Genomic DNA, 142,957 nt, shown 5'->3' with positions numbered 1-142,957 from the left:
TCTCGAATCCGAAACTACCCTCGTACGAAACAAAGTTAACAAATGCTCATTGTGAGGATTAGGGGTATTTCTGTAATCATGATTGGCTAGCTGTGCTTACAATGATGGATCATGAGCACATGTGGGACTTGTTGCAAGAATTTTTTATAATGCGAGCGATGTTGCCACCATAAGCTACACTAAGGAGATAAAGAGGGCTTGGGCCCCAGACTTTGTAGTGGGTTGAAAGCGATATTACTACATTAAGCTACTCTAAGAAAAGGAAGAGGGTTTGAACCCGAGAGTACGTCGTGGTTTGAAGGCAATCCACCACTTGCAACTCGGTACCAAGCTTTAATTGGTTTTCAAGATGCTATTTTTATTTTCAATTTTTGGGTTGGATAAAATGGTTGGTACGGATATATAGTTGGCACATCTTTGCCATAATGTCTTTCCGTGTGAATGATAAGAAGCACATGTCCCTCATGAACCTGCTTTATTTCTTTGAACATTTAAAACATTGGATTCCCTCGTCCCGGTCTTGTGATCTTGTTTCAACTGTTTCAGGTCTTGGTGGGTCGAGGGCATTCAAGTAGCGAAGCGCAACTTTTGCAGGTAGAAAAGGCAGTTGCATTATGCAGACCCCTAAACCAAGGTAACTTTCGCTTGCCTTTTTACGTGATTGGCATCTTGTTCTCCTCTAAATAAGCTTGTTCGTGTGTTTGCTTGTTCAAATGCGTCGTTGGTTTGTTTTTTCTGAGGCAAGAGGTACTGATGTTCGTTAATGTTGCATATTTATCTGTATTGCTATGTATAATCTAATGAGATTTAGTAGTACTAGTGTTCAGCGATGCTGCAAAACCGATGTCATAGCAGCTTCTCTTTTTTCGTTCAAATAAACTCAATGTCCTTACATCTGGTTTAGGGGTTTGTCCTATTTCTGTGATCATACTTGTAGTCGTATGATGTGTTTCTTTTCAGTTTACTAATCTATTTGTGACGTTTCCACCGCTGAAAATAGTGGACCAGTTCTGTGGTAAGGTCCTTGGTAACCATATCTGTCTATCTGCATCATCGTAAAGATTTGGCAACTTGTTGTATCCTTCCTTTGAGGTAACTCTGAGGCCTCTTGACAGCTATACTGCAGCATTCAGGACCCACTGGAGCTATCGAAGGACCATAAAGGGCTCCCCTTGGACCAATTAAGCAACTTTAGTTGCATAAACTCCTCCGGCATTAGATTGATTTATTTGTTGTGAAATTTGTTTATACTTTGATTTTTCGTTCAATGTGGGAAAAGAATATTATCATTACTTGCTATCAGTATCATTATTTAAAACATCTTAGCTAATGGAGGAAATTCATGTCACCATATTGCATTTGGCAAACTCAAAATTAAACTTTCCTGGTAACCAATAAATCTCATCACAAAATTTTTGTAATTTTCCGCATTGTTCTCTGTGGTCATTGCAGGAAATGTTTTCTTTACTGTTCAAAGAAGTGTGGCAACAAAGTTTATGTGGTTTTCTTGGTCTTGGTTTGTGCGAATTGTTCCATGTTATGTGGGATTATTACTAAGGATGTTGGCATTTGACGATTTCAATAATTAGGATTCTCAAACTTTGAGTAATTTTTTTAATGGAGAGATAGAATGCAAGTTTTGCTGTAATTCAAACTGGATAGAATATAGAATTAAAACATCGAAGCCAAAAAAAAGGAAGTTATAACTATAGTATGTTCGTTGACAGAAACCCTGGACTGCTTCTATAGGTTCTGAAGCTGGGGATTCCTGTTGCCATTTTGATTCCTAGAAGCTTTTGATTGTTATTATTTCACTGATTTTTAATTTTTATCAGAAGTGGCTCCTCTGAAGTGCCTCGAAGGGTCTCTCCTCCTCGAAAGGTCTCTCCTTCTCAAAAGGTCTGCTCTCGAGTTGTTCGCCAACTCAGGCCAACTGCATTGGAGACTGCTGATTCTGCATCTACTTCAAGTCAAGCTAAAAGAACACCTAAAGAAAGAAGCCCAAAAGTCACTGAGCGGCGGTCACCCAGAAGTCCATTGTTTGAGGTATTAACAAACTCCATGAGTCCTGCTCTTTCACAATCTATAGGATGCTGTAACCACTGGAGTGCACAGTGTGTATAGTCTAAACCCTGGGTGGAATTTTTTTTTCCATCTTAAAGTTATTTGACACAATTTGACACATTAATATGAACTCGTACTATATCTTTCCCAAAAATTACCTTCAATTGGGTACTTTTTTCTGTTAGTGGTGGGATTTGCAAGTATAAGTGCTTGGATTGCATGCACTGTCTATGTCTTTCTTGAGATAATTTGCAGGAAAAATTCTAAAACTTCATCTCTGTTCTTGACGCAGAAGAAGGGCCCAAGTAGAATATCTGAATTGGAATCTCAGATTTCTCAGCTCCAAGAGGATCTGAAGAAGGCAAAGAACCAGCTGCAATCATCTGAATCATGCAAGAAGCAAGCTCAGCAAGATGCCGAGGACTCCAAGAAGCAAGTACTGGCATTGTCTTCGAAGCTCGAAGAATCCCAGCTGCTGCTTCCTGAGCTTTCTATTTCTGAGGAAGCTCGTGTTATCAAGCTTCACAAGATTTCACAAGAAAGAGATCAAGCGTGGCAGTCCGAGCTTGAGGCTGTGCGGAAGCAGCACTCAGTTGACTCAGCTGCCTTGGCATCTGCTGTTGATGAGATTGAGAGGCTGAAGGTGCAGCTTGAAGCGGTAGCTGCATCTGAGGCTGATCAAACAAAGCATGCAGAGTTAACAAATGCCGAGCTTCAAAGCTTGAAAGAAAACTTGGCAGAAACACTTTCTCTTGTGGAGAACATGAAAACACAATTAAAGGACTGTAAGGCATCTGAAGCTCAAGCACAAGCAATGGTTAGTGAAACCCTACTGCAGCTGGAGTCCGCGAGAACAACAATGGAGGCACTCAGGTTAGATGGCACGAAATCGACAGAAGCTTACAAGTGCATTTCTTCAGAGTTAGATCAATCAAGGGTGCGTGTAAATTTACTAGAAGAACTCGTTAGCAAACTCAAGGCTGACCTGATTAATGCAAGCAGCAACATTTCACAAAATCAGGCTGGTGACAATGACCTTCAGCAAAAATTTGGAGAAAAGCAAGAGACTATGGAGTCAAACCAAACTGAGGCAGAACTCCATGACTTGAAGTCCGAAGTGGCACGGCTAAGATCTACTCTTGAAACTGCTGAGACCAAATACCACGAAGAAAAAATTCAGAGCACCGTGCAGCTAAGAAGTGCTCATGAACTAGTGGAGCAGATAAGATCTACATCTAGTCAGAGAGAGGGGGAACTGGATGCATTATTGACGAAAACGAAAGCTGAAGTTGAAGAGTTGAAAGCCCACCTGATGGATAAGGAAACTGAATTACAAGGCATTGCAGAGGAGAACGAGGGGCTCAATTCGAAGCTTGATAAAAGCCTGTCATGCCAGAGAGAGTATGAACTGGAAAAGGAATTGAAAGAACTAAAAGGGCATGTTACGGATTTAAGGGCTCATTTGATGGACAAGGAAACGGAACTGCAGAGTATTTCAGAAGAGAATGAAACACTCAGGTTGGAAATCAACAAAAGCCAAAGTAAAGTTAACAATGAGGTAGAGGTGGAAGTAGAGGCTGCAAGGTGTGCAGAACGAGAGGCTCTCGTGAAGCTTGGCATTGTGATGGAGGAGGCAGACAAGAGCAGCAAGAAGGTAGCAAGAGTGGCAGAACAGCTGGAGGCAGCACAGGCAGCCAATGCAGAAATGGAGGCTGAACTTAGAAGGTTGAAGGTGCAGTCTGACCAGTGGAGGAAGGCAGCTGAGGCAGCTGCAACCATGCTTTCACCAGGAAATAACGGCAAGCTGATGGAGAGAACTGGATCATTGGACAGCAGCTATAATCATGTCACCGGGAAGTTTGGCTCGCCTGACTCTGAAGATATGGATGATGATTTACTGAAGAAGAAAAATGGAAACGTGCTAAAGAAGATTGGGGTCTTTTGGAAGAAGCCGCATAAATAGAAAATGCAGCCGGGCAGGTTGATAACACGATACATCCAATCCATCAATTACATGTGTCTTCCATGTTTGCAAGTATTGTTCTTGCTCATATTTTCTAACTAGCTTTCTAGTTTTCGGGGCATGGCTACCCCGGTTTGTTTAGAAGTTGGCAATCTACTTAGCTTCCTTTACCGGTGTAGTGGCTGCGATGCAGAAATATTTTGGTTCATTGTGATGAATTTTGCTGTTTTATTCGAATATTGATCTTTGCTGCCATGAGTGATGGAAGGTATATGTATGTATTGGTCAGGGACAAGATTTACTGTTATGCGAGACTATTTGATTAGTAATGTATTGGTCAGGGACAAGATTTACTGTTATGCGAGACAATATTTGATTGGTAAATTATCTGGGAAGTGGCGCTGCTATTTTCCGTCATTTTTTAGCTTCTGTTTGCTTAGTTCCTCTGTTAATTGTTGAACAGTAATTTCCTATTTAAGGTCGGCTCTATGAAGTCTAAAATGCCGCTGCACTCGGTTTTATGCCACTTCTTTTATTAGCTCGAAGTATTACATGTCTTTTGTTTGGAATTATTCTCCCAAGCAAAATGTGACATTTTGAAATGGAGACTAACATTGGATTGCAAGATCACGTAGTTTACAGTTCCTCTTCATTTGGAAGTGAGAAGTCTTAAGTTCAAATCTAGTGAATAACGAGTTTGATACTAATTTATTCTTTCTATCCTTAGTGTAAATATATTGTTATAATACCAATTTATTTTCCCACCTCTTAGACCATCTCCAATGGTGACCTAAAACCTAAAAATATTTAGCCCAGAAACAGCTTTTCTACTCCAACCCTTCTGGCTTAAAATTTTAGTCCCAGATTATCAAAGAATGAATTAAGGTTATTTTTTTTTAAAATTAACTTTTAAAAAAAAAAATTTATGTAGACTATCCTAAATTAATTTTATGAACATTTTAACCGAGAAATATTTAAATTCCGATAAATTTTAAAAAATCACTAAATCAATACATGAAAATCAAGATAAACCACATAAACTTAATACCAACGACATTTAATAAACCACATAAACTTAAAAAATAAAAAAGACAATTAATAAACTACATAAACTTAAAAAATAAAAAAAAACAATTAATAAACTACATAAACTTAATACAATAAAAAACTCATAGACTACATAAACTTAATAATGATATTCACCATCTTGACTTGGTGATGGACTTGGGTGATAGTCTTGAGATGAATCATCATCTTGAAATATACTCCTTGTGGCATTCCTTCGTAAAATTTCATTTTGCTTACCACGTAAGTATCTCTTCCTCTCTGAAGTGTATTTGTCGAGGTCCTCCATTATCAAATTAGTTTCGTACATTTCTTGCTCCTTATCCCCTTCTTCCTTCATGGCCAAAAGCATTTGGGCCAATTCTTCTTGCCGATGGCACTGGTTTTCGTTCATTATTGCCATTTCGCTAGCAAATTGGGCACATGTCGGATCTTGGGACTTCCCTTTTCTCTTTGCTTCCTTTTGCTTATCTCTACCCGGGGACCTTGCAAAAGAAAAAGTTGGGGTCATTTGTTCGACACCTTCATTGTCGGCAAAATTCACACTTTCATTAACATCATTTGGGGGTGGGGCTTCACTATGAAATAATCTTCCACATTGTTGGTTCGCATCGGTTCCCCACCTCGGACAATCCTTGAGGATGTTCCAAGCATGATGCAACTTAAAAGCTTGATTTTTTGGTGTAGTTCTTGTCTTGTAAATTGCCATTGCTTTGTCACCCTATGCAACAAATACATAAAAATAATTAGTTGCAAAATACTATTATGTATGTGACATCCCACATCACCCAGGAGAGTGATCCTTAAATGTATATTCTCATCCTTACCTAGCACGAGGCCTTTTGGGAGCTCACTGGCTTCGGGTTCCGTTAGAACTCCGAAGTTAAGCGAGAATGGGGCTAGAGCAATCCCATGATGGGTGACCCACTGGGAAGTTGCTCGTGAGTTCCCAAAAACAAAACCGTGAGGGAATGGTAAGCCCAAAGCGGACAATATCGTGCTACGGTGGTGGAGCGGGCCCGGGAAGTGATCTGCCTCGGGCCGGGATGTGACAATTTGGTATCAGAGCCTAACCCTGGTCGCGTGTGTGCCGACAAGGACGTCGGGCCCCTAAGGGGGGTGGATTGTGACATCCCACATCACCCAGGGGAGTGATCCTTAAATGTATATTCTCATCATTACCTAGCACGAGGCCTTTTGGGAGTTCACTGGCTTCTGGTTCCGTTGGAACTTCGAAGTTAAGCGAGAAGGGGGCTAGAGCAATCCCATGATGGGTGACCCACTGGGAAGTTGCTCGTGAGTTCCCAAAAACAAAACCGTGAGGGAATGGTAAGCCCAAAGCGGACAATATCGTGCTACGGTGGTGGAGCGGGCCCGGGAAGTAATCCGCCTCGGGCCGGGATGTGAAAATTTGGTATCAGAGCCTAACCCTGGTCATGTGTGTGCCGACGAGGACGTCGGACCCCTAAGGGGGGTGGATTGTGACATCCCACATCACCCAGGGGAGTGATCCTTAAATGTATATTCTCATCCTTACCTAGCACGAGGCTTTTTGGGAGCTCACTGGCTTCGGGTTCCGTTGGAACTCCGAAGTTAAGCGAGAAGGGGGCTAGAGCAATCCCATGATAGGTGACCCACTGGGAAGTTGCTCATGAGTTCCCAAAAACAAAACCGTGAGGGAATGGTAAGCCCAAAGCGGACAATATCGTGTTACGGTGGTGGAGCGGGCCCGGGAAGTGATCCGCCTCGGGCTGGGATGTGACAAAGTACATGACAACTAAAATATCAACAAATAAACTCACAATTTCTGAGGCACCCCTTCCACTAGGCATGTCAACCATGGCTCTCTCCAAGCTTCCCTTCCACAAAGTGCACGCTTTGTTGATAATTTTCCACCGATCATAAACACCACCAACTTCCGTTCGACCGGCGTTGGAGTTTTCATAGAACTTATCAATGATTTTACCCTACAAAACCTTTCTATTCCGTTCGACCGGCGTTGGAGTTTTCATAGAACTTATCAATGATTTTACCCTACAAAACCTTTCTATTTTGATTGGTGCCAACGGCACCATCTTCGCTAACCGAAATACATGCCAAACATAAAGCAATATCTTCGTCAAAGGTCCAATTACGACCTCTAACATGCTCTTTTGCCATCTTGAAAATTTTGGAAATGAGAAGAAATGGTAGAAAGAAAAATTGGAAAAATTGTAAGGGAAAAGTGAGTTTTGTGTGGATGTTTGAACAAATACATAGGTATTTATAGAGTTTTTGGTTGAATTTTAAGTTAAATAATTTTTTTAAATTAATTTAGCCGTTGGATTTAAATTTGGACCGTTAGATCTTTTTTTTACCGTTAGATTTGATTATATTCGATCTAAGCCGTTGAATTCAATAAATATATAAATATAAAAAAAAAATTTGAACGTGGACCGTTGGATTAACCAACGGTCCAATTAAACTGGCCGTTGGCTACAATGATGTTGACACGCAAAGGGGACAGCCCCACGTGGGTGGGCCTCGGCTGGAAAGGTCCTTGGCGCGTGTAGCGTGTTGGGCGAGTGGGTTTTGGGGTGTGGGCTTCACAACCCAGATTTCACTCTCATCCGTGGGTCTCACTTGAATTTGTGGGCTAAATTGTGGCTGGTATTTGCCTTCCTTTTGGGTTTTAGGTTTTAGGTTTAGTTTAGGTTTTGGGTTGGAGTGGATTTTAGGGGGGGGGGAGGGAAAATTTAGGTTTTAAGTCACCATTGGAGATGGTCTTAGGTAGGAGATGATTAGTCACATGTTTTAAAGTATAAATTATTATTTACAGAATTTTGAAGTGCACAATTCTGAAAACTTTTGGATTGAAATGGATAACTTCTAAATTTAAGGTAGATATTGAAGGAACATGAAGAAAAAAATTCCTTTCTAATCTTTCTATTTTGGGAAAATATTAGAATGTATAAGTTTTCTTCTTGAGTAATTTATCTCCTACCCTTAAGTTGGTCGCAGTTTTTCATTTTTATCTTCAATATACCTTGAAAATAGTGTGCTACCCATTCCAATTCAATCATCTATACCAAACGAGGCCAAAAGATAACCATTTAGTACGAAAAAATTTATGAATTGTAGCTAGAACTCCTTGATTCTAGAGACATTTTTATGTGTTTTGGAAATATTGTCACGTAGTATAATATTGATAAGCGACATAATTGATATATTTCACTTTTAATTTATATTTATAAAAAAAAACAAATACATACGGGGATGTGCAATAATAACATCACGTGACATTGTCCTCATTGCTAGAAACTCTCTCAAATCACCTATTCACCACGTGAAAAAACTCCCGTTAAACGAGTAATGCATTTTTTTTAAACACGTGACAAGTATTTATATGGAAAGAGCTAACATAGAAACCTAAAAATCAAAATAGAGGTTTTGTGTGGATATTTCCATCAACAGTGGGCTTATGTATTGGAAGGTTATATGAGTTCACTATGAACAGGCCCATTATGTCCGCAAAATTCTAACTTGTAAGCCCAACGGGAAGGCGTGTATTTAAGCAAGCGCGATAAGCCCTTAGGGTTTCTTATTGCTGTTAGCGACCAAGAAGCTCTTCTTCTTCCTGCGGCTCCAAATCTCTCCCTGCTAATCGCCCACTATCTTCTTGTTCCGTCACCATGGGGTAAGCTTCCACTTCCTTCTTCCATTCAATCTACTGTTCGCTCTCTGTTTGTTTTCTCTGAAACTGTATTCTCGATTGAATTTGTCGCATAAATCTGCTTGAAATCTCTGTAAATTTGTAAATTATAGTTAGACAAAGTAGCTTAAGGAGGAGATAGATTCTTTTGCGACTGAGATTATATTATTTATTGGAAATTATTAAACCTGTTTGGATCCGAGTATCGAATGTATATATGTTCGTGTTTTGAGGATTATTTCGATTTGTATAGTTTCAAATCATCTGTTTGTTTCGATGGATAATGGTCCTAGTCGGATTACTTTTAGTGATTTTTATTTGGAAGGACAAGCTTTTTTAGTGTTATTTTTTGTGAGGAAATGTTTTTTTTTTTTTAAATATTACGAGAAGATTTATTTTTATGACATTAAAAAGCTGTAGTCTTTCAAAGAAAGATTTTCAGTTGAAGGGTTTACAAGTTGGGTTTTAAGTTCTAGAAGATGATATTGTGAATGTATTAATGCAAGTCATTAACTTCCGGTTATTAGACGCCGAGAAAACAAGCTGGTGTTGTACATTTTGACATTTGAAGTGGTTTGTTATTTGATTCCTTGCTTATTCATCATCGATGCAATAACGAATGTTTCTGTTATAGATTCTAAGATGTTGTAGGACTATAATGCCGTAACCCTGTTACCAAATTTCTACAGGAAGACACGTGGAATGGGAGCAGCTCGCAAGCTGAAGACCCACCGTAGGAACCAAAGGTGGGCTGACAAGTCCTACAAGAAGTCCCATCTTGGAAATGAGTGGAAGAAACCCTTTTCTGGATCTTCCCACGCAAAAGGCATCGTTCTTGAGAAAATGTAAGGAAAATTCAGATAGATTCATTTTCTTCCAAATTCGTTTAAAGACGATAACACAATATTTGGGTGTTTAATTATGCAGTGGTATTGAAGCTAAGCAGCCTAACTCTGCCATTAGAAAGTGTGCTCGAGTTCAGCTTATTAAGAACGGAAAGAAGATTGCTGCCTTTGTGCCAAATGATGGTTGCTTGAACTACATTGAAGAGAATGTGAGTATAGATAGTGGAGACAAAATTTGTTGCCAGAATTTGGCATTCATGTTAAATCATCTTAGCTTCTTTAGGTTTTTTTTCGGTTGTACTGATTATTGTGGCCGTTTGCAGGACGAGGTTCTTATTGCTGGGTTTGGTCGTAAGGGTCATGCTGTTGGTGATATTCCCGGAGTTAGGTTCAAGGTGGTGAAGGTTTCTGGTGTGTCACTTCTTGCCCTCTTCAAGGAGAAGAAGGAGAAGCCAAGATCTTAAATTTCTTTAAAAATGTTTTATCTGTTGTGCTACTTGGACATTTTGATTTAGAGACAATTTTGTCAGCATTTCATGACCTTTTTGTTTCCCTTTTCTCCTGCTCCCTTGCTCTATGTTTGGATGCTTATGTTTTAATGATGGAAATTTCTGTGGCTAAATATGATTTTCATTTCCTTCGTAGTGAATTGTTTGTGTTCACCGTTCTTGTTTGTGCGAATTGAGCATTGTTTTATCCCCATTTGGTGTTCCGTTTGGGTTCTGAGTTTGCGGTTCTGTTCTTGTTCTTGGTGAAATGCGCATTGTTTAACTAGAGCCGTCTCTGAAATTTCAAGAGCCAAAAGGGCCCTTTTATAAGATGGTTTTTCAAAAAGAACTTTAGGACAGATTAAATAAAAAGTAAAAAGAGGTATAATCATAATTTTCACTAAATAATCAAATGCACTTCAATCTAAAACAACCAAACAAGAAAAAAAAGTTTCAAGAACTCTAATTTCAAAGTTTCCCTTCAATATATTGTTGTAGACCTATTTGACTGAAGAATTATAGAGAGATTGAGAGAGAGGGTGCGGCAAGTATAAAGAGAATTGGGTGAATTCTGAGGTGTGTTTACTCACCCCCACTGGCCTTTATTTATAGTAGTAGGAGAGGTTAGTTCCTTATCCCAATAGAATCACAACTCTAATAGAATAATATTTAAAGATGCAATATGGTAGAATCCCATAAATCCCATAAGAATTTCCTAAGATTTACACAATCATATTTTTGACTTGATTAGTACTACAACATACATAACATTATTATATAAATAAATTGAAAAAAAAAAATCGTTTTTAGGTTGTGATCGACATTTCAAATATCTAATTATGTACTCCAAATTTTTATATTAAAAAAAATTACACCTATAAGGAGTGCAATGAGATTTTAAAGTGCTAATAAAAACTTCAAATTTGGGGCGTGTGCGATTGCACCTTTCGCACTCCCTCAATGCCCCCACTGTGTTTAACCCCCTTGTGGTGTTCCATTTGGGTTCTGAGCTTGCGGTTTTATCAGAATATATATTTTAACTAAATACGCTATTTGTTTTAAATTAGTATTTTCCTCGTACTCTAGATGTACCATGTACTCTTTGAATAATAGCATCAAGATTTCTTCTCCCCAATTACTTGGAATGAAGCTTCGCTATTGAAAAATCAGCAGCAGCTCCTGCTGCTAGCAAATCATGAGTGGACACGTGTTCAAGTAATTGATTTTTTTAATCGTAAATTGATCACGTGTGATTTGCTAGCAGCAAGAGCTTCTGCTAATTTTTTTCAGCAACCAAGCTCTGTCCAATTACTTGGGGATGGGGATGTTACTGTGGCTCTCTCGAGCCAATAATGGCGTGGCATGTGAAAAAATTTAGAACTTAAGGCAGTCCGTCATTAGATTGGGAACCACCGCAGTGGCATAGGTAACTTTCTCTTAGAGTGCCGTACATGTTTCCTCTGATGGTTATAGATTCTAATATTCCTATCCTCAATCTTATTCGATATTGGTACTTCTCGTCGAGTCCCATTCTCCTAACCTCCGTGTTTATTATAATTGTGGTTACTTGCCGTCCAATCTAATTAAACGGTGAAGGGAAAACTACAACAGCAAAAGTTGAATGACCATTGTTCAGTCTGATTCACAAATATAATCAGGTCTTGAATATAGAAGAATGGTTTGACAAAATGTTGGCATCCTAGTCATAATTAGTCAGAGTTCTTGTGCTTTCCACTTTCACTAGCTTTTTACTTGCATAAGTGTGTTTAACTACTTAGTACTACGGTCTAGTGGTATTTCTCTTCACTTCTAAGTGAGAGGTCTTAGGTTCGATTCTCGTCAAAAGCGAATTTGAACCATATTATTGTTAGCTCATTCTAAGACTAAGCTCATTCCCTGTCTTAGTGTGTAAATAATATCGTTTGTTTAAAAATAAAAAAAAAACAAAAAAGTTACTCTTTTCTGCTCTGTTTGTGTGGTTGACCCAACTTCAGCCAACCGATTGGGCCGAGAAAAAAGCCCAATAATGAATAAAGCATTTGATCAACTGATTAGTAACAAATAAAGCATTTGATCTATTCCACCTTGAAGGAGGAAAATCCAGCGTCCAACGGAACACTCAAATCACAAGTAGAAGTTTTGCATTTGATCTTTCCTTGCAATTCCAGTTTAATGGCTGAAGCGGAATTGAAAAGGGCGGCTCTTTTTGCATGTGTGGAGAAAGGTTTTTCCGATATATAGCTGGAGTAAAATTCTAAATGTTTTCTTGGGATGATTACTGGTGCTATGCAACCAGAGGCTATGCTTGAAAGTATCTTATCCGATATTAGGCGTTTAAAACAACAAGGTCAGTAGGATGGCCTTCATAGGTGGGATTGTCTTGAGCTGGAGTGGTTATTCAATACCTTGGTTTCTGATGTAAACGTTTCCATTCGAATTTAATCAAACTTCTCTTTCGTTTGACAAAAAAATAAGGTAAAAGTCCTAATGTGGCATTGACAAGTGACAACAAATGTCAACAACAAAAGAGTTAATTAATAATGTTGAAAGCTATTAACCACTTACCCTTGAAATTATTAATCTTAAATTCTTGAACTTAAAAGATTAAAAATTGCTATAGCTAAGCTGACAATTTTGAAGTGTCATAAATCCTTTTTGAGTTTAAATTCCAAACACGATTATGATTTTCATGGAGTGTTTTGGAAACAATTTCCATCTCCAATACATAAAAAGAATTCAATCTTATACAAATTAACAAAACATATTGCCAAAATACCATGTTTTTTGTAATCTAATTTTGTGATGGATACTTTAATTTCACTGGAACAGAAGATGGATGGAGTCTAAGTATGATTTTAGACAGGGCCAACCTTAACGGTAGTCGGAGTAGGTAGGCTGTATAGAGCCCTCCAATTTTATGTGTGTGTGCGCGCATGTGTGCGAATAAGAAGCGAAATAATAGCTTAATTAATACATTTGCGTCTAAAAAATGCGAGATCTTTGATATTTAAGTAGTGTTCGTATATATATTTTTCTTTTGATATTAATTTTAATAATAATTGATGTAGAAATAAACTTTTTCATGTATTTATTTATACTTTTTTATACATATCAATATACAAATGATCTGGTATCAGAGAACTCGCCCCTATTTTGAATGTTTGCCTTGGGCCCCAAATTCTTAGGGCCAGCCCTAACTTCAGATTCTCCCATTAAACGCGTCAACACGCTAATTTTTTTTTTTTTTTTTTAACAGACGATATTATCTACATGGGGAAGATGGTGGGTTAAGCCTCACAATGAGCTAACAATAATGTGGTTCAAATTCGTCTTTTGTGAGAATCGAATCTAAGACTTCTCACTTATAAGTAAAAGAGAAATACTACTCCATAATACTAAATGGCTAGACACACTAACATTTGGAGTGTGAACAAAAGCATCCATGTTGATCAAAAAGAATAAAATCGTCCCTCGTATTTAAGTTCAAACTTCGTACGAATTTTGGGGGGAAAAAAACAGGTTTCATACTTACAAAAGCATATGGTACAAGAAGATTTCGTCTATCTTTGACAAAAACATTGCACAAATGTAACAAATTGGGATGCCTTCACATACAATATAATATGGAAATATTGGACAAACTTTGTAGGGCATGTTTGGCGATCGTGAATAACGACGATTTGTCATCAACGACACCTGTCACTCTCAGCACGACACAATCCAAACATACCAAATCATATACAATCAAATTGGAGTAAATTGCTGCTTAAAAAATTGAACCATTTGAAAATCTTGTCGCATTTACAATTCAAATGTCCCAGTCAAATAAAATTAATTAAATAATAAAACTATCTACTAAAATAAAAAAAGGAGACGCAAGTCGCACAACTGCCCCAATGGAATTTTCAAATGGGTGCTGCGGTGCTGACTAATTTTCACGCCCAAATCCTAACTTAGATTTGGTCTGCTATAATATAAATAAAATAAAAATAAAAAATCGACTAAGAAAATGGTGGTTCATGCAGTCATGCTTCACTGAAATTTGTATTGCTCCGGGAGAAGAGAAACCCTATCAAGTTTCAATTATAATATAATTAATTTATTCCTAGGTAATTTAATATAATCCCGAGATTAAAATATTCCAAGAATATCTACCTGAAAATAAGATGTAATCATAGCAGAATATGTTGAAAACTCCACTAACTCCAAATCCAAAGCCTGTTGCTGCTGCAACTACTTTGGCTTTTATATCAATCAGACAGTTCAGACTGCACAATCCATGAAACATCTCTCTCTCTCTCCCTCCCTCCCTCCTACTAGGAGAGATTTTTCAATATTACCTATGGTACATCACGTGTTCTTATATAAATGGTAGCATATGTTTGTTAAAAGATTAATAACTTAAAAATTAAAATTTTTCATCACTTACATAAAAAAATATGGTGTATCATCCGTGTCTCCGTCATAACTAAAAATTTCTCCCCTACCAGAAAGATTTTTCAATGCGACCAGCACATGATGTGGTACACCACATGTCATTATACAAATGATGAGATCTGTGTGTTAAAAAGTTAATAACTTCAAAAATAAAATTTCCCACCACTTATATAAAAATATATAATATACCACTTGTGTTCCCGTCATAATTAAAAATTTCCGCTTACCACCGTTTTCTTTGAAATGGATGAAAGGATGAATGATTCCTTAGCAAACCTTGCAAGTTTCTTGACAAATACATGGATTCGCTGTCGCAATTAAAATATAGTTCCAGTGGTGTTCAGACTATACAATTGAGTAATATTTAGGAGATTGATGAGGATGAAATTATTATTTATTCGTTGATTAATGTATTTATTTTTTTATTATTGATGACATAGTACATGAATTATTTGATATAAAAAATTAATTGAACGAGTATTTAGTTTTAGTGACGTATTCGGCTTAATAGATATTTATTTGTGTTTAAAAAGTGATTCATTTGTCTAATAAATATTCGCCTTGGAATGAATTAGTGAGAAGAAAAATCAGTCGCAAATATGAGATTTCTTTAGTTTACCAACGAAAAAAAGGTAGATGGAAATACAAAAGATATATAAGTTATAACTAATTAGTACAAAACTTAAAAGCACTAAAACTGACATTTAAGTCTGATAATTAAGTGAACAAATTAAATTAAAACCTATGCTTTTCTCATAGTTTTTGTTTCTTGGTGATCACCAACACACTAAATAAAAAAACCTTGCTGCTCAAGGGTTTTTATTACACGAGGGGAGTAGTGTGCAGAAGTCCATGCTGCCAAGATGAAGCAATCCCATTCCAGCTCTCTCTTCCTGAATCATACTCGTGATTACCATTCCCCATCATGTTTGAATGATGATCTCCACCGTTCATCTGCCATGGAAACCCCCACAGAACTCTGTTGCTGCTCTCACTTTGGCCATTGAACAGTTCTTGCTTCATTGTTGTAACTGTCACTGCTGTGGTGGTTGAGTTGGTGGTGGCTTCTTCAAATGGGTGGTGGATTCCCATTCCGCCACCACAATCTTCCACCTCACCCAAATTCCCATTCCCACTCCCATACCCATAGTTATACAAGTTCTGGAAATTACCATTGTGGGTCTCAAGAAACCCAGTCCTCAGTGCATCAAGAAACCCAGGAGCTGAAGTAGGGTTTCCAAGAATGTTATGATCAGGGGCATTTGTGGGATTTCCCAAGAGAGTAATGTGGTCATGGTCATCAAATCCTAACTGCCCACCACATGACTGTTGCCTTTGGAGCCTAGCAAATGCAAGGGTGAGGTCATTTGAGTCATAACCTAGGGCTGGGAGTGGGTTGGAATTGGGTGTGAGCGGTTGGTCCTGAGCTCGTTTCGTTGACGATGATCTCTTGTTCTTCCTGCAGCCTCCACCCACAGGAACGTTCCTGAGGGTGCCACCTTTGGTCCAGTACCTTCTGCAGGACTTGCAGAAGTACCTGGGCTGAGTGAGGCTGTAGTTGTTGTAGTAACAGAACTTCGTGTTTGTGGAGTCACATCTTGGACACTTTAGGGCTTGTTCTGGCTGAGGCCTGGGCTTCCTGTCTTGCTGCTGCTGTTGGGATTTTGAGCAGACCAGCATGTCCAGTGATTGAGCTGACATTTCCTGAACCATTGATGGTAATAAAAAATTAAAAAAATTAGAAAATTGAGAATTTAACAGACAATAACATGTGTCAAGACATGAAGTAATAGTGTAATAGATAAATAGTATATAGAAAATATATATTCTAAGCTTTGCTTTTAAGTTACATATGTTGCATTCACATGTATTGTGCAGGCAAACTTGTACGACGACAACTCGTAACAGTTTTAGACTGTGAATCGCTCGAGTTGTCCAAATTGTGAGTATGAACTCATGGCATGACCTAGAACTGAACGTAATTATTAACTGCAACATAATTTCATGTTTGCTTGCTTTTTAAGTTTACTATTTCACCAAAAAAAAATTCATTATTCCTATCAACAATGAAAATTCAATCCAGAAGAAAAAATAAACTGTAAAAACAGATTAAACATCATTCATAAATAACATATTAAACATCATTCATAAATAACATAAGACACAACTCAAAGATGAATTATTTTTCTGGAAAATTGAAGAACAACTCGAAGCCAAAAGCCTTCTTCTTTAAGAATTGGACCCAAAACCAAACAGAATCAGCCACCAACTCATAACAATCAAGGTAAATTACATTAATCCAAAACAGAAAAGTAATATAAGTAAAAATTTAAAGAAATTAAGGACCACCATCCTATAATATAATTGGAAACTAGACACAACAAAAATGAAAACAGCTTCTGATGAATTCTCATGAAATATCCTACCTGGTGTTGTTGTTGTCCACTTGCCGGATCCATCAGTTCATGCAATCAATCAAACACTCCTCAATTTGCAAGAAAACACTGTTTTTTTAGAGAGAGAGGGATATTGAAGAGTAGAGAGAGATAAAGTTTTTGGTTTAGGCAGAGAGAGAGGATTCACATGCAGAGTGAGGTAATAGAGAAGCTCAAGTCACCACCCTACCTCTCCAATCCAATATATAACAAAGCAAACCCAATCGAGAGAGAGAGAGAGAGAGAGAGAGAGAGAGAGAGATGGGGTTTTGATCCCGTACAAGAAGGGAGATGATCGATGAGGTTGGATATTGGTTTGGCTTGCACGCAGAGAAAGTGTGTGAGTTGTGTGTATGTGGTGGGTGGTTGAGAAAATTCGAGTCCCTCCTCCTGTGCTCTGCAACGGTTTCATATATAGAACGAGGCCACCACAACACGCCTCAGTGTCTCTCCGCTGCGCCAGCCCCCACTAGCCTTAGGCTTTAGCTGCTACTCTCCCATCCCATTCTCCTGTGGGTCCCACTCTGGCGTGGATGCAACTATTTTGCGGGCCCCCTCCACCACTACTTCTTCAATTTCCAATTTTTTCATATTACTAACCGCACCTCCCGTCATACGTACATCCACCGCCCACCCCAGGTCCTCGCCTCCTCCTCGAAGTCGTCGCTCGTTTTCCTGCAGACTTCAGCTGCACAATCCTCGTGTAAAATTTTATAAAACAAATTTTATAAATTGTAATAAACCAAGAAAAACAGAGATTTGGGTAGGTGATTCTGGATTGTAGTGGTGAAGGATGACAGAGGATTCTCGCCGAATCTTCTTTGTTAGGTATTGTTTATATTTAATTTTAAATAAAAAATTACAAAGATTTATTATCGCACAATGTACGATGAACGAATGTGATTTAAGGATCCTTACAAAGAGGATCCGACGAGAATCCTCTTGCGTCAAGGATGGGCCAGAGGACAATAATATACTTTTTTATTCATTATTTTTGGCTTAAACATGAGGATGACTTACATATGTTACATGCTCATCCTCTCGTTGTACATATGACATTGTATTATTACATCAAAATATGTAATAAAACTTTTTTTACTTCTAATTTTTCATAAATACTAGCAATTGCACACACTTTATATGTGCAACTGAATTTGTTTTTTATTTTACTATGACTTATCATTAATGAGCACGGCTGACAACTTAAAAAAGAAAAATAAATAAATAAAGGGAAGAGAAGAGGTAGGAGAATGTGGGGAATGTAGAGAGAGGATGAGGGGAGAAAAGTGGGGTTTATCTATTTATTTTTTAATTTTTAAATATGATATGCCATATTTACATGGTTGTGATGTTAGCATAAGAAACAGTAAACCTTATGTTTGGCGTAATTACCAAATTGTCCACGTTTTTTTGTTTAGTTCTAGTGAGAGGGTTAGAGTGGTAATTTGCTAGAGTTTTAGTTGACAAACAAAGTTTTATTAATATGTAGTTTAAATTAGTGAACTGAGAGGGAGTTAAAACTCTTCCTTTTTTTTTTTTTTTAATTTGATATCTTAATTGTGAATAGCTGTTGTCTTTTACTGTGGTTGTCTTGATTGAAGGTTCTTATGATGTGGACCGTATGATGATGCTTGGGACAGGAAAACACTGGTGACTGTGACACACAGACACAAGGAGAGAGAGAGTGACGATCTTCATTTTTCTTTTCTTCTTATTAACTTTTTTTAGAAATGCGCATGGTAAGATTTTCTTTGAATTTTTTGACATAATATATTTTAACATTAATTTTCGTGTCTTTTTTATATTATGTCAAAAATATGATGTGTCAGAGAGTTTATGAAAATTAGAAAATCACACTTTCAATAAAATCTATTAGGATTTCTTTTCTTTCTTTTTTTGGGTCAAAATTTTCTCTTCTTTTGTGTTTTGAGATAAAAGAGGAAAAGAAATAGGTAGGTAGAATTTTTCAGTTTTTTGGTTGGTCTTGTGGTACTTGTGGTCCAATCTTTTGTTGATATGTCCTAATCAACCCTAAAAGCAATACCACTATAATTTAACCACCATTATTTTGTACTCTGTACTTGTGTTTACGCCCGCTTTGGCATGTGTGTGTGTGTATTTATGCCCAATTGTAAGGCAATTATTTGTATTTGGTTTATTCTGTGTGTAACCTTGTTTGACAACCATTGATTAATGTGTGGACTTCGGCTATTGAATTGAAAACCCATAGATCAATTTATTGGTAAGTGCATTCCAAATATAGATGCAAAGTGCTTTGGAATGCGCATTTTACATTTTTTGTTGGTCGAAAAGTTCTCTAATGGAAGAAATATAAAACATTCGTCTTCACAAGCAAGAAGACGTAAATAAAAATGTGAATTTACATTTTTTTTTTCCTTCATGTTTTGAGGTGGACTCTACTGGTTAAAGAGAGAAAAATAAATGAGATACTAAATTTACATCTCTTCCACTGGAAGAGAACTAAAATATGCCTCTCCGAGAAATGTAAAATGAGATGTAATGTGGCTTTACATCCTAAATTTGTATCATCTATTCGAAGAAGTGCTATTACACACAATACAACTATAATGCAATTAATTCGATTGGTATTATTATGTGCATTGGATGAAAACTTAAAGAAGAAGAAAAATGAATTTGACAAGTGGCAGATTGTTCAGGTGAATATGATCTTACTCTTTGTCCCACTCATCTTGTGTTTAAACCTCTTCCTTCTCTTAGTGTAATTTAGAATAAAAATATCACTTATAATTAAGAAAAAACAGAGTTAATTCATGAATATCAAATAAAGACTCATTGGGCAGGACAATGTGTAAACCATGTATATGAGTTTTTCTCTCCCAATATATTAGAGTGCTTTAAATTACCATATTCTTCTTGGTTCTTGTTTCCTAAGTTTGTTTGGGCAAGCATAAATTTTGTCAATGTGATCTTATCATTTCTACGTACGGTTACTAATTTATTGTGTTATAATATTGGACGACATATTTGTACATATTTTAGTGTTTGTTTTAGTTAAAAAAAACACGTGTTACAGAATGTGGTTTTATAAAACTAATGTTACAACACGTAAAATCTTTTCGGGCAAATGGAGTCTTATATATCAACAAACTAATAGTTCATAAACATGAAGACTAAACTGTATCATAAAAATGTTCGTTGTTGATCAAATCAACGTGATCAATAATTCATATTCACATTCTATAAAACTATATTGCAAGATAACATTTTTCTTAATCCATGCAGCTTTGATAGCTTAAACAACATCAGCCTGCAAAGGTGCAATATCGGGCCCAGATCAGATCAAATATCAGCTCAACAACCAAATCTTGTCTTTTTGCTATGCCCGATAACTTAAACAAATGTGATTACCATCTGCTTCTATTGAAGAAAGTTCTTGATTTCTGCAACATATATGTATATATTATATTATATTATATATATATATATATAATATATATATCATCTCTAGTAAGATATTTTTTGTGTACAAACAATGACATGCTCATCTTAAAAATAAACAGTACAGTTTTCTTTCCTTTTCCCAGTAAAGTGTGAGACTTGCCCGTTTTCTTGAAACCAATGCCTCATTCTTGATGGCTTATATTTGGTACACCGTCTTATTATCACAGTATTGTCTCGATCTAATAGCATGATGTGAGATTAACAAGTGATATTGAGTTATTAGATAACAATGCGCATGGACAGCTAATGAAGATTATAATTATACTATATACATACGCTATCTATGAAGAAAATATATATATCTAATATCCAATATACGTTCATATTACTTATGCTCCGTATCAAAATATTGTATGAGCAAAAGTGCTCTTGTTATGTCATTCAAACCGAAAAACCCATCCCTTACCTATCATGTATTAATATTTTTTTTCATCATTTTGCCACTTTCCACTACTATATTGAATTTTTTGTAACATTGAAATTGTGATACATCATCATTTGAAATCGTCCTTATTATTATATTTGGGTATAAAACTATACTATAATAAGATTTTTTTAGTTGTTTTTCGGATGGTCCCTATTAGGAGAAATTTATAGCTCTGTTCCTAACGATGCGACGGTGGACCTAATCCAAATAAAGCTGCTCTTCTCACTCTCACAAAACACCAAACAAATTCTTCTTTTTATTTTTTTTGTATTTTTTTAATAGTAAAAACTAATAACATCAAAATCACACATGATTATAAGGCGAGTTTGGATGTTACGTATGAAATTTGAAATCATTTCTTGTCGTTTTTCACTCTAACAGCAACTTTCTTGCTCTGGAATTAAAGTCTAGCTAGTGTCATCATTCCTTAATCTAAATTATTAGCTCACTAATTGGCTTGTTTTATTAAACAAATTTATATTAAGCATCATAATCCCTATTTTGTTATCCACATGCATGTGATAATCCAACGGTTGATATTGAGCCATCTTTACATGTGTATGGCCCAAGATTCTTGGAGTACTTGGCGGGAAACACCATGTTTCCAACCAAGATTTCAATTATAATTTGCATGTTATTATATGTCAGAAACAAAGTAATAAACAAACAATGATTGAGACCAGTCCATCTTTGGATCCTATGAAACAAGTTTTTGGCTTTAATTGGCTCCAAATTCCATTTCAAGAACATTGATAAGCATTTTTATAATCAATTATAGGCAAATTAGGGTTAAATAGGATATTAATTCGATGGTAAATGTTTATTTTCACACAAATCATGTGGATAGAAAGGAAACCAGGATTTTGAGTGTAATTGTGTATGAGAGAAATAGTAACGGGACTTTTTATGTACATCCTGTTATCTCACAGTTTAACGGTAATTTTCGAGACATAATTATAAAATATTGTGCAAAAATATAAAATGACAGTAAGTCTATGGAGAGTCTCATTTTTTTAAAGTGTCTCTTCATCATTTCTCTTGTGTATGAATAAATACGTTTAACTGCTTTAATTGTAAATTTGTATATAATAATGATGGATGATATAGTTGAATGATAATTCTACAAAATATATGACATATCACAAACGAATTGAATGCGTGCAACCAAAAATCTTAGGACCTAAAATCCAACATCTAAACATCTCGTACTATCAACCGGTACCTGCGACTAAAATGTAGTTTTCACAGGTTAAGCAGCATAGCACCTTTGGTGTGAACTGCAAACATTGCGGTGGGGCCAGGGAGGAAATGTGGGGCTAACATGGGAATGAAAACATGGGGATTGATTAGTCAAGTTAGTTGACTGGTCAAATGTAACGGTCAAAGAAATCCTGATGGGGGCAAAATTTAGAAAAAAGAAGTCAAGTGGGATAGGAAACTGTGCCTGCAGGGACAAAATTGATATGCTAGCAAAAAAATCAAGGAAAGTGTTATTTGCACTTCAAAAAATTTATTGTACACTCTTCATAAGAGTAGTTTTGTTTTTAAATATAGAAAGTTTGGAGTGTAGAATGAAAAATTTGGAGTGTCAATAATAATTTTCAAAATTTATACCTGATAAATAAAAATAATAAATTAATAATATAGGAGGAGGAGGAGGAGGAAGAAAAAAATCTAGCATGCATTCTCACTCTTGTAGAATCTCTTTGGACTTTTGGGGTTTTGGTTTAAATATATCACGCATTCACATTACACTTGAACACTTTGTTGGTTGAAGGACCATTGGGAATCACAATGTTTTGAGCTTTAGTTTTTAAATGGTGTGACTTTTGGCTTGATATGGCTATGGTAATTTTTTTAGTCATGATTTGGATGTTAATCGATATTAGATTTGTTAAGTTCCAACTTTTGACGATTATGTTGTTGGTTAGACCTTGTAAGTCGTTAAGAGCTGGAATTTGTTTATGTGCCTCGTCAACTAATCTAGCTCACTCAACATCGTTTTCGACATATTTATATTGAAAAATTCTTGTGTTTTGCTTGACAACATTGATTTCTCAATTTGGCACCATATTATTCTCAGCGCAAATTATATACAATGAAAGAGGAATGTAAATATGACTCTTTTTAAAAATAGGATTTTCCATGAACTCTCTATCACCTTACAGTTTAATGTCAATTCTCGTGCCAATATTATAAAACATTGTGCCAAAAACATGAGGTGATAGAGAGGATAGTTCCACTTTTGAGAGTCTCCTTGCCATTTCTCTACAATGAAACTATGATTTTCTTTCCTTATCTTCTCCAAACATTACCCGTTTTAATTTAGGGGCATTTAGATCCGAGTCCAAAAAATTGAGCTACTTTTCCAATTGAGTCTAATTCCATGTGCCTTATCAGTTTAGGTTCAACTAATTTTTTATGTCTATTTTACCCTTTTATAATCTAAATGAAAATATATTTAAATTTCTTGGTTTATCCAAATTTTGAATCATTGAAGCCTTTAATCTATTCAATATCCAAGGAAAAAAAATAAAATTAAAATTCATGGCATGTTTATCAACAACAAAATCTACTGTCATATACATTCTTGATAAAAGTAGATTACAAAAAGAAAAAACCTATGATATAGGTACATAAATACAAAATATGTCATGAAGATATATTTAAATAATATCTAATTAAACTAAGGTGTAGGTAGATAATGCAACTAATCTGTGATGCAGGTAGGCAATGCAATCAATCTGCGATGCATGTAGTTAATTTACAAACAAAAAAACATATGATACATATGCAATTAATCTCTAATATGGGTAGAGTATTATAAAAAAAATCCTATGGTACAGGTAGATAAACACAATTAATCTTAAATTATCAACAAAATATATAATATATATATAGGTAGATAAAGACAATTATTCATGATACATGTACATTATAATATAGAAAAATTAAAAAAAGGACAAGTGATATAGGTAGATAAAACCAAAAAAAATTGGGAAGAAAAATGATATTGAGGGAGGAAACCCTAGAGAAAATGCTAATTCGATAGAACTTCAAAATTTAAAAAAAAATATATATATATATATATATATATATATCTATATATATTAAGGAAAAAGAAGCCAAAAAAAAAAAAGACGAAGAATCCAAAACACTAATGCAATTTTTTTTTTTTAACCAATCAAATGTATATTGATCATTCTTATGGAAGAGGAGGAGAAGAGGAATATTATGGAAGAAGATTACTCGGCAAAATAACACAGGAAGAGAAAGATATTGTGAGGGAGAAACAAGAAAAGAGAAATTAACGGTTGGGGAAATGAGAAAAAAAAAAGAGATTTCAATCCCTAATCCTATAATTAAGGATAAGATTAACATTAATCACAAATTAAAAAAACAGTAATTACTTAATTAGTCAAATTGAGGGTAAATTTGGCAAGAAAATACAAATAAGCTTAAGTGGATCATAAATCACTGGACCTAACTTAAAATTTAAAACAAAATTGGACTATAACTAATAATAGCTCATAAAATTGGACTCATATTAAGTTTTCCCTTTAATTAATTTAATCTATGCAACATACTGTTAATACATGACACCTCAACTCGAAATTCAGTATTTGCAAAACTAATGTGACTTAATCCGTTGATGTCATTTACCGCATAAGGAATCACTTATTATGTTTTAAGAATCAATGTTTTAAAATCTATAAAGGTTAGCGTAATTACATTAACTAAAACGAATATGTTCACCCAGATTACAAATAGTCTCTTTCTAACAAGCATCGTGGGTCTTTATATATTAGATTAAAATAAGGAAATACTGTGGAATATAGCTTTTTTAAAATAAAATTAAAAAAAAAAGTTCGAGAGTAATGGAATGGAATGGAAGTTGAAGTGTGAACAAAGTAGAGGCTCGTTGCTGGAAATTCCAGAAGCGGGAATAAGAGCCGACTTGGGGAAGCACATAAACAAGTAGGGACAGCTGTGAGGGACATGGTCGGCTTAGGTGGGCTCCACCGGATGAATGTCCCACTCCCTCTTACTCTGACACGTGGCACCAGTAATGCGGCTCGTTGACGCACATTTCAGTTTACGATGAAAGCACAGAACAGTCCCTACGCCTCATATGTCAAGTCCTACTCTGCCGCTTTAGTGGGTTTTGCCCGTAGGTCCCACACGTCTCCTCCCATCTCAAGCAAAGGATAATTCTCCACTATTTCTCTTTTATTCAAATTTTTATTTATTTTATTAATACTTATTAGTTATTCAATTTTGGATTTTTGTTCTAGGTTTAATATGTATTGTCATGTGTTTTCTTGTTCTAAGTGATTGTTTGGACTCAAAATAATATTATTGGGGCCGAGCTTAGATTTATGTTCTGCCCAAGGCTCTTCCAAAAATGCTATGAGCCGTCTAGTGGTCACAAGCCGACCAATTAGGTTGGCCAAGTCTTTTTGCAAGAAGAATTGATATGGATAAGAGCAAATAAGTCGAGTCCTAATACAACAAGGGGATTTCAGAGTTGAAGACGTTGAGGAGACGAGAGTGAACCGGGTTCATTATGGAGCTTGGTTCATAAACCCATTGGAACTCGGGTTGGCCGAATCCTAATTAGATTAGGCTTTGGAGTTTTAGTCCGAATACAACTTTTGGTTCAGCCAGAAGTAGGTTCGCTGCTATATATATAGAGGGGAGTGCATTATTGAAACCCCTTCCAATTCAACACACAAACTGCCATGCGCAAACTTTCGCTCAATGCGAAACCTCTCAACAACCTTGAGATTTTTATTTTTTCTTTTTTACCGACACATCTTCAGTTTGGATAAACATCACTGTGAAGGCAACCGGTGAACATCTTCAGTTTGGATAAACAACACTGTTGCCGTAGAATCAACTGACCACGAAGCACCTTCAGTTTGGATAAAAAGCACTGTGTCGAGGCGGACTGGTTATCTATCCAAGTCTCGGTCGAGAAGGATTTTTTAATCCTTATTGGCAAAGGTCATCTTATTAGCCTTCTGGGCGAAGTGAGGTGTTACAGGTTATTACATTCGGCACATTAAAAGCCGAATTTGATATTGAACTTCGTAAAACTAGCAGCTTTGTCTTCAGGCTTTAAAACCTGAAGGCCGAGATGTATTCCTTCCTTGGCCGCAGTCGCAAGATCAAGAAGTTAGCAGCGCACACAACGCAACACCAACATATTTTACTCCTCGACCGAGCTTGGCCGACGAGTTGGCATGTCCCGCATACAACCGAAGAACGTAGTTAGCTTATTAATTACTCGGTCTGCTCGCCACGTAGGTTTGGTTGTTTTTAGGGTCAACAGTAACATTACGTGATTGGTTAGAGATACAATTGTTATGGTTTTTGTAATGCGTGTAAGTTCTTTTTGATGTATACACCTTAAAAGAACAATAATATCCAACTAATATAACATTATTAGTTTGAGATACCCGTTTTTTATATTACGAGTAAGTACTTTTTTTAGATTTTCTTACGTACGTTGACGGAAAACAATCATTCCAATGCACCTGTGAGTTTATTCCTACCGATTTCTTCACTACTAACAACTAATTATTAAAGTCATGTTCTCTTAACGTCTTTCTTTTTTAAGGATCTGTGAGGACCAAGATTTTATTAATTTAAATTCAACTGTTTCAAATATTTACGAAACCACAATTATTGGATGAACAAGGGAAATCGGTGTGCCATTATCATCCTTCCGCTTTTGTGATGGTAAAGAAAGATGAGGTTTGGTTGGTTATTTGCCACGTGGGAACAACGATGGGAGGTCACGCGGTTCACGAGAGCGAAACAGGAAGACGTCATCACGGGCTGAATGGTTACGAGATTATGATTCGGTAACGGATTGGGTTTGGTCGGATTCGGGGAATGGGCTACCGGCAAAAGTCAATTGTGTTTTTTGGTGTCAAAAGTACAAATTTTATTTAACTTATGAGGTTTTTGGTAACGTATAATTCAATGCATGCGTTGCCTGATCTTAAGCTCAATCTTGGTGTATATGCATAAGCATCATGCATGTTGATAACCAAATCCATCCCCTTTTTCGCAAAAAAATTGACAAGCTTAAAATCCACAAATCATTGATTCGGTGGCAGAGTTAAAAATTATTCAGTGGGTAACCTAAACTAAATTTATTACTATGAAATTAAATGCTCAATTTTTTTGTTGCCTACATAGAGTTACATAAACTTGAAAATAATAATTTGATGCAAGAAATTAATAGTCTATTTTCTAGGCTTCTAGCCTTCAAAAATTTTATATGAATAAAATAAGGAACTGTGTCCAGTATGAGAGTTTTAACATTTTACCTTTATTTTATTTTATTTTAACAAACGATATTATCTACAGTAAGGGAGGGGGTAAGCTTAGCTTAATGTGGTTCGAATTCACCTTTGGCAAGAATTGATCCTAAGACCTCTCACTTACAAGTGAAGAGGAATGCTACTAGACCTAGCACTAAGTGACTACTTTTACTATGAGTATATTTGACATTTATTAACTCCTATTTTCCCTACAAACAACCTTAAGATTAGTGTTCTAAAAATCAGCCTAGGCAGCCGCCTAGGTGCCGCGGTGAAGGTCCGCTGCTATTTAGGGCAAATTGTTTCGAAAAATCGTTTCGGAGCTAGACGGGCTAGGCAAATCTAGGCGGCTCCTAGGCGGTTTGGTTTTATTTATTTTATTAATTGTGTTTTTTTTTTCTTTTTTAGTTTCATTGTGGTATACCTATGGAAATGGTGTACCTAATTTGCAAAGGATGGATTGACTACAAGTTCATCTAATTGTGAAATGAATTGGAGCACTTTTGAGGGGATACATACAAAGAAAAGAAATAAACTACACACAACAAGGTTAAATAATTTAGTCTATGTCCAATGTCCAATCCAATGCAAGGATGATGAACAAAAAGAATTTAGTCTATCATCCAACAATACTCCTCATTATGATTATATGCTTACTGTTTTTTAAATATTGAACTTGTTGGATGGATGTACTTTGTGTATTCTTCTACTTCTTTTTTTGCATTTTATCATTCTTTTATTATCCATACAAATATAGTTTTTTTCTTTTAAGTGTAAATAGACACTTATTTACAAGATATATAATAAATTTACATAAATCTACCTAGGCGTCTAGGTGCTAGACCTTCGTCCATCGCCCGACTAGCACCAAACATTTTTTAGAACCTTGCTTAAGATTCAAACTTTTCATTTGGTAGGTGTGTTGCAACAATTAAAAATCATTAAATAGCCCAAATGATTAGTGTTTTTAAGCTTAAAAAAACTGAAACTCTACCTATGCTATAGCCCACCGGAGCCTTGTACTTGGCTCCACTAATGGGTGCATTACACATTCATTGTTACATATGTAGTAAGTAAACATTTCAGTGACGTTTGTTAGAGTCAATTCAGATTGAACTTTCCATTCAAATTCCCTAAGTATTTAAACTAACTATTGCACTATTACCAAAGTGATTGACGTGATTTCTTGCTTAACGTGTTTCAATAGCTAGCTAAGAATATTGACTTTGTAAAGATAAAATGGCTCGATTTAGAACTAGCATATTAGAGCTTTACCCCTTTTATGTCTATTATGTTAAAAGACACCAATGTCATATCAAACATTTTTACGTACAATAATATTACACTAAAGAGAGAAAAATTAATTAGTCAAGAACTTGCTGTCCACGAAATACCGTATCAAACATTCCAATTAAAAATTCCAACTCGAATAGTTTGGTCTACTCCAAGTCTCCCGACTTATTTTTTTTCTATTTTCCTTTTCAATTTTCAAGTATTAAAATTGTCCATCAAGTTTTAAAGATTTTTTCACGTGATTGAACATATTTCTTTCTTTAGACGACTTTCATAAAGATGGAGAAGACTACAACAATTAAGAATGTCGATGAAAAATAATATACTATAATTAAAATGAGATAGACTCACGTATATATATATTCCCTCGTTTTGTTGAAATAATTAAATATATTTTCTTATACGTTAAAAAAAAATGTGAGAGCATGGGTAAAGCATATATGGTTTCATTTTATTATGCTTTTGCCATGTGAAACGTCCCTCATCCTCTACAGAGTAGAAATTTTTTTGTGTACTCGAAACAATAGTCCGTATACCACGTGTCAAATATAAGTGGAAAGAGTGTATATTTTCATTGTTCTTCACTGATATTACAACATGTGGTACAACGGCTTGTATTTCGATTATATTGAAAAATCTCTCTTTAAAAGAGAAGAAAGCCAAAACACGTTTAAGGAGTCTTTTCTGCAACATCCCGGTTGATCTGATATAGGTCGGACCTCACGAATATTTTGCTTGAGGGAAATGAAAATCATCACTCTAGTTTTGTGAAAAACTTGTCACAAAATGTGCACTTTGCGCAAATATACTGCTAGATAAACACTCAAGGGGCACAAAAGAAAAAGAAGGGAGAATGAATTGGATCATTCTTCATTTTCGAATGCTATCAATCTCTATATTTTTTTTGCAGGTAAAATGAATATCCGTGATTTAAAAGTAATTTTCGTATGAGACACTCAAGAAAACTAATAGATAAGCGTTCATTGATAAGCAAAAATATGTTGAATTCCAACGGCATTTGGTCGGATTCAATTGGTATAGTTAATAATTACACCAGAATACAAAACCATAACAATACATAATAAAATAAAAAAGGCAATAAGATTATGCAAACCTTCGATTAGAGTTGTTGAGGAGAGTAACTCATGATAGTGTCATGTTGGGCTATGTTTTGAAGAAGGATAGTGTCATGTCCTCTGATATTAGCTTTTGTCCTGGATGACATTTGTGTTGTAACCTCTTATTTTGGTGGCTTGCTGTTTGTGAGTCGCGGTATATTTTTTTTAAGTGAGAAATCAAGTAGAAATCATGCTTAAATAAAGGCCTTGATTAATTTTTTTCCTTCTTTTGGATGAAATAAAACCCTTATTTCTCTATTTACGGCCGAAAATAAAATAATTTGCAAAAATGAAAATCATCGTATAATCCTCCTAGAAAAAACCACTTCAAACAAATACATCACATGGTGATGATCGACCCATGTATGACATTCAAATCCAGTCAAATCAACCCATAGTAAGTACAGTTCAATTCTAGCATACAGTTGAAAACAGATGCTTTTAATATAGTTGGCCTCTTCATTTGTTTAAGTTAGATTCAAAGTGGTTAGATTTTTATTAGCCTTAAGTCGTAAAAGAAAAGGTTTACTCAAAGAAAACTGAAATGTTTTGACAAAAAAAAACAAAGAAAACTGAAATGTAGTCCTTATCGGTTTGATGTTTTTATTTATTTATTTTTACACAACATATTTACACTAAGGTGTGGAGAATATAATTAAGTTCAAACTCATAACTCATGAGATTTGAATTAAAATCTCATTAATATCTTAATTAAGTAAAAAAAACTTTCATTAAACTGTAATACTAAGTAACGGTGTTTACTGGTTCAGTTTGGTTCAAAAAATATACAGTCAATGAAGCCCAAACTAACTTGAACTGTAAATAATCCGGTTTGATTAGGCCGGTTCATTCGGTATGGGCACAAAGTCTATTTGATTTGTTTGGGTTTGAGAATCATAAACCCATAAAACTCCAAGCCCAATATTTTTTTTTCTTACGAGTATAAAATCGAATAACGGGATCTCGGATATTATATTTGCTAAAACATTTGACCTTTAAAATATATCGAAAAGTATCTCACGCGCTATTAGAACCTTCACATATTCAAAATTTACTGTTTTATTAACATAGATAATCTAATATATAATAACAAAATAACAAAAACAAAAACTTTCCACTCCCACTCCCATCCACATCCTCTATCTCTCCTTCCCATTTTGAAAACAAAAATATTAAGTGTTCATACACACAAGTGTGTATGCATATGCTAGTTTTATTTAACTTTCGAGGTTTTGATAACGTATAATTCAATAATGCATTGTATCATCTTAGCTCAATCTTGATGTATATGCATAAGCATCATACATGTTGATAGAATCAAAAAATAAAAAAAAATGAAGAAGTTAAAATGCACAAATCATTGGTGCAATGCATTACACGTATCATTTTTACTTATGCAGTAAATAAATTTTTTAGTGACGCTTGTTAGCGCCAGTTCAGATTGAACTTTCCATTCAAATCCCATAGAATTTAAACTAACTAATGCATTTTTACCATAGTAATTGACGTGATTTCATGCTTAATGTATTTCAATAGCTAAGAATATTGACTTTGTAAAGATAAAATGGCTTTATTTATAACTAGCATATTAGAGCCTTATCCTTTTCACGCTCTATTATGCTCGAAGACACCCATACCATATCAAATATTTCTTATGCAATGATGTATGGACACTAAAGAACGAGAGAAATGAATTGGCTGAGACCTCACCGTCCACGAGATACCATATCGAACATTGCATTTGAAAATTCCAACTCGAATAGTTTGGTCTACTCCAAGTCTCCCAACTTCTTTTTTTCTATTTTCCTTTTCAATTTTCAAGTATTAAAATTGTCCATCAAGTTTTAAAGGGGTTTACACGTGATTGAATAGGGTTCTTTCTTTAGACGACTTCATAAAAAAGGAGAAGACTACAACATTGACTTAAGCATGCCAATGAAAAATAACTAGATGCTATAACTAGTGTGGGTTATTCAGCCATTGATTTTTATGTTTAGGATAGAACTCTTCCTTTGAAGGCCCGCTAGGACTTGCTCTTTGATTGTACCCAAATTGGTTGTCGTAGGGGCTTTTCTCTTTGATGAAGTTTTTTTCTATCAAAAAAAAAAAAAGAAAGAAAAATATTTAAAGTCAGAGAGACACCCAAAAAATGGGGAATAGTTGTGGGGCCCACTCCACATCAAATTTCAACGATCCAAACCTCTATTTTGTAAGTCTTGATTCATAGATCATCCTTGCAAAAATTCAATTCAATCCGAAACCATTTGTCTATTTAATTATTAAGATCAAATTTCATTGTTTCTTATATAACAAAGTATTCATTCATTTCTTTGAACCCAATTAGATGTCTTAAATATTTTTGATTTGGCTAATATTTTCCAAGGATTATGTATGAGTTGCAACTTGAAAAATAGACTGTTCGGATCGTTAAAGTTCGATGTGGTGTGGACCCTACAACTAATCCCCATTTTTATAAAAAAAAAAAGGGGATTCCTTCCATTAAAGGTTTCCTATATATAGGCCATTTATGCAAAGGGATCCCCATTTTTTTCAAAAAAATGGGGATTAGGTGTAGGGTCCATTACACATCGAATTTTAACAATCCGAACGTCTATTTTGTAAGTCTCGATTCCTAGATCATCCTTGCAAAAATTCAATTCAATTCGAAATCATTTGCCTATTTAATTATCAAGATAAAATTTCATTATTTTTTATATAACAAAGTATTCGTTAATTTTTTTTAACCCAATTAGATGTCTTAAATATTTTTGATTTGTCTAATATTTTGCAAAGATGATCTATGAGGTGCAACTTAAAAAATAAATGGTTTGGATCATTAAAGTTCGATGTGGTATGGACCCCACAACTAATTTTTTTTATATTTTTAAATGAGGATTTATTCTCTTAAAGGCTTTATATATATATATATATATATATATATATATATATATATATATATATTCCCTCGTTTTGTTGAAATAAATAAATAATTTTCTTTTAAAAAAAGGGGAAATGTGAGAGCATGATTTCAATTTGTTATGATTTTCCCACATGGAACGTCCCTCGTCCTCTACAGAGTATAAATTTTTTTGTGTACTCGAAACAAAAGTCAGTATATCACGTGACATAATATAAGTGGAGAGAATATATATTTTTTTTCTTGTCCTTTACTGATATTACGGCATGCGGTACAACGACTTGTAGTTAGTATATCACATGACATAATATAAGTGGAGAGAATATATTTTTTTTTTCTTGTCCTTTACTGATATTACGGCATGCGGTACAACGACTTGTATTTCGGGTACATTGAAGCCAGAACACTTTTGAGGAGTCTTTTCTGCAACATCCCCTTTGTTCTTAACTTCTTATATAGGTTAGACTTCACACATATTTTGCTTGACGGAAATACAAATCATCACTCCAGTTTTGTGAAAAACTTGTCACATAATGTGTGCACATATTTACAGCTAGATAAACAGTCAAAAGGCACAAAAGAAAAAGAAGGGAGGATGAATTGTATCATTCTTCATTTTGGAATGCTATCAGTCTCTATCCTTTTTTAGAAAATGAATATCCGTGATTTAGAAGAAATTTTCGTATGAGACATTGGAGGAAACTAATAGACAAGCGTTCATTGATGAGCAAAAATCGGTTAAATCCCAAAGTCATTTGGTCAAATTCAATTGTTATACGTTGACATCCTGCTAACAACCTGTTTGGGCCCAAAATATTATTTTGGGCTGAGCTTAGAGTTATTCTCAGCCCAATATCATTCATCTAGAATCTAGTTGTGGGTTGTCCAGTAAGGGTTGGTCGAATCCTACTGCAAGAGGGATTGGTTTAGACAAGGGTGAGATAGTCGAAACCTAGTGCAACAAATAGTCTTAAGGCTAAGACTGAGGATGTTGAGAATTAGGGGATAAATCTGGTTTGTTAAAGAGCTTGGTTCAAAGTCTTAGTGAAGTTAGGATTGGCTGAGACCTAATCAGATTAGGTTGAGGAGTTCTAATCCGAGTATGATTCTTGCTCGGCTATGAAGAGGTTTGCTACTATAAATAAAGAAAGGAGTACATCATTCAAGGCCCCTCCAATTCAACACACAAATTGTCCTGCGCAAAGCTTCTCAACAACCTGAGATTTTATCCTTTTCCCCTTTCTTCCGCCAACACATCTTCAGTTTGGATAAACAGCCCAGTGAAGGCAACCGGCGACATCTTCAGTTTGGATAAAAAGCACTGGAGCCGTAGAATCAACCGATCAAGGAGCACCTTCAGTTTGGATAAACAACACTGCTTCGAGACCGACTGGTTATTTATCCAAGTCTCGGTCCACAAGGGTTTTCGAGTCTTTGTTGGTAAAGGTCATCTCATTAGCCTTCTCGGCGAAGTGAGGTATTATAGGTGACTAGGCTTGGCACGTTGAACACCGAGTTGTTTTATGATTGGATATTCACAAGTATCTTTTAGAGTTCGACATTTCAATGGCCGAACCACATTCACCATCAAGACATACATCTCATTCGAGTACTTGTGTTTGCATAGTTTAGTGCTGGTTCGGCGTGCTTACACTCTTACGAATGTAATCACCATGATCAAACCTAACGCTAACGATCCGTGAACTTCGCAAGACTAGCAGCCTTGTCTTTGGGCTCTAGAACCCAAATGCCGAGACGTGTTTCTTCCTCGGCCGTAGTCGCAAGATCAAGATGTCAGCAATGTGCTCAACGCAACATCAACACATTTTACTCCCCGGTCGAGCTTGGCCGTCGAGTTGGCACGCCCCACACATAATCGAACGACGTAGTTAGCTTATTAGTTACTTGGCTTGCGCGCCATGTAGGCTTGATAGTTTTTAGGGTCAACATAACCACACCATAATACAATACCCTAATGAGACATAATAAAATAAACAAGGTATTGAGATTTAGCAAATCTTCGATTAGAGTTGTTGAGAAAAATCTCGCCTACTTATCATAGAAAAATCATTCTAAGAAGCATGCTAGTCAATGTTGGGTTAATAGACCACCACCCTCTTTAGAGTTATGGACATGTTTGGAACAAGAATATTGATATGTCCTCTGATAGCTTTTGTTCTGAATGACCAGAGGCGGATTTATTAGAGCAGTTCCACCATGTCTAAGGCCCCCTAGGGCTATCCACTATTTAATCCACCCAGTGAACAGTAATTGCCTTAATGAACAGTAACTGCCTTTTGCATCTCCACTCCTACACTGAATAGCCTAGGCAATTGACAATAAAATATTAGTATTTTTTATTTATAAAATAATACAAAATAATTTTTTATTTTTTTCCTTTTTCCTATTCCTTTTCCTTTTCATTTTTTTTTTCTAGAACACTGTTATATTTTTCCAGAAGACTCTTCATTTGACCCGTTCCCTCACCTCACCTAGCCCTCTCTCTCATTTCCCTTACACTTTCTCTCTATCTCTCTCTATCGACGTAACCATTCCCCCTCATTTCTGAAACCTTTCTCTCTTTAATCTCTCTCATTCTCTTTCTACAGCTCCGAGAGCTCTCATCCTTCCTTTTCTTCGAAACTGAAGCAAATCAAACTAACAAATTCTGAAATCTCAATCCCATGGATGAGAGGAACTCGAATATATCCTTGCATGCATCATCAGAGCATCATTTGGGTGATCCACCATTGAAGCCGAAAGCTTCAAGCTTCCATTGCTAAAACCCAGATGAGGTTATTGCCCTACTTCAATTGCTTGAGTTATTCTCTAGTTTTTTATGTGTTTCGAGTTGAAACCCTTAGGTTTAGTCTCTGCCATTTGTCTGTGGGTGTATCATCATCCTCGGCGACAAACTCCGGTAAGAGCCGTTGAGTTCGAAGCTTACTAGGTTTTCATTTTTTTAAATTTTTTTATTAATATTTTAAATTTTTATTAATTTTATATAGTGGCTGACGTCGCCCTGATGCCAGCCCACGTCACATCCCCTTCAGGCGCTCGGGTCGGCACGAATAGCCGGGCCTCTCCCTCGGGCCTGCTCGGGCGCGCTCGCCAGCGCATGATGGGCTTCATCACTCAAGCTATGTGGTCCTGTTCCTGCACCTGTCCTTCGAGCTGGAGCACACGGTGGAACTGCTCTTAAGGGACCTGGGTGGTCTTGGGATCGGAAGTCCGAAAAATGGTTGTGAAGACGTTGGAGAACTACCCACGTCCGAGTAGTGGTGGGGGAGAAAGAGTAACAATGGCTGCTGAGGTTTTGCAGGCGGTTCTACAGAAGGAAAAAAAAATTGATTTTTTTTTCCTAACTTGCCAAAAGATGTCGTTTTGGGCAAGCCATTAAAAAAATAGGAAATTAGATTATAGTCCCTAAATAAGATCTATTTTTCATTAAAGTTGGGTGTAAGATTAAATACTGATTTTGGTCCTTTGACTTTATATATCACCTAAAATCTAGCTAATAATTTAGTTTAGTTTTATTTTTACTATTATAAATTAAAGATTTTTACTTAATGTGTATTCAATATGGGTAAAAAATTGCTTAAGCGGTAACAATGCATATATGTTTATATGCATGTATATAAATTAATACATAATTTGTGTACCTATCCATATGTACATAAATATATATTCATGTACCGATATATATATATATATATATAGACACACACACACACACATTTGTGTACCTATACATATAAACTTATGTATATATGTGTACCTATATATATGCACCTATATATACATTTCTGCACCTATACATATGAACCTATGTATATATGTGTACCCTATACATATGCACCTATATATATATATTCATGGACCTTTATTATGTATATTGTTTATTGTGTCTGCATATTAGTTTATTTGTTTCGTTTTATGATTGTCTGTATAAATTTTTATATAGTTTAATTCTCATTAGAAAAATATTTTAAAAGGTCTTCCATTTTAAATCGCTAAATTTGATTTGTAGAAATAAAAATTTCTAAGTTAGGAATTTTAGAAAGAAAATTTGAAAATAATAAAAGTGGGCAGGGGGTATTTAATATGATTGATAATGAGTTTTAAAGTTAGGGACTAAGACTAGATTTATAAAAGCATCCCGGTTATAATGAAAAAATAATAAGTCTAAATGCCCCTTAAAAAAATTTAAATACGCGTGCAGCACAAAAGAGATTTGAAATCAGGAATTAAATTACTTGGCACCTACAGTCCAACTCACATTTTTTATTCAAACAATTTTAAGAAAAAATTAAGTGAGTTTTAATGAAAAGCCTACGGTACTGTTCACTTTAACGAAAAACCATATTTTTACACTACAAAGTCAAACCTGGTACTTCATTAATTTTCCTAAAGATTAAATCCTAGAAGACTTTAAAGGTTCAGACTTCAACTCATCCAACCCAATCTCATTTCACTTTACCATATTCCAATTTCCTAATTGGCTATCATCACTCCCCACCCAATCGAACTGATTTTTCTAAATTGCAAAAGATTAGTGATCTTCACAAAAAAAAATGTGAAAAAGAGTTGCATCGAGTATTTCAATATGTGTATTTATTTATTAAATTAGCTTTGGTTTTACCAATTGCAACTGCGTAAGTAGAAAGAGCATTTTCTGTCATTAATATCATTAAGAGTTTACTCCCCAACAAAATAGAGGATCCATGGTTAAATGATAGCTTAATTGTTTACACATAGAAATATATTTTTTCTTGTATTGACAATGAAACTGTCTTGATACATTTTCAGAGTATGAAATCTCATCGTGGACAAATTTACCTTTGCAGCTTGTATGTTGTCTGCACAAAGATTATGAATAAAAACTTGTTGTTTATCATTTAATTTTTTCAAGATATTTTCATCTAATTTATTTAGAGTTTTTATATTGGGATCATCCAATGTTACAATCCTGAATCCACCACCGTGAATGATGTTGTAACATGTATTTTTGTTCTGGTGAGAAATCAAGTGGTACACGCAACTATAAATCATTCACAAACAAAGCCTTTTGAATTATTTATTTTTTGCTCTTTTGAATGAATTCGGCCCTTATTTCTCTATTTAACCTGAAAATAAAATAATTTGCAAAAAAGAAAATTATCATAGAATTGTCTGAAAAAAAGCACTTCAAAAAACTACAACGTCGACCCATGTATAACATCAGGGTACAACTGTAGTGAATGGGACATGATCAATAGAACTTGGCTGGATCCGGTTTGGGATGGTGGCGCCCATTCCTAACTAGTTTTGAAACTTACAAAATAAACGGTTCGGATCGTTGAAGTTTGATGTAGAGTGAGCCCCACACCTAATCCCTATTGTTATTAGCCTTAAGTCATAAAAGAAAAGGTTTACTCAAAGAAAATTGAAATGTAGTGCTTATCGGTTCAGTGTTTTTATTTGTTTTTTTTTACAATAATATATTACACTGGAGAATATAAATAGTTTAAACTTGTAACTCATGAGATTTGAACTAATATATTTGTAATTTTTTACTAAAATAAAGAGAAATATCACTATATTGTAATACTAAGTGACAGTCTTTACCGGTCCCGTTTGGTTCAAAGAATATACAGTTGAAGCCGAGTTAACTTGAACCGTAACTAATCCGGTTTGATTAGGCCCGTTCAATCGGTATGGGCACAGTCCATTTGATTTTTTGGGCTTTGAGAATCCTAAGCCCATAACACTCCAAGCCCAAAATTTTTTCTTGAATTTAAAAAAGAATAACGGGATCTCGGATATTATATTAGCTAACAAATTTGACCGTCTTTAAAAAATCTCGGAAAGTATCTCAGGCGCCATCAGACACTTCCCAGTCGTCGCGCCATGGCGGCGTCTTCGGTGGAACGATCCGGGATCGCCACAACCCCTTTCCCACGACACGTCGTATCGAAGCGCTTCCCTTCCGATCACTTCCCCAAACCAACTTTGAACTTCGAAATCCGCTCCAGACGCTGTCGTATAGGCCTGACCCTGGCTTCTCTTCGCTCATCAGACGAAAGCACCAGTAACAGAAATTACGGCGGTGGTCACAGAAACCTGGTTGGAGGCGCTATGGAATTGGAGAGCGCCTTGGAGGACTTCCCTTACGACGTCGAATCAAAAGACATGCACACTCTCCCGAGTACCAATTTCTTCCCGTTGTCATTGTTGTCCATGCTCTGTAATTTGGTGGAAATCGGGTGTCATATTTTTTATTTCGTTTGTTGCTTGATTCAGGACCTTTGTCTTCGACCCATCTCTCCAATTCGGTCTCTGATGGCTCCCGCCTTCGCGTTGCATATCAGGTAGCTCTATATATATATGAAATAAGCATTCAATTTCAAACTGAAAGGACCTAACTTTTTTTCCCCTTTGAAAGTTAGTTAAGTTGGTTAGTTTGAACAACTGATATTCAAATTTTGACAATTGGGTTTCTTATAAAAAGTAAAACAATTAAAGTTTGATGAACAAAAAATGGATATTGATATTTATGGATGGGTAAAATATCATGATTGCATTATATATAATATATAGATGTGTATTTTGTGTATGTATATGTTGATAAAATTTACAAAGTGCACCTGTGTAAAAGTAGCTTTATACTTATCAGTTGCTTTTATTTGGTTGGTTTTATTAGAAACCAAGCTTTGACTGAGCATTCTTCTTATATCGCCCTTGTGCGCCAATTTTACTGTAATTGGAGATGATGGGCTATCTTATCTAAATGTGTATGAAAATTGTTATTTAGTAACTTTTTATTTTGTTATCTAGATAGGATGGCAATAAGTCCGTCATATGCCACTAAAGCTTAAGGTAAAATTTTATAAGACGGCCAGCAATGCTTTATAGAACGGAATCTTGGGTGGTGAAGCATCAACACGTACATAAAATGAGTGTAGCGGAGATGAGTATGCTTCGTTGGATGTGAGGGCACATGAGAAATGATAGGATTAAGAATGAGGATATTCGAGGTAAAGTAGGAGTAGTCGAGATTGAAGGAAAGATGAGAGAAAATTGTTAAGGTGGTCTGGTTAAAAGATGCCATTGCAAGACAGAAGTTCAAGGCCAAAGGGGTAGAGGAAGACCTAGGAAGACTTTGAAAGAGACTCTAAGAAAAGACTTGGAGTACTTGGATCTAACGGAAGATGTGGCACAGAACCGAGCGCAATGGCATTCTTGGATTCATACAGCCGACTCCACTTGGTGGGATAAGGCTTTTTTATTGTTGTTGTTGTATCTAGATAGGAAAAGTTCGATTGGTAGCAGTGTCCAATTTGAGCTAAAACTTGCTTCTTGTTTATTGGCAAATATGGACGGCTGAAGTCTCACCTATTGTGCCTATTAACTATCTAGAATCTAGATTTGATCTAAATAGCTGAGAAATATATCCTTACTTAAGGCTTTTGTTAAATCTGATCTGAGTGGTTGATTTAGATGAGGGTCATCATCTGGGCTGCACTTGAGAATCTTCAATTCAGGTTCTCAGTAGATCGTTTTTTAGTGTATATATGTGTAAATAATTTGGATAATGCTAATTTTTGGCTTTGGTAATATGAGTCTGGAATTGGTATTAGAATGAAAGTAATTCAATTGTTTTGAGATTGTTGAATGTTGAAATTTTAGGGGGTTCGTGGAGCATACAGTGAATTAGCTGCGGACAAAGCGTATCCAAATTGCGAAGCAGTGCCTTGTGAACAATTCGATACCGCTTTTGAGGTGCATACCTCACTTTTCTTCATCACCATTGTTTTTCTTATTGCTGGATTAAACTGTGAATCAGCAGTATTACATTCTTTTTATGTTTGCAATATTTGTTAATGAATAAGACAGACTTGGATTATGGAAATAAAACGATCACAAGGCTCTCACTTACATATTATTAAGAGAAATTACATTTATAAAATCTTATGGATGTGATCCTTGTTATGCATTTTTTTTCGTTAATCTGAAGCCATTGGACCTTGCTAAGTCGAGCTACAGGCAAAATGGTTTTCTTTAGGGGCATGATTTTGTTAGAAGTAATTGAATAACATGATTTTAAAAAGTTGGAATCAAGTTGATTACCGAACAGGGCCTAGTAATCGCTCTGTATTTTCAGCCTGGACTCTTCAATCTTTTGCTTCGTAATTTCTTTTCAATTAAACTCAATGCAGGCTGCTGAACGTTGGCTTGTGGACAGAGCAGTCTTACCAATTGAGAATTCATTAGGTGGAAGCATCCATAGAAACTACGACCTTTTACTCAGGCACAGGTTGCATATAGTAGGGGAAGTGAAACTTGCAGTTCGCCATTGCTTACTGGCTAACCATGGTGTTGAAATTGAAGACCTGGAAAGGGTTCTTAGCCATCCACAGGTGTATAAAGCATTCCGTCTAGATTCTCTGGCCATCTAGTATATTATCATGGTTCTCCCCCATAACTAGTCATATTTCAGGCTCTTGATCAGTGTGAGAACACGTTAATGAAGCTGGGATTGGTCAGAGAAGCAGTGGATGATACTGCTGGTGCAGCAAAGGTAAGCCCTTGATCAGATAGTTGGATAGCTGATTCTATACTCCAGTAAGTCCTGACGCCAAGTATACCTCATGCGTCATGATATGCATGTAGGATTTGCTTTTGGTACCAACTCCCTGAAGAATGCGGACTTAAATATATAAGCTATAGAATAGAACATCACATTTTATATTCTAAACTAGAACAGTATATTTAGTGAAGTGAAACGAAGTGATTTGGCCAGAAGCTGCTACCACAGTTTTTCATTTTTTTCTTCGCTGAAACTATAATTTGTGGCATCTTTTATGCGGAGCCACTTTCTTGACTTTCAGCTGAGAGGGGCCTTCTGGTCCAATACGGTTGGCGTCGGTTGCATGATTTGACGCTATAGATAAAACTACAATCATCTTAATCAAATTTTAGATTAACTATGCTGGCTTTTATATTGATCTGGTTGATAGTGCATTCTATAAATTGTAGCATGTTGCTTTCCACAAACTGAAAGATACAGGAGCTGTTGCCAGCTCACCTGCTGCGGGCATATATGGTCTGCAAATACTTGCGCAGGATATTCAGGTTTGTCTCAAAGAACATCTGGTGTTTTCCTGAATTAGACTTCACTCTAGTGGTAACTTATTTGAAATGTACAGGATGATTCTGACAATGTTACTCGGTTTCTCATGCTTGCTAGAGAACCAATTATTCCTGGCACAGATAGGCCATTCAAGGTTAAGCCCTTTTAAGATTAACAAGTTTTGGCTGTTGAATTGTTGAATTCATTGGTAATCCAGTTTACGGTGGCCAGACCTCCTTTTTGTGAATTGACTTTTTTATTTTGTTGATCGCATGGTTATGGAATTTTAGACAAGTATAGTCTTCTCACTAGAGGAAGGCCCTGGGGTCCTTTTCAAAGCTCTGGCTGTTTTTGCTTTGCGTCAAATCAATCTTACAAAGGTAGTTCTTGGGGTTTTTCTTTTCCCTGTGTCTTTTGTGTAGTTTCTTTTGCAAGTGTGTTGCACCTAATGATTGCTTAATTTGTTTTGTTAACCAGATTGAAAGCCGTCCTTTGCGGATGCAGCCCCTGCGAGCGTCTGATGATAGTAACGGTGGATCTCCAAAGTAAATACAGTAACCATCTCAACTAAATTATACTTCCATGTTAATGAAACACACGCTCACACACTCTACGGCATGAATATGATTGACAAGCATTAATTCCCTCCCCCAATTTGATTTTGGCGCCAATTCATAACTGTTTGATCTACTTAAAGTTGTCTAGTTTAACCTTTTCTATATTTTCCTGATCATGTCCCATATTTTCGTACAGATACTTTGACTATCTTTTTTATGTGGATTTTGAAGCATCAATGGCTGATCAGAATGCACAAAATGCCCTTCGGCATCTCAAGGTTTTCGTTGTTTTTCTTTTTCTTTTCTTATGTTTAGGGGGGTTTTAGCTTTTAGTTGAACAATTTCGTTAACCTACAAAGGAAATAAATCTTAATCAATATACATTTCCTTGGCAGGAGTTTGCAACATTCTTGCGGGTGCTAGGGAGTTACCCGATGGATACAAGCATGACATGACCGACTGACCTACAAATGTGTAAGAAACTAGTGAATCTATCATACATATTATACACAAGTTTGAATTCCATCAAGCTTTAGTAGCACCACAAAGTCACAATAAAAACAAAACCGGAACTGCCTACCTACTTGAAGTTTGACAATAAGTCGAGGGCATTGCGCCCTCGATACCTCTAATCATTGGCTTTACCCCATAAAACTTGTTCACGAGCTCCAGCTGAGGGAAACTTCGCAGGGAACTGGCTACTAGATGGTTTGATCTTCACAATTCTTTTTCATACCGATCATTTCAAGGTGGCACCTACTATTATAAGAAACATCCATTTCATTGTTTTCGTCAGTGCAGTAGTACAATACTATTAAGTTGAAAACTTGTCATGTTCAATATAATTGATCATATGCATCAATGTTTTGAAAATGTTATTGTAACTATTAAAATCTACGTTGACGTAAAAGGTTCGTGTAGTTTTTGGAAACGGTAAGAAGTTCCATATAATTTTGTTAAAACCTCAACGCAGTTTGATGTAATTTCCCTACAAATATTTATGTCATTCGTGTGGAACGCACCTCAATGTCATTTTCTTCTCATTTCGTTATAGTGAATATCAACCGCATGACGTTTACACCAATTGAAGTGCAAGGGCGAGTGCTCTTAACCGATTGAGCTACATGTCACTTGCAATTGCGAGGTGTATTCTGCTGAAATCTGTTTGCAAATTTGGGAAAGTAAATTAATTAAAGCGAAAAAACCAGGATTGCATTATGTTCCAGTACAATCGAATAAATATGCATTCCTTGTGAAAAAACAATTTAGGATTCATTTTATCTGTGAAACGTGCCGAGGCATTGATCACGTTAACATGATAATTAGAAAATGAATTTCCTTTTCACTTGTAAGTGAGCAGAAGTTCGATTCTTGCTAAGGCAAATTTGAACTTTATTATTATTAGCCCGTTGTAAAGTTTAACCTACATCCTCTTGTTAATGCAGATAATAGCGTTTGTTCAAAAAAGGGAAAAAAATTATCTATTAAACTAAGTAACTTATTGCCTTAATAAAGACTAGATCAGAAAACAGAACACAATTTAGTAACTTAATTTATTATTTCCCTATTAAATAATAAACTGTTCTTATTGAACCCATTTCATATGATGGGAGTTGCTGGGGTAAACTTTGTCTTTACCAAACATCCCACAGCATAAAGAACTCGATGATCACCAGGACCAGTACAAAGCAGAGGAGGGATGTTGGGGTTCAATTTCACAACCAATAGCCGGAAGAAGTGGACATGTTCGAAGATTTCCACAAACATCCCACAGCGAAAAAAGAGAAGGAAGATTTCTACAAACATCTTGTAGCAAGCAGAATGATCTATGGTTCTATATATGTCAAGAACCTGAGACAGTGAAAGCTAAACTTTGTTTTTACCTAAAACAAAATGGTAAACTTTGTTTGTGGATAAGATTACGCTCTCCCCTTCGACTCTCACTTTGTAGGCAAACTTCACTTCACGAGCATGAGACCTCTGATCAGCTCCAGGATCTCGTTTCGCATTGCAGCAACAACAGATGGAGTGACCTGCTCGCGCACATCATGGAACCACAAATTCCGTTCACCTGTGTCTTTATTTCCGTACCAGCTGCATATAACCCTTGCAATAGCCAACACATACAAGCCACAATCATAACCATTTACTTGTTGCGGTGAATCACTACACTCTTGATAACTGGGCTTGGTTGCTGAACTGGAGACACTCATGAAGTCAACAACTGCATCATACAGTTTTTTAGCGTGCCTTCTATTCATCCCTCCATTGCTATCATGATGAACAAAGACGTTAGAATCTCTCTCAAATGCAAGTAGGCTCCAGTGAGACCCACCTCCAGCTTCACTCACATCCTCATTGTCATTGACTGGAAAGATTACCAGTTTTTTATCCGGCAAATTAAGAGGTACCAGGAACTCGTGGAGGCCTTGACCAACTGCATTCATCATCCAGAATGCAATTGAAGGTGGAATGAGTAATATCTCCTCAGAGCATGATGACAGATAACTGAAATAAAACTCGATGAGTCGATCATTGAGAAAATACGGGCCACTGAGGACAACCAAGTCTGATCGTCTGAGTACAACATCATTGTAGCTGAGAATCTTTTCATCAGGATTGGGTTTTCCCATTTGGTTGATATCGATTGTGTATTCCTGGTCAACCAATCACCAGAAACCAAATTCGGCGATACATAGAAAGCAACGATTCAGTACTTAAGAAACATAGTATCAAATAACGAAAGCAATCCTCAGAAATAGACCTTTTAAGTAATAATAATGGGATAGTAAGACCACGAACACCCTGTGCCAAGTCTAATGTGACATCCCACATCACCCAGGGAAGTGATCCTTAAATGTATATTCTCATCCTTACCTAGCACGAGGCCTTTTGGGAGCTCACTGGCTTCGGATTCCGTAGGAACTCCGAAGTTAAGTGAGAAGGGGGCTTGAGCAATCCCATGATGGGTGACCCACTGGGAAGTTGCTCGTGAGTTCCCAAAAACAAAACCGTGAGGGCGTGGTCGGGGCCCAAAGCGGACAATATCGTGCTACGGTGGTGGAGCGGGCCTGGGATGTGGTGGACCCTGGGCCGGGATGTGACATCTAACCTCATAAAAACTGTCCTTGGCAACAAAATACTAAATCTTGAAACACTAAAACTTAATCAAAACAAGGACATACTCACAAACACTTATATTTTCCCAAATTCAACTTCCTGCACAAACTGCATTCAACCCACAACCAAAAGCTCCTATGCACCAATCCATTATTCTTTGCATATGAATGGTAGCAAACATACCAACAGATCCTTTGTTACTAAAAAGAACATCTATGGATTTCCTCAGTGACAAACGAAGGCACAACATTCCCAAATAGTAGCCTGCCCTAAATTGGATTAGGCCAATTTCTTTGTTACCAAGTAAACAAACACCATCGCCTTTCCCGGATTTTGCTACTAATTTCGGGCATCAGATGCTCCTTTTATACTGCTATTCTCTATTCACAAAAAACAACTCAGCAGAAAAGAAACAATGAAACCCAGGATACGCAATTCGTAAGTCAACTCATATGAACAAAATCAAATTCCAGTATTAACATACAGTTCTTTCGATTCTCAGGATCCGAAAAAAAGGTTGAAAACTAGGAGCATAACATAGCCTAAACCCTAATTACTTGTCTATAGCATTTCACCAAGTAAAATCAACAAAAAGCCCACAACCCCATGAGACCAACTTCACCCAAAACAAATCCCATTGACTCACGGTCGTCACTAAAACCCTTTTTACTACAAACCCAAACCTAACCTAGAGAAATTACCCACATCACAAACAGCTTGGGGTAAACAAATTATCAATCAATTTCAAGCAAAACCAAAAGCACAATCCAATTTTCATATTTTCTTCAATTTCTCGAATTCTTTAAACATTTTTTGAGATCATAAGTGTAACAATTCAGGGATTGGTGGTGCCACCATTGATGCGAGCGAAGAAGTCGAAAAGAACGAGATGAGGAGAGAAGGGAGAAACTTACAGAGTGATTTGAAGAGACAAACGGTCGTGATTGAGAAGAAGAAGCTCTCGCGCGCTCGAATCTTTGTACAGACACAAGGAAAGCGACTCCGATCGATCTGGTAGACGAGCTAGGCAGTGCCACGCCGAGGCCTGCGTATTTGAAAAAATAAGCAATTTTATAGTCACTATTTAATTTTATGATAATTATAACCAAAATTTAATATAAAAGTACTAATATACCCCTACCATCACCTGCCTTTTTTTTGTTTAGTTTGTGTTGAAGTAGAGAGAGTACTGGAATTTACCCGATTAATTTTTCACGTCTTATTGTGTTATGCGGTCCGGTCCGGTCTGAGTCGGTTGTAGGTCCACATTTTTATCGCACACAATGGAACGGTTTGGTTCGTTTTAATGGTAATTTTTGGAGTAAATTATATTTTCATACTTCAGGTTTGGGGTCTGTTTCAATTCATTACAACATCTTTAAAACATTTCACTTTCATACATTAACTACTATTTTATTTCAAAATAATATATTCGTTACATTTTCCATCACTGATTCGTTAAATGCTGATGTGGCTACCAAATGTTTGCCATGTGGCAAATAAAATAATTTTTTTCAAACCTGAATTTTCTCAAAATAATAATAATAATAATTGAAACCCACAATCGCTTCCCCCCAACACCCACATCTGCAAGAACAAGAAGAAGAAAAAGAAGAGGGGGGAAGAAAGAAAGAAAAAAACCCCAAAATCCCACCCAAGCCACCCCTCCCAAAAATCCCCCATCACCCACCCCATAAATCCCACCCGAGATTAGGTGGATCTACCACAAAACCAGTCCAAAAATCATCTCAAACTCAAAGTATTTTAAAAACTCACCAACACTGAAAATCACTAGATCACAGAGGAGGGTCGTGGGGGAGGGGGACGGGAGAAGGGTCGCGGGGCAGGGTTGGGGGGGGGGACGGGATGAGGGTTGCGGGGAGGGAAGAGAGCTGGGTCGAGGTGGGGGGGGGACGGGAGGGAAGGGTTTTGGGCTTGGGTTCTTCTTCTTCTTCCTCCTCTTCTTGCACATGTGGGTCGCTTGAGGGGGGGTGGAATAGTTTCAATTTTTTCTTTCTTTCTTTCTTCCTCCCTCTTCTTCTTGTTCTTGTTCTTGCAGATTGTCTTCTTCTTCTTGCATATGTGGGTATTTGGGTCGCTCTCTTGTAGATTGGGGTTTCATTTTTCTGTTTTTTTTTTTTTTTGTAAAAATTCATGTTTTTTTTTTTTTTTTTGGTAATTTAAATTTTTTTTTTTTGCCACGTGGTAGACATTTGACAACCGCGTGGCATATATGTGGTAGCCACGTCAGCATTTAACAGATCAATGGATGGAAAATGTAACGGATGTATTATTTTGAAATAAAATAGTACTTAAGGTATGAAAGTGAAATATTTTGAAGATGTTGTAAGAAATTGAAATAGACCCCAAACATGAGGTATGAAAGTGTAATTTACCCTAATGTTTGAGTTAATGATTTTCAAATTCCAAAGTATGTAGCCAAGAAAAGGATGGTGAGAGGTTAATACAAATGCTTAATTAGATAAATAGTTCACGCAGTGATAGGGTAGTCGAAAGATAGTTTATGTGGTAAAAAAATTAGGATTTAAGTTCCTGTGGTGAAACGTGTTAGGATTTAAGCCAACATTGAAAAATTTGTCAACTCTCCATTAATTGGTAGTACGCTTACATGTGAGGCAACTTGTAGCCTGACATGTGCGACTCACGTGCTAACAATTAACAAAAAGCTCCATTTTAGTCTCATATGCGTGGCTCACCAAGGGTGGAACCATGAAGGTATAATGGTTCCGGGGCTACCTGAAATTTTGTTTCACGAAGAAAAACTATAGTTATCCCTCTAATTTCCAAAATTTTTTATGCAGATTAGGGCCCAACCAGAGGGGAGAGAAGAAGTAGGTGAGAGAGTTGGTTCTCTTAGAGTTTAAACTTTTTCACATGGTGCTAGTGGTTTTTGACAAGCTTGAATTATGCTTCTAAGTTCTATCCATATGTGATTTTCATGTTCTCGTTAGCTCTTTCTATTAGGTTCTTTCCTTCGCCAATTAACACGACTCCCAACTAGTCGGAACGTACTGAGGAAATGGGGTAGAATTGAAAAATCAACACCATTGTAACCGAGCAAACAAATATTAGAACCGGACAAATAATATAGAAAGAGCACAATTGTGAGAGAGATTGAGAGAAAAGAGGGATCAATGATGGATTTCGATGATGGATGACGCAAGGACCAGACAATAGCTGAGAGTTGGATGAGCGAGTGTGTTGCTATGTCGTTGCAGAGATAGCGTTATAGGTGGTGTTGCATCTTTTTTTATTTTTTATTTTTTATTTTTTACATTTGTGGGAGGACCCTGAAATTCTGGCTTCACCAATGTGGTTCACATGCTAATAATTAATGGAGAGTTGCCAGAATTTTCAATTTTGGGCTTAAATCCTAACAAAGTTCATCACATTGACTTAAATTCTATTTTTTTTTTATCACATAAGCACTTCTAGTGTATTTCTAGGAATAACTTGCATTTTACTCATGATTGATTTTAGAAATGTTTTCATTCAAAACGTTTTCAGTCATTGAAAAACATTATTCAAATGAGCCCTAAGTCGAGTTAGTAGCATTGAAGGTTGTCAACTGCAAGGCCTTGAAGTATGAATAAACTTTAAAATTTAGTACACTTTTAATGCTAATGCTTGATTTCTACTAGCCATTATGAAAGTATGGTATGGCAGACTAGGACCGCAGTTTAGCCACCGTGGCTCCCACCGCCAACCTTAAAGCTCTTTATTTTAAATTGTATTTATTACATAAATAATATAACCAAACTTTTCTACATTATTTTTTAAGGGCGAAGTGTCGATTTAATATCTGAATTATCAGTTCAATGAAAATTAGGTAACTGAATTAATTTTTGGTAAAATAAGTCCTCAAACTCATAAAAAATTGCTAATTTCATTTCTACTACTATATTCAAAGATCTTTTATACAATTTTTATCAACTCAAGTCAATTAACATACTTTGTAGTGTAATATCGTCATTTTCTCGTCTCTAACCCCTTAACATTCATATAGATTGTGAATCTAATGTCTAATTTATCCTTTAAAGTTAACTCCATACACTATTTCTTTATGAAAAATTACCAATTTACCCTTCAATGTGCACAAGTAACGTGACTTAAATTGACAGAAAACTGAATATAATAGCTTCGAATATAATATTAGGGATGTAATTGGCAGATTTTTATAATTCAAGAACTGATTTTTCTGAAAAAATAGTTTAAGGATCTAATTTTCATTCAGGTGATAATTCAGAGACTAAATTATCAGTATACCATTTTCTTTTAATTTACACTAAAGGTAAACGGTTTAACTAAAAAATTTAAAAAAAACTAATAAAAATGATTTAAAAATTTTGAATTTTAATGATAGTAATAAAATAAAAAAAATACAAAAATTAAAATTTTAATGTAAAAATATGATTCTTTACTAAAACAAATCTTTCCTTAAATGTCCAACCATATTTTCAAGTCCACGTCGGGGCATTGGAAAGTGATGCGAATTCTCCGATTCTAATGGCAGTTGCCAAGAAAAAAAGCGAAAACCCGCAAATGAAAGCCTCCGAATAACGCACTCCAAAACGCACTCTCTCAGATCACAACCAGAAGAGAGAGAGAGAGAGAGATTGAGGAGAGAGAGAGGGAAGGGGAATTTCAGATCCAAACGAAGAGTTTCAGATCCAGAGGCAAAAGGAAACGAAAAGCAGAGGACTTTTCTGTTTGGTTGCCGAGAAAATGGAGAAGTTCATCGACAACTTACCAGCCATGGATCTGATGCGCTCCGAGAAGATGACCTTCGTCCAACTCATCATCCCCGTCGAGTCTGCCCACCGCGCCATTTCTTACCTCGGCGAACTCGGCCTCCTCCAATTCCGAGACGTAAGTTTTCGGAAACTCAGATCCGACTCGCTCTTTCGTGAATTCGGTTTGATTGGCGTTGTTCAGTGACCGGAAGTTGGGATTTCATTGTTTGCATTAGGATTGATGATAATTTTTGCATCAGCTTGTTCAAATGTGTGTTTTAAGTAGTTGAGTGGATAGCGGGAGTTAGTGATTGATGAACTTAATTTTAGAATTTATGATTTATTTAGTGGAATTCATCTTAAAGTTTTATTTTTTCGGGGGGGAGAGATTGCGGATTTAGGTTGATCTAAATTGGAACTTACTCACATTGTATTTGATCTCTTTTCGTTTACCTTTTTTGTTTGGCTGGAAATTCTTTAGATCTCTGTGTGTTGCATAAATTCTCACTGAGGAGGGGTTTCCATGGGGGCCACCTCCTGCATTCCAAGTGGTAATTTTCCGGTCGATTGAGAAATGTTTAGTATTATGTTCTAAGTTGTAGATTAAGAGACCCTGTCCCTAAAGATAGGAGATTTGATGCCTTACCATCATTGTGCATGACAACCGCATGTTTTTCTTAATTGGAGTAATTCTCTAGTAAGTATAAGTTCTCGTACTTGTCAATATTGAGTTCGTATACCAGCTTACTCTACTGACGGTTAAATAATATAGAACTTCGTCTCATTTGAGGGGTTATAATTTAGCTTTGTATTCCATTTGAGTTGACTATGTCCTTTATGCTTATATCCTATTCTGATTTAGATCAGGTTAGCTAACTTCATGTGATTGACAAAAGAAATAAAGTACTTTTGGGTATGAAGGATTGGAACCTTTGCAGCTTTGGCTGAATTGCTTTGGGTTTTTTAGATAGCACCCTCCGTTGGTATAGACTAGTTGGGCTTTGTTTATAATGTGGGATTTCACATATTCCAGTTGCCAAGTTTTACCGATTTTTGGAATTGATTTGTTATGACAAGCCTAGTTTTTCCAAAGGTTTTTTTTGCTGTCATGTAGATGGTTTCCTGCACATCCACATGTATTTGTGGAACTAATTTAAATTATAATATTTTTCCATGTTTTTCTATATTGATCACATAATTAGAGTTACTTGGATTACTATATATTGTGCAAATTAATTTTGTGGATAGTTTTGAACAAGTAGCTATACTCGTTATAGTTCCAAAGGTTACAGGAAAATTGAGGATGAACATGGTTAGTGGTTATTATTTAGAAGTTTGTTATGCTCATAGTTGTAACTAATAAGTGGTTTGATAGTTTGTTATGTTGTTACCTTTAGAGATCTACTGGGCTTTCTGTAGCACCTAACTATTCTAAGACTTCAAATTGCACATTGTCAAAATCTATCTTAGTCATTCCAGGGAACCAATTCTCCTTTTTTCTAATTTTAGTATCTGCTGATTGTCATATTTCTTTTCCTCTCTTTTTTCGTTTCTGCAGTTAAATGCTGATAAAAGTCCTTTCCAACGAACATTTGTTAATCAGGTATATACTCGGATTTGATTAGAACTACAATTGCATTGCAATCTGAATATTTAGGACTGCAGCATCTATCTTTCTTGAGTAATGGTGGAAGATTTTGCCAATTTAATATTTCCATGTTTAAATCATTAAATTTCTGATGTTTTAGAGCCTTTGTGCTTTCTGTTTTTAGTGTGCAATGTGCATATTCTTAAATCCTGGAAAAGAAAACCTATGGTCCCCTCAACTTTTTGCTCTGTTCCAATCTGTTGTCTAAGAAAAGGATTAGTTCATTTGCCCTGTTTTATGAATTTGTTGCAAAGTGGGCTTTTGTGCAACTTCGTCCAAAATTCTTTAAAAAATGTGGAAGTATAATGCAAGGGATCTAACAGAATCTTGGACGGGGTTGGACGGAAGATCACGTTGCAGAGAATTCATAATATGCAGGGTAATTGACTCAATCTCTTTTTAGGGGATAAAGCGGGATAGTTTCCAAAGTTGAAGGGGCATAAGTGAAATTCTTACCATATCATTGTAAGTTTACCTTCATTATCCATCGTTAAGACTGGATTGTGCGTGCCCCCTTTGGTTATTTACCAGAAGTTAGAAAGGTATGGGTGTTACACTAGGAATATTTTTCTATGGTAGTCCTTTTCTCTGCCTAAAATCTGTGCAAATTGCCCCTGTATAGTTGACCTCTATATATTCTCAAAGTGATGAAATTTGGAAGTTGGAATTGAATTTCAGAGAAGCTGGTGATCATAGTTTTACTATTATAATTCTATAGTTGATAGTGATGGATTATCATTAATTTTTGTCCTATATCCTTTTGAGGACTTCTGCAGGTAAAGCGATGTGCAGAAATGTCAAGAAAGCTGCGGTTTTTCAGAGATCAAATTAGTAAAGCTGGTCTACTTTCATCTGTACATCCTGTTTTACAACCAGATATTGACTTAGAGGAATTAGAGGTCTGGTTCTACCTCAGTGCTCTTGCATTTATTGTTAATCTTAAAGTTAAAGTCCGAAACGACACTGACCAATTGAGCCCTTGGTTAGGGAGCATTTGATTATGTAAAACTGATAGTTTGAATTACGTTGCTTGAATCATTTCCAGATACAATTAGCCGAGCATGAGCATGAGCTTATTGAGATGAATTCTAATAGTGATAGACTTCAACATTCATACAATGAACTACTTGAGTTCAAGATGGTATTGCAAAAGGTAACTGGCTTTATCTTCTATCTTCAGTATTCGTGATATATTGCTGGCTTCCCTTTCTTTTAGTATATTTCATTAGTGTCTCTTGTACGTGTTGCATTGATTGAGGCTTGGCCTACGATCGGGTTTTCTCCAACCCCATTTCGTTCATGAATCTCCTATATATTGAATTTATCATTTTTAGAAAAGAATAAATTATAAAACGTTACTCCCTAATTCTAGGTTCAATGCGTTTTTCTGTGCCTTCCTGTATGTTGAAGTCACCAATTTTAAAAACGAATCAAATTACAACACCTTACTCTCTAATTCTAATTTCATATACATTTTTTCGGCTCCTTATATATCTTTATGTGGACAATTTCAGGCAAGTGGCTTTCTTGTTTCAAGTAATAGCCATGCGGTTTCGGAGGAGAGAGAACTAGATGAGAATATTTACTCAAATGATAACTATGGTGATGAAGTTTCATTACTTGAGCAGGTACTTGTTGATTATGCCTTACTAGCTTTGATGTGCTTTTGGTGCAAAACCTTTTACTATGGTTTCATTTATAATTGATTTTGTATTTTACAGGATATCAGACCTGGCCCATCAGATCAATCTGGTTTGAGATTTGTTAGTGGAATTATTTGTAAATCCAAAGCTCTCAGGTTTGAGAGGATGTTGTTTCGTGCTACAAGGGGCAACATGCTTTTCAACCATGCCCCAGCAGATGAACAGATCATGGATCCTTTATCTACTGAAATGGTTTTTTTTTTTTTTTTTTTTTTTTTTTTTGCCTCTATAAAAGGATCTATTTTTATTTATACGTATCTTTTGTTTGCTTTCTCTTAGTTTTTATTATTTGTACAATGATAATGTCTATGAACTTCTTTAGTAATTCCTCAAAGTTGTGCAGGTTGAGAAAACAGTGTTTGTAGTGTTCTTCTCCGGGATGCAGGCAAAAACAAAGATTTTGAAAATTTGTGAGGCCTTTGGTGCGAATTGCTATCCTGTTCCTGAAGATATAACTAAGCAGAGGCAAATAACTAGAGAAGTATGTATTTTGTTAAGAATGTGGGAAATTCTTTTATTTTTAATTTGGAGACAAGTTTCAAGCTGTAAGAGGGAATCTATTTCTTTTGAACATGTTTACAAAACTTTATTATGTTTCACTGTTCTTTTGCATCTGATGTGTGCTTGATGCATCTTTAGCAACGACTCCCTTTATTATTTTTTGGGGTGTTATAGCCTATACTTGCAGGCCGTGCTAATTGTAACAAAAGCTCTATTCTGTTTTGCTGAAAGTTCAGGTTTTGGGTTGCAGGTTTCATCACGTCTTGCTGAATTGGAAACAACCTTGGATGCAGGGATTCGTCACAGAAATAAGGCCCTTACATCTGTAGGGTTTCACCTAGCAAAATGGATCAACATGGTAAGAAATTTCTGAAGCTTGTCTCTGGTTAACTGTTATTTCTGACAAAAAATATTGTGCTAATGTATAACTAACGACTGCACTAGTGATTTAGTTTTATCCTGACAACTTTGTCATGTTTTCTACCCTCTCTCCCAGGTAAGAAGGGAGAAAGCTGTATATGATACCTTGAACATGCTAAACTTTGATGTTACAAAAAAATGTCTCGTTGGAGAGGGCTGGTGTCCTATATTTGCAAAACCTAAGGTAGCTTGTGTTGCTTTCTGCATCAATTTTTTTGTTATGAAGTGGGTATAATATATCAAGTCCTATATTTGCAAAAATTGAGGTAACCTGTATGTTTTATGGTTCAACAGATTCAGGAGGCACTGCAACGTGCTACATTTGATAGCAGTTCGCAAGTGGGAGTAATATTTCATGTGATGGATACAGTAGATTCACCTCCTACATATTTCAGAACCAACCGCTTTACAAGTGCATTTCAGGAAATTGTTGATGCATACGGGTTAGTTAAAATATGCCGCTTAGACACTTTCTTCTGTTTTTTGAAAGAACATTGTCTTTAAATTGATGCTTCATTTTCTTTGTAAACGATGGGTATTCAGGATTAAGAATTACATTCTGTTTGTACATGGTTCACAACTGGTAGGTGTTTATGGTTGACACATTTGGAAGGAAGCCAATGCGCTGGTACAAGTGATTTAGTACACAGCATGGCTATTTTCAGTTGACAGTTAAACTAAGAATAGAAATTACCTGCTGTCCAACCTATTAAAGGGTGGAGCTTAGATAGTTAGGGTTTTGTTTAGGTATGGAATGGGAGGGACGGGAAGGTGGTGATTTGCTGCAAGTTATTACTTAACTTTTATTTTACATCTAAACAATCAAGTTGTTCTTTGCTCTCATGTATGATGGGAGAACTGAATTTATTAACTTGGTTTGAAAAAATAGCTAAATTCTAGAAGGTGGCGCTTTAAGAACTCATATTAAATCTTTATAATTGATAGAGATCCTAAAAAGTTGTGAGTTGTCCAAGTTATCTATCAGTTGTGGTTAAAAAAACATAGATATAAGTGAGGGGATCCATTGTAAATATGATCAGGCAACATTTCCCCTGTTTAGTAGCAGTTATGTTAGCATTTTTCATGACCTTGTGAAAATTGTAAGTGAATCAATTTTAAAAAATCAGCCCAATTGTTGTTTTCTGCTATCACTTCTTGTAAAAAAAAAAAAAAAACCAATAGTTGTTTAGATGATGAGCAATACTGGAATTATGGTTTAGCAATAGAACTGATCTATGTCTAATGAATTTGGCAGTGTTGCAAGATATCAAGAAGCCAATCCTGCAGTTTACACTTGTATTACATTTCCATTTCTTTTTGCGGTGATGTTTGGGGACTGGGGTCATGGAATATGCTTATTGCTCGGAGCATTAGTTCTTATAGCTCGTGAAAGTAAACTCAGTGCTCAGGTGCGTCCTTACTACCAGAAGATTGTAATGAATCATATTGATATGGTTATAAATAAATGTTCTTCTAGATGCTTCCAATCATGTACCATTTTCCAGTTCATGACTAGCAGCTGTTACCAAAAGTACATCTTTTGCACTCTCCAGAACCTGTCGAAAGATGTGTTGTAATCCTAGTCACTCTTACTTTTACCCTGAGCTTTTTCACGGCTGCTACTGTTTCTGTGTCAACACAATTCAGCAACATATCATATAACAGAGCCTGCATTTATTGGGGTCCAAGACAACACTGCAGCCATGGTTTAGTTAGCAACTTAGCACCAATATGATATCTTTACCTAGATTTACATATCCCATGTCTTGGACCATTCTTATAGTGGTACCGATGATAGTGTTAATTAATAAAAGCGGTAACAGCAGTAGAAGTAATAATTTTTTTCATATGGGAGCAAGTAGGATAAGCTTTCATTTCTTATCAGGTGAATTGCTGAAACAATTCCTAGTCCTAATAGCTATTGTTTGAGAGGAATGACCCTAAAAGGACAAGGACTTGATGATAATGCAGTGATCTTTGAACACATGACCTGATGGTTCAATTTCGTCTGAACAAAAATATTCTAGTGTCTCAAATGCAAGCGCAAAACATGCATTTAACATGTAAAATAGGAGATTGTATTTCCTAAGTTTATTAACAATAAATTTCGTATTACTTCCTACCAGAAACTTGGGAGCTTTATGGAGATGCTATTTGGTGGGCGATATGTACTACTCTTGATGTCCCTATTTTCAATCTACTGTGGGTTGATTTACAATGAGTTCTTTTCTGTTCCTTTTCACATATTTGGCGGGTCTGCTTACAAATGTAGAGATGCTGCTTGCAGGTAGTCTTTCTATATTAAGTCTTCTACTCTACAATTGCCTTTATGTGTTGTATCTTGTATTAAAGTCACCTTCAGCTGGGTTGTTTAGAACGAGTTTATTTTTCACAGTGTACCACTAATATATTGTTTTAGAGAATTGAGGTTTCTAGAATCCACGTGCTTATACCCCCACTGCCTGTCTGCTCTTGCACTGCTTGTTTTGGCTTAATTACAGATCAATGCTTATAGAATTTTCAATATTTTCCAAATAATCTAAAAATATAAAGATATTAACAAAATTTATTAATTTAAGTTATGTTTCACCATGGTTTTGGATGGATTGGGGGTTTCATTGCCTCCTCTAGGGGTCATTTCCAGGGGGAAAAGGGTCACCCCTTGTTTGATTTATGGGGGTTTTCTCCATCTTGATTGATGGAGTTTGGTTGTGTGTTCTTTTGGAGTATTTGTCTGGTCCATAGTGCACTATTGTTGTGTTCTACAGAATGTCCAACTCGTCAAAGTGCGTCACTGTGGCACCTCCTTTCTCCCCTTCTACAACCCTGCATTTCTGTTAAAATCTGTTACTGACTTTTGATCTACTTAATTATTAACTGTTCTTTGTTGGGCATTTCTGGCGCTCTGTTTGTTTGACATATTCTCTGTCACTTTTATTTGTGACTTGAAAACTATCCCCTATTTTATGATTAATTAATATAAAGACCTTCCTCTGAAGAAAACTGACTACGTATCATAAATTTATCTTCTTTTGAGCAGTGAGGCGTACACTATTGGCTTAATCAAGTACAGAGATCCATACCCATTTGGTGTGGATCCCAGTTGGCGTGGAAGTCGTTCTGAACTCCCGTTTCTGAATTCTCTCAAAATGAAAATGTCAATTTTGTTGGGTGTTGTGCAAATGAACTTAGGAATTCTACTAAGTTACTTCAATGCAAGGTTTTTCAGCAGCTCGCTTGATATAAGGTGCGTCTCTGCTCTTCAAATGTGTTTTTTTTTTTGTCAGTTTGCCGTTTGTGTTACTTTGAAATGAAGTGCACAGAAGTTTGACTTATTCTGCATCTTGTCGTTAGGTACCAGTTTGTGCCACAGATGATCTTTCTTAACAGTCTTTTTGGATATCTTTCACTTCTTGTTGTCATCAAGTGGTGCACAGGATCTCAGGCAGACCTCTATCATGTAATGATTTACATGTTTTTAAGTCCGACTGATGATCTTGGTGAAAATCAGTTGTTCTGGGGCCAAAGACCACTTCAGGCATGCATTCTGCTCCTCTTTTCCTTTACTTTGTATATGCAACTTCTTATGTGGTATTTTATGTTATGGTTAACAAATCTCTGGTTTTGCAGATCATTTTGTTGCTTTTGGCTTTAATTGCAGTTCCATGGATGCTCTTTCCAAAACCTTTCATATTGAGGAAGCTTCATACAGAGGTACTGTGGAGTAACTTGCTTAGGCATCTGTCCTTGAGTTCTAAGATGGCAATGGAATGGAATAAAATTTACTAGTAATTCTCTTTGACGTTTGTGCATTAGTAAATATTTTTAAAATTTGATTACGTAGTGATTAGTATTCTCAACTGTTTATGGGGACTCAATTTACTTATGAGAGGTATACTTGTCTTCGACTCACATAAGTATTTGAGGCGAGACTTAAGGAGCTTGAGATGATGTGATACTTATGTTTTTCTTCTGTTCGTTTTCAGAGGTTTCAAGGTCGTGCGTATGGGATGCTTGGCACCTCAGAGATGGATCTTGAGGTGGAACCTGATTCTGCGAGGCAACATCATGAAGAATTTAATTTCAGTGAGGTATTTGTACACCAGATGATACACTCCATAGAGTTTGTTCTTGGCGCTGTTTCAAATACGGCATCATATCTACGACTATGGGCTTTGAGGTATACCTATATTTATTTTTCTTCTTTTTCCGTGGTTTCTTTCATCTATGGGGTCGCTTTCATTTGATATCTGTTACCCCTATTACAGCTTGGCGCACTCAGAATTGTCAACCGTTTTCTATGAGAAAGTTCTCCTCCTTGCCTGGGGGTGAGTTCCAACCCTTTCATTCTTATCATTGCATGCATGTGCATATGAATGCTAGTTCTTCTCCTCAAACTTTTTCCTGCTCTTGGACACACGAAACCTAACCCGGATTGTAGTCTAGATCTACTTACGATATTTTCAAGGACATTATGGAGCTCCCCCACCCCAAAATCCTCTCCCCGGACCTTAACTACATACTTGCCCTAATCTTACTATTGTATTTTCCTCAGTTTCTTAGCAAGCTTGTAATTTGTCTCACCGTCTTAGAGGCTTGCTAAAGATCATTTATTTCATCTGGCATAGTAAATATCTTTAATTCTAAATTGGCTTGCCATTCCCCAATGGGACAGAGACTATATTGCATTTGATGCTGCACATATTGGTCAAATTTTAATGTACTTCTGAAAATTTATAACAGGTATGATAGCTTCATTATCCGGTTAATTGGGTTATCAGTTTTCGCCTTTGCAACTGCGTTCATACTACTCATGATGGAGACGCTAAGTGCTTTTCTCCATGCGCTGCGTCTTCATTGGGTGGAGTATCAAAATAAATTCTACCACGGAGATGGCTACAAGTTCAAACCTTTTTCCTTCGCCTCCATAACCGAGGATGAGGATTAGTCCACTTGTATACCAGTTTTCTTGTTCTTTGGAAGGAATGGTATATAGCGCAAAGAAATGCAGAGTTCTATCTCCAGCCTGAAATGGAATTTGAGAGAGCGAGCCATATTTCAGGCGGCATAGAGGGGGAAGATGCTCGATTTTGACCTGGAACTGTAAAGTCGTGGCTCATATTCTTTGGTGTAATATTGGTATAAAAGGGTTCCAGATACGAGTCATGGTTAGTTCCCTTCATAGTTGTGTGTACTTCGATTTGTATTCCGTTTATTACGAGGAGGGAAATTAGATTCACAGTTTGTAAAGAGGAGCTGGGGAATCGTCATACCGTGTATCTTTTCCGGTACTTTAGTTTATTTAGCTTACACACGTGCACGGTAAGTGCGGATTTTGCTGGGAATTGGTCCTGGATTTTTTACAATTGTGACATTTACAAGTTTATGAAAATCAGAGATTCAAGGGAATTGGTTTTGTAACAGAACTTCAGTTAATTTAACTTGCCTGTCGTGTTCGTTAATGGGCCACGCTTGTGTAAATCCGTTAAGAAAATGGGTCATGTCATTGTCAACACGGTGTGAATAAGAAAAATGACCCGATTAAATCATTGATCTAACAAAAATGCTACTTTTACTGTCTCTCAATACCAGTATTTGTACTTTCTTTCTAATAAAAATAAGGTCGTACGAATAGAATAGTTGGTAAATGTAGCACTACGAATGATCCACACTTCCATCGCACTTATGCCCACGTTAATCGTCATAGACTCGAAGTTGACCGCGAGGACTCTTTCGTCATTTCCTCTCAGCAGTCACGTGCTCGCACGGTCTACTTGTCCCCGTCCTCCCCATCCATCATTTTGCCGCTCGTCGATCCTTTGAAAAATTGAAGATCCACAAACGAACGAACATTTTGCAGACTCCATTACTCTACTCTGCACACCCATTCGATTCGAACACTTCACCCAACCGTAGCAACTGCCTCCGATCATTCGATCTTTCTAAAAATCCAGAGAGAGAGAGAGGGATGGAGTCTGACGTACTCCTCATCGAAATCGCATGAGAAGACGACTCGCGGCTTCAATTGCCTCCAGACGACGCCGTTTCAAGCAGCAGCACAACAAAACCTCCAAAGATGATGCCTTTTTCTTCTGCTCGCCTCTCCCAACCCCTTAGATCCAAGCCACTCCGTTCGGGTTTTCTCTTATACTTCCGTTGAATCCATGCTTCGTCTCTTGTACTTTGTTTTGGCTGTCTACGGTTTTTTTCCCCTTTCAAAATAAATAATGTGGATTCAATTTGACCTCTGATTTGCTCGGTAATGCGAAATTCACCTGCTTATTGATCGATAGTAACAGATATGCAGAAGGCAGGTCTAAAGGTTAAGTCTAGCTCAAATAGTTGTGACATGACAGACAGTCAGCGGAAGTTGGATAGAATTCCTGTTCATGAAGACCAAATATCTATGGGACAAGAAGAACCATATATTACTAAAAAGGTTGTTCACATGGAAGAGGTAGAATTTCAGAGGAATGTGGATAAACTTCTTTCACAGAGGGGATCCTGTGAACTATTGGATAAGGATGATAATAGCATGAACGTTGCTTTTGTACTCGCCCCAAGAAGATGCAAGTTCTGTCAACACTACTTTACTATCATGTGTTGATCAGTGTAGCGGTAATCGTGTCAATAAACTGCATGGGGAACAAGTTGATCTGTCTAAACCTTTGACCTGTGAAGGAGATCAAATGGTATGGGAAAACAGTGGTCGTTTCACCAAGGAATGTCAAACTTCTCAAGAGATCCAGAGCTACGGTTGTTTGAAGGTTGCAGACGTCAGTTCGAAGTCCAAAATTCTAGTGCAACTGACTCTAATGATTTGTGTGACTCTAGATTTGATGACCGATCAAATAATGATGGTAGTACATTTGACAAAATGAGTGAGAATCCACATGAGGAAGATGCACAAATCCCGACTTTAAGTGGAAGATTAACAGATGAAATGGATGAGGCTGACCTGAGGACTTCTGCTCCAGATAATTATCAGTTGGTGATAATTGATTGTGGAAAAGAAAAGCCTGGACCGCTAGACCTTCCAAATACCTGCTATACCGGAGAACAGGTTTTCGAGGAATGTAGATTGCGCTTAGATGATTGTGTATTGGATGGATTCAGTACTATACCTGAAGAATCCCAGCAGAAAATTACTCTTCGGTGTGTTGAATTAAAAGAAACAGAGGGAACTGGTGTCAGCAGATGTGAATCAGAAGTTTCTAAAACCCTTTCTTTAATGCCACCTGCTATGTCAGAATACGGGTCCAATGAGGCAGACATAGTGAAGTCCAAGGACAATTTTGCTTCAGTGTCGGAAGACAAAGCAATGGTTGAGAGTTACAACCTTGACTCAAGGAATGACTCTCAGTTAAATTGCCAAGATTGTCGTTAGGAGTTGGACAGTGTGGATGAAGTTCAAACCATACGTGCAGTGACGGCTTACAAAATGGATGCCAGTTTCTTGGAAACTGGAGATTTCACGTCGCAGCAAAACTTGAATCTGCTAGTTGAAGATACTTCAGGAGAGCCGATTAATTTGATGGGTGATAAAATCAATTTCAGTGGAGAGGAAATTAGTGTGATGAGTGCAAGTTGCTTAAATGCAGAAGATAGAGTCTTGAATCAGAGTCCAGAGGTTCATGTGAGTTCATTTGCAGGTAGAGAATCTTTTGAAGAGTGCCTTACAGATAATATTGGGAATTGTGTAGATATGAGCTCAAAGGTGAGCGATTTAGGTGGAAGCGGGCCACAAAGTCCCCATGGTAAGTATAAAAGCTTGGATGAAGAAAATAAACAAGTTGATAAAGGTAGTGACATGATTAAGGAACGAGCTCTGGGAGATCTGTGAGAACATACCTCAGTCTCAAACTACGCATGCTCAGCAGTTGTTAATAACGTATATGAAGAACTAGCTGGATGTCCTGAGCTTCATCGTCCAAATTTTGATGTCATACGAGGGTCCCAGGATATTAACCCCGGGTCTTGTTTGAATGGTACCTTGCTTTCAAACAACACTTCCTGTAAGGATTTTGTGGAAACTGTTCACGAGGTTGTTTTTGACGACTATAATGCTCATGGAAGCGAATCAAAGAGTTCCAAAGTAGGACCAGCAATGCATGATTGCACACCAGATTTGGTGGAAAAGGCTGACTACTTACAAATGGAAGTTGCAGAGGATTTTAGTCTTGACTATAAGCCAAGCAACCAAGCTGCTTATCTGGAGTCTGTTTCATCTGCAAAAACAACCACTGGAGGAACTTCAGTGTCAACTTTGGCATTAAATGCCTGGGGAGGAGAATTATGCTCATCTGTCATTTCTGATCGGACATCATCCAGTGCAAGTATTCTGCAGGATAATGATGTTATTTCATCGAGAAGCAATTTAGCTGAGGAACCCGAAATTGATATCAATAGCCATACTCTTTAACAGTGAACTACAACATGAATTTGAATTTTCCTTGCCCCCCCTCCCCCGCAGAAGATAAGGAGGCAACTAACAAGCTGTATGTTCCAAAAAGGCCTAGATCAGTTTAACCTACTTACATTTGTGTCTGTGTTGCCCTTGTGTCCTTTAAGCCATTTGGTGCACATCTTTTGTGGATTGAAAATTCCATCCGAAATTCAGTTATCCCGTCTCTTTTTGCAGTAAGAAGCCGGGGACAGGAGTGATGGGAAGCCAGAGGGCCTTGTAATAAAGCCTCCATCAGATGCTCTTCCATTCTCCGATGAATGGTTAGCTGCACTGGAAGCAGCCGGAGAGGTAATACTTTTACTACTAGTCTTTCATCTGCACACTATAACTTATAACACGCGAACAGCTTTGTTATCCTGGGACTACAACTACTTAGTTCTTTCTTTATTTGTTTTGGATCCTTCAAGTGTACGTAACTGTTGCTCTCTTACTTTTTCGAAATCAATGAACTGCAACTTAGTTCTACAATTCATGAATATTCCCTCTTCATTTGTTTGCATCTTTACATAATGTACATAAATGTATTATGTCCTGCTTTTTGAAAGGGAAAGATCAAACTTAAACATAACTCAACATCTCTACACCGTGCGATTATATGAAAATGATCATTTGTCTTAAACGAAAGTACAAATTGTTAAAAAATAAAGGGAGAGAGTTATTCTTGTCCGCTCATGTATTTTTTTTTCTTGTTACTTTTTCTTCAAACCAGTGTCATTACACGCCACTAACCAAATTTAGAAGAGGAAACCAAACCTTAGCAAGTAGTTTTGAAAGTTGGATTGATCCAATGCCTATCGGTATTGGATGCCTCTATTTCATTTTGACTGAACACGTCGATTATTTTCTAGTTCTCAGTTTTGATACAAGACACATTTTGTAGCCTTTAGCATGATAATAGTAATATTATACCAAGTGTTTCTGCACGAAATTTTGACAAAGAAAAGTGGTGCAGTACAAAATTCACCCCCCAACAAATCTCAACCTCAACGGGGTCCATGGTCTCCGACTCTCCGGTATGATTTTGCTTCCTAGACGATCCTCTATTCATTGTTTACAGATAGAGAGAGAAACACCCTCGTACTCTTTGCAACTTTTTCTTGATTGAATTTTATTCGTAGAATTACAAATGTTCCAATGAACTGACGTGCTTACACTGTATGAACTTCAGGTGAAGCGAAGGGTTAATCATGTAATTGGACCGTTCGATTGTACAAAACATACCAACAATGGCCTCCCTACTTCTCAATAACCTTGGAGAGTAAGAGGAGTGCATCCACCTAATCATTCCATGCCACACTAACTAAACACACCATTCTTTTTCTTCGATCCTCTCCTTTCGTTGTAGTCACTAGCTAACTATCTGTACAGACATTTTCCACATTATCTTGTTCTGAAAACATTCAAAGTCTGGATATTTTTTCATTTCTTACATTATACGACTATGGTTTGCCTGCATTTTATTGATACAATGTTAGCTGAACACAATCATTTTACTCGTATATACATATTTATAAAGAATTTAACCCCAAAAAGTGTCATTGCAAATTAGATTTAAAGATAACAGTAAAGAATGAAGCAGATTTTAAGCACTTAGTTAAAAGTCGAGTTCACCCGGAATCACAAGATTACAATGATCATAGAATCACCAATATCTTGTTTTCATGTATGAAGAAACTCTTAAATCATATTGGGACAAGGAGTACGATCGTAACCGCATAACCTAATCAGCACCAGGACACCAGGACTCCCATTGTCGTTAATTCCACACAACTCGAATGCATCTTCATTCTTCTTTATAACAAGGTATTTGTAAAGAACAAAATACAAACTTAATTTTTTGTTTTGAATGTATTATTATGTTGGGGGAGTTTTTTTTTTCGGTCAAGAGATTGAGAGGGAGTTCAAAACTATTACAATAATTTAGCGGATGGGAGAGTTTTGAACACGGAACGAATGGGTGGAAACCAACACCCTATCCACTAAGATATTGGACCACATGCGAAGATACAAACTTAATTGAATAAGTAAACCTATCAAATAAGTAAACCAAATTCCATAAGGACAATGGAACCTAAATAAAAAGAAAACACAAGCTAATTGAATTAGTCAACCAAATTCCTTAAGAACAAGGAAACATAAATCTTAATAAAATAACATAGAACAAAATAGTTAAGTAAATTAAATCCTTTCCTTTTTAATTTTCCAACATCCAGCCACGTACCGGCTAAACTGACACAATTAACGACTATTCTGTCGATTACGTACAGTGTTTCATGAAAAAATCTACAACAAAAATAAAATAAGATGAAAGGGAGAAAGGGAAGGCAGGCACGGAAGGATTATGATTAAAATCTTGATATTGTTTGGGAACCAAAATTGGGTTAACAATTTGGGGATTGTAACAGTATCCAAAAGACGGGGGAATACAAAAACCAAAATAAAAAGGAATGTGAATTACCTGTCGATATTTGGATAATAAGGGTATTGAAAAGCTAATACAGTAGTAAAAGTATAAACCCTTTTACGTGGGAGATTTTTATTGGGTAACAGATTAGAGTTTCCCTTTTCGGCAACTAATTAGAATTGTTATATAACAAGGTGTGTGGAGAGGGAAAACCTTGCTTATCACTGAAATATCAAGGAGAAAACCTTGCTTATCACTGAAACCCTAACCTGCAGCCCTTTCAAAAGCAAACGCTCCAAGAGCACTGGCACTTGCATCATCATGGACATATCATCTTACAGAGCCTTTGAAGAGCTAAAGCTATTCCATTCCATCGATCGCACAATCTACGTTCGACTGCTGGGTTTACGTTTTGATCCTAACCAATCTAAGCTTGTCCTAGCATTTTGGTATTTTCTGGACACAGAAACTCACTACAAGTTTATGGCGGGCACGTTAGATTTACATGACCAGGACTTGTATGCTTTAGCGTGTGAGTCGATTATCTGCTTACAGTATCTGTATTCAAATTACGCTCCTCCGGGGTCAGAGGAAATTGATAGCAAGTTCCGAACACTGTGTCTTCTTCTTCTTACAAAAAATATTCCACTCGAGTTTGTGTTTGAGAACAAGGAAAAGGCCCGGGAAGAGATGAAGAAAGTTATGGACAATGTCTTCGATAGAGCTTTATGGGATATAATTATAGTCCCACCATATCCATATTTGGGTCATATACCCAGTGGTTTCCTGCAAACCAATTTGTTGAATGGTCCAATATTACAACAATGGTTTCAGCATAATTATTCACTTAATCAGCAGGGTCATAATATTGTTGAGGCTCAACCTTTATTGCCACCCCAAGAAGCAGACGATGATGTGCCAGATCAGTATCAACCGAGTGTTGACAACAATGACAGAACTTTATTCTTGACATTCTCAAAGGGCCATCCTGTTTCAAAGGAAGAACTCAAAAGCTATTTAAACTGGTAGTTTTCTCTAGTCTCTCTCTCTCTCTTTCTCTCTCTCTCTCTCTCTCTCTCTCTCTCTCTTAATTATTGCAACTTATATTGAATGGTTACACGTCTTATTGCACTGAGGTGCTTTGTGATAAAACCCAATACTTATCAGGCTGTGCAGGTAGTTAATTGAGACAATATTAGTGTGATTACTAGCGGATTGTTGATCTAATTTGGAAAATAAACAATTTGTATCATCTTAACTGACCTTATCTTGTCGAGTATCAAATTTAAAGATGGCACAACATACAATCAATTTTATATGACTAGGTATATATAGCTTTAATATTGGTTTATTATTATCAGCTTCAACAATATCTAGATTAACTTTTTTTAACTCGTCATGTATATGAAGGAAATTTGGAGATTGTATAGAGTCAATCTTTATGAAGAAGCCTGTTCATCCAAGTGAACAATCACTGTTTGCTCAAGTTGTTGCTAAGTCTGCGTCAGATGCTACCAGAATTCTTGATAAACCGGACCACGAGGGCAAAGTAAAATTCTCCGTTAATGGAAAAGATGTTAAAGCGAGGCGATCTAAGCCAAGGACAGAACTAGTCACAAGACTGGAAGGGTTCTAGCAGCCAACCCTAACAAAACAACCGAGAACGGCCATAGACAAGATAAAGTGGCTGCACTCAAGATTTTTGTCCAGCACAAAGAACAACTTTTTGAGAGAAAAAATAACTTTTTTGTTTTAGTCTGTTGTATATACTAGATGAAGTTTTTGGTTTAGGCAAACAAAGGCAGGTTCGTTGTATGTCTTATTTTTGTTTTTCTTTTTGGCAACTAGTGTATAATATCATATTTATATGTTATGTCATGTCATCTTTTTTAAATATAACCTTATATTTACATTAAACGGTAAGAGAATTAATTAATACAAAACAAATTTTACACGTTTGATGGAGGAGTCTTCAAGTTAATTTTAGGGTTTTTCGTTCCCTCTGTTTCTCTACGTTTATGAATTTTTATTTTTGTTCATTATTAAAAAAAAAAAAATTATTTGATTATTTCTGCTAATGATTCTAACCAATATATATATATATATATATATAATTTTTTTTTTTTTTTTTGTTTTTGTTTCTGGGGAGGGGGAATTTACTCCTCAACTAAACAAACGACTAGCACTCTATATATAGGGAAGTGGAACTTACTTGACCACGCCGTGCCTATGATGGAGTGACTTATGCATCATGAAAAAAATCAAGGGTGGTGTGGGACTTGGTGGCCCAGATTTCAAATGACACAGTTACTCTATAAATTCTACTGCAATCATCTCAAACACATACACTTGAAGATAAAAAGGTGTTTTGTAGACACCCCCCTATGGCAAGCGAAGATGATCTATATCTTCTTGGCATCAAAATTACTTGTTAGAGAATTGTAGGACCTGAATTTTCCTTTCTAACATTGGGGCGTGTTTGGGAGCTTTGGTTGCTTAGGATTTTTGTTTAGGTAGGAAATTTAAAATTAAAATATACCTTGTTTATTCTTTAATGAATGGGCATGCCACGTCATCTACCCATATAAAGTAGTTTATGATTGGGTCTAAATGAGATGGTGTCCTCATCGTTATTCATGTTAGACTTTTTAGCTAAAATGATTCATGAGATTTGTATAACTCATCACTTTGGTTCTTAAAATTTGAAATCAATAGAAGTGGTCCCTGAGTTTGTTCATCATCAATCATTTTGGTCATTCCATGGAAAATTATATTAAATAAGAAAGAAAATGATAAAAATATCCTCAATTTAATAAACAATGGGCCAAATGATTTGACAAAAATTGAGGGTATTTTTGTTATTTGAGCCTTATTTAATGGAAATTTTTCATGGAATGACTAAAATGATTGATGGTGGACGAACTTAGGGACTACTTCTATTGATTTCAAATCTCAGGGTCCAAAGTGGGGAGTTATGCAAATTTCAGAGACCATTTTGGCTAAAAAAAAACATTCATTTTAATGTATTCTGGATGAGTTAAGATTTGGTCCTTGACTAGAAATTCGTGAATATTGATCTCTAAATTTTCGTCCATTATTTAACCAAAAAAAAAAAAAAAAAAAAAAATCCTAGTTTAATTGTATGTAAGACATTTTTTTAGTCAAATGATAGAAGCTTTTATTAAATATGTGAAACAAAAGATACCATTAGATGTGCTGCCTTATTAAATTCTTGACTAGGTGTAAAAAGAAAATCTATTGATCACAGTCGTTTTTAATAAAATTCTAGATTAATTGCATATAAGACATTCTCTGGTTAAAATATTTATTACATTCTGAATATTTGTAAAAGTTGGGACATATTAGAGCATCTCCAATGGAGACGTCAAAAGATAAACGTTAAATGTTAATTTGATGGCTGATGTGGCAATGTTAGATTTTCCCTTTTTCCAACCAATATTTTCTTTTTGTTATAAATGATATTTGTAGGACTTATTTTAAAAAGAAATCAATTAAAATAAATTTTCAAGATCTATAATTGGTGCATTAATGGGAACCACATAACAAAATAATTAGAAATTATTTGACATATGAAAACTCATATGTCAATCCACATAGGATTGACATACTAGTTGAAACTTACTTCTACCTTCAAATTTGATTACATGACATTCCACCTAGGATTTGACATTTTATTTGAAGATGTTCAACTTATAACCCAGATAAAATTTCTTTTAACCACCAACAAACACTAATAACTTATCACGCACTATCAGGGTCAGGACTGCCATCTGCACCCTTTACATTTTGATACTTGTAAAACTTAGCACACACCAAATAATAGCCAAAGTTTATCACCCCCACTACAGCTAGCATCCAATAAACATTGTCCAGCTTGCCATCGCTTATATTGTTTAGTAACCATCCAGTAATCATTTGGACCAAATTAATCACACCTGTGCTTAGGTAAAATGAAATCCCAATAATCAATGAGGTCAAAGCCGTCGATGTGCTTCGCAGTGACAATGGAAATTCTTGATAGAAAAATTCAACTTGCCCTGGAAAATGAAATGCCTCTCCAATGCCTATCAAAGTTAACTGTGGGAAAAGCCACAAAGCTAGCATTGGTACAACAGCACCGGGCTGGTCATGGAGATGGTGGTCTTGGAATACTTTAAGCCTTTTCGACTCCACCATTGCCGCAACAGCCATACTGAGATGTTTAACACGTGGCCTAATCCAATACGTTGTAGGGGCGTTGGAGACCGGCCAATCAACTTCTGCCATGCGGGATATAAGAACCTGTCGATAAGGGAGAGAGAGATGACATTGGAGATTAGAATAATGACTACAACCGAGCCAGGTGGTATCCGAAAATGAGGTCCAAGGTGAGGGTCCATGGTTAGAGCCTGCAGGATTGATAAGCTGGATTGAATTGCTAACGGGGTACCTAAGAATATGCCTATTGACCACATTGGAAAAATTCTTATAATCGTCTTTAAAACTTCCACCTGTTGCATTGTGCTCAGTCTCCATGGTTTTGCAATTGAACCATCTGATCTGATGTCTCCTTCAGTTTTCTGTGCTGCACGGTTAAGAAACCTACATAGAAAAAATAAGGCATCAAAATTGTATGTCTACAAATACTGTCCAACTTGGAAGATGATCCTCTCCTTTTCTCTTTATTTTAATTAAACGAGAAAATTTAATAGGTGTCTTGCCCACGTAGCAGAATGAGTGGCAAGTTTTGTCCAATTAGAACAAATCATGCTGCTTCTATATATAATTCAAAAAATTATATACATTGCACACTTGAATTTGACATAATACAGCATTCATTATCTCACGTGACATGACGCTCTATGTAAGTTTTCTCATTTTATGCAGTTCAATTCATGTTATTTTATTAAAAAATATTGCTTAAGGGAAAAATATCTTTATCTCCTCAGAATCTCAGTTAACAATTTAGGTTTTGAAGGAGGAAGCAATAACTACTCGAGATTTAATTACCACACAACCAAGAACTCAATACGATGAACTGTTAGGTATTGTCTAAATAAGCTGAGCAGATGAGATTTCATAAAATATGGAAATGTATATAGGTAACCCCATAATGTTTGTACCTCAAACTCCTGCTAGATGTTGCAGCCTCCACCCCCGTTACTCCATAATTCCCATAGTAATAATCTTTGCTTTCAGAAGAGATCTGGAGATTCCTTTTCCACGTAGCAGCAACAATAACACGAGCTAAACCCACAAATGGACTCCCTTGTGGCTTATCATATTTATAGAAACGGGTTCCAGACAAGAAAATGGCTATGGCAATTAGGTTGGTGATGACAGCTAGGCCAAATCTGTTGGTATTCACAAGAGTTTACTAACTCAATACCAAAATATGTGGGTGATAAGTTTACAAACTCTATCACACCTCTCACTTTCACTCTCAATAAAATTGGACTAACAAATGGAGAAGGGATAGGAAATAACAAGCTTCCACAAAACACACTTTCTTGATATATGAAATAAAAGGCAGTTTACAAACTGATGGAATAAGAAAGCTTACAAGCTTCTTCACAATTGGAAGTGGGATTCGGATGGGATGCCTAAAGCCTAGCATGAAAGGCCTATTTATACAAAACAGAAATTAATAAACAATAAGACAACACATGCAATAAGAGATGGTGTTCCAGCCGTTCAAACACATGCAGCAACAGATGGTGATTACCATCTTTACACCCTTTCACATATGCACCAGCTGCTAGACACTTTTACACACATGCTCTGCATCATTCCTTGCTGTCTTTCAACACCTTTCGGCTAACACATGGAGGAGACTTTGTTCTTTGTAGCTGGAAAGAAACAAACAGCTAGCAGCAACATTTTACAACCTGTTTTGATTTGAATTTCCAACACACCTCCTCAAATCAAAACGCCTTCATTCCTAGCATTTCACGCAGTAGCCGGAATGATTCAATTTGCAATGGCTTTGTGAAGATGTCTGCCACTTGTTCCTTGGTGTGACAGTAGACAAGTTCAATTGTCTTTTGCTTCACATGGTCCCTCAGAAAATGGAACCTGGTATCGATGTGCTTGCTCCTTCCATGTTGGACTGGATTCTTAGCAAGCTTGATGGCTGAAATGTTATCCACATGAATCAAGGTCGATTCTTCTTGTGAATGACACACTGATTTCAACAGATTTCTTAACCAAATTGCCTCACACACGGTTGAGGCTACAGCTACATACTCGGCTTCACATGATGACAAGGCAACGATTGACTGCTTCTTTGAAGTCCACGAGAAAGCTGTTGAACCTAGAAAAAAGGCATAGCCAGTTGTGCTTTTCCTTTCATCTTGGTCACCTCCCCAATCACTATCTGAATAACCAAATAATTTTGCATCTTCACCAAAATTATAAAATAGACCATAGTTTAGAGTACCTCTTATGTACCTCAAAATTCTCTTGGCGGCCAGCCAATGAGACTCCCTTGGTGTTTCCATGTATCGACTCACGAGTCCAACACCATAAACTATATCAGGTCTTGTGATTGTAAGGTACCTTAGGCTTCCAACCAAGCTTTTGTACACGGTTGAGTTTACAAACTCACCTTCTCCTTCCTTAGACAGCTTCAATCCAGTTGCAACTGGAGTGTTGACAATATTGCACTTGTCCATATTGAATTTCTCCAATATATCTCTCATGTACTTTTGTTGAGAAATGTAGATACCACCACTTCCTTGCTTCACTTCTATGCCAAGAAAGTATGACATTAATCCATTGTCAGTCATCTCGAATTCACTGAACATGGATTGCTTGAACTCACAGAACATTGCTTCATTGTTTCCTGTAAACAACAAGTCATCTACATAGAGACAAATAATTAAGAACTCCCCTTTTGCACCATTCTTCATGTAAACTGAATGCTCGTATGGACATTTCTGAAATCCATTTTGGTGAAGGTAGTTGTCAATCCTTGAGTTCCAAGCTCGTGGTGCTTGCTTGAGGCCATACAAAGCCTTCTTCAAACGATACACCTTATCTTCTTTTCCCTGTACTTGGAAGCCTTCTGGTTGTTCCACGTACACTTCTTCCTCAAGAACTCCATTAAGGAAGGCTGACTTGACATCTAGTTGATAAATTTTCCATTTATGATGAGCGGCAAGAGAGATTAGTAATCTTACCGTGTCAAGTCTTGCAACTGGAGTATAGACTTCATCATAGTCCACTCCATACTTCTGTTTGTAGCCCTTTGCTACAAGCCTTGATTTGTATCGATCCACACTCCCATCTGCAGTGCGTTTGATCTTGTAAACCCACTTGACACCAATAGCCTTCTGATTTGGTGGGAGCTTTGTCAGCTCCCAAGTGTCATTCTTCTCGATGGCATGGATCTCTTCTTCCATGGCTTTCTTCCAACAATCTTTTTCCACAGCTTCATTGAATGAGAGAGGCTCGTGGTCTGCATACAAGCAGAAAAGGTTGGTTTCTTCTTATTCTTCTTGTCCATAAATCTCTGTGAGACTCCTTAACCTCACTGGAGTTGAGGAGCTGCTTTCCTCACTAGATGTAGGACCACTCCTTGCAATTCTGTGCACTGGAGTTGTTGTGATTGTTTGAGCAGGCTGTTGCTCAATCGGTGGTACAACTTCTGGTTCTTCAAAATCAGTGGAGACAATCTTCTCCTTACTGACTTCTTTGTTGTTCCACTTCCATGTCTCTTCCTCACTGAAGATGACATCTCTACTAACCACTAGTTTGCCAGTTAGTGGGTTGTAGAGCTTGTATGCCTTGGACTCTTCACTATAGCCCACAAACACACACTTCTCACCTCTATCATCAAGTTTCCTCCTCTTGGCTTCTGGAACTTGAGCATATGCAACACACCCAAAAATTCTTAGGTGTGTAACATTCGGCTTGTATCCACTCCAAGCCTCTTGTGGTGTCATCCTCTTGACACTCTTTGTTGGACATCGATTCAACAAATAAATCGAACAAGCTACAGCTTCTGCCCATAACTCTTTTGGCAAATTCTTCTCCTTAAGCATGGACCTTGTCATGTCAAGGATGGTTCGATTCTTTCTTTCGGCTATCCCATTTTGCTGTGGGGTATAGGCAGCAGTAAGTTGATGCCTAATTCCTTGCTCCTTGCAGTATGCTTGGAAAACATTGGAGGTGTACTCTCCACCTCTATCTGATCTCACAGCCACAAGCTTGTGGTTACTTTCAGCCTCTGTGAGTGCCTTGAACTCCTTGAAAATTTTTAGGGCAGCTGAATTCTCCTTGAGAAAATAGACCCAAGTCTTTCTACTGAAATCATCAATGAAGGTAATAAAATACCTATTACCTCCATAAGACATGGGATCCAATGGACCATATATATCTGTGTGCACCAACTGCAGTGGTGCCTTTGCTCTCCATGTATCACCAACAGGGAACGATAGTCGTGCTTGCTTGCCAAGCACACAACCTTCACATACTTGGCGTGTGGCTTCAATTTGGGGTAGACCATGAACCATTCCTCCACTTGACAGCAACTTTAGGCCATTGAAATGAAGATGGCCAAATCGAAGATGCCATTTCCATGACTCATCTTCCATTACACCGATGTTGCAGCATCCAATCTTTGTGTTCAAATTCAATGGAAACATCCGGTTCTTTGACATTCGAACACGTGCAATAAGCTTTCTCCTTGCATTCCTGAGAGTGAGAAGCATGTTCTCCATATGTATAATGTACCCTTTTTGGAGCAGTTGACCAATGCTTAGAATGTTGCTCTTCATACCTGGTATGTAGTAGGTATCGGAGATGTATTCTTCTTTACCATCCTTCTGGATGATCTTGATCTTCCCTTTGCCTTCAACTGGCAACTTTGAGGAGTCACCAAGACTTACAGATCCATAGGCCCCATCTTTGAGTTCGGCAAAAAACTCCTTCTTTCCACACATGTGATTGCTTGCTCCAGAGTCCAAATACCAAACATCTTGTTGGCTACTGGAATCATGGTGTGCTAGCAAGACTGTAAGTTCTTCATCAGTATTTCCACTTGATTCTGCCATGTTGACATGCTCACCATTTTTATGTGAACATTCATTGGCATAATGTCCATATTGCTTACAGTTGTGACACTGGATATGCGCCTTTCCTCGAGTAGATCTCCACTCCTGAGACTGACCTCGATTTTGTGCATAGCCTCGACCTCTTCCTCGAGCTCGTCCTCGGCTACGGTTAGATGAACTCCCACGACGTGAGTTCCACTGCCCACGACCTCCATTTGGTTTGTCAATATTCAACTTTGACTCCAAAGCTTGCTCTAGCGTTGTGGGGTTTGCATTCTTCTGAATGCGTTGCTCGTGAACTAGGAGGGATCCTAGTAGCTCCTCTGCACTCATCACCTCCAAATCCTTGGATTCCTCAATGGCAGTCACCACATGCTCAAACTTAGATGTGAGTGACCGAAGTATCTTCTCCACAACTCGTACTTCATCGAGTCTCTCGCCATTTCTCCTCATCTGATTTACTATCACAATGAGCCTTGAGTGATAGTCGGAGATGCTCTCTCCTTCATTCATGTGAGCAGTTTCAAAATCTGCTCGAAGTGACTGTAATCTCACTTTCTTGACCCGATCTACTCCTTTGTAGATTGTACTGAGTGTGTCCCATACTTGCTTGCTCGTTGTTGATTCTGCAACCTTCTCGAACGTTGAATCTTCTAATCCTTGATAAAGAAGATACAACGCCTTCTGGTCCTTCTTTCGTAAATCCTTGAGAGTGTTCCTTTGATCTGCAGTATATGTGGCTTCTTGCTCGGCAGTGGGTACAACATACCCACTACTGACAACTTCCCATAGCTCCTGTGATCCAAACAATGCTTTGAATTGGATGCACCATCTTTCATAATTTTCTTTCTTCAATGTGGGAACTTGGAGTTGCACTAAGTTGGACGCCATAGCTACTGCACTTGCCAGAATGGTATTCTGGCTCTGATACCAATTGTTGGTATTCACAAGAGTTTACTAACTCAATACCAAAATATGTGGGTGATAAGTTTACAAACTCTATCACACCTCTCACTTTCACTCTCAATAAAATTGGACTAACAAATGGAGAAGGGATAGGAAATAACAAGCTTCCACAAAACACACTTTCTTGATATATGAAATAAAAGGCAGTTTACAAACTGATGGAATAAGAAAGCTTACAAGCTTCTTCACAATTGGAAGTGGGATTCGGATGGGATGCCTAAAGCCTAGCATGAAAGGCCTATTTATACAAAACAGAAATTAATAAACAATAAGACAACACATGCAATAAGAGATGGTGTTCCAGCCGTTCAAACACATGCAGCAACAGATGGTGATTACCATCTTTACACCCTTTCACATATGCACCAGCTGCTAGACACTTTTACACACATGCTCTGCATCATTCCTTGCTGTCTTTCAACACCTTTCGGCTAACACATGGGGGAGACTTTGTTCTTTGTAGCTGGAAAGAAACAAACAGCTAGCAACAACATTTTACAACCTGTTTTGATTTGAATTTCCAACAAAATCCCCGTCTATAACCCACATTGTCCTCAAGATAGATAATGACTGTTAGGCCTACTATTGAAGCAGAGTATATAGAAACGAAGCACCAATTAAAGAAAGTTGCTTGGTCCTTAGGTCTGTCAAATTGATTAGCACCCAGTATTGCCATGGTAAAGCGGGTACCTCCCAACCCGATAGATGATAGAGCTATACCCGCATACGGGATTGCATACTGCAATGTCGAGGTGGGCTGGCATAATTCGGAGACGATAGCACAAGGTTGAGGCTTCAACGAATTAAGTGTCGCGGTTAAGGTCAAGAGAATTATGCCCTACAAGTCAAGTGATCGGTATTATTAAATCATAAATGGAGTTTAACTAGCTACTTAAACGTTCATATTTGTGATATTTGACATATTTAACATTACATGTTGAAGTCACAATCACCTCATAGGTAGATCAGCTTAACAATCAACATGATCTATCTCGGATTAGATTGACAAATTGAATACAATATTATCATAAACTATTTACCCAAGTAATTTTTTTTTTTTTTTTGAACATAATATCTACGCTAAGGGAGAAGAAGTTGACTCCTCACAATAGGCTAGCAATAATAGGGTTCAAATTCGCTTTAGTGAGAACTGACTACATTTATGACCTCCCCTCTGAAGCTTTAATGTATAATGTGTATATGGAGTCCACCTCTATGAGAGATTTTTCAGTGTGACTGGTACACAGGGTGGTACACCACGTGTCACTATATAAATGGTGAGATACGTGTGTTAAAAAGTTAATAACTTAAAAAATAAAAATTTCCACCCCTTGTATAAAAACACGTGGTATACCACCCATATTCCCGTCACAATAAAAAATTTCTCCACCTCTATTAAAGAGGTAGTCAATAAGTGATCAGTATATACGATACATTTGTCTATTATATTTCCCTGCAGATAAATAATGAGTATAGCAAATAGGCATGTAATCTAGCTCAACAATTAATCTAGCTCAAGGCTCAAACCTTTGCTTTGTGATATTCTTCAACATGAACACACTGTTTATAAATAATGCGAGAATGCTTCTAATTTACACAAACATAAATTGAATATACATACACGTTTACCATCTTTGCTATTATAAAATGTAGAAAGAATTAAAGAACTGTCTCATACATTATAATACTTTTTTCAAAAGAAAGTAGTTTTGTCACTTAATGCAACCACCGTCATTAAAAAAAAGTACTCACTACCCACTTAATACATCCAGAACTATTCAAGTGCCATTTGGATTATGTGGCGATTTGCAGTCAACAATATAGGCCTAAGATGAGACGTAAAGATAGTCGGGACAACGCTCGGCGAGACAGAGCAGAGTAACCAAGGTCAGAGTGAGACACTTGCCTCACACGAATCTAAAAAGGTGTGCCACCTCGATTGCGAAAACGTCACTTCATTGATGGTGAGTCTGGCCGAATAGGTGGAAAGGTGTTAGTGTGTTAGTACAAGTTAATGGCGCATTAAATGCCGGTTTAAGAGGCTCCAAAACTAGGAGAAATTTTTTAGAGTACCCGGTACATGAGACAGAGAGCAGGCGAGCAAGATGAAGGCTGTGAAGGGCGAGGCGATCCGGTGTTGTCGGTTTTAGGCTGGTGAGGAGGGTGGGGAAGTTGATGGACGACAAAATCTCGTCGTTTATTAGGCGATGGAGGCTCTGAAGATGGCGACGTTGGGGGATTACACAGCCGACGAAATTGGGGATTGACGGTGAAGAAAATGGTGGAGTGTTTAAGTTCAAATCAGATCGTGAATGTTAGGGGGCCAGTAGCCAATTTCAATGATGATTAAAAGTTAGAAGAATTAGGGGTTGCAGATGAAGTTTTAGAATAAACTAGAAAACATTGCCCGCGCGTTGCTGCGGGATTAAGAATCATATGAAAAATTATGTTTCCAAGGTATAAAAGACTGTTACAAAAGATTAAATATAGGAAAAGATATTATTTAGTAGGGTGCAACCTTTTTTTGCCACTGATAAAAAGAGGTCTTATGATTTTTTTTATTTTTTTTCTTTTTTGTGAGACATTGTAGTTGCCTCATTATCAGTCTCATCTTCAAGAAAGAAGGTTACATTGTACCTGTGTTTAAATGTAATTTAGAATGTTAAATATCAAATAAAGTAAAAATAACTTGCAATTTGCATAAAAGACTTCAAATTATCCATAAAAGAGTAAAACTTCCTGTGATTTGGCCTCCACATAAAAGAAAGATTAACGAAGGATTTGTACAGTCAAACTCACAATTTAATAACAAAACTTAAGTAATAAATATAATATGTCAACTTATTCATCACTTGACAAATGATGTAAACATCGATAATTGATTTTATCACTGAAAAAATAATTTAAGAACCAAGTTAAAACCCATAGGCTTATTCCATGCATTTTGAAGGGGACCTAGTTTCCTTTTTAATTTTACTTGGAATAAATAACACTTTACATTTCATCTACAACCTAAAACAACAAAACAATGTAGGAAATGGTATAAAACAAACATTAAAATACAGAAGGTAAGGCCCAAACCTATGACTGAGGATATTTGATTGCTAAATGATTAGAGCTTGAACTGGTTCTAAGCAACTTCTACCCTTCATACTCATCAAATGATCTGTAATTGCAGCAACAATAAAAAAATCCATAAAAATCACTTAAAAATGTCTGCCAAATACCAAAAAAAATTCAAATTTTCTCAAGATTTAGCCTAACCATTTTGCTAATTCCCATCAAAAACATTTTTACTGCATTTGACACCAGTGGACTAAGTTCCTCATTTGTAAGCAAAACCAATTCTTTTTTTACACTGTAAATATCATCAAGTTTAATCTTTTTATCTCCTTTTATTCCTACCAACTACAACCTCTTTTTATCTCCTTTTATTCCTACCAACTGCGACCTCTCTCCCAAATTACACACTTTCTAATATCATTTTCTCATCAATTATTACAACAAAATTTCAAACTTGTTTTCTTTTCTTCTCAATATTTACATGGGAAATAATTTGAAATGGTGGAGCTTTTGACTCAATCTCATGGACATTACAACAGGACATCCAATCTCAAGATGGAATAAGATTAATCAGGCGGGAATTATAATGGAAGACCTTTTTAGCACCACTTGGTCAGCACCTTCAGCAACTTAAACAGTTTGGCTCTTAAATAAGCAGGCGTGTTTGTTCCTCATAAACGAAAAGGTCAGAACGACATGTGCTTTAAACACAATATTCATCCCCAAATTGAAAACCACTAATCCAAAAAAATAAATTAGATGCACTGACAAAGCTAAAAAATATGGCCAATATCAAACTCACCTTGATGCCCTGTGGATCAGCAACCATGGTCGGAGAAGAAGAGAGAATGAAGCTGCTCTAAAGGTCACCGAGTATCAGGTTCTGAGTGGGAGGAGAAATAAAAAAAAAAAAATGAAATTTCAATCCATTTATAAATCCAAAATCACAAAACCCCATATTTGAACAAAACAAAACCCCCAAGATGTAAGACTTGAAAAACTTACCAGAAAACCCTAGCTTTTCTGGGCAAAAAATTCCTTCAAATCAATCTGAAATACTGAAGAAGCTTACCTGAGTTCAATAAAGATCAAAATTTAAGCAACTTTCTCACCTGGAAATGTTGGATTAGATGAGCTCAGAAATTCTAATCGAAACCAAATTGGTACAAATTTCTGAAACCAAAAACCAAACCATATCAGATATTCTAAAAAACCATCTAAGAAAACGTAGAAAATTGAAACCTAGTTCGGTGAGAAACATACAACACTTACTTGCAAACAGTGATCAAATCAGCCAAAAAATAATTCCAATCGAACCAAAAAAAGGCCGAAATTAACAATTCTGATAAGTAATCGAAGAACAACAAAATCAACGAAGCAGCACAACGACAGAAAATAGAATCCAGGCGAAGAGAAATAGGCGGCGACAAACGAACTAACTCGAGGTATGCAAGAGAGGAAAACGCAAAGAAATATCTAGAACAACTGAAGCCAAAGAACCCAGTGATGAAAGACACGTAGAACATAAGGGCAAAACGGTCTTGTTACTGTAGAAAGGCAACACCAAAATGGAGAGGACGAAAAATTTTGAGGGGCTGTTTCGCCATTTTACTGCTCTAGAACAGTACCAGGGGAGTTTGAGTTTTAGTATATATAAATTTTAATAAAAATAATAAAGAATGAATTAATTTTCAACAAAAAGAGCAAGAAAAAAAAAAAAAAAGAATTTTTGTTATGTCATAGGCCTATTGGTTTGGTATTCCACCTGTCATGCATGAGGTGGAGTTCCTGGAACAAGGAAAAATTTCTCCAAAAGTAGAGGCTTAACACACACACACACACACACACACACACACACAGAGGGATGAGGACCTCCAATATGGGGGTCGGACAAAAAGGAAAGAAAAGATTGAATATATTAGCTGAGTGCTATTAAGTCTTAAAATTAATATATTATGAGCAACACAGTGGATGTAGCCCAGTTTTGAGGGGTCAACCACTTATATCTCTAAGTCTATTTAATTTTAGTCCATATATGTAACGACCCGTCCTGAAATTTTCGAAACATCGAGGGCAAGTTGGTATTTTCACTTTGGTTGAGTTTTGTATTTTAAATGTTTGCCTTTAGTCTTGTTTGGTAAGCCAAGTGGGGCCCACTTCCTTTTTGGTTCCCTGGCCCACTTCTTCTTCTTCCTTCCTTTCTCCTCTCCTTGACAACTCTCGGATCCCTCTCTCATACTCTCCCATCTATTTCTCTCTCATTCTCTATAAGCAAAGACCGCACCACCACCCTTCACCATTTCCTCCGGCGAACCCCATAAACTACCACCGTCCATGAGCCTTCTCTCTCCCTCATTCTCTGTGAAGCACAGAGACCACCCAACAGAGCTAAGCGTACCCACCACATCGGTAAGTTCCACTGTTTCGATTAGGTAAGGCTCGGAATACCCTCGATCCTTCTTCTTTTCAACGTCCTGGGTTGTTTTAAAGAATACAAGTATGTTTTATGGATGTTTTGTGACATAAAACTGCTTGGGGACACTTTTTCAGCAAGAACCCGTTCCTTCCAGGCCAACTCCAGCCACGACACGTCACCAAAGTGGTACGAACTTCTTCCTCCCATCTTAAGATTTATTCCCATAGCTTGTATGTTGGAAATGGTGAAGAAATGAGCTCGAATGGAGCTTTAGAACTCCCGCCCAATTTCCGGCTGACTCACGGCTTGAAATCGGGTCGACCCAACTCGAAACCCATAAACCAAATCCAAACCTAACCTTGCTACCCGGCCCAAACCCTTGGACCATACTACCCGGCCCAACCTAGAACTTTGGCCCACTAAACCAAGCCCAAAAATTGGCCCAACCCAGAAAATCCAAAACCCAGACCGACCTGAATTCAACCCAACCCGACCGATTCCTAGTTTCCAGGTCAGCGCGTGGATGGCGTGTAAAGCACATGCACCTTCGCCGGAGGTACTGTGCTCTGCCGCCATGGACAGTGGGGAACACAACGGCACTGTCGACTTTTTCAGCCAACTTTTCGACGACCCAACTCAGCACATAACGGCACATGGAGGTACCTGAGGTTCCCTTCTAAGTTTTTTGACGTCCTGAATCCATTTATGACGTCCGTTTTCCTAAATTCAACCGTTTTAGTAGATTTTTATTAATTGATCCCTTTATATGCTTAGGTGCGTTGTTAATGGTGTTTCCATATTCTCTCATTTGCATAGGCCTTCGACGACGAAGTATTTGTGAGTGGACCCTTCCCAAAATGCATGATTTTATTACTAGAAATGCATACATGAAAAGCAAGATTTTATGACTACGTTTTATGAAATGTTTATAAGTAAATTGGATTTACGCTTTATGAAATATCATGCTTTAGCAAATTTACATTACTCAGATATTTATGATATATGATGTTTGAGCTATTGAGCTCCGATGAGATATATTTTTGAAAAATTATGTTCATGATTTTCTGTGCTTCCTTAGTGGATATTCATACATATGTGCCTTTGGGTGGGCGATGTAGTGCTTTTGGGTGAATGATATATGTGCCTTCGGGCGGGCGATGTAGTGCCTTTGGGTCAGTGATGTAATGCCTTTGGGCGAATGAAGATTTATATATGCCTTCGGGCGAATGAAGATTTATATGCACCTTCGGGTGGGCGATGTAGTGCCTACGGGCAAAAAATATTTATATATGGCTTTGGTCGGCTGATGTAGTGCCTTTGGGTGGAAGATATTTATATATGGCTTTAGTCGAGCGATGTAGTGCCTTCGGGCGATTGTGAAACCACTATTAAGCACACTATATATGACATATGTTTTAAGAAGGTTTTATGGCATGTTAGGGTTTTCGGAAAACCTATTACTTATTATGCTATATGAGTTTACATAAACTGGGGGTTAGTACATTAAAGAATAACTATTTTAGTTTACTTGTATATAAACTTGGTCCACTCATGTTTTGTTTTATGCCCACTTAGGACTTAGAATTGAGGCATACAATCTCGACGTCAAGGCACTCCCGCATCGGTATCTTCGAGTCTTCTCGATGTAGGAGCCATTCCTTTGTTCGTACATTTTTATAATATTCCTTATAGTGTTCTGGATTAGTTGTATGCTTTGAATACGTTCCACAATTGCATATTCATTATAGTTAATTTACGAGTTTTATTTATGTTCATCCCTTCTTCATAGTTCTCATGCATGTTAGTGTGGCTTCGTCACCTTTTGTTCAGAGCATACTTAGGATCTTCTATTACTGTAGTAGTGTGTCGACCTTGACATCATTTAGATGTCACAGTTTCTGGATTTGGTGCCATTCGACGTAGTTGTGCAAACCTTTTTCTGTCTGAATTGTCACATTCTATTTGAAATACAAGAATTCATGTCGGGATTGTGCCTCATCGGTGATGAAATGGAACTATGGACGACTTTCAACAATGGACCGATACTCTGCGACATGCATTCCCTAGGAATGGCAAGCATAGTCAAATTTACATTGAAGTGACGTGAAATATTATCAGAGGCAATGAAGTTGGTTGAAAAAGACATAAAAGCAAAGAAAGCCTCAGATAAGGTTGAAAAGAAAAATAGCCTTTCTACTTCCGGTGTTCAAGATGATGATCAACATATATTGGATCCTCCAACCGTGAGAGCTAAAGGGGTAACCAACAAGAGATTGTAGAGTGCTTTGGAAAAATCGAAGAAAGTGGCAAAAGTTAGATATACCTCACAAATGTCACCACCTAATACTATAGTTTCTAGTAATACTCATCCAACATGGTACTTTTTACTTTTTATTGTGAATATACTATATTATTATGTAATGAATATATGTACACTTGCAGAACAACATAATCAAGAAACTATCAATGCTACATCAAATATGACAACTCGTATCCATCATTTCAAGACTTTTATAATCAAGTTTGTATTGAAACTTATATTTGGGGTTATAAGTCACAATTTGTGTTATCATTCTAACATTTTGTTTATTGATTTAGGTTAACGGCAGTAGACATCTTGGATAACACAACTTTAGCTCTTCAACTTCAAGAATTCTTAGAAAAATGCGCAGATGCTGGAAATATAGAGCTCGTGGATTGAAGATGGATGAATTGAAGAAACGATGTGGGATTTTTACTTCTTTTTATTTATATAGTCTGGCTGCTTGACAATTAGTCAAAATAACTATAAGATTCACCTTGGATATCAAGTTTTTTAATAGCTTATGTTTTGATCAAAGTTTTATTTCAAATATTATTATCTTTAGTTCTTAATTATATTTGGTAGAGATGTACTTTCTTGAAAATAGAAAGCTACTATGATCAAAACAAAGTGAAAGATAACAATCGGTTATGAAAAATTTAACTCAATAATCTGGAGTGTGTACTTTTGCATTTATAGAGAGGAGAGAAATAGTGAGGGAAAAGAAAGGTTTGTATTTGGAAAGAGGAGAGAAACAGTGGGGGGAAAGAAAGCAAAAAAATTTTGGGAAGAAAAAAGTGCAGAATTTCATAGTGATGCACAAACTCATGGTGGAGGAACATACATCTATCACTAGCTTAACTAATGGTTTTTGTCTTGCGGTGGCACTCTAGATTAAATATGTATATACTTTCTTACTAGTTATAGGCTTATACACTTTCACGTGATTATTCTAATCACAACCTAAAAGAGATGAGGAGATATCTCAAGAAAAATGTACTTAAGGAATTAAGAAGTGGGAGATAAGAAAAAAAGGGGAAATAAGAAAAAAAGGAAACATTAGATTGATATATATATATATATATATATATATATAATATTAATTAGTAGAAAAATAATTATGAGAATTTTAAATATAAAAGAATGATAAAATATTATATTTAAGACTTGTCACGTGGTAAGTTTTGAGTAGATTGTAGTGCCACTTAACGACGTCCAGTGGCAAACCAAGCATCATACAAGTTTTTCTTCCGGATAGAAGCTTGCCGTGATCCTCATAAAGGAGGGATTAGGACTGTTATAAGGGACACACGAAGGTTTTTTGTGGTGGATTAGCAAGCCCCCCTCAGGTGCGGTTCAGTTTTGATTGCAAAGGCCAATGCTGCTATATATCCAAGCAAATAGGTGTAACATTCTCACATTTTGAGCTACGATGAGTTCTTTGTTAGTTAAAGAAGATGACAGGAATTTGAACAATGAAGCTCTTTTTTTTTTTTTTTTTTTTTTTTTTTTTTTTTTTTTTTTGAGAAAAGTTTAGGATTTGTGGGGATAGAAATTTTATCTCAAGTTGCAAGTAATTTGTCCACACGGTTAAAAATCTCATATCTTAACGTGGGATTCCACTATAAAACATATTTGATAATATAGAAAGTAGTCAATTACTTATAAGCTCATGTAAGATCCATGCATTTTTTCCTTAATGTGGGATTGATACTCAACATGCCTCTTCTTGTATGACGAATTTTCAAGCCTAATACGTGGATAACACAAAACAGGTGACATGGAGCACGTGTGGCCGTTGGGCATCACACGTGCGACAACATGTTCTGATACCATAAAGAAAGTTAGGTCATCTCCAACTGATCCGACCAAAGGGCCATAGGTCTAAAAATAGCTTGAAATAACACGAAAACCGTCTCCAACCGAGGGCTAGGCGAAAGGACTTGTGGGCTCCACCGAGCCAAAACCACCAAATCAGGCTAGTGGCCTGGCCATCTCCAGCTAGCTAGCCAGCCCGATGAGCCCAGCACACTTTTTTTTGTTTTTTTTTTTGGACGAATTTTTTTTAGCCCAACCCACTTTTATTTTTTGGAAATATTTTTTTTTTAAATTTCTAATTTTTTTCCTACACAATTTCTCACATACTTTTCACCAATCCATATACCTCATTTTATTTCAATTCTTCACATTCTATTCTCTTTCAATAATCTTTCCATTAATTTTTTCAATAATTTTCAAATGACCACCTATTTCAATAATCTTTCAATATGTCCGAAAATCTTATTTTAATATGATAGTTTAATTTAATTAACTATATTAATTCAATTAAAATAATAAATTATGTTTGACCTATGACCTTTTGACCCTCTTGGTTGGAGATGATTTTTTGTCACATGGCTATATTTGGCCTATGATCCTTTGACCATTTGGTTGGAGATAGTATGAAATATGACCTTGCACTATTCATTTAAATATAATTTCTTGGAGGGCTATAGGGCTAAAGAGAGCCTAGTAGCCGTTGGATGTGAATTTTGGGCCGACCCGGGCTGGTTGGCTCATTTGACCAGCTGGTTGGCCTGATTTGGTATTTTTTTGCATCGTGGAGCCCACGAGCCATTTGCCTAGCCCTCAGTTGGAAACAGTTTTCGTGTTATTTTGGGCTATTTTTAACCCTATGGCCCTCTGGCCGGATTGGTTGGAGATGATCTTAGGTTCTACTATAAAAATAATTGCCAATATAGAGAGTAGTTCAACTTATTTATAAACTCATGCAAAGTTCATTATCCGATTAACGTGGGATTCATTATCAACAATTCCAAACATTTCAAAAATAACAAATTCAATATGTACTAAAACTCAAAACTAACTGATTCACTGTTCATAAGCACAGTGTGCTTCCTATTTTGTCCCAACTAAGTTTGCTTTATTACGTTTCAGCCACTGTCTGAGAAAAAATATATAGAGTTTTTTTTTTTTTTTTTTTTATTCTTCTCTGTTCCCTCTTCCCGCTCGCTGCCGCGTTGCGACTAGCCCTTTGAACGAGAAACCCAAAAATCATCAATTTCATCTCCTTCTCCAAACCAACACAACCATACCTTCCATCAATCTTAATCCGTACCCGAACCCTCGAACCCAGTTTGGGTTCGACATTCCCGGCGACTTTCATAAGTTTTCCGGTGGCGGCTGGCCCTGCAACCACATCTATTCGACTCAGGAGAGTCCCAACAACAATTCGAGTTTTTCATGCTCAAATCTTCCCGCTAGACTGAGGAGTTCCATAAACCCAGCTCGTGGTGGGTTTTTCCGACGAAGATCTGAGTTTTCTCCGACCGGTTTCAGGCCTTTTCGACCTTTTTTTGGGTCCGGCGAATGCGATACTCTTACTCTACACCCCCAAATTAGTTTATGTTGTGAATTTGGTGTGCAATGGTTGAGTTTTAAAGCTAATCGGAATCTCTGTGTTTTCCGGCAATTAGCACTCCCAAGTTATGGTATAAGTTGCTTTTCTTTTCCAGCAAATTAGCACTCCCTGGGTATGGCCACATTCTGCAGATCGATTAATGTGGTGGTTAAGTGCTGAAATGATTATGTTGCAATGATTTATCTGTCGTAAAGCGCAAGACAATGGGGTTAATCCTTTAAAATGGAGAAGGAAACAGGAGCTTAATAATTTAGAATTCTGAAAAGGCGAGATGTTGCTATAAAAATCCTAGACAAATATAGACATGTGTTTATAAAAATTATGATGAGATCCTAAAAAATATCTGGCTGGAGGCCGCGAAACCCGACCTTTTTTTTGTTGGGAAGCTGGTGTATTTGTAGCATGGGAGTCTGATTGCTGCATATTGCATGGATATGTGCATTTCTTGAGTTTTTTGGTTTTTTGTGTGTTGGATTAGTTATTGTTGTTATATAACCAGAACTATACATAGTTAGACGACTGACAATTGTAGTTCAAGTTATTACATATTGTTCAGAGAAAATACGATCATTGCTCCTTTTCCACATTCTAACCTATACATACATACATATATAAAAGGTGGTTACTTGTGGAAGGTAGGGACTTGGAAATTACTAATTAGTAACCCAGATATGGCTTTTAATTTTATTATCCCAGTAACAACATCACTTATCACCTTCAGGGCCAGGATTTTCGTTTGCACCCTTTACATTTTGATACTTGTACAACTTAGCACACACTAAATAGTAACCAAAATTTAGCACCCCCACCACAACTAACATCCAATACACATTATCCAGCTTCCCATTGTTTATATTGTCCGGCAACCATGTTGTCACCTTCCGAACTAAATCAATCACACCTGTTCCCAAATAAAACGATATCCCGACGACCAAAGCGATCATCGCGGTAGATGTGCTTCGGAGTGACACTGGAAATTCTTGATAGTACAATGATACTTGTCCTGGAAAATGAAATGCTTCTCCAATGCCTACCAAAACCAACTGTGGGAAAAGCCACAAGGCTAACATGGGGACAATAGCCCCAGGTTGGTCTTGGAGGTGGTGGGATTTAACTGCCGTGAGCCTTTTTGACTCCACCAATGCCGAAACAGCCATGCTGAGCACGTTTAACACGTGGCCTAATCCTATACGCTGGAGAGACGTCGGAAACCTACCGGTCATCTTCTGCCACACCGGACATAAGAACCTATCAATAAGGGTGAGAGAGATGGCAGTGGAGATTAGGACAATGACTAAAATAGAACCAGCTGGTATTTTAAAGTGAGGTCCTATGTGACGGTCCATGGTAAGAGCCTGCAAGATGGTCAAGCTCGAGTGGACGGCTATTGGGGTACCTAAGAATATGCTTGATGACCATAACGGCAAAATTCTCATAAGGGTCTTGAAATCCTCTACTTGTTGCACTGTGCATAGTCTCCATGGTTTTGCAATTGAGCCGTCTGATTTAATGTCTCCTTCAGTTTTCTGTGCTGCACGGTTGAGGAACCTGCACATAGAAAAGAGGCCATCAATCTATTTTGCTAGTCCAAAAATTGTTACCAAACGGACCTTGACTTTTATAGTACAACATAAATTGCAACTGACATAAAAAAAAAAAGGCAGAAAAGATAAATAGAGACTTTGTGGATTATTTCAGGTAAAGCTTTCGGGCATTTTTTTCTCTCAATAGTAATTTAGTTACATATCCATGTTGCCACTATGTATATCAGATCAAAATGCGCGACCTTTCTAGTGTTGCTGTCACACCTTTCAAAAAAATGAAAAAAGAACCGTGCTGCCGAACTGCTCTAGCATGTCTAGTGTTGTACGGTTTCTTCATATGCAACTAGTATATGTCCTCAAACAAAGTGAATGATTTTTTTATTTTTTATTTTATTTGTTTTTAATTGAAGGAGAGAGGAAGAGAGAAAACATGAGAGTGGAGAAAGGGGGTAAGAGGTTTGTTTTTTATTTTTTATTTTTTATTTATTTTTTCAATTAAAGATGTTAAAATTACCGGCTTAAAAAAAACACAATAAAATTTTGTTTTGTGAAATTACGTTACTGCTCTTAATTTTTCTTGTTGTGATAGAAAACTAAATAATATTTTTACCATCTTTTGATTAATAAAGAAAATTCTATTAATATTAATTAATATGTAGTTTAGATAAAGGAACATGGAAAGAAAAGAATTTTCAATAGCTTTTGTAGCTGGACAAGAAATCCCGTGTCTATATGAAGAAAATATTGGGCAATACATTTTCTTCCACTAAGAAATGTACGACACCGTCGAAAATTGTAAATTACATAAATGTATAACATACCTTGCTAGCTAGTTGTGCGCTTGAAATCTAAGGAATTTAATGGTTGGATTTGAGCCGCTTAAAATAGAATATGTCCTTTATATTGGTGTAGCCCATAAATTGGGTTGTTTGAGATGTAATAAAATTAAAAGAAGGAAGTGATGTTGAATGGTGGAAAGTGATTGGGTTGTCTTTTCAAAATTTGCCATAGAAAAGTGGCTTCCTAATGGTGGAAAGTGATTGGGTTGTCTTTTCAAAATTATGGTGGAAAGTGATTGGGTTGTCTTTTCAAAATTTTCCATAGAAAAGTGGCTTCCCTTAGGCAAAATACTAAGATTTGTAGAGTTTGTTGGAGAGTGTAATTCTGAATTAGTAAACTTTAATCTTCAAATTGCTACGTAGGTCAACAAATTTGTATATAAAAGTCATGTTTATAAAAACTCTTGAAAATGCTCAACAAATAAAAGATAAATAGATTATACAAAATCACTAGACCCCAAAAAGTAGTTTAAAGGGTTATAAGAGAATTAGTCATAACAAGATACACACACACACGAACCTAGCACTTCCCTCACGTGCAACTCAATTTGTGTACAGAGAGGCAAAGAAAATACGAGTTGTAACGGTTTATCTCTTAAGAACCCAAGTTTATACTCTAGTGAATGAATGGAGCTAATGTCAAGCTAACATCAATAAAGTGTAGAGTAATGCTTGTGCGTACCCGAAGCTTTTGCTAGGTGTTGCATCCACCATGTCCGTCACTCCACCATGCCCATAGTAATAATCCTTGCTTTCATCAGAAGAGTGCTGAAGATTCCTCTTCCAAGTTGAAGCAACGACAACACGAGCCAAATCCACAAACGGACTCCCTTGTGGCTTGTCGAAACGATAGAAACGGGTCCCGCATAAGAAAATGACCAATCCAAGTATGTTGGCAATGACACAGAGGCCAAAACCTAATTTCCAACTCACGTTGTCCTCAACGTAGACAATCACTGTAATGCTTACAACAGAAGCAGCGTAGAGAATGAAGAAGTACCAGTTGAAGAAACTTGCTTGGGTTTTAGGGTTTTTGAATTGATTTGCTCCCATCGTTGCCATGGTATAGCGTGTGCCTCCCAAGCCAATAGTTGCTAGAGCTATGGATGTGTACAAGATTGCATACTGTATTGTTGAGGTGGGTTTGCATAGCTCTGATCCGTCGTTCACACAAGTTTGAGGCTTCAACGAATTAAACGTGGCGGTTAACGCTAAAAGAACTATGCCCTACAAGGCAAACAAGCAATGAGATCACATACATGGTGTTTAATTTAACTAGGTATGGATCCATAACTATGTTACCAATAAAATAGTCAGCTAGGAAACTAAGGAGTAATGGTTTCTTTGTTAAGAAAACTCTCTCACAAGTGGAACTCTCTGTGGACTTTCTGTCACCTCATGTTTTTGGTACAATGTTCTATAATGTTTGTATGATAATTAACGTTGTGAGATGACAGAAAATCCATGGAGAGTCTCATTTTAAGAGTCTCATTAGCATTTCTCCTTTATCTTTTTCTTGGTCTCAAAAGAGAAATGCAAAAAGTCTATGAAGACACTTTAAGAGTCTTCTTAGCATTTCTTTAGTATATTTTTGTTGGTCTCAAAAGAGAAATGCTAGGGACGCCTCTTTATGACCACATAATTAATCTAGTTAGAAATTATGATTTCTAACTTATTATATTTATAAAAAAAGAGTACCTAGTACCTATATATATATATATATCTTACAAAATTAAGACCCATTAGTCACTTATTAGCTTTAACAACATGGATATTAAAACTTTCGTCCACAAGCTTAAAAAAAAAATCCTCTTTGAAAGGAGGCTTGTATATGAAGTCTACGGTGCAAAAGCAATCAAGTGCGCATGCACGTATCAAGTATATCATCAAACATGCGTCTTACATAAGTTAACTAAGTATCAAGTATATCATCAAACATGCGTCTTACATAAGTTATCAGCAATAGAAGTAGAACTTTTTTAGGGATGTTTGAACACTAGTCTTTGTAGAAGATTAAAATTAAAAAAAAAAAAAAAAACTCTAGTACTAGATTACGTATTCAATTTAATCCCTTGAAATGTACTTTTATTAAAATTTACATTCAATTTTATTTTTTAATGTGTATTTTTATTTAATCTCTCCACATTAAATTTTAATTTTTATTAATATGCACATATTTAGTTCTTTAATTATAAATGAACATAAATGAGAAAATATTAAAAGAAATTTATGATACAAAAATATGTAAATATGCAAGTGTACATAAATGATTGTACCGAAATATATAAAATTGACTTCTTTGTCCCAAAATGTTTGTACCTAAATGTTTATACCTAAATGCTTGTACCGAAATATATTATAATGAACCTGAATGTATGTACTGAAATGTATTAAATTGAATTAATGTACTTAAATGCATATACCGAAATGCACGTACCAAAATATAGTATATTGAATTAATGTACCTAAAAGTCAATACCTAAATGTGTGTACCAAAATGTACATACCAAAATACATTATATTGAATTAATGTACCTATAAGTTTGTATACGAAACATTCAAATGTATTAATATACCTAAATGCAGAACATACAAAATTGTTATTGGAATATATTACAAAAAAAATTTAGTTTGCCTAAATTTAGACATTAAAATATATTATGATGAATAAAATGAAAATTAAATTTAAATGAAATTAATACATTTAAAAAGAAAGAAAAAGATAAATAAAACATCAAAATATAAATAATAAATGAGATGATTAAATGTACTAGGAACTAAAATTGGATTTTAATCTAACACAATGTTATAGTCTAAAACTAATTTTTTTAAGGACTAAAATGAAGTTTTTCAACTTTTTTTTATAATTACCAGCAAGGAAATGCAGGAAGAAATGGAGATAACCGAGAACGGGCCTAAGAAAGAGTCAGCTATGATTGCTCCGATGACTGGGAAAAAACTACTTGAACCGGCAACGATGTTTGAAATCTGAGCAGCATCAATGCTCTTAACATTGAATTCTTGAATCAGATACACAATCAGATTTGACAGCCATCCCCCAGCTGCAAGTGTCAACCCTGCTAAAGCGCCTGCGCAGCACACTCAACATGTATAGCAACAAATATTATTAGGGAAATCTTCTCTTGTTGGCAAGTCGATAATATAAGATTACACGTTAGTTCACGCTCGCATGTGTAGTCTAAGAGAGAGCAGGGAGAGAGAGAGAGAGAGAGAGAGAGAGAGAGAGAGAGAGATAGAGAGACCAGTGATGAAGGGGAAGGTGTTCCAACCACCGCGTCTTCTACCGGAATCTGATGACGTATGAGCTTCGTGATCATTGTGGGAGAGGGAGCCATCCATGTTGGAAGTTGGTCAACTTGTATTGAAGCTCAAGCTTGCTGGTGCTGGTGTACGGGTCTATTGTTTAGTACTTGTAGCGAGGGTAGTGTGATGTTCAACAAGAAATGTGAACCCACTGCGTCAAATATATAGTGGTGGAAATCCTAATTAAGAACCTAATTATTTATTCTTAGGGAACAAGAGGCTTAAAAACAGACTAATGAACACAAAACCCGAATATATATGTTCGACCACACACCGTAACTTAGGCATAAACTGAAATGGGAAATGATAAACGCATACTATTTTTTTCTACTGCACACTCATATTTAATTATAGGGTAAATTACACTTTCATACCTCAGGTTTATGGTCTATTTCAATTCCTTACAACATCTTCAAAACATTTTACTTTCATACCTTAAGTACTATTTTATTTCAAAATAATACCTCCGTTACATTTTCCATCCATTGATCTGTTAAATGCTGACGTGGCTGCTACATATATGCTATGTGGCTGCCAAATGTCTGCCACGTGGCAAATAATATAATTTTTTAATTTTTTTTTTTTAAAACTTGAATTTTCTCAAAAAAGAAAAAAAAATTGAAAAAAAAGGGTAAATTACAGTTTCATACCTCAGGTTTGGTGTCTATTTTAATTCCTTACAACATCTTCAAAATATTTCACTTTCATACCTTAAGTACTATTTTATTTCAAAATAATACCTCCGTTACATTTTCCATCCATTGATCTGTTAAATGTTGACGTGGTTGCCAAATGTCTGCCACGTGACAAATAAAATAATTTTTAATTTTTTTTTTAAAAAGCCTAAATTTTCTCAAAAAAAAAAAAAAAAAAATGAAAAAAAAATGAAACCCACTATCCCTCCCCCTTCACGACCCACATCCCTATCCCTAACCTAAAACCCAAAAAACCTATTGCAACAACAAGAAGAAGAGGGTGGAAGAAGAAGAAGAAGAAGAAGAAGAAAAAAACCCCAAACCCAGTTCAGCGCCCCCACCCCAACCCGGGACCCACCTCCCTCCCCCCTCGTGACCCATCTCGTGATTTTCAGTATGGGTGGGTTTTGAAAATACTTTGAGTTTGAGATGATTTTTGGATTGGTTTTGTGGTAGATCCACTTAATCTTGGGTGGAATTTTTGTGGGTGATGGGGGATTTTTGGGAGGGGTGATAGGGGATGAGAGAAAGGGGTGGCTCGGGTGGGATGAACTGGGGCTTCTGGTTTTTGGGTTCTGGGTTAGGATCGTTTGTGTGTTGGGGGGGGGGGGGAAGGCATTGGTTTCAATTTTTTATTTCTTTTTTTTTGAGAAAATTCAGGTTTTTTAATAAAAATTAAAAAATTATTTTATTTGCCCAGTGGCATATATGTGGCAGCCACGTCAGCATTTAACAGATCAATGGATGTAAAATATAATGGAGGTATTATTTTGAAATAAAATAGTACTTAAGGTATGAAAGTGAAATGTTTTAGAGATGTAAGGAATTGAAATAGATCTCAAACCTGAGGTATGAAAGTGTAATTTACCCTTTTTCTTTTCTTTTCTTTTTTTGAGAAAATTCAGGTTTTAAAAAAAAAAAAATTTATTTTATTTGCCACGTGGTAGACATTTGTTAGTCACGTGGCATATATGTGGCAGCCACGTCAGCATTTAATAGATCAATGGATGGAAAATGTAATGGAGGTATTATTTTGAAATAAAATAGTACTTAAGGTATGAAAATGAAATGTTTTGAAGATATTGTAAAGAATTGAAATAGACCCCAAACTTGAGGTATGAAAGTGTAATTTACCCTTAATTATATTCATTGTTTATGTTCGATATATTTTTTACGATTACAAAAGAAAATGGAATGTGTGAAAATCAACTCTCAACTCAAAATTAGCAAATGTCTAGTAAGAAAAGATATTTTTAACAAAGATCAAATCCAATATTTTTTACAAAAGCTTTGGGCAAAATTGGAGTCACGCTTTGCGATGGCGTCTTAATCGCACATCCATGAACTCCAATCACGTCTACACATCATTTCAAAGGGCAATTGCATAGCTACTCAATATCTTCAACAAATTGAAGAGATCGCTGATGCTTTTGCCAGCATCGGTGCTGCGGTTGAGGACTCTGAATTAATCTCTATCACACTTCACGGTTTACCACCAAAGTACGAATCTTTTGTTGATGTGATACAATTCTGGCTTGGTTCCACCACACTTAATTAGCTGCATGGTCTCCTTCTCAATAAATAGATTCAGTTAACAAATCGGAAGAAAACTACTTCGACAGTGCCAATTCAGGCTTATAACTCCACCGTTGGCATTCTTCCTACTCCACATTCTCAGGCATTTGTTGCTCAACATAATCTTCCAGGTCGTGGTGGTGATCGCAATTTCTGTCACAGTCATGGTGGCGATTATGGTTTCTCCAACCCTAGAAACTTCCAAGGACAAGGCAACTTTCGTTCTAACAACTATCGTCCAAATTCTTCTCACAATAACTCTCAGCGCTACAATCGTGGTGGTCAATCATCCTTCAATTTCTCTGGAAGGAGGATTCCATGCCAAATTTGTCGCTAGTTTAAGCATGATGCAACTGAGTGTCCCCCAGCGCATGAATCCACAATATTCCAGCAATGCTTCTCATTCTGCTATCTGTAAGCACACATTCTCCTCAATCAACTTGGATCGATGACTCTGGTGCTAGTGTTCACATGACCAATTTTTACAATACTCTTCAAAATCCAGAGCCATATTCTAGACCTGAGCAAGTTTACATTGGAGATGGAAAAGGTTTGCCTATTCTCCACTCTGGTTATTGTACATTACATACTCCTCATCATAATTTTCAACTTCAAAATGTGTTACATGTTCTTGATTTGAAACAAAATCTGCTTTCTGCAAATCAGTTTCTTGTTGATAATTGGTTCTTTATCCTTTTCACTTTGCTGTGAAGGATATTTCTTCGGGGAAAATGCCATTTAAAGGTCCTGTGAGAGATAACTTTTATCCATTTCAACCACAACCTTCCAATTCTATGATCCATAATCACAATGTGTTTGCTGCTTCTGTTAACACATCTAGAGATATTTGGCACCAAAGACTTGGCCATCATTTAGTGAAGATTCTCAATAAGTTGGCCACTAAGTCTTCTATTTTGTTTTCTAGTGTTTCTAATAAGTCTTTGTGTAATGGTTGTGCCTTCAGCAAAGGTTCCAGATTGCCATTTGCTTCTGTACCTTGTCATACTAGTAAGCATTTGGAGCAACTTCACACAGATGTTTGGGGGCCAACATCTGTCATTTCTGTGAACAATTTCAGATACTATATTATCTTTGTAAATGATTTTACAAAATATTATTGGCTTTATCCTTTGCAATATAAATCTGATGTATTTCCTACTTTTGTTAAGTTCAAAAGTCTTGTTGAGAACTTGCTGCATACTAAAATTGTTGCTCTCAGATCAGATTCTGGTGGGGAATATCTTAGCATTTCCTTGTTGAGAATGGTATCAGTCATCAACTAAGTTGTCCTCACACTTCTCAACAGAATGGTTGTGCTGAACGCAAGCACATAAACATAGTTGAGACTGCCAGAACACTCTTAGTAGCTTCTAAGGTCCCTCATACCTATTGGGATCATGCTTTTTCAACTCCTGTGTTTTTAATAAACATATTACCTACTGTATCCAGATTGTCTCCATGGGAACGTCTCTTCTATAGATCACCTAACTATGCCACTTTGAAGGTTTTTGGGTGTAGTTGTTTTCTTTGGCTGCAACCTTACTCTGAGTCTAAATTGGATCCCAAAAGCAAGCTTAGTGTGTTCCTTGATGACAATCTTAATCACAAAGGTTACAAATGTTTGGATCTCATTACCAACAAGTTATACATCTCATGAAATATGATATTTGATTAAGGCAGTTTTCCCTTTCACAATCCTGCAATTTCACAATGCTCTACTTCCTCAGTAATAACTTCATCTCTCAATACCATTCTCGCTCACCTCATATTCACTCAACCACAAATCCATTCCTCTATATAATCTTCTTCATCTTCTATATTGCCAAGTAGCTCTTCTTCACTAGCCCTTATACCTACATCTCACTCAGTTCCTACTAATACTCACCCTATGCAAACCATGTCCAAATCTGTTATTTATAAACCAAAAGCCTTTTCTGCAACCAAACATCCTCTCCCTTCTCATATTTCCAATGAATTTGTTTCCACTACACATCTCCAAGCTTCCAAATATCCACATTGTGTTAAGGCAATGTAGGAGGAGTTTCTTGCCTTGCAACAAACTGGTACTTGGTCTTTAGTACCCAAAACTGCTCATCAAAACATTGTGGGATGTAAGTGGGTTTTCAGGATTAAAAGAAAACATGATGGTACCATTGATAGGTACAAAGCTCACTTAGTTGCCCAATCTTTTCATCAACAAGAATGACTAGATTATACTGAGACCTTTAGTCCAGTGGCCAAGCCTGTGACAATTCAACTTCTACTCACTTTTACTACCCAATTTGATTGGAGTCTCAGTCAACTAGATGTAAGTAATGCATTTTGCATGGCACATTGTCTTAATCTGTTTATATGCAACAATTGCCTGGTTTTGAAGATGTTATTCATCCTACTCATGTTTTTCAATTGCATAAATCCCTATATGATCTTAAACAAGCTCCCTAAACTTGGTATGAAAAAACTCCATGGAGCATTGCACACCTTTGGCTTCACTAGTTATAAATTAGATCATTCATTGTTTGTCAAAAGGGATCATATGGTCTTTGTTCTGGTATATATTGATGACATTATTGTCACAGGGCCATTTGCAACAGCTTGCAAGCATGTTATTTCTCAACTTAGCTCTCTCTTTCCCATTAAAGACCTTAGTGCAATTCATTATTTTCTGGGAATTGAAGTCAAGCGATCCTCCAAAAGCATCTTCATTTCACAAACCAAGTATATATTGGATTTGTTAAAGAAGGCTAACATGGCTGGAGCAAAACCATGTGCTACCCCACTCAGTACATCCAAGCTGAATCATTATTCTCCATTGCTTGACAATCCTGCAAAATATCGATCTTTGGTTGGTGCATTACAATATCTTACTTGGACTCGGCCAGATTTATCATTTGCAGTCAACCTTGTTTGTTAATTCATGCATAATCCAAGGCAGTCTCATTTTCAAGCTGTCAAAATGATCATTCGACATCTTAAGGGTTCTATTGACATTGGTCTTTGGTTTACAAAATCTGTCTTTGTTCCATCTCTCAAAGCCTTCTCAGATGCTAACTGGGTAGGTTGCACACTTGATCAAAGATCAACTGGTGGTTATTGTATTTTTCTGGGTTCATCTATCATCAGTTTGAGTGCTAAAAAGCAACCAACAGTGGCTTATTCTTCAACAAAGGCAAAGTATCGATCTCTAGCTAATACTGCAGCTGAAATTACATGGATATGTTAGTTACTTGTTGATATTGGTTTCCATCTTCCATGTACTCCTCAACTCTAGTGTGATAATCAATCAACTATCTTTCTTGTATAAGTGGCAAGGTGGTTAGAAGGTTAGAGTTATGTGAGAGTGTAGAAGGTGTACATATATTTAACACAACATTGTAACATTATTCTTTCAATCAATGAAATTCATTTTCTCTAACAGGAAATAATATTTCTAACAAACAACGAAGTTATAAGGTGAATCAAACCACTTTTTAAACGGTTTGTCAACGGTGAATTAACAACCAAAAAAAATATTTTAAATCTTCTAATTTAGAAAAGGTGGGTTGCCTCGTCGTTAGGGCCTCCGTTCTAGTTTCAAACCTTCCTCTTAGTGTACTAAAAACATCTCATTTAAATCCAAGATTGGCTTATATTCTTCAAAACAAAAAAGTAATTATCAAAATAAAGGTAACATGAAGCTAGTGTTTCAATATAGAACCTACTCGGGCCCTATTTTGGGTGAAGCACATCCCCACGCAATGGCAGCTTTGTAATTAAAGTCAAATTGAGACCCCATTCCTTAGGCAACATGAATAGTGCCAATTTGGAACTCTACGATGGACTAAAGTAATTAGTTTAGTCTAAAGAAGAAGGAGAAATTACACTGTACAAATGAACAGTGATTTGGGATGAATTTCAGTTTATTTACAAAATTGCCACTGGGGCATAAGAACCGATTTTCAACCTTAGGTTGCATCTGAGCTTTGACTCGGGGAGAGAGAGGGGAAGGGGACATAATGGATGACATATTGGAGAGAGATGGTCGCTGTGATTTTTGACTCAAAGACAAGTGGTTATGGCTATTGCATCGGTCGGAGGGTCGTTGGGGGAAGGAAAGGGGACAAAGGGACAGACAGATTGGAAAAAGTTGGGAGTTATGAGTTTCGACTGAGTGAGAGAGAAATTTAGCTAGGTCTTCTGCTATGACCTATGGGATTTTCTCCAATTTTAGAGAGGGAGATAGATAGGGAGATAAAGAGGGGAAAACATAGCTGTGTGCATTTTTTGGGGTTAACGGGTTACACATAGAGTCGGTGAGGAGGGGATGGCTGAGGAAGGTATGGCAAAGTGTGGGTTTTTAGTTTCATCCCTTGATTCAAAAGGAAATGCACTGTTTTTAATTCATTGTTTAGTGTTTGATTTGCCATTTGCTTTGTTAAAATTGTCATTGACCTTTTGTTATTTCATTAAAATTGTAATGCATGTTTATAGGTTGTTTAGTTGGATGTTAGGAATATGTCTCTGTTTTTTGTAAATTAGGGGGTTATACTGATTTAATTTCTTTGTTTCTTGATTAGTTTTTGTCCTTTGCTTATGAGAAAGCCAAATTCGGCTTTGTTTTTTAGTTTATTGTTTTTGGTTCATTCTTTACTGTTTGATTGATCAATTGCATTTTTTGAATTGTTATAAATATTTTGTTCCTTCATTAAAATTGTCATAGATCTTTGTAGGTTGTTTAATTCACCTCTAGGGTTAGCTGTATGTCTTTGTAAATTGGGGGGTTGTGCTATGTTAATTGCTTTGTTTCTTGGTTGTTTTTTTGTCCCTTTCTCCTAAGAAAATCGAATTCAATCTTCTTTTTCAGTTTATTGTTTTTAATTTTCCGTTCACTGTTTGATTTGCCATTCCTTTTATTAATATTGTCATAGATATTTTTTACTTCATTAAAGTTGTCATAGATATTTTTATATTATTTAGTTAACTATTAGGGTTAGCTCTTAGCCATTGTAAATTAGGGGGCTGCACTGTGTTGATATTTGTGTTTTTTGGTTTTTTTATTTTTTATTTTTTGGTCCTTTGCTGATGAGAAAGCCAAATTTAGACTCCTTTTTAAGTTTATTATTTTTAAATTAAGGAGTTTAGGTTGTTTAGTTAACTATTAGGGTGAAGTTTCTGTCTTTATAAATTAGGGGGTTGCACTACTCATTTATGTGTTTCTTCGTACTTTCCTGTTGGTTGCTTCTCAACAAATCAAATTCAGGTTCCTTTTCCACTTCACATCATTTGAATATCCCTCTGTTGCTAGATTATTTTTCCATTTCTTGGTTGCTTTTGTATTTCTGTGATGCATTTTTTTATTTGATTTTTGACATGCATGTAGATCAAACACAAGCATACAAATCAAAGCATGCATTCACAGGGCAGGCACCAAAGAGACCATTACTGAGGTATTTGTCTATTCATTCTTAATTTTGTTAGGTGCTAGACAAAGTAATTTATAATGAAAATCTCTTTACTGTGTTCGAATATAAACTCTTATTCTCTTTAATTCTTTGCTATGTGATGTATTCTTGCAGCTCAACCATATGCACGCTTTTGAGAAACAAAGAGCCTCATCCACTAGAATGTGTAATTGATAGTAACAGGTTCATCCTAACCTTTTCACTATCATCTCCTTCAGTCATGAGAAATTTTTTCTCTTCTATTTTTTTTTTCTGTTGATACAACAGTGAATGATTGTGAATGGTTTCGTAAATCTTTATTAATGAGTTTGATAGCAACAGTGTTGGTAAATCTCTGTGCACCAATTTGTGTATGCGTGATTGTGACTAATGAATGAAAACATTAGTTTTAAGAATGAAGTTTCGTCATTACTCTTTTTTACACTTTCTTAGTGCAATTCTGTTTTTAGTAATGGATATTTTTTGTTGACGATGATCTGATCGTGTTAGGATTATGTTTGTGTACTTATATTTTAGTGCATTTCTGTTATTCATCGGTATTTTCTTCGTTTATGTAGTTTCATGGCTAAAAAGGAATTCAAATGTTCTTCCTGCATTAGGTTGGAGAGCATGATCATTTTCTGTTTGCACATCACAATGTTTGTTTTGAGTACTTCTCAGGCCATTGAGGCATAAATGTTCTTCCTACATTAGTTAATTTTCTTTATATCACATTGAATAAATTTAATTTTCCTTTGTATCCAAATATATTAAAGTAATTGTGATTGAAGTTTGTTTATGTCTGCTTTCGAAGATTTATTTTTTGGTTACATGTCTTACTCCGTTTATGAGTGCTTTTAGGTTAACTGAAAGAACGCTTTTCATTCTTCAGTTTTCAGGACTTCATCTACCGTTTACAAGTCAACCCCACAATACCAAATTACAAGAGAAGCAAAGATTTAAGGTGATTTTTGCTCTAACTTCTTTGGACTTTATATTTTGGGTTAATTATCAACTAGTTTTTGTTACTAGATTTAGAATTGTAATTTGGTACCACTGTTGCCACCTGCTGCTTGAGTTTTCACATCCTAATGGCACAAAATGGAAATTTTAAATTCTAGGTTATGGGTAAGCATTAGTATTTGGAGGCACAAATCCTTTTCAGCCACTGAACCAAGTTCAAAATCTTTTTTCGCATAGTTTAAGGCTAAAATATCATTAGAATACCATAAAAAAAAAAAAAAAAAAAACCACTTGATTCTCTTTATCTCATTGTTTCTTGGGTAGTTTTCTAGAAATAAGGTTGAAAGGTTGCACCACTTCTTTACTCCATATATATGCACATCCTTATAATCGTTAGACTAAATAAAGCAAAGAAACATCATGATATTGCTAATGGATTTGCTATGGTTTCGATTGTTAGAAGGAGAAGTTGGTTCCTTGGCATTTTCGGTTATATAATTATGTACCCTGTTTTTATTCAAGTCCTATTTAAATGTATGATTGGTTTGTGTGAAATGAATGAAAAAGAGAGTTAGAATACTCACTGAGATGACTGATTCCAGAACCCATTTTAAATAAAACGTATTAAAAGTGTTGAGCAGAGAGCGAAGAAATTCTTTGCATGAAAAACGGATTTCACTTTGTTTTCTTTACTCAAAGTGCTCTTATTTGATCTGGTTCTGCTTCGGTTGCGTAGTCCGTAGTTCACAGCGATTATGAATCGTTTCCTAAGAAATCTATTGGGCTAAGTTCTTTTTGGTAGGAAATTATGGTTGCTGATGTTAGCAATGGATTGAGTCTTTCTGTTTGGTATGATTATATCTGTGGACAAGCATCAATAAATAGAATGATTTCGATAAATAATTTTATTCGGCCAAGATACGATATTCGCAAATAGGGGGATACGTGCATCCCCCACAGAGGGATACAAGTATTATCCAATGTGAAATCCATGCCTTAATTGGTTCAACCATTTTTACTAAACATGGATTTATCCAACATTTTAAACTTGCATGTACTAGACTAGAATTTCCACAAGAATAAAATAAGGTTTCACATGAACGACCATACCATGTAATAAGAAAAAGGTGTCAACTTCATTTAAACAGAAGACCTGTTTAATACTGAACTACTTGACTATTGGAACTCATGCATATGGCTTTTTAACTATTATATCTTATTACAGAGGCCTAAACTTGGTCATTCTAAACTTTTGAGCTCCTTTCGTCTCTTAAATGTTTGAATATCGTCGTCTTGAGAGTCTTGGTGTGATCATTCTTCTATATCTTAGATTCAAAATGTTTTCATTTCTCATTTAATTGGTGTAGCTTTGCTCATTTAACAAGAATTTAATTAGATTTGGTCCTCAAATTTCTCTGAATTGCTAATGGATTTATTTTCTTTGGAAATTTTAGAAATTCGGGTTGTGGGAGGAAGAAGTTGGTTCCTTACCATTTTTAGGTATATAATTATGTGCCCTTATTGCATATTCAAAGCCTATTTAGTTATATGGATTTTTTATTTATCTTTTCTAAAGCTTTCATGCCTGGATTTTAAATATGTGATTCGTTTGTGAGAACATGAAAAAAATAATCATGGGGGCATTCTTATTTTTGGATTTTCTTCTCTGCATTTTTTTATTCTGTCCTTTGTATGTTTGCAGTTAGATCAATGGGTTCAAACCCTTGAACTGAAATTTGTTAGACAGCCTTGAAAGTGTTTGGCTTTTTGGTGCTCTTTAATGTGCACTTTCTTTTGTTTATCTAGATTAGTGTTTTTCCGACCCTTTTAATCGTTGCAATTCACAAAGTCCTTATTGATCCTGCAATTGTTGTTTATAATTTATCTTTATTGGGTAGAGGGCATGTGCTGTAGGTTTTGGTATTTAGGGAATATACTGAGCTTCATTACTATTTTAATGTTTCTTGTTTGTCCTACAATGAAATGGACATTAGAATAACCAATATAACAATGAAATCAGTCACAAATTCTAAGCATAATGCATCAAAAGTGCACTGAAACATAATTCTAAATAAAATGTAGTTAAACAAGAACTGGGTAAATAAACATACTCTGAGATGACCGATTCCAGAACGCATTTTAACAGCTTTATCCATATGGTAATTGAGAACATTATCAAGTATAAATGACTGGTCCTCAGCTGACAGTGGATCCCCATCATTGTACATTGGATAGAATAATTTAAAAACCCATAGTGGGTTAGAGCATTGCCAAGCACCAAGCAAAGATGTCTCAATAAGATTCATTAGTTAGTTTTCATGACACAATTTCAATTTATTTGCTTTGTTTGGAAATTTGTGCGTTTATCTTGAGCACTTAATTGATTTAGCTTGCAGTTTAACTATTGAGGATTTTTAATGTATTTTGGTTTTACCTGGATTCTATTTCTATGATGGGCATGTGTGTCTCTGTGTGTGTGTGCACAGTTGTGTAAATAAATAATTTTGGGTTTTGCTTCTCTGATCAGAGCTCTAAACCTTCACAGGGCCTTCGCTTCCAGAAGTTACGTAGCTATCCAGAGGGTTACATAGTGGAAATAGGATGTCATAGATCACGGCGAGCAGGGTGATAGGTATATTTCGTCACTTTTATCATTTTAGAGCTTAGATTGCTGATAGATTAATTCAAATCATGTGGTTTATTTTGTCATCACGAGTTACCATCATTTATTTTCTCATTGTATCTAGACATTATTTCAGTTGAAGTGACACCCTTAAAATTTATACTCTAGAGTTGCGTATCTAGCCTTAATGTGTTTTTTGGATTGGAAAATTTTAGATGGGGACTGGAAAATGCACCTGAGGCGTTTGACAAACTTTGAACTCCTTGGATTGGTCTTTGTTCTTTTTTTTATTTTATTTTTTTGGGTGTGTGGGGGGGGGGGGGGGTGGTGGGGTTGGTATCTAATAGGCCAAGGTTGCCAAATCTTGGTTGTTTTTTTGCAAGACATGCCACATTTGAAGTTTTAAATTCTTGAGTTTATACAAATTTGACTTCTCTTTAATGAATGCTTGCTATTTTGGCTTTTATTTTTAGAATTGAATGAAATTATTCCAATTTTGGTGTATTTTTAAATGGGATTTAGGCTTTTTGGTATACGTTTGACCTATGTGAGTGATGCTTTACCTAAAGCTTGATTAGCCGATCAAGCCTCTTTAAGCTCCTTACTCTGCCTAAATTTTGATTAAATGGGATTTAGGATTTATTTATATATTTTTTAAAACGGATTTGGCATTTCAAGCTCCTTGTTTTGATTGGTTGATAACATCTGTTGATGTAATGCTCTGCCTAAAGTGTCTTTGTCATTTAACATGTAAGGTTTACCCTTGTTGCTTCTCGCTTCATCTCTTCGTTCACGGTGCTATGATCTGCCTTCCCCCTCCCTTTCGTCATGAAATGTTTAAATGTAGTGATTTTATGGGTGGGGATGAGTGCTAGAGATTTTTGGTATTAGCACGTGTTTATATTCATTGGAAGATCTCAATTAGTTTTTTTTTTTGGATTATCTATCGCCTCAGATGGAAAAGTGGAATACAAAAAGGGTCATAATGAGAAATCAGACCTTCCCGTTATTAGCTGCTTAGATGGGAAGTGCCAAGTTCTTTGGTCAAATGTAGGGGACGAAGTGAAAATTAATGTTTTGAGACTTATCCTTCATTTTGTTAAAATTCTGACGCTCCCTGGATCTTACTCTTTGATGTATTCGGTAATAGACTGAAACTTAGCAAAATAGAGAAAACTAGAAAACACACAAGACTTATACTGGTTCGGCAGAACTTTTGCCTACGTCCAATTGTGATTTCCCTGGGTAGAGAAATCACGGCTTCTTCAATTTATAATAAAGTATACAGTAGTTTTGCAAACCCTAGAACTAATCTCTCTCTCTTCTCTAGGCTGTCGCAGATTTTCCCACACTGCCTTAACCCTTGCCGCACCCTATTTATATGCATATGGTGCAGTTTACATGTCCTTTACAGATTATAAGTCCCATTCTAAGTGGAATAGGAAATTAGACTTCCTTTCCAATTCCAAATAGACTGATAGGATTTCTAATCTAAATTGAATAAGGAAACTAAGATTCTTTCCTAACCCTTTTAGGGAAGAATTGGTTTTTATTTCCTAAAACAATCCTAAACAAAAGAGGACACTAATTAACGAGCCAAAAACCTAACATGTTTTGTGCACTGTCACAGATTGAGTCCATTGCACCATCACAGTTTGAGTTACTATTAATGTGTCTGTTTGTTTGCGCTTTGAATTCTTACTCTGAATCTCACTAATTTTTTGCAGTTTAGATCGGACTCTCATCACATCATCATAATTTGCTCTTGCTGCTGCCATTAATCTAGGGGTTCTGAGCCATTGCGTCAAAGCTTTGGTATGTCCTGAACTTCGATGCGTTGTTTCCCCATGCTTTCTGCTTTAGACAGCACGATTTTATGATTTTTAATTGATTGTTCGGTTTTTTCGGCCTATATTATTCATTTGCTCTATGCTTTGTTTCTCATTCTTGGTTGTCTCTGTGACCTCTGATTGTCCAGAGGTCTGATAGTTTCTTTCTTTTCTTTTCTTTTTTTTTTTTTTTTTTTTAATTTTGTCTATGCAATTTTGTTATTGTTCGAAGGTCTCTTGCTGTCTCTGTGATTCTGTTTTAACCCAATGTTCTTAATTCTTTATCGAATGTTGTTAGGCATTTTATATGTTTTTGGTTGGTTGCTTCATTTCTTTGTTGCGTTCTCAATTATCCAAATCGTTGTTCGGAGGTCAGTTGCTTTGGTTGGTTTGTGTTTTCGTTAGGTTTTTCTGGTAGTGAACTGTCTCATCCTCCCCGAAGTGCTTTAATAAGTGTTGTTGACAGCTGCGCTCTCTCAACGAACCATAAATACTTTCAGAAAAATGGTAGTGAACTTCCACAAATCATTTGAGTGTAATGAACATGGTTTCATAAACAGATTACCCGAATCATGGTAATATTCTTTTGCACCTATTTTATATTTAATGGTTATATTAAGTTGTTGAGTCCATTTTTATTTTCTTGCGATTACGACAAATTAGGGTGGTCTCCCCAAATCATTACGTTTTTACTACTCTTTGACCCTTAGGGGTATATTAGTAACATTATTATAAATGTTCCTGCTATAATATGTTGGGGTAGTCTACAGCTATACTGTCTTCCCCACCTTTAAAGAAGAAGCTAAAGAGTTTCCAGAATAACCATAATGATAATACATAAATAGTCCTTCATGTATGCGAAGGATGTCCCTGTGGTGTGCATCCCAGGCCTTGCTTGTCCTGCTAGCTTCAGATGCATTATGCTAATAAATTTGAGGATGTCGCTATTATCTTAAGAATAATTTCAAATGCTATTATCGTAGGAAAGATTTCACACATTTATGGATTCATTTCATAAGCCTATAAAAAGATGTTTTGACAATCATTTGGAGAATTCCTCTTTGGTTCTCACTTTCTGCTTCAGAGCTATAGTTCTAAACAGGGCGATCGTGAGATATACTTTTAAATTCGTTCCAATTAAGTTGTAGCCTCGATCAATATATTTTGTAGACTTGGCATTCGTGTCGTGTTTTTCGTTTTCGTGTCATACCCGATATCTTAACGAGTCATGTCGTGTAACACTCGTTAAAATAAACAGGTAAAATGACCCGACCCGAAATCGACCCGATAATATTAACAGATAATATGACCCGAATTTTCGCTTACCTAAAGTCTTTAATAGTTTTTAAATTAATGTAGAAGTGTAAAAAAATATATATAAACGCTCGTAATGACAAGTTTTACAACTTTCATGGAGAGCTTAACTTCGAAATTTGCCACTATAATCATATAAATCATAGACCAAAATTTAATCGTTGATTGTTGTTTACATTTACACTTCAATGTTCTCATCAAATTTTATTTTTGAAAACAAGATCTATTAGAGGATGCAGGAAGATGAACAATTTTGATCGTTGATATTATATTTAGAGTTTTACGATTAGTGAAAATATTACTTGATGTTTATAAAGTTTTTACAAACTATATAACATCGACTCATATTTTAGTTAACCGTAAATATTGAAACGTGATATCAAAGATCTGAACCGTTCATCTTCTTACATCTACCAGATGATCGTATTTTCAAAAAAGAAAATTTTAAAAATGAAATTTAGTAAAAAGAATAAAGCGTAAATGACAATCGACAGTTAAATATAAATTTAAGGTTTATGGATTATAGTGTTGGATTTCAAAGGTGATTGTATATATATATATATATATATATATATATATATTTTTTTTTTTTAACATTTTTTACACTTCTACAATAATTATTATTAATTTTAGGGTAAATTACACTTTCATACCTCAAGTTTGGGGTCTATTTCAATTCCTTACAACATCTTTAAAACATTTCACTTTCATACCTTAAGTACTATTTTATTTCAAAATAATACCTCCGTTACATTTTCCATCCATTGATCTGTTACATGCTGATGTGGCTGCCACATAAGTGTCACATGGCTGCCAAATGTCTGCCACGTAAAAACCTCAGTTTTCTCAAAAAAAGAAAAAAAAATTTGAAACCAGTGCCTTCCCCAGCCCCACCACCCCCCCCAGCGACCGTAACCCAGAACCCAAAAACCTGCAAGAAGAAGAAGAAGAGGGAGAAAAATTTCATCCGAGATTAGGTGGATCTACCACAAAACCAATCCAAAAATCATCTCAAACTCAAAGCATTTTCAAAACCTACCCATATTGAAAATCATGAGATCCTGACCCGAAGGGGGCGGGGAAGGAGGGAAGGTCGCGAGAGGGTGGGGGAGGGGGGAGGTCGTGCGGCGCCCGGGGGGGGGGGGGTGTGGAGGGGGGACGAACTGGGTTTGGGGGTTTTTTTTTCCTTCTTCTTCCTGCTACTGCTGCTGCAGGTTTTTTTTTTTTTTTTTTGTTCCCTTCTTTCTCCCTCTTTTTCTTCTTCTTCTTGCTGCTGCAGTAGCATGTTTTTTGGGTTTTGGGTTAGGGATAGGGATGTGGGTTGCTGGGGGGCGGGGGGGGGGGGGAGGAGGGATAGTGGGTTTCTTTTTTTTTTTTTTTTTTTTTGAGAAAATTCAGGTTTTAAAAAAAAAATTAAAAAATTATTTTATTTGCCACGTGACAGACATTTGGCAACCACGTCAGCATTTAACAGATCAATTGATGGAAAATGTAACGGATATATTATTTTGAAATAAAATAGTACTTAAGGTATGAAAGTGAAATGTTTTGAAGATGTTGTAAGGAATTGAAATAAACCTCAAACTTGAGGTATGAAAGTGTAATTTACCCTTAATTTTATTAATTTTGCCCTCAAATAAAAAACATTATTCATGAGGGTTTGGAGGATTTTAAAAATCTGAATAATAATGTAAGTGTAACTATTATCTACTCGTGGAGGAATAATGATGAATCATGAGTGTTTATATATTCTTTCATATTTTTCATACTTGTATGTATGTCTTCTTAGTTCTTGCCTATACAAATATTATACTAGTTTATTTTAATTTTGGACAACAACATGTTGAGTAAAATTTATCTTAGTAATGATATAAAACTTTTTTTTTTTTTAACTTATATAGAATAATGATACAGAATTATATATTTATAGAATATATTGTATATATTAATATCGCTATTGTATTTTATAATAAATCTTTTAGTAATTAAACTTTAAAATTATCAAAATAATTTTTTTCTTAATGGGTCGAAACAGGTTACCCACGTGTATACCCGTTAAGAATCCGTTATCAACGAGTTCTTAACGGGTCACCCGATAATGACCCGATAAGTTATCGTGTCGACCTGAAACCTGTTATTTTCGTGTCGTTTTTGTATTGTGTCACCGTGTCGTGTCAGAAACTGCCAGGTCTAATATTTTGTGTGTCTTTTGGTTGTACTCATCCTGATTTTATGTGACATCTCACATCGTCCAGGGGAGTGATCCTTATATGTATATTCTCATCCCTACCTAGTACAAGGCCTTTTGGGAGCTCACTGGCTTCGGGTTCCTTAGGAACTTCGAAGTTAAGCGAGAAGGGGCTAGAGCAATCCCATGATGGGTGACCCACTGGGAAGTTGCTCGTGAGTTCCCAAAAACAAAACAGTGAGGGAATGGTAAGCCCAAAGCGGACAATATCGTGCTACGGTAGTAGAGCCGGGCCCGGGAACTGATCCGCCCCGGGCCTGGATGTGATATTTGGTATCAGAGCCTAACCCTGGTCGCATGTGTGCCGACGAGGACGTCGGGCCCCTAAGGGGGGTGGATTATGACATCCCACATCGCCTAGGGGAGTGATCCTTATATGTATATTCTCATCCCTACCTAGCGCGAGACCTTTTGGGAGCTCACTAGCTTCGGGTTTCGTAGGAACTCCGAAGTTAAGCGAGAAATGGGTTAGAGCAATCCCATGATGGGTGACCCACTGGGAAGTTGCTCGTGAGTTCCCAAAAACAAAACCTTGAGGGAATGGTAAGCCCAAAGCGGACAATATCGTGCTACGGTGGTGGAGCGGGCCCGGGAAGTGGTTCCGCCCCGGGCCGGGATGTGACAATTTGGTATCAGAGCCTAACCCTGGTCGCATGTGTGCCGACGAGGACGTCGGGCCCCTAAGGGGGGTGGATTGTGACATCCCACATCGCCCAGGGGAGTGATCCTTATATGTATATTTTCATCCCTACCTAGCACAAGGCCTTTTGGGAGCTCACTGGCTTCGGGTTCCGTAGGAACTCCGAAGTTAAGCGAGAAGGGGGCTAGAGCAATCCCATGATGGGTGACCCACTGGGAAGTTGCTCGTGAGTTCCCAAAAACAAAACCGTGAGGGAATGGTAAGCCCAAAGCGAACAATATCGTGCTACGGTTGTAGAGTCGGGCCCGGGAACTGATCCGCCCCGGGCCAGGATGTGATATTTTATGTCTTTTAGTCGTGGTAATTCATATTTACACGTGTTTATTAGTTTGGAATTAAACATGCAGTGCACACCTTTAGAGCCTCATATTAATTGTTAAAGTATGCCTTACAAAGTTTGTGAACCATCATTTCCATTTGTGCTTCTAATCTATAGAACTAGGGGCTAAAAACAATATATTTTGTTATTGCATTATTCGTTTACTCAAACTTTCAAATTTACGCTTTTCATTATGCACAATATGTTGATGTGAAGTGAATTAAATCTAAATAATTTGTGCCTTTCTGTCTATTTTATTCATGCATGCCTTGCATTACTGTGGTTCTACTGCATTTTCTAGATTGCTCACAAGATTATTATTAGCAATAATGGTTGCCTATCAACAAATATCCTCATCTTACATAGGTTCAAAATCGATCTTATAGTGGAAGATAGCACGAATCAACACAATTTCCTCATGATACGAATGCATGCCAAAAAAAACTCTGTGTTTCTTGCCACACTCTGGTGATAGAGGACGGATATGAGGGTCCTTTCGTGGTGCCACCAACTTTGGAAATTTTGATCGGCGAGAAAAAAATTTCAGCTCTCTTTTGGAAATCAAAACAGTGATTTTGGGAAGATGAACTTCATCGTTCATGGACTACTCCAAGACCAACCACTCTCAAGCCCAACGATTGCCCTAGTCAAACCACAAACACCTGCTACCACTGTAGGAAAACAAATTATGACTGAAGCAACCCCCACCCCATTGATGTCTTCCCAACAACTAGATCAACAACCCCAATCAGCTGCACCCACCAAGACTTCAAAGAGAGCTTTGTTTCCTGATCAAGCAAACAAATTTGACAGGTAAAGTTTTCCTCTGGATTAATGTTCTCATGTGCAAATCTTAAGAAACATGCTTCTCTTGGGTATATGGATATGTTTTGCTGCTCATGAAAAACCTTCGCACCAATCTTTCGCACTCTTTTCCCTGGCTATCGCATTTCTCTCCAACCTTATAAATTTGTGCCTTGATTCACAACAAAAAACCTTGGGACGACCAAACAGAGACAACCAATTCTGCCAGAATTGCTAGAGAATTCCATAATCTAGTTGTCCCCAAAATTGAACCAACAGACAAAGTGTCAATAGCCACACTCAGAACAAAAGCTCAAACCAAAAAAACCAAAGATAGGTAAATTACAATTTGTTTTTCGTGCACATGCCTACATAACATCCATCATATTAGCGTTTGTTAAACTATGATTTATGTTTTTTGCTATAGTGTGGAAGATGTCCACTCTCAGAAAAAGTGAACACCACAACGACTGCTGTAGGGCGTTCTACATGTTTTTGGCTTTCAACATTTTTTCTTGAAAACTTAGCTGCTTGAACAAGAACGAAACACTTTTTATGTTTTTTGTTAACTACTAAAACAGGTGCTTGGCCTGCAGGACATATGTTACTGCAAGGGCAAAATGTGTGAACTGCATGTTACTTCTGTTTCTTATGGAAACAGGCGTCCTGCATGTTTTTTGCTTTGAACATTTGTGCTCGAAAACATAAATGCTAGAACAAGAACGGAACACTTTTTATGTTTTTTTGTTAACTGCTAAAACAGGTGCCTAGCCTATAGGACATATATTTTGCCACCTTGACTGTAGAGGCAAGATTTGTGTCAACTGCATGTTGCTTCTGTTTATTAGGGAAACATAACATTTTTTGTGACCACATTTGTACAATGTCTTTTCCTATCAGCTAAGTTGAATGTATATAAAAACAAAGCTGCTTATCTTACCGACCTCATTCACTCATCTATCTCTTTGTTCATTCATGATTGTGTTGAATTTATTCAGATAATATGTGTCTTATTCATGCAATTCAGAATGATGCATTCAAGTCCCGCAACAAAACGCGAGCATATTTTCTAGTTTTCTTCTAAATCCCGTGTTTGCATGATCATTTTCTTCTTCTTTGTGTTGTGTGGCTCAGGTTTTTTCAGGGTCCTTTACAATTTTTAATTGATTGTCTCTACATTATCTACTATGGCCTACAAACAATTGAAACAAGGGGTGTGATATCTACACACCCTATTTTACTTCTCACATCTTTTAATTTCCGGCCGTTGGATTGGATGAATCGAAGAAGATCAACGGACATAAATTATCAAGGGGTGTGTGAGAAGTAAAATGGGATGTGCGGATAGCACACCCCTTGAAACAGTCACCCTCGCAAAATAATATGATCGATGTTGCAAGGGAATGTAGCTCGGTTATTTACAAGCAGTTATTTTTCTGTTAAAGAATGAATCTTATATTAATGAAATAAGAAATCTTGTATGTACTTATAATAAGTGGTTGAGGTACCTTTCATATTGTTAATTAATTAGTTTTATGGTGGAACTTCAACTATCTTCATGGCATCGGAACGGTTGTCTCATGTATGAGGCATAACGGCATCATGTGCTCCACATCCTTCGAGTTATGTTATCCACATATTAGCCTTAAAATTCATCACACATGAAGAGACATATTAAGAATAAATCTCATATTGATGAAAAGAGAGATTTTTATAATGAAATCTCAACTTTCTTTCATTTCCAACAATATGACCACACGAAAAGAGAGAGAAAAAGGATAACTTAGGAGAAAAGAAATCAAATAAAAAGACAACAATATGACCACACGAAAAGAGAGAGAAAAAGGATAACTTAGGAGAAAAGAAATCAAATAAAACGACAACAATATGACCACACGAAAAGAGAGAAAAAAAGAGGAATCTTTCTTTGTGGGCAGAAAGATGTAGACTAGTATTGTCCAAATCAAGAACTTAAACACTAGTCTTTTTATTTGAATGACGGCATTCTAGAAAATTAGATTTAGGCCAATAAATAGTTCATATTTCAGTATAAGATCGATAGACATTTTATTTTCTAACCTTGAGAGACTGAGGAGCTACTATCTTCTACTCCCTTAACGTTCTGATACTTGTACAACTTGGCACATAACAGAAAATAACCGAAGTTGAGCACACCTATCACAACCACCACCCAGTACACATTGTCTATCCTGCCCTCGTTTATATCATCCGGCAGCCATTCCGTAACCCTCCGAACAAGATCAACCAGCGCCGTGCTCAAGTAAAAAGCAATGGCTATTATCATCGCGACCATTGCAGTTGCCGTGGTATGAAGTGACGCTGGAAATTCTTGATAGCAAAACTGAAGTTCCCCCGGGAAATGAAATGCTTCACCGATGCCCACCAAAACCAACTGTGGGAATAACCACATGACGAACATTGGCACCTTGGAACCGTGAGCTGTTTTGAGACGCTTTGACTCGACTAATGCGGAAACAGCCATGCCTGTGATATTTAGGACATGACCAATTCCTAGTCTTTGGAGGGGAGTCGGAGATTTATGGGTCAGTTTCTGCCAGACGGGATATAGGATACGATCAATTATTGGGAGAGCGATGCAAGTGGCGATTGTAACCACGACTAGGACAGATCCAACCGGGACTTTGAAATGTGAACCAATGCGACGGTCCATCTTTAGAGCTTGCAGGACCGTTAAGCTCATTTGAATCGCTATTGGGGTACTTATAAATATGCTGGATGACCACAAGGGGAAAATTCTAATGATAGTTTTGAGATCTTCTACTTGCTGGAGTGTGCACAACCTCCATGGCCTTGCAATTGAGCCGTCGGGCTTCAAGTCCCCTTCTGTTTCCAGGGCTGCGCTGTTCAGGAATCTGCAACAAGAGAGCGAAAGGAAAATTTCTTATCATCGTTATATAATGGCACTGTGTTTCCTACAGAAATAGTACTGTGTATCCTTGCGTACTTAACAACATGATGATTACAGATAGAAAACCTGTGAGCTTAACATTCCATTTCCGGATACTAGCAATAAAGAAGACACAAGATAAAATCAATGTGAGGATGCAGAACATGTGGAAATTCTGGTACCTGAAACTCTTTTTAGGTGCTGCGGGAGTTGTCTTTGCCTCTCCTTCGTTGTGGTAGTGGTAATCCTCCCTTCGGGGTGGGAGCTTAACATTCCATTTCCGGATACTAGCAACAACAACACGAGCTATATTCACGAATGGGCTACCTTGTGGCTTATCACGATGATAGAAATGGATTCCAGATGAGAATATGACCAGACCAATCAAATTAACAAGAGCAGATAGGCCGAATCCCAACCCCCAACTGACACAGTCCTCAATATACACAACAGCAGTAGCACTTACAACAAGCGCGGTATACATGGCAAAGAAAAACCAGTTAAAGAAAATCCCTTGATTTTTAGGCTTGTCAAATTGGTTTGCTCCCATTGTTGCTATGGTAAAGCGAGTGCCTCCCAGTCCAATTGATCCCAGCGTTATACTAGCATATAGGACTGCAAACTGAACTTTTGATGGTGTTTCGCACAAGCTAGATCCATTCTCACATGAAGGGGGCCTCAAGGAATCAAGAGTTGCAGTCAAAGTGAATAGGACCAATCCCTGCGAAGAATAAATGTAATGAATTTAAAATGAGACTAGACGTGTTGAAAATTTTCAGAGAACAAGTTGGTTCAACAGGAAAATTGAAAAATGCGACGATATGTATTGCCCGCAAGTACCAGAGGTGCAGCTCAAATACGAGAAGAAAGTATGGAAACCTTCCTACCGTCTCTAGCACCAACTATTGAAGGATTCAGATGCTTCGTTGTAGGCTAATACCGCTCCATTAAGCGGAGAATTGAAAGTGTATTATCCTATAAAACTCAACATTATGTTGCAAATTGGAAGTGTATTATCCCACATCAACAATTAACAGAACTATCATGGCTATGTGAGCGTGTGTGTTAGAGTAGAGACAGAGCGAGGGTATTACCAGAAAAGAGACACAAGACGAGATCAGGATGACAGGGAAACAGCCAAAGAAGGAGTCTGCAACAATTGCTCCAATGATAGGAAATAAAGTAGTGCAACCATTGACAACATTTGACACCTGAGTAGCATCAATGCTCTTCACGTTAAACTCCTCAATCAGATACACAACTAGATTTGCTTGCCATCCTCCAGCAGCAAGTGTCAAGCACATTAAAGTTCCTGCTCAAAACAAAATAAGATCACATGGTTTGCTAAGAAAGAAGTTTTCTTTTTCACTTCCTTGTAGTCATAAGTGAACAACAGAAGTGCATGAGAGAGAGAGAGAGAGAGAGAGAGAGAGAAAACCTATGATGAATAAAAAGATGATCCAACCACCGCGTTTACCACCAGCATCCACCATCTGTCCTTCCCTGTCCACGGAGAGTGATGCATCCATGTTACAACCCAGCTGGTGTAACTGTGCCAGCGTTAGTTGGGTTCTTTGATAGTCCAGTATATGCCACACTAACAGTGGTACAGCATCCCTTCTGTTATTATCAAAGAACCCAACTAAGCAAGGTTTCCTATCATTAAGCACCAACTTTCAACTTTCCACTAGTTGTAGCACTGAGATAAATCCAGCCACAATCATTGAGATACCGCAACTTTCGACTAATTAAGTTTTTGAGCACCAAATCAGCCTTCAAGAAGACTTATTTGAAGGAAACCTCAAGCAAGGGTTTTAACTCAAGTAAGCAAGTTCATGTTACTAGGAGCAGTTATGTGAATCTCTATCACACCGTAATTTTTGCACTCATTTTCAACCTCCTGCACTCCTATGTGAGTAGAAAGAATGTAAAATATACAGTTTAGAGTGCAGATGGTTAAAAAATGAGCTTGAAAATCGTAACCCTATGACAATGACATCCAACAATTAAGAATTGGCTTATTATTGTTGGCTAACATACTTGCCATAGTAGGTATACCAATAACGCTGGAAATGATAAAGTAGTCACAAGATGACAAATTAAGCGGCAAGAAGGACTGATGCGAAATGAGTTTTGGTATTAATTAATAGCAAAGAGAAGATTCTTTCATCAAAGAAAAATATCTAAAAGCATATCTAGTAAGAAACTCACTGCTCCACACTAACTCTGTAAGAGCAAAAGGTGGGTTAAAAAAACTGCTAAATAATTCATGGATATAAGCCATGAGGAATCAACTACTTTCTGAGGGAGGCAAAATTGTGGGTGTGACGGTCACACTATCACGTGGGGAGATTAATCCACAAGCTATGGTATAGGCAGACAACGGAGCACTGAGGGTTGACTTTTCTTGTCCTCGGGTATGAGATTAATAAATAGATGCACATGCTATAACATGAATAGATTAGAAACACGCTCAAAACATTTCTCCTTCTTGAGGATTCACTTACTCATGGATTGCAGATTGTGTTATAAAATATCTATGGTAATCAACATGATACAGAATTTTCCTTCTGGTGAACAACAAACCAGAAGAGAACTGATCAGCAGAACAAATGTCACAACCATAAATTGATCCATCAAACAAAAGGTCGATAACTTGCGAACAAAAATCCCAAATTGCCCTCACAAGGAATAAATAAAGGTATTTATTGAATCGTAGTTAGGTCTGCCAATACAATCGCGCTATACATGATCCGTTGGTACAGCAAAAAAACCATAAAAAAAAAAATAAAGATACAAACAAGATAAATAGAATACAAGTTCAACCGCCAAAAGGAAAGAACAAAGAGGAACTGACCTCAAAAATAATATAGAGGTCTATTAAAATTGACGCGCAATCATTGTCGAATAATCAGCAAACACACCTAAGTAATGATGTAGATGAAATAGGACGATCATGGTTACTTGATCAGCAGCCTACTAAATCTTTGAACACAAAGCTCGCTGATGATTGCAATATTTTGATCACAATAACCTTTTTGATCAAAGAGCACTGGAAGTCCAAGTCTTTCTACTTTGTCGATATAGAAATCGAGTAATGCTGCTTTTCATATTAAGCATACTCTGGATTGAGTGCAATAGCCTCTCTGTAAATCATATCTTTCATTTGCTCTTCTCCCAAGGGCTGTTGCTCAAAATCAAAGGAGAACGGCTCAGTGCAGATTGGTTCATCAGCTACGTCATGTAGTCTTTCCAGGTAAGGATGAGCTAATGCTTGTTCAACTGCAGAAGCACAAGTTGCACAATTAAAACTCACAATCAGGACCTCAATGTGGAAGACATTCTATACATATTTTTGTCGGAAGCACCAAAAGATTGACATGGGAATAGAAATTACCAGTTATCCTTTTAGTAGGATCAAACGTCAACATTCTGTCAACGAGATCAATGGCCATTGGATTAACATGTGGGAAAAGCCTCTCCAATGGTTGACGGGGATGCGGGGCGAGCTGCCTTATATATCTTCTAGCATCCTCATTCCGAACGGACCCCAGATCAGACTCAGTTGGTGTCCCGAGAAGCTATAACAGAAAATACAAAGTATGTATTAGTATTCATTTAGCAGATATTGCTTTCCAAAAATCGCTAAATAATTTAGTCATGTACGAACATGGATGAAAGTGGAAAGTAGAACACAACTAACTACTACAGATACGTAGGGATTCCAATGAAGTATTCAGTAGTGTAACATCATGGGTTTAATTGCTATGTACTTTATGTATGCACAGTAGCCGCTCTAGTTTGGGCACAGCACTTCATTATTACAAATGTAGAATGAGTACTTTACAGGACAGTCACATTTCATTTCTTCTGAACTGGTGATTCTTAAATAACGCAATCAAAGTCAGGTCATGTCGAATTCAACTTTTATTTATACTTGTCTGTAATTCATCTTACCTCTGTCAACAGGCGCATCTGATGCACATGATCTTTGCCCGGAAACAAAGGTTTCCTATTCATAAGCTCCATAAAGATGCAACCCACAGACCACACATCAATAGCGGCAGTGTAGTCTGAAGAGTTCAACAGAAGCTCAGGTGCCCTGTACCATCTGGTCACAACATACTCTGTCAATAACTCATTCTCTGCAGTCGGACGAGCAAGGCCAAAATCACATATCTTAAGATCGCAATTAGCATTCAACAAGAGGTTGCTAGGCTTCAAGTCTCTGTGAATAACATTCGCCGAGTGTATATATTTCAGCCCTCGAAGAATCTGATACATGAAGTACTGCAAGGCATTCCAACATACACCAATTAGTCCTCAAATAATACAACCATTTATTTCACTCACTACCAATGGAACTTGGTTGACGAAATTAAAATGTAAACACTTGCAAGTACCTGACAATGCTCCTCCGATAAACCCTGATTCGAGCGAATAATTTGATGCAGGTCGGTATCCATGAGTTCCGTGGCAATGTACACATCCGAAAATTCTCTCCTTAGAGGTGGAGGAATCACATCCCGGATAGCTATTACCTGTTTGACAATCGTAAAGTTTCCACTTTTAGCAAGTAATTCATGCAAAATCCTCCAATCTTTTGACAACCTTCTAATTCAAGCTGTTCAGCTAATTAACTAATACAGTAATTTTCTCCTTTTAGAATCTCTAACCAATAAATGTAAAACTAGAAATAGTAAAAATCTAAAGAAGTCAACTTTCTCATTAATTCAAGAAATTAGAGCTAAATCGAATCAATTAGCATTAATTAAAAGCAAATTAATCTCACATTTTCGTGATCCAAATGGCGAAGCAGCTTAATCTCGCGGAGCGTGCGCTTGGCGTCCATGTGATTGTCGAAAGCGTTGGCGATTTTCTTGATCGCCACCATCTCCTTCGTCTCCGAATTCAAAACCGAGCTGCCAAAAACACTCCGATCAACAAAAACCTAAATCGCAAGAAGAAGAAATCGATTCCGGGGGAAAAAACGACGTACCACACGATGCCGTAGGCGCCGCGGCCGATCGGCATGATCGGAGGGCGGTATTTGTTGGTGATCTCGAAGAGGTTGCCGAAGATGTTGTACTGGATGTACTGGCCGCCGTGGGACGGCACCGCCGGGAAATCGCCGTTAGGTGGAGTGAGGTCGGCCATTTCGAAATACTGTTCGAGTCCGAGACGCTACTTTCTCTCTCTAGGAGTCTTCAGTTTTCTCTCTCTAGAAATTTGCTACGGATGTGTTGAGTCGGTGGTGGTGGAGGAGTTGACGAAGAAGAGAGGAGAAGCTTTTAAAGCCGAGGGGAGGAAGAAGCGCGCCAGAGAGAATTGTGAGGACGCGTTTCGGGGAAAGGATCGGAGGGCTAGGATTTCGGCCGCCTCTGATGGACGGATGAGATTCGTTCAACGTTTTCACCCGCCATCACTTTGGTTTATTTATTATTTTCTTTTGTGACTGCTTTTTGGAATTTTTTTTGTTTTTTAGAGTATTTTAAGGGGGAGTGATTGCGTGTGGGTGGTGTCAGTGTTGAAGCACTGCGTCTGTGGATTACTGTGGACCGTTGACTACTTTTTGTATTTGCTTTGCATGCTGATGAAAATGTGTGCTAATATTTAATATTTCATTTTTTTTTTCTTATAACAATATATTTACACTAAAGAGTTGAAAAAAATAAATTAATATCAAACTGCCATATGCAAAATTTAAATTTAAAAATTTTCACTTATAAGTAAAGAGAAATTTCAATATTAAGTAATACTAGGCTAAAGAGAAATATGCTAGCCACAACTGATCCAAAAAACAACAATTTAATTGGTTCATAATTTATCTCCAAAAAAAATTGTTCACAAGTAAATCCCAAGATTATGTATTATGTACGATGGAGAAAACAAAATTGAGAACAATTAATATGCGTAGAAAACAAGAAATAGGATATCTACTTTCATTTTCCAAGTGAAAGAGATCAATAGATGGCGTTTTTTTTTTCATCCATGTAGTTTTTATTAAGAACTATTTTAAAGAATTTTTTAGTTTCTGAAGATTTTTTATTTTTTGGGAGATAGGATTAAAACTTATGTTTCTATTTTTATTAATTTTTTAAAATAATCTTTATTTTTAAAATTTAAAAATAAAAATAAATAATAAAAAAAAGGTTGAAGGGAAAGCCAAAACCAAAACCATGTTGATGCTCATTGAGCGAGCAAAGTAGATAATTAGTTTAGTGAAATGGAAAGAAAGATAAACAAATCAGTTACTTAATTGTCTATTAGCATTGACAAGAACAGGATAAGAGTTTTAATGTAAGGAGCTAAGCCACTTGTGAAAACAAGGACAAGATTCGAAGGATGAGAAGTAGTGCGGGGTGCTCCATTATTGGTCTACATTTTCAAGAATTTGCGTGTCTCGTCATCATGCTTCGTCGCTTTCTGCGTGACCTGAAAACTTATTCTCATAAAAAAGTCAGTGTTTTAACAACACGTTTTTCGGCCAATTATTGGAAAAATTCACACCTCCGCTTCCCATATGAGATTTATCGTTGGAGATACGTTTGGCAAGTGGGTTGTGTTTGTCATGTTCGTGTGGTTTTCACGATAAATCTGTTATTTTAACAGGTTATGCTGTGTCGTGTCAAACTTGTTAAGATAATAGGTGACCTAATAATAACCCAAATCGTTAACTGGTTATATCATTTTGTGACTGGTTAATAGGTCATGCAAGAAATTGTCATGCCTAATGCTTAGATCTCACAAATGATTATTATTGGGTTCCTGATCCAATAACAACCAGACACTTAACAGGTTGTTAACGAGTTACCCGATAATGACCTAATTCGTTAACAAATTGACACAAAACCCATTATTTTCATGTCATTTCGTGTCGGTTTAACGGATCGTGTAAAAAATTGTCATGTTTAGTTGGAGATATTGTTGGAGAATATAGTCTTACAACGGGAAATATAACAAAACATTATACAGCTTATACACCAAATGTTAAAATTCTGGATACGCCACTGCTTATATATATATGGTGTTTTACTCCTAATATCACTGATAGCTTTTGTGATAAATCTTATCCTAATTAAGTTAAAGACAGTAACAATGACATTGCTGGTGCGAACCATCCCGAGCTTAAAGGTTTACCATTTATAAAGATTGACTTTCTTGGTATCTTTTAGTGTTTTGGTTTGGAAAACGTTTGGATTAGGGTCTGTTGAATTCTTCATTCAAGGTAGTTGATTTCATGAGGAAATTGCCTATCCATATTCCCATGTCACTAAACACATATAATATTTAGGTTAAAAGGAGTGGGAAAGGAGGAATGATTATTCATACAATGCATATTGTAGCTTCATTATTTTCTATTATTTTTTGGAAAGATATGCAGATCATGAAGCTGCATGCTAATTGATGATGACCAACTTACATTGGCTTGATTTGTACTTTAATTGAATTTTTAGGGTTGGGGTTATATCTTAGAGGATGCAAATGGTAGGTGTTAGGTAAGCATTGGCACTTTTCCAAGCACAAAAGTCCAAGTATATTCAAACTCTCTTTCTACTTCCCTTTTAAAAAAGATAATAAAATTATATCCTTTCCGAAAAGTTGATTTTACTTGACCATTTGAACAAAGAGGTCATTATATTCCCTTCTATGTGATTTAAAAAATCTCATTCAAATACAGTCTATATTGAAGACTCGAGCTATAATATTCTCCTTTCAATTTGCAAAGATTTTAGACTTTAATCGCATAGATGAAAAGACGATATATAATTGTGAAAATTTTAATACCTAGTTGTGACTAATCTCATATTAATAGGCACTTCCGTCGTGGTGTGTGCCATTTTAAAAAGATGCATATAGTACTCTAAGGACTAACATATATACCGTCATAAAAAGTATTTTTATAAATATCTTAGTATTTGTCAAAGAAAAGAAAAATAATACCTCTTCATTCTCTGAATAACCAAAGGCTAGAATATCGTAGAGATGAAAGGAAGATATATTTTTAACTTACATCTATCCAATTATCCAAACAACTATAGAATTCTCCAATTTCAAATGAAAATTAAAGAAAATAATTCGAACTGTTTTGCTCTTATAATTTAGGGTTTGATTTGACTCCTAATTAGGTTCATAATTCAGATCGATGCTTAAAAGTGTGGCACCTGGCATCAGAAATCTTTTTTTAGTCAAGATTGAACCACAACGTAGAAAATAGGCAAAGTTGACTTTGACATGTATGCATGCAAGTCGATGAGCTATTTTCTGAGATGGACCCTAGCAAAGCATGCATGAAGTTTATACTGATCAACGATTGCGACTTACCTGCATACATACGTGTTTTTTATGGTGTTCCGGATATCGAATTAAATTGTTAAATCTTTACTCAAAAACACACAAGAATTAAAATTCAACAATAAAAAAATTGTTAGAGTTAATGTAGATATATAGAGAATAATCTGAATGATGATTTTGAGGTATGACTTGAATCATTTCTTTGAAGTGTTATTTGCCCCCACTCGAATGAGTTTGCTAAAAGGTTCTTGACAAATCACTTCCAGGATACAACAAAGTATGGAATATTCGATTAGCAAAACCGAATTGTATTCCCTTATAAATAACTAGAAATAAATTGTATGAATGTGATGAAGAGAGAAGAGAGAGCAAAGAAATTGTGTAGATAACAAATTCTGAATGAATCTTCTCTTATGCCAATGCTACCAATATATAGAGAGTACTGCACCCGTTAGACACATCATTTGGTTTAAGTATGCCTTTTCACCATGGGATACAACTTATTGCAACAGTATATCCAATGAACATATCTGATACAAAACACCAATTACCCAAAGGTCATATATGTTATAAAGCATGTGGTCAGATACCCAGTCAACAATGAAAAGTTGCAATGCTTCAAATTGAATAGTTGTAATTATTGGGCAAAGAACCCAACTCTTTTATGCCAATACAAAACGCATGCATATACGTATGTGTTGAAAATGCTAGTGGGTTAATGAATGCCTACAATGATATTTAAAATCTTGGTAGATTTTTTCAATACCCACACAGATTGGATTTGCAACATTTGCAGATAAATGAAAACATGTTGATATTCGCCGAAAGAAAAAAAAAGGTTTCCTCTAAGGATTTTACTGTTCATCTTCTTCCTGTGCCTCAACTGTTGGATATACCCTCGCGAAGAACTGTTTGCACTATGCCTACTTTTAGTTCTCAACCTAACAGTTACATATATCTTTGATTTCTTGTTTGGTGTAGATCTTGATTACTAATCCAGTATTTATTTATGTTAATTTTACTGCAATCCAAGATGGTGTGGTACAATCGCCCATCTTGAATTGCAAATTTAATCTTACTGCAATCCATGATAGTGCGATATCATCGCCTATCTTGGACTACAGATCTAATTTTACTGCAAATTTTAGGTGGAGCGGTATAATTGTCCACCCTACCCTGCATATTTAAATTTGCCTGCTGTTTAATTTCATTGCAATTTTAGGTGGTGCGGTATAATCGCCCACTCTACTTTACGTATTTAAATTTTCATGTTATTTGAGTGGTGCAGAATAATCGCACATCCTATGTTATGTTATTTCAATTAGAATGGTGCGGTACAATTGTCCTCCTCATTCATCATGTAAATCTCGAGCCTGAAGTTTCGAGTACTTATCATTTTGGCTTGAAAATCAAAATAAAAAATTTGTAAGAACCAGAAGTTCTAACACTACATACCTCCAGGAATACATAGTATTGCAAGTTCTCATGCATCTCATTTTTCTTTCAGAAAGAAAAGAAAATGGAAAACTTGGCAAAGCTTGATTTTGCTGCCCTGGACATTACTGGGAAGAATTACCTTACCTGGGTACTGGATACCAAGATCCATCTGAAAGTAGGGAATCTTGGAGATACCATTAGGGAAGAAAACTCAAGATAGGGCAAAAGCCATGATCTTTATTCATCGCCATCTTGATGAGGTACTAAAGAGTGAATACTTAACGGTTGAAAATCTGTTAGCTCTCTGAAAGATATTGACAAACAGATACAATCATCAGACAACGGTGATTCTTCCAAGGGCTAGCTATGAATGGACTCACCTAAGGATTCAGGATTTCAAGTCAGTGGGTGAGTACAATTCTGCGTTGCTCAGAATTACCTCTCAGATGAAACTCTGTGGGGATACCATTACTGAGGAAGATATGTTGAAAAAGACTTTCAGCACATTTCATGCCTTTAACGTACTCATCCAGTAGCAGTATAGAGCGCGAGGCTTCACTGAATACAACTAGTTGATCTCTGTACTCTTGGTTGCTGAACAAAACAATGAGCTCCTGATGAAAAATCATCAATCCCGACCTACTGGATCTGCACCATTCCTAGAAGTGAATGCTGCTTCCCTCGAAATGAACACCACATCCTCTGGTGGCAATAATCATAAACGAGAACGTGGCACAGGCGAGGACGATGGAACGGAAAAGGCAAGAATCATGGTGTCTAGTTTCACAACCAGGTTCTGAGGTATAATTCAGGCCGGAGCTTCAAAAATGAAAATTGCCACAAAGGCAAAGCTCGTGTGAACAATGCTCCTAGAAACTCTGATGAAGCCTGCCATAGGTGTGGTGGCGATGAGCACTGGGCACGTACCTCTCGTACCCCAAAACATTTGGTGGATCTATATCAAGCTTTCCTCAAGGAGAAGGGTGTTGAGACCAATTTTCTCGATCAGGCTAAACCAATGGATATACTTGATCCAATGTGTGACTTATTAGGGCAGTTGAACACAACTCACCTAGACGTTTCAGACTTCATAGTGGAAAGGGGAAATGAAATATACCGGTCTGATTGAATCATTGATGTTCAATGTACTTTTATTATGCTGAACTTGTAGTTTAAAAACTAGCATTTCAAATTCAATAAAAGTGGCATTTAAATTTCCTGTTATAAATTGCTTTTAACTGTGATTCCTTACTCAAAGAGCATGGATAAAAACTATGGTCATTCTCAAAACATGAGAAATAGCAAAGATATTTGTCTTGCAGACATCGCAACCAAGCATACAATACTTCGAGATCAAAAATATTTCTCAAAATTGATGCTTACAAAAGTAAGGGTAACAATAATATCAGGGCAATCATATGTGATGGAAGGCTCAGGGAAAGCCCAGATTATGTTACCAAATAGAAAATTATCGTCCATATATAATGCGTTATACGCTACTCGATCTATTCGAAATTTGTTGAGTTTTAAAAATATATGTTTAAATGGATACCACATTGAAACAAAAAGTGCAGAAAATGTGAAGTATCTATGCATTACCTCCAATGATACCCAGAAGCGTATATTGGAGACGTTGCGTGCTTTGACGAGTAGATTGTATTATACATACATAAAGACAGTTGAATCACATGCTATCATGAACCAGAAGTTAATTGATTCAAAAGTTTACATGCTTTAGCATGACCATCTGGGTCACCCAGGATCTACCTTGATGCGTAGAATCATTACCAACTCTAATGGACATCTATTATTGAGCAGACACATTGTTATCTCAAATGATAACCCTTGCAAGGCTTGTTCTCAAGGAAAGTTGGTAATTAGACCATTACAACTAAAGGTTGATGCTGAATCCCCATCATTTCTGCAAAGAATTCAAGGGGATATTTGTGGGCCTATTCAATCATCTTGTGGACCATTTCGATATTTTATGGTTTTGGTTGATGCATCTACCCGATGATCACATGTTTGTCTCTTGTCTACTCAAAATGTAGCTTTTGCGAGACTTCTTGCTCAGATAATTAAGTTGCGAGTACAGTTCCCAGATTATCCCATTAAGTCAATTTGACTTGATAACGCTGGTGAATTTATGTCTCAAACCTTTGATGATTACTGCATGACATTGGGCATCGATGTTGAACACCTTGTTCATCATGTCCATACTCAGAATGGTTTAGCAGAAGTATTGATTAAGCGGTTTCAGTTAATAGCTCACACTCTGCTTATGAAAACAAAATTGCCAATTTCTACATGGGGACATGCCATCTTATATGCTGCATCATTGGTTCAATTGAGACCTATAGCCAATTACCAATACTCATCAATACAACTTGTGTTTGGGCATCAGCCAAACATTTCACATTTACAAGTTTTTTGTTGTGTTGTTTATGTACCTATTGCACCACAACAACGCACTAAAATGAGATCCCTCCACTGACTGGAAATTTATGTAGGTTTGGATTCACCATTTATCATTAGATATTTGGAACCCTTGACAGGTGATATGTTTACAGCTCATTTTGCTGGTTGTCACTTTGATGAGACAGTCTTCCAGTCGTTAGGGGGAGAAAAAACTGTTCCAGAAGAACGGAAAGAGCTGACATGGGTTGTTCCCACCTTATCTCATTTTGATCCACGTAGCACTCAATGTGAAAATGAAGTGAAAATGATCGTTCATCTTCAAAGTATTGCTAATCAAATGTCAGATGCATTTAATGATGTTATAGAAGTAACAAAATCACACATACCTGCTTCAAATGCACTTGCAAGAATTGATGTCCCTGTTGGACAAAATAAAGTGGCAGCGAATAATTCATCTAGTGCACGCCTGAAGCGTGGTACACCTCCAGATTCAAGAGATTCAGCCTCTCGAAAGAGAAAGTTGATGGCACAACTGAATCCAAATGAAATCATTCAAGAAGAAAAAGTAAATAACACATCCACAAGTCATGATTCTGTACTTTCAGAAAAAGAAAATGGCCTTGATGAGACACATGTACCTGAAGAAACAAAGGTACATGAAAGCAAAGAAATCTCCATAAATTATACTTGTACTAATGAATTGTGGGATCGGAATGAAATAATCATCGACAAAATGTTCGCATTCGTACATATTAAGTGATGATCTTGAGCCCTGCTCTGTTGATGAATGCAAACAGAGATAAGATTGGCCTAAGTGGAAAGATGCAATACAGGCAGAATTAAATTCCTTGGAAAGGCAAAATCTTTTTAGACCAGTAGTCCAAACCCCGTCTGGTGTAAACCTCATGGGTTACAAATGGGTATTCACAAGGAAAAGCAATGAGAACAACGAGATTACAAGATATAAAGCACGACTCATTGCACAAGGTTTTTCGCAAAGACTTGGAATTGATTTTGAAGAGACGTACTCTTCTGTAATGGACGCAATTACGTTCCGTTACTTAATAAGTTTAGTGGTTTCAGAAAAACTTGACATGCGACTTATTGATGTCATTACCGCATATCTATATGGAGAATTAGATGCTGACATATATATGAAAGTCCCAAAAGGATTTAAGTTGCCTGAAACAACTAACAAACCACGAGGTATGCTCTCAATCAAATTAAGGTGATCATTGTATAGGCTGAAACAATCTAGACGAATGTGGTATAATCATCTTAGTGAGTATTTGATTGAAGAAGGATATATCAACAATGTCATTTGCCCTTGTGTATTCATTAAGAAATCCAACTCTAGATTTGCTATATTAGCAGTATATGTCGATGATATGAACCTAGTTGGAACCTCTGAAGAGCTCAATAAAACTGCTGAATATCTGAAAAGCGAATTTGAAATTAAAGACCTTGGAAAAACAAAATTTTGTCTCGGCCTGCAAATTGAGCATTGTGCTAGTGGAATTTTGGTCCACCAATCAGCTTACATTGAAAAAATCCTAAAGTGATTTGGCATGGACAAGGCTTATCCACTCAGCATGCTAATGGTTGTTCATTCTTTGGACATTAAGAAAGATCCATTCCGTCCAAAAGAAGATGATAAACTAGTCCTTGATCCAGAAGTACTATATTTAAGTGCAATAGTTGCTTTATTGTATTTAGCATAATGTACTAGACTAGATATAGTTTTTTCAGTCAACTTGTTAGCAAAGTATATCTGTGCTCCAACAATTCATCATTGGAAGGGAGTCAAAGATGTATTGCGATATCTTCATGGAACAACAGACATAAGTCTCTTCTACTCAAAGAAATCCACAAATGGCCGGATCCTTGTTGGATATGCAGATACTGGTTTTCTCTTTGATCCACATAAAGCCTATTCACAAACTGGATATGTGTTTAAGAATGGAGATACAGCAATCTCTTGGCACTCAACAAAGCAAACATTAGTTGCTAAATCTTCAAATCATTCAGAAATACTTGCCTTACTTGAAGCAAGTCATGAATGTTCTTGGTTAAGATCAATGATCCATCATATTCGGAATTCATGTGATCTACCTTCAAAGACAGACATTCCAACTGTCATCCACGAAGATAATGCAGCCTGTGTTGCCCAAATGAAAGAAAGATTCATCAAGAGCGATAAGACTAAACACATATCTCCAAAGTTTTTTAGTTCGCATGAGCTTAAGAAGGCTAAAGTTATTGAAGTCAGACAAATTCGTTCCAACTAAAATCTGGCAGACTTGTTCACCAAATCTCTACCAAAATGCACGTTTCAAAAGATAGTGCAAAGTATTGGATTACATTGACTTATCAATCAGATAAATTTGGAGAATGCGGAATCAGGGGGAGATATATATCAAGGGGAGCATCCATGATACATGCATGTTGCACTATTTTTCCTTCGATTAGGATTTTTCCTACTGGGTTTTTCCTATTAAGGTTTTAACGAGGCAACATAAGTATAACAATCCAAGTAAAGTTGCACTATTTTTCCTTCGCTATGGTTTTTTTCCCACTGGGTTTTTCCAAACAAGATTTTAATGAGGCAACTAATGTTGATATGTGGGCATCCAAGGAGGAGTGTTGAAAATGCTAGTGGGTTAATGAATGCCCACAGTGATATTAGAAACCTTGGTAGATTTTTTCAATACCCACACAGATTGGATTTGCAATATTGGCAGATGAATGAAAACATTGGCAGTGTTGATATGTGGACTTGGAAATGAAGGAGATCATTTTTCAAAAGGTGTGTTGTAAATTTTCAAAATGTAATAATAAGGAGTTGCTCTATAAATAGAGCACGCCGACTGCTATCAACAGATATAGAAAAGAAAAAAAAAGGAAAGATAAATAACATCAGTATCTATTCCTCCTACTTTTATTAGTCATTCCCTTCTGTTACAATTATAGTATGATATTTTACACCTACTTCGTTCCTGTCATTAGTAAATATTATCTCTCTAACTTTTACCTATTTATAACAATATGCCTATTATACATATACATACATACATACATACATACATATATATATATATATATATATTATATTCTTGAAATATCCTACATTCCTTTCCTATTTTAAGAATATATAATAAAAGGTATTACAATAATTGTCTCTTTATAATTAATCATAAACATACCGATATAATCATGCATACAATAAAGGTGTCTTTCGAATTAAACCTTTAATTAGTGTAAGTAATTCAAAGTTATAACGAATGCGATGGTGACCTAAGTTTAAACTTACTATTCTTATGTTAAAACCGGAATCACTACACACATGACTATGTCTTATTTCCTTAAAGAAATTTCTGAACTAATTAAGCACTATCATGGCCTTGTGCTTCATCCTGGTTTCATAAACATTTACAAGAGAAACCTCAACTCTTGGCTGAAGCGGCACCACTTCTTATGTTCATATAAGTGAGATTCCTTCCCATGTCCCTGCTACTATAAACATAACTACAAATAACCTTATTAAGAGATAAAACTCATCCTCCTAAACGTAGCAGTCTTGCACCGATCATCCTGGAATAAGCTATATATTAATTTGCAGTGCTTTTACAATCACTTAACAATAACTTGTTATTACCCATTAAACTTTTAAACTAATGATGTTCTAGACAAAGTCGGGTTACCATTATTGGTGGCTAATTTTCAATAAAGGATTTTAGCCTTATTCCACTAGATGTACTAACTACCAAAACTCTTGAATCCGCCAAGTTATTACTTGATTTAAAATAAATAATATTAATAACTCCATTAGTTATTAATTGCTTGACATATTCATGTCTCAAGCTAATATATCAAGACTTTCCATTGTATAACTTATTATATGCTCTAGACAAAGTAGCCTCACTATCACAGTATAAAGAAACAGATGGCATTGGTTGTGGTCACAACTCTATTTCCAATAATAAATTTCTAATCCATTCCGCTTCTTTACCTGCTGCTGCTAATGCTATAAATTTAGATTCCATAGTTGAATGTGTTATACATGTTTGCTTCTTCGAAGCCAAAGAAATTGCTCTTCCGACAATTGTAAAAATCCACCCTGATGTAGACTTATTATCATTAGCACTTGCTATCCAACTTGCATCTGAATAACCTTCAAGTACTACTGGAAACTCAAAGTAAGTTAAACTCAACTTAATAGTTCTTTTAAGATAACCAAAAATTCTATTTATTGTTTTCCAATAAGCAGTACCTAGATGACTAGTGTATCTAGAAAGTTTGCTTACTTCAAATGCGACATCTGGCCTGGTACAATGCATGGCATACATTAAACTAGCAAGTTTGCTTACTTCAAATCCGATTACACTAGCATACTCAAGCTGTGCAACGGACCTACGAGAATTATTAAGCAAAGTTTCACTAGGTCATAAAGGGTAGTTGCTTATTTTATTTGTAGATGCTTAAACTTACGAAACAATTTTTCTATATAATATGACTAAGACAAAATGTAACCCCTACTATGCTTCTTTACTTTAATTCCCAAGATAGTATCTACTTCATTCAAGTCCTTCATCTTAAATTTTGAATATAAATACTCTTTAGTTTCAGATACACCTTTCATGTTTGTACCAAAAATTAGCAAGTTGTCAACATATAAACATATAACAACACCATAATCATTTGTGAATTCAGAGTATATGCATTTATCAGCATTGTTATGTCTAAATCCATATGATTACATGGCAAAATCAAACTTTTTCATGCCATTGTTTTGGTGCTTGCTTCAATCCATATAATGACTTTACTAATTTACAAACCTTCTTTTCATTCCCAGGGAGAACAAACTCTTCTGTTTGTTCCATATAGACTTCTTCATCTAAATCACCATTTAAAAAAACCGTTTTCACATCCATTTGATGCACATGCAAACTATATAAAGATGTCAACACAAACAATATTCTAATTTATGTGAGCGTAGCTACTAGTGTATATGTATCAAAATAGTCTATTTTTTTTTTCTGCTTAAAACCTTTGGCAGCCAGCCTGACTTTAAATGTCTGAATATACCCGTTTGTATTGTATTTTCTTCTAAATACCCATTTACAACCTATTGCTTTTGATCCTTGGGGCAAGTCTACTAAAACCCATGTCTGATTAGATATTAATGATTCAAATTCATCATCTATAACCTTTTTCCAAAAGGCTACATCTCTTGAAGTCAATGCTTCGCTTAGACTTTTGAGATCATCCTCAACATTCAACAATATGGATATTTTCTTAAGAATCTTTGTTCTATTTCCTTCGACTAAAAATACGATAGATTGAGATGAAATAAAATTAGAGCCTAGAGTCTTTTCTTTTCTTACCCTTTGGCTTTTCCTTGGTTCATTAATAGTTGCATACTGTTTTCTTTTCTCACCTTGAGAATGATTAGTAGCCAAATTAGAGAAAAGTGTTTGATCATTCTCTTTTCCAGACACTGAGTAGTCGTTATAAATTTATTTTCTATAAATTCGACATCTCTAGACTCAACTATTGTATTTGAGTCTAAATTAAGCAACCTATATGTCTTTGAATTTTCTGCATATCCTACAAATATGCTTTTATTTCCTGTTGGACCTAACTTAGATCTCTTAGGGTCCAATGCCTTGTAAATGGCTACACAACCCCATACTCTCAAACATGACAAATTTGGTTTTTTTCCTTTCCAAATTTCATATGGTGACACGTGTGTCTTCGTAGATGTAATTCTATTGTGTATATGGCATGCAGTAAATAATGTTTCTCCCTATAAATGTTTAGGAGTATTAGCATTAATCATCATAGAATTAATCATTTCAGTGAGTGTCCTATTTTTTCTTTATGCCAAACCATTTTGTTGTGGTGTATAGGGTGCAATTCTTTGATGTACAACACCATGCTCTTCACAAAAGATGTCAAATTTATGGGAAAAATATTCACCACCTCTATCACCACCAAGGCATTTAATTTTCCTTCCCTTATGGTTTTCAAATTCAGCCTGATAGCACTTAAAACACTCAAAAGTTTCATCTTTATTAGACAATAAATAAACATAAGTGAACTTAGAATAATCATCTATAAATGTGATCAAATATCTTTTTCCTCCTCTTGTTAAAATACCATTAAATTCACATATGTCAAAATGTATTAAATCTAATAAATTTGTATTTCTTTCGGCAGTTGGAAAAGGTTTCTTAGTTATTTTCGCTTGAATACATGTTTCACATTTATCATTGTAATCATTATTGCAAGCAATTAAACCAAGTGTGTGCATGTATTTTAAAGATCTAAAATTTACATGTGCTAAACGTAAATACCATAAATGAGAGGAAGATTCAACAATATAAGCAGAATAATTTACTTTATTATTAATACTTAGTTTGAATATCTCATCACGAGAATATCCCTTCCCAACAAACATTCCATTTTTTGACATTATTAACTTGTTGGACTTTAGAACAGTCTTTATACCGTTCTTACGTAATAAATTTGCAAACACAAGATTCTTTCTAATTTTTGGAACATGTAGTACATTAAGCAACGTCAATTTCTTCCCAAAAGTAAACTGAAGTTCAACGGTTCCTTTTCCTAGAACGTTAACAAAATTATGATTCCCCATTAAAATCTCTTGATTGTCTGTTGATGCTTCATATATCTTGAATTGTGTCTTATCGTTGCACACATGTACAGTAGCCCCTAAGTCAAGCCACCAATCAAATGACTTTATTGCCATTGCCATATTTAGTTCGGTAATCATGCCAATATGAATCATTGATACCATTGCAACAATGTTATCAATTCCAAAATTTTCCACCATATTTGCGCTATTGGTCTTATTGGCATATTCCTCACTTACTTTTCTGTGTCTACAATCATGAATGTGATGGCCTTTCTTTCCACAATGGTAGCATACACCATTTCCATTCTTTTAATTGTTGTTGGAATTGGTCTTCTTAAACTTCCCTTTGTCAATTTTGACTTAGAAGTTCTTTTTGTATTTGTTTCCTTTGACAATGTGAATTTTGGAGAAATCTTGATTTGCAAAATTCTTATCATGATTTTGAATTTCTTCTTCAATTTGAATACCCTTTTGCAAATCCTCCAAACTAATATCTTCCATCATGTGCGGAAGTTTCTTTCTATAATTATTCCATGTTTGGGGTAATTTTGCCATAATAGCCCCAACTATCACAAGATCCGGAATAACCATTTTAAATTCACGAAGCTTTGAGCACCAAGACCAATAATTCATGAACTTGGTCTAGGATGAGTTTGTTATCAAAAATAAAGAACTCATAATATTTGAACATTAAAAATTTATCAGTACCTCTTTTCTCTGTTGTGTACTTGTGTTCAAGTGCTTCCCAAATTTCCTTTGGAGATTGAATGTGTGCGTACAGGTCATATAAGCGATCAAATAATACGCCCAAGATGTGTCCTCGACATACCAATTCATCTTCTTCATGCTTCTTTCGAATAATCCGAATGACGATTTTAAGGTACGACTTGAATCATTTCCTTAAAGTGTTATTTGTCCCCACTTGAATGAGTTTGCTAAAGGGTTCTTGGCAAATCACTTCCAGGATACAACAAAGTATGGAATATTCGATTAGCAAAACCGAATTGTATTTCCTGTATGATTGTGATAGAGAGAAGAGAAAGCAAATAAATTGTGTAGACAACAAATTTCTGAATGAATCTTCTCTTATGCCAATGTTACCAATATACAGAGAGTATTGCACTCGCTAGACACATCATTTGGTTTGAGTATGCCTTTTCACCATGTGATACAACTTATTGCAGCAGTATATCCAATGGACATATCTGATACAAAACACCAATTAATATGTTATAAAGCATGTGGTCAAATGCCCAGCCAATGGGTATGTCTGTTAGCAACAATGAAAAGCTGCAATGCTTCAAATTGAAAAGCTGTAATGATTGGGCAAAGAACCCAACTCTTTTCTGCCAATACAAAACGCACGCATATACATATGCCTATTACACACACACACACACACACACACACATATATATATATATATATTATTCTTGAAATATCCTACTAAAATTAGGAGTATAAAATACTTCGCAACGATTGGAATTTTTGGCATGCAATATACCCACAAATAATCTTACTCTTATTGGTTTGCAGTTCACTAGTGATAAATTGTAAAGGTGTCATGCTCTATTTCCTTTCTCTCTTCTCTGAACCTTCTCTCCTAAGAACCCAAACTCTGGTTGACTGTAATCTTAGGAGCCTCTAGCCCTTTGCTCCGACTTAGGCTGGCGGCAGCCTCTCGACCCTCTCCTATTACTAGACCCTTCCCCATCCTCCACCTCTTCTAACCCCTTCAAAGCCGCCTCACCTCCTATCCCCTGAATTTTTTTAGCTTTTTTTTTCTTCCGGCGATTCTCCCACCTTTCCCTTCTAAGGTGCTACCTAGCACCTCCTCTCCCCCATCTTTTTGTGGGCAACCATTTTTCAAGGACAGTGCTACCCACATACTTCTTTTTAGTTTATGTCATTTGATCTTATTCAATTCATTCAATCCGACAATCAGAATTTGAGAGGGGTGTGTGGATAGCACACTCATTTTTCAATGGCTTTGTTTGAAACCCCACCCCAAATTCGTTATCTACCTTCCTCCCAAGGCCTTGTCTTTTGACTTGGAGCTAGAAAGGATTTTGGGGTGGTTCTTGGTTGTTGGTGTGGGTCAGATCTATCTCCGATCGCTTGAATCTGCAATGGCAATAACCCCACCGACTTTTTTTGTGGATGCACTACCTTATGCTTTCAGATCAGATGGCTCTAACCGCATTTGGGTAATCGCATTTGAAGGCAGTGTTGTCCTAGGCAAAACTCTCAACAACCTTAGGCGTTTAGGGATTTACTATAGTTGTCTATCATAACATATTCACTTTAGATTATTTTTTGGTCATTGAAGCATTGTACCAATTGACACATTTGTATTTATTTTGATTGATTAACAAATTACGAAACTATCACTTCTTGAAAAGAACTTTTTTTTTTTTTTTTTTTAAATCGCAAAGGTGTACGAAGTGAAGTTATTTTTTATCAAACGATAAATTTGTTAGATTAAAGAGCCGCCCCCAAAATCCTATTTCCCCACCTCTTTTTTAATTTATTTTTAATGACATGTTTACTCCCTATGTCAAATGACATAAATACCTAAACAATCTTGAACCCTTCTCCCAGTCCAGCTCCATTCTCTATAACTCACATCCAACGAATCTTTTTATCCATAATTCTAACCTAGTTTTTTCTCTTTGTTTTTACAAAATTCAAAAAGATCCAATTTCTTTGAATTTCATTTTGTTGTTAGCTACTATAAATTGAACGGAAAAAAAAAAAAGTCAAAAATTGAAAATTTAGAAGAAAAACGGAGAGCCCAGCAACCATCACCATCCAATTTGTCGGCACCCATCCTCCACTGGCTTGACACTTTAACCTAACATTTTCCTTCCTCCATCTCAATCAAACTCACAAACAATCAAACTCAACTTCAACGGTGGATGTCGTCGTGGGTGTCACTCATCCTCCTTCTAGTCGTCGTCAAAATGGGCCACGTCAAGGCCTTCTCCTCCAAATTTCCAAGGAGAAAAAGTTGTTTCTTGTGGGAAGGTTGTTGTTGAATTGAGTTAGATGATGTTAATTGTATCCAAGATATTTGAGGGATAAAAGTGGGTGGAAAAAGAGTATTAAATATTTTCAACTTTCTACTGTGGGTGAAATTATAATGTGGGGAAAAAATAAGACAACATGATGGTTCTAGTAGCTCTCAGTTGAGTAGATATGTGTGCATCTGTCTTTACAAATTATCGAATAATCGTTGGACTAGAAATAGTTCCAGATAGAGATATTTTTGCTCACCGCCCTAAACTATAGTATATGCTATCGGTACACTTAATCATATGTCCTTACATCTCATCCTAATTAACTTTCACACTAACTGTTGCTTTTTCAATTTTGGAAAACAAAAATAACTATAACTAAGTGAAATGACACACAATAGATAATTAGGTGTATGGTAAGCATACATCATCATTTATGATGGCGAGCAAAAATACTCCTATTTAATTAATCAATTTAAAGCTAAACAAAGAAAATTGAAAAACAAAAAAAAAAAAAAAAAAAAAAATCAACCGTCATCATCGTCGCAAATTGTGAAGGCTCTACCCAAATTTGTCAAAAATTGATGATAAAGCGGAGGAAGAAGAATTGCATGGCCCCTCCAGTCCCCAACACCCGCACCCAACCACGTCGTCGGTTACCCCCTCCCCTCTCCGTCTCCGATAACCATTTCCTAGGCACATTATTTCTGACGACGGGAAACTACGATTTACATCAAGATGTCGCCATAGCATCTCATGTCAATGATATCTCACGTGATTTTAATAAAAATTCAAAAACTTGTTTTAGACAAAAAGAAACGTTGGCAGTGCCAAATTTTTTCGAGTTCATACGATTTCTACTAGGTTCAATCGGTGAGGCATTTCATCATGCACATAATGTACATGTCAACATCTGCCGAGACATACTGGCACAGCAAAGTCCTATTGAGCACCACATGCTGAGATCGTCCGAGCCCAAATAAAAGAGTGTAAATGACATAAAGCCCATCCCAAACCAAACCAGTTAAAGTGAACTCTAACAAGTAACAACACAATCAAATTGATTGTATTGGCCATCACCTGGTCAATACAATCAATTTGAAGAGATCGATCACCAACCTATTCACTTGTTATGATTTAATTGATTTTACTTATAAAAGTCGCTTCGAGGTCAGTTGTAACGGATGTTTATCATAGACCCGGTACAATGTTTAAAACCGAGTCTTACCATAAACCTATCAATATGAGGAAGAACTTCAACCCTCGTCGCGCAGTAGCAACATCGACATCCATGGGACCATGGGTGCACGTAAGTCTCTCATTGATAAGACCAAACCAACACAATTTCGAATAGAAACGAGGCGGCCTGAAGCATTGAAGAACAAAAACCAGTGAATTGAAAATTACGGCTTTATTCAATCTACAAGGATGATTACCAGAGCATTCTGTCCAATTTAAAAGCATTCGTTCTTCAAACCGAACTAGAAGTCCCAACTTCTTACCTAAACCCCAATAAAAATAAGAAAAATACCAACTGCCTATAACCTCACAACTAAGAGGCATCCAAAAAACAAAAGCAAAGGCACGCAAGCATCGGCATCATCCCTTTTGGTTCTCCCGACTCTGCTTAGGCCTCAGCAAACCTACAAAATTGCAGCAACAAATCGTATTCAAGGCCATTTCTGTGCTGAATAAAACATTAAAAGAAACCCAAAGTAATTGCGAATGATGTGGTATAAAAAAATTACCCGAGCTCAGAAAGCCTCATGTGAGCTTCAGCATAGTCAGCAAAGAAGGCATCTTCATCCTGAAAAACAAAAAGGTAAATTTAACAATCAGTTTCAGTCTTGTACGTAATGGAAAAGCACGCAGAAAAAAAAGAAAAAAAAATTACTGAAGGCACGCACCGCAGCATATTTTTCCACAAGAGGGCGGAAGACAGGGTCATCCAGAAGAGCCTTGTCACTAGGAAGCATTAGAAGACCTTCCTGGTCTCCACCAAGAAGCACCCTACATAATTGAACAGCATTCTACTTGACTTTTGTAGCTCAGTGCAACTAGACATATTGAGAAAAGACAGCAGAAAAACAGAACTCACGTGAAGTAGGAGTTGTCGAAGATAAGGGGGTTGGGAGTCCAAGGTCCTTCAAATCCAGATCGCTCCTTGTGGCACCTTCCCTGCAATATGCAATATAACCATTGAGTATACAGAAACCAGCATTGTACATGGACAAATCAACAGGATATGAGTTACCAGGGTGTGACCACCGGAGAGAGCAACAATATCCTTGTCGCTGAGGCCCATGGTTTTGCTGAAGACATCCCTCAAATGATCAGAACCTACAGCATTTCAACAGTAAATTTTAATTCAGTCGGGACATAACATCATCACCTACATACAGGAGAAGCATAAACCAAAACAATGAGATAAGGTCATGTCACATAATATATTTACCCTTGGTAGCATCAGGAAGACGGCCCTCTGGGGGTGGCTCGGGGGCATCCTGGCACAACAAGAGGTATATCAATACAACAAGATGATGAAACAAACAAAACATATACAATGCTTAAGTTAAAAACTGAACAAAATCATATAAGCAGCAAAACAAACACATCATTTTGAAGGAAAAAACAATCCAGCACAACCGTAAATAATTAAAACAGAGGTGACGAACATCTATCAGAAAACCTGAGGTCAATAATATAATGAGCAATTACTGGAAACGAGTACAATCCAGGACTAACAAAACAGAAGAAAATTTTCTTTCTAAATCAAAATAATTCAAAATAAACGACTTTTGAACGCAATACAATCTTCTACTTCGAACACATTTGAGGAGTTGAATGCGAAGCACAACGATAACAAAATAATCAATTGACCAAACGAAAACACAAGAAAGATCGAATCATCCCAAACGATAATTCAAATACAGAGTAAAATACAATTTATTCGTGGTAATTATATCTAAATATTCAAGGTAACTAAATCAAAATTACAAGCTTAACCAAATCTTTGGAAGAAAATCAAAGCTTACTGACCTTCCTTCCTGGGTGGAATGGGACATCAGGCCCACCAGTAATCTCAACAGCAACAACACCGGCCAACTACACCAAAATTAAAAACAAAAATTACAACAAAATTATAAAAATCAAATAAATCCCCATTAAAAATTAATATCTGGTTTATTGTTTCCAATCAAACAAATCCCAATCAAAATTTCATAGACAAGATTTTGTTAGCTGTTTATATTTGAATTACCTGGTAGAAGTCAGCGTAAGAGAGAATAGGGAACTGTTGCTTGATGGGCTCCAAGAGCCTGACGGCGATGTCGAGGCCATTGTTGGCCCCGTGAGCTTGCTCAGCCGGGCACCTCATGGTTCCGAACGGCCCTCCGGTCTTCGTCTTCGTATCGTAAGTTCCAGCCGAATGCCATCTGCACCCCACCACACACAATCAAATCTCACTCCCACACCAATCACGCGCAGAGCAAAGTACCTAGAGAGAGAAACAAGACAGAGAGACAGAGAGACAGAGAGAGACGTACGCAATACGAAGCATGAGAGGAGCACAGTTCTTCTCGGCGATCAGACCTCTGAGCTTCCTCCTGGCCTTGTCGATAGCCGTCTTGTACTCTTCGCTCACGGTAGGGTAGCACTTCCCCATGGTCAAACGTCCTGCAAGACAGTCAAACCACCCGAAAAATGTCAGATCGGAATTCCATATCGGCCGATAAGCGAAAATCCGAAGCTCAACCGGCTCGATCGGAGCCGATTTTCCGGCTTATCAGCATTGGGAGAAAACAACAGAAATCGGACTCGGCAAACGGTGCCGTTTCGATCTTCGAGAGAGTACCTTCCAAGCTGGTTGTAGGTTGGTGAGAGAAATGTAAAACCCTAGCAGCGATGGAGAGTGAGTGGCACGGGGAGAGCACAAGCTCTCTGGCTGATATAGGCGGGCTGTGAGGAGGATAAGGTTCTCTCAGCCGTTGGATCTTTTCGTGATCTTGGGGCTGGATTTGTCTTAAGGGTTTGGACGGTTCGATATGCGGTGGCGATTGAGGAATTGGTGGCTGATTTAAAGCAGACTCAGCCAGTCAAGGCCTGATTATTTTCAGATTTCCTGGATTGGCAAAAAGATAGGTGGGCCCGCCTGAAGTTTGTACTAATTCTTAAATAACTAAAATACCCCTTTGTGCGTTCGTCGAACGTGGGAAGCTAATAATTTGATTTTTCCTTACAAAAAAATAATTGATTTGAAAACAACCTTTCTGTGCCGCCCATGGTTTTCATTTCTCGTAATATTATCTCAGATTCACAGGGAAAGAATCATTCTCAAACAAAAAAATATTCTCAAAGATTATAGACTTAACATCTAATAATAGTTCGTTGTATGACTTAGCTTAAATCTCATTTTCTAATCTCGTTGTACAAAAAATATGTCTATGATTTTACAAAATTTCTTCTTAGCTCAACTTAAAAGGTAGGAAAACACAAACTATAGAAATGTAAATGTAATTAAAGTAGTATGTAGACAAACATAGGATACCGAGCCTCATTTAGAAATAAAAAAGATTTATGCTATTTTTGTTACGTGACAGCATTGAGTAATGCAATAAGCAACCAAATAAACATACCACGTTTTTAAAGTTATGGACAATTTTTAAATTCTCGACATATTTTATACAATACTGAATTATTCAATCACTTAACTCTATCACATAACGATCACCCTCTTCAAATTTTATTATTTAAAAACGGCTATATTGTAAGATAATTGGCGTTACCAAAGTTTTTCGGTACAGCACACAAATTGCATGCCAAAAAAGCGCACATATGGACAAAAATAAAAATGTTTTGAAAGGGAAGGCAATGAGGATGTAAATTTGTTCAAAAAAATACGTTTCGGGAAGCAAGAGTAGTGTGACGTGGGGTGCCAAAGCGTTGGCTACCACAGAAGGTTATTTTGGTCATTTGAAATGGTTCATATTTCCTAGCGGGCTCTACCGCAAGTGTGAACGCACTTCGCCTCGGAAGATTCCATTTGCATTTATGATAAAACCACCTAGCGCAAGAAAATGAATAAGTCACCCCCTTAATCTGATTGACCGGAAGCAGTGCATGTCCTCGCCTGTATTGTTTTAACTACTGAGACTATTCGTACCACGCTTCAAATCTGTTGGTTGGCGCGCTTGCCGACTACCAATAAAAAGGTGCCACGCGGTGAGCCTGATAGTTGGGTGACAAACCACCACGTGACAACAACCAGCATCGCACTAGTATGGCGCTTCACACGTTGGATTGGAATAAAGAGAATAAACAATTGAAGTCAAAACAATCACGAGCGGTAGCTATCCCAAGACTAAGAATGGCAATTTTTTACACCATCAATTAGCCCGACATGAAAAATGCGAAAATAACAAATTTTGAATAACCTAACGAGTTGGGTTGTTATTGAATAATCTATTAACGTGACGGAACATTATTAGACCATATATTAAGAGTTAAGTAAGATATCGTTTGTCAGATATAGACATTAAGCATCGCAACTTCTTGCATGACCTTTTAACTAAATATCCAACGATACGACCCATTAATAAATCGGTCATTATTGGATACCTATTAAAAGCGCGTTATAATAATTGGTTTTAACGCGACATTACCCACTAAAATAACCTATATGATACGAAAACGACAAACATAATCCATTTACCAAGCTTAGTTGAACCTCATCAAGTTTCGTTAGACTTTTACTATCGTTTCTATATTATTATTTACTTTTTATTTATAAGATAATTGATAAGCAAGTAACATGACTGTTTTAAGTGGGAAAAAGAAAATTAAAAAAAAAAAAAAAAAAAACAATGATTTGGATTCACACGATCCAAGCATATGAAGCATTTTCTTCTAATATGAAATGGAATATACCATTGTGTCAAATAGTACGGATTGTCACAAAAGCTAACTTAATGTGGACCCTGTCGCTGCGATCCTTTTCACATCAAATCAAATTTTAATCATTTTTTTTCTTAGTAAGTTAGAAATTTAAATTCAAATTTTGTGAATACAAAATTTAATATTAATTCATTATTTTGTTTTTGAATTTAAGTAGAGGGAATGTGACAATCCGTTCTAAATTTTACGTTTTTATTTTATTTTAAAAGCATGAATTTACGAAAATGCCCTAGAGGCAAAGATTTTGACTTACGTTGACCATCGTCTAGAGAGACGTATGACTTATTCTTTTAATATATTCTCGTAGTACTCGTTGGTGTGAACGCATAGGCGAAAGCCGTTTGCGAGTCCAGATTATAACGATATAGTTATGGACGTTTGAAAATGGTTATTTAAAGTTTAGTTATAAATTATTTGAATTCCTACCTTGTGGGAAAATGGCCAATCAGATTTTAGGCACAAATAGGAAGGACCAATCAAGTATAAGGTCAAGGAACCAATTAGAATTAGAGGGAGAGGGTGAGACCCAATCAGAATAAATAAATAAATAAAATAAAAATAAAAAAAAGGAAAGCTTCCCGTGCACCCGTGCCCAACCCTGTGTGACCACTCATTTTCCAAGGCCAATTCCGGCCAAATCCGATGGAGTTTTTCAACGCCACCACCACCATCTTGAAGCTCTCATTCCCCTCTACAAAACTCACCCAAGAACCACCTTGATTAACCATGGTATATGGCGGTTGGAGGCCACAAAAGAAGAGTCACTACACTCCGATCACGACAGAATGTTATCCTCTTTTATGTAGTCGCTATAACTTGATGTCTTCCTCGTGTATGTATTTACATACATATCTCTCTTTAATTTTGAGTATTCTACATTTAACTGATGATTTTAAATTTCGAGGATGAAATTTTCTTAAGGTGGGTAGATTGTGACAACCCGTTCCAAATTTTACATTTTTAATCCCGACCCGTGGGGGATCACTTCCCGGGTCAGCTCCACCACCATAGCACGATATTGTCCGCTTTGGGCTTACCGTTCCCTCACGGTTTTGTTTTTAGGAACTCACGAGCAACTTCCCAGTGGATCACCCATCATGGGATTGCTCTAGCCCCCTTCTCGCTTAACTTCGGAGTTCCGATGGAATCCGAAACCAATGAGTTCCCAAAAGGTTTCGTGCTAGGTAGGGATAGGAATATACATTTAAGGATCACTCCCCTGGACGATGTGGGATGTCACAGGTAATGTTAAGGAGATCAAAAATTTTAATTAAATTTAAAATCAAATAATTTATTATTAAATTTTAAACCAAATAATGTATTATTAATAAAAAAATAAACACGTTAATCAATACTTAAATAATAATCTAATCATTAATCATCACATCATCACATCATTTGGTTTTATAAATTTGATATTCCTAACATTATTCTTTAAATATATCGTTATATAAAAGAAAAATTGTTAAAGAATTTATTTTACTATCCCCTTGACATCATTTTATTCTTACTTTGTTTTTTAAAATACAATATGCACCATTTCGTCACATGAAAATCTATTTTGTCTCATGTTGCCTAGTTTT

General features: G+C 36.5%; 11 protein-coding genes, 1 long non-coding RNA gene and 3 pseudogenes across 19 annotated transcripts in view; 7 read left to right on the top strand and 8 right to left on the bottom strand.

Moving 5' to 3' along the window:
• Positions 1 to 4,411, top strand: part of LOC137742261 (interactor of constitutive active ROPs 3) — a 5,487-nt gene extending 1,076 nt beyond the window's left edge. The window contains exons 1-4 of one of the 2 annotated variants that reach the window (XM_088679622.1): positions 1 to 323; positions 547 to 634; positions 1,836 to 2,046; positions 2,357 to 4,411. The exon at positions 1 to 323 is cut by the window's left edge and continues 826 nt beyond it. In XM_088679622.1, the coding sequence (XP_088535748.1) occupies positions 615 to 634; positions 1,836 to 2,046; positions 2,357 to 4,027 (1,902 nt within the window). In that variant the 5' untranslated portion in view covers positions 1 to 323; positions 547 to 614 and the 3' untranslated portion in view covers positions 4,028 to 4,411. The remainder of the gene's footprint in view (positions 324 to 546; positions 635 to 1,835; positions 2,047 to 2,356) is intronic. The other variant, XM_068482079.2, reaches the window with a different exon arrangement.
• A 4,218-nt stretch (positions 4,412 to 8,629) lies between these two features.
• On the top strand, positions 8,630 to 10,277 carry LOC137742229 (small ribosomal subunit protein uS12). The gene is made up of 4 exons (XM_068482040.2): positions 8,630 to 8,768; positions 9,473 to 9,628; positions 9,711 to 9,837; positions 9,952 to 10,277. Exons 1-4 carry the CDS (start codon positions 8,764 to 8,766, stop codon positions 10,090 to 10,092), a joined length of 429 nt encoding a protein of 142 aa, XP_068338141.1. The 5' UTR covers positions 8,630 to 8,763; the 3' UTR covers positions 10,093 to 10,277.
• A 4,909-nt stretch (positions 10,278 to 15,186) lies between these two features.
• LOC137743723 (dof zinc finger protein DOF2.1-like) lies at positions 15,187 to 17,444 on the bottom strand. The gene is made up of 2 exons (XM_068483669.2): positions 16,980 to 17,444; positions 15,187 to 16,257 (listed from the first exon to the last, which is right to left on the bottom strand). Exons 1-2 carry the CDS (start codon positions 17,010 to 17,012, stop codon positions 15,376 to 15,378), a joined length of 915 nt encoding a protein of 304 aa, XP_068339770.2. The 5' UTR covers positions 17,013 to 17,444; the 3' UTR covers positions 15,187 to 15,375.
• Positions 17,445 to 38,384: 20,940 nt separating this feature from the next.
• Positions 38,385 to 43,656, top strand: LOC137742504 (arogenate dehydratase/prephenate dehydratase 2, chloroplastic). Of its 3 annotated transcripts, XM_088679934.1 has the most exons (12): positions 38,385 to 38,748; positions 38,844 to 38,911; positions 40,230 to 40,322; positions 40,760 to 40,960; positions 41,041 to 41,121; positions 41,580 to 41,675; positions 41,750 to 41,827; positions 41,964 to 42,053; positions 42,151 to 42,218; positions 42,427 to 42,508; positions 42,626 to 42,704; positions 43,285 to 43,656. In XM_088679934.1, the coding sequence occupies exons 1-11, from the start codon at positions 38,451 to 38,453 to the stop codon at positions 42,683 to 42,685; spliced, it is 1,215 nt and encodes a 404-aa protein (XP_088536060.1). In that variant the 5' UTR covers positions 38,385 to 38,450; the 3' UTR covers positions 42,686 to 42,704; positions 43,285 to 43,656. The 3 variants fall into 3 exon arrangements, 2 of the variants coding, with proteins under 2 accessions (XP_088536060.1, XP_068338487.1); XR_015953430.1 differs by lacking the exon at positions 43,285 to 43,656 and having other exon boundaries at positions 42,151 to 42,227; positions 42,626 to 42,759; XM_068482386.2 differs by lacking the exon at positions 43,285 to 43,656 and having other exon boundaries at positions 42,626 to 43,018.
• A 113-nt stretch (positions 43,657 to 43,769) lies between these two features.
• On the bottom strand, positions 43,770 to 46,397 carry LOC137742505 (NEDD8-specific protease 1). The gene is made up of 2 exons (XM_068482387.2): positions 46,265 to 46,397; positions 43,770 to 44,887 (listed from the first exon to the last, which is right to left on the bottom strand). The coding sequence occupies exon 2, from the start codon at positions 44,861 to 44,863 to the stop codon at positions 44,189 to 44,191; it is 675 nt and encodes a 224-aa protein (XP_068338488.2). The 5' UTR covers positions 44,864 to 44,887; positions 46,265 to 46,397; the 3' UTR covers positions 43,770 to 44,188.
• Positions 46,398 to 49,818: 3,421 nt separating this feature from the next.
• On the top strand, positions 49,819 to 59,785 carry LOC137742242 (V-type proton ATPase subunit a1). The gene is made up of 18 exons (XM_068482060.2): positions 49,819 to 50,240; positions 51,663 to 51,707; positions 52,529 to 52,651; positions 52,798 to 52,905; positions 53,267 to 53,380; positions 53,474 to 53,647; positions 53,799 to 53,936; positions 54,207 to 54,314; positions 54,453 to 54,560; positions 54,671 to 54,819; positions 55,632 to 55,785; positions 56,503 to 56,663; positions 57,417 to 57,623; positions 57,731 to 57,914; positions 58,007 to 58,090; positions 58,363 to 58,556; positions 58,645 to 58,704; positions 59,120 to 59,785. Exons 1-18 carry the CDS (start codon positions 50,097 to 50,099, stop codon positions 59,322 to 59,324), a joined length of 2,460 nt encoding a protein of 819 aa, XP_068338161.2. The 5' UTR covers positions 49,819 to 50,096; the 3' UTR covers positions 59,325 to 59,785.
• Positions 59,786 to 60,677: 892 nt separating this feature from the next.
• On the top strand, positions 60,678 to 61,811 carry LOC148692852 (uncharacterized; annotated as a pseudogene).
• Positions 61,735 to 64,015, top strand: LOC148692851 (uncharacterized; annotated as a pseudogene).
• Positions 64,016 to 65,568: 1,553 nt separating this feature from the next.
• On the top strand, positions 65,569 to 66,883 carry LOC137743084 (uncharacterized). The gene is made up of 2 exons (XM_068482998.2): positions 65,569 to 66,272; positions 66,658 to 66,883. The coding sequence occupies exons 1-2, from the start codon at positions 65,569 to 65,571 to the stop codon at positions 66,881 to 66,883; spliced, it is 930 nt and encodes a 309-aa protein (XP_068339099.1).
• A 2,092-nt stretch (positions 66,884 to 68,975) lies between these two features.
• LOC137743085 (protein NRT1/ PTR FAMILY 2.6-like) lies at positions 68,976 to 76,901 on the bottom strand (annotated as a pseudogene).
• An 803-nt stretch (positions 76,902 to 77,704) lies between these two features.
• On the bottom strand, positions 77,705 to 79,776 carry LOC148692850 (uncharacterized). 4 transcript variants are annotated; one of them, XR_015953049.1, is made up of 5 exons: positions 79,605 to 79,776; positions 79,338 to 79,505; positions 79,135 to 79,215; positions 78,351 to 78,435; positions 77,705 to 77,906 (listed from the first exon to the last, which is right to left on the bottom strand). It is a non-coding gene; the product is annotated as an uncharacterized LOC148692850 (long non-coding RNA). The 4 variants fall into 4 exon arrangements; XR_015953048.1 differs by lacking the exon at positions 77,705 to 77,906 and having other exon boundaries at positions 78,090 to 78,435; positions 79,596 to 79,772; XR_015953047.1 differs by lacking the exon at positions 77,705 to 77,906 and having other exon boundaries at positions 78,090 to 78,435; positions 79,605 to 79,770.
• Positions 79,777 to 87,121: 7,345 nt separating this feature from the next.
• Positions 87,122 to 92,494, bottom strand: LOC137743086 (protein NRT1/ PTR FAMILY 2.6-like). The gene is made up of 4 exons (XM_068482999.2): positions 92,118 to 92,494; positions 91,726 to 91,943; positions 89,537 to 90,081; positions 87,122 to 88,019 (listed from the first exon to the last, which is right to left on the bottom strand). Exons 1-4 carry the CDS (start codon positions 92,212 to 92,214, stop codon positions 87,176 to 87,178), a joined length of 1,704 nt encoding a protein of 567 aa, XP_068339100.2. The 5' UTR covers positions 92,215 to 92,494; the 3' UTR covers positions 87,122 to 87,175.
• Positions 92,495 to 112,687: 20,193 nt separating this feature from the next.
• LOC137741594 (protein NRT1/ PTR FAMILY 2.7) lies at positions 112,688 to 115,533 on the bottom strand. Its single transcript, XM_068481288.2, has 4 exons — positions 115,036 to 115,533; positions 114,692 to 114,909; positions 113,780 to 114,318; positions 112,688 to 113,562 (listed from the first exon to the last, which is right to left on the bottom strand). Exons 1-4 carry the CDS (start codon positions 115,124 to 115,126, stop codon positions 112,743 to 112,745), a joined length of 1,668 nt encoding a protein of 555 aa, XP_068337389.2. The 5' UTR covers positions 115,127 to 115,533; the 3' UTR covers positions 112,688 to 112,742.
• A 753-nt stretch (positions 115,534 to 116,286) lies between these two features.
• Positions 116,287 to 119,062, bottom strand: LOC137741595 (mitogen-activated protein kinase 3). The gene is made up of 6 exons (XM_068481289.2): positions 118,597 to 119,062; positions 118,390 to 118,519; positions 118,001 to 118,138; positions 117,555 to 117,887; positions 116,995 to 117,178; positions 116,287 to 116,879 (listed from the first exon to the last, which is right to left on the bottom strand). The coding sequence occupies exons 1-6, from the start codon at positions 118,752 to 118,754 to the stop codon at positions 116,710 to 116,712; spliced, it is 1,113 nt and encodes a 370-aa protein (XP_068337390.2). The 5' UTR covers positions 118,755 to 119,062; the 3' UTR covers positions 116,287 to 116,709.
• Positions 119,063 to 136,814: 17,752 nt separating this feature from the next.
• Positions 136,815 to 139,549, bottom strand: LOC137742201 (L-ascorbate peroxidase, cytosolic). Of its 2 annotated transcripts, XM_068481993.2 has the most exons (10): positions 139,276 to 139,549; positions 138,968 to 139,097; positions 138,682 to 138,856; positions 138,462 to 138,527; positions 137,878 to 137,926; positions 137,677 to 137,762; positions 137,521 to 137,600; positions 137,330 to 137,432; positions 137,171 to 137,229; positions 136,815 to 137,065 (listed from the first exon to the last, which is right to left on the bottom strand). In XM_068481993.2, the coding sequence occupies exons 2-10, from the start codon at positions 139,084 to 139,086 to the stop codon at positions 137,050 to 137,052; spliced, it is 753 nt and encodes a 250-aa protein (XP_068338094.2). In that variant the 5' UTR covers positions 139,087 to 139,097; positions 139,276 to 139,549; the 3' UTR covers positions 136,815 to 137,049. The 2 variants fall into 2 exon arrangements, with proteins under 2 accessions (XP_068338094.2, XP_088535675.1); XM_088679549.1 differs by lacking the exon at positions 136,815 to 137,065 and having other exon boundaries at positions 137,167 to 137,229; positions 139,276 to 139,493.
• Positions 139,550 to 142,957: the final 3,408 nt, after the last annotated feature.

Source organism: Pyrus communis, chromosome 11, assembly GCF_041283825.1.
Source record: "Pyrus communis isolate YQ-2024b chromosome 11, ASM4128382v1, whole genome shotgun sequence".
Classification (NCBI taxonomy): Eukaryota; Viridiplantae; Streptophyta; class Magnoliopsida; order Rosales; family Rosaceae; genus Pyrus; species Pyrus communis.
The sequence above is the reverse complement of the archived record's forward strand: the minus strand, read 5'-3'. Positions and strand labels throughout refer to the sequence as shown.

Excerpts from the sequence above, each read along its gene's own strand:
- LOC137742229 (XM_068482040.2), top strand. Across the intron at positions 9,629-9,710 it reads GGCATCGTTCTTGAGAAAAT|TGGTATTGAAGCTAAGCAGC; the intron begins GTAAGGAAAATT and ends TTAATTATGCAG. Across the intron at positions 9,838-9,951 it reads TGAACTACATTGAAGAGAAT|GACGAGGTTCTTATTGCTGG; the intron begins GTGAGTATAGAT and ends GGCCGTTTGCAG.
- LOC137743723 (XM_068483669.2), bottom strand. The coding sequence starts at position 17,012 with ATGGATCCGGCAAGTGGACAACAACAACACCAG. Across the intron at positions 16,258-16,979 it reads GTGGACAACAACAACACCAG|GAAATGTCAGCTCAATCACT; the intron begins GTAGGATATTTC and ends TCAATGGTTCAG.
- LOC137742504 (XM_088679934.1), top strand. The coding sequence starts at position 38,451 with ATGGCGGCGTCTTCGGTGGAACGATCCGGGATCGCCACAACCCCTTTC. Across the intron at positions 38,749-38,843 it reads AGACATGCACACTCTCCCGA|GACCTTTGTCTTCGACCCAT; the intron begins GTACCAATTTCT and ends TGCTTGATTCAG. Across the intron at positions 38,912-40,229 it reads GCCTTCGCGTTGCATATCAG|GGGGTTCGTGGAGCATACAG; the intron begins GTAGCTCTATAT and ends TTGAAATTTTAG.
- LOC137742505 (XM_068482387.2), bottom strand. The coding sequence starts at position 44,863 with ATGGGAAAACCCAATCCTGATGAAAAGATTCTCAGCTACAATGATGTT.
- LOC137742242 (XM_068482060.2), top strand. The coding sequence starts at position 50,097 with ATGGAGAAGTTCATCGACAACTTACCAGCCATGGATCTGATGCGCTCC. Across the intron at positions 50,241-51,662 it reads GCCTCCTCCAATTCCGAGAC|TTAAATGCTGATAAAAGTCC; the intron begins GTAAGTTTTCGG and ends TCGTTTCTGCAG. Across the intron at positions 54,820-55,631 it reads GAAATTGTTGATGCATACGG|TGTTGCAAGATATCAAGAAG; the intron begins GTTAGTTAAAAT and ends TGAATTTGGCAG.
- LOC137743084 (XM_068482998.2), top strand. The coding sequence starts at position 65,569 with ATGGACATATCATCTTACAGAGCCTTTGAAGAGCTAAAGCTATTCCAT. Across the intron at positions 66,273-66,657 it reads CTCAAAAGCTATTTAAACTG|GAAATTTGGAGATTGTATAG; the intron begins GTAGTTTTCTCT and ends ATGTATATGAAG.
- LOC137743086 (XM_068482999.2), bottom strand. The coding sequence starts at position 92,214 with ATGGATGGCTCCCTCTCCCACAATGATCACGAAGCTCATACGTCATCA. Across the intron at positions 90,082-91,725 it reads CTTCCTGCATTTCCTTGCTG|GGCATAGTTCTTTTAGCGTT; the intron begins GTAATTATAAAA and ends TTTGCCTTGTAG. Across the intron at positions 88,020-89,536 it reads ACACCTAGCAAAAGCTTCGG|GTTCCTCAACCGTGCAGCAC; the intron begins GTACGCACAAGC and ends TTCTATGTGCAG.
- LOC137741594 (XM_068481288.2), bottom strand. The coding sequence starts at position 115,126 with ATGGATGCATCACTCTCCGTGGACAGGGAAGGACAGATGGTGGATGCT. Across the intron at positions 114,910-115,035 it reads CATCTTTTTATTCATCATAG|GAACTTTAATGTGCTTGACA; the intron begins GTTTTCTCTCTC and ends TGTTTTGAGCAG. Across the intron at positions 114,319-114,691 it reads CGTCTTGTGTCTCTTTTCTG|GGATTGGTCCTATTCACTTT; the intron begins GTAATACCCTCG and ends TATTCTTCGCAG.
- LOC137741595 (XM_068481289.2), bottom strand. The coding sequence starts at position 118,754 with ATGGCCGACCTCACTCCACCTAACGGCGATTTCCCGGCGGTGCCGTCC. Across the intron at positions 117,179-117,554 it reads AGATGCGCCTGTTGACAGAG|CTTCTCGGGACACCAACTGA; the intron begins GTAAGATGAATT and ends TTTCTGTTATAG. Across the intron at positions 116,880-116,994 it reads TCCTACTAAAAGGATAACTG|TTGAACAAGCATTAGCTCAT; the intron begins GTAATTTCTATT and ends GTGCTTCTGCAG.
- LOC137742201 (XM_068481993.2), bottom strand. The coding sequence starts at position 139,086 with ATGGGGAAGTGCTACCCTACCGTGAGCGAAGAGTACAAGACGGCTATC. Across the intron at positions 137,601-137,676 it reads TCTCCGGTGGTCACACCCTG|GGAAGGTGCCACAAGGAGCG; the intron begins GTAACTCATATC and ends TGCATATTGCAG. Across the intron at positions 137,230-137,329 it reads TTGTGGAAAAATATGCTGCG|GATGAAGATGCCTTCTTTGC; the intron begins GTGCGTGCCTTC and ends TTTGTTTTTCAG.